At 46.7% G+C, this 144,179-nt stretch overlaps 1 protein-coding gene across 1 annotated transcript; it reads right to left on the reverse strand.

Annotated features, from left to right (window-relative positions):
- Positions 1 to 6,235: 6,235 nt before the first annotated feature.
- Positions 6,236 to 77,662, reverse strand: UPK2 (uroplakin 2). The gene is made up of 6 exons (XM_078683940.1): positions 77,383 to 77,662; positions 77,075 to 77,260; positions 52,597 to 52,740; positions 39,474 to 39,624; positions 33,129 to 33,190; positions 6,236 to 7,004 (listed from the first exon to the last, which is right to left on the reverse strand). Exons 2-6 carry the CDS (start codon positions 77,133 to 77,135, stop codon positions 6,865 to 6,867), a joined length of 558 nt encoding a protein of 185 aa, XP_078540066.1. The 5' UTR covers positions 77,136 to 77,260; positions 77,383 to 77,662; the 3' UTR covers positions 6,236 to 6,864.
- Between the last annotated feature and the right edge of the window lie 66,517 nt (positions 77,663 to 144,179).

Here is a 144,179-nt window from a genome sequence, read left to right on the forward strand (position 1 = left end):
CGGGGCCCCAGGAGTTCTAGGACCGGCCCTGTATCCAATCAGTGCAACACCTTTTTGGTGATCTTTCCTCGGATCACGTGACCCGTTGGTCCCTTATTACTCACGCCCTTTTCAGGGCGTAGCGTAGCAGGGCAAACCCCCCGGTTGGTCAGGCCCCCAACCGCCCGAAGGACTAATGGGGCGCTGTCACGGTTTTCAAGGAACCTGCCGTCCTGGTATTTGGCTCTGGCACCCCTATTGTTCTGCGCAGAGGTACCTTTACTGTACCTGTCTGCCGCAGAGGTACCCTTACTGTACCAGTCTGCTTCCAAATCGCCCTGTAACTCTGCTTGCAACGAGAAAAAAAAAACAATACAACATTCTACGTACATTGCTTGCCAACCACCCGCTGGGTAAGCGGTAGGGTGGGAAAAGGCGTGTCTGGTGCTTCGAGGACGCCAGAGAGGCGGGGGGAGGTATAAGTACCCTCCCCCGACCACTGTGTGCCGGAATTGATGCGCCTAGCGCGCCAAGGACTCTTTCCCTGAGTCCAACCCTTAGACCAGTAGGGGTGGCGTTTGTGCCCAAATGGCACTAAAGGGCTGCCCTTTTAGGTGGCCCCTAGGGGCCATGGGCAGCCGCAGAGTGACAGCCATATCTCATGCAGCTGTACAGCAAAGTTTTTTTGTTTTTCAAAAATAAAGTCCCAAAACAGGAAAAACAAAAAACGAGCGGTCGTGTTGTGGTGGGCGTTTTCTCCCAGCGTGTGGGGCACATTCGAATTCCTGTTCATTACTGCCAGATTTTTCCAGGTGGTCCCAGATAGGCAATATTGATGTTGGAACGTTTACCCTAAATGGGACGGATGGTCTGATGTTGACTAGCGGATGGCCTGATATCCGTGGGCCCGTTGGTCTAAGATTTCCGCCAGTGGATGCTTCACTGGCAGAAATATGGTAGTTTGTCGGAATTATAATAACGTGGGTGGACCATGAGTTTGGCAGATAGGGTGCTCTGCCAGGTTTACTGTAGAAAGAGCCAAAGTCTGGAAATCTTTCAACAACATTGCTACATATGCCGCGTTTGCAACAGCTCTCAATGACAATTAGACACTCCATAGACTCTTTTTAAAGTTGCAACCACCTTCCTATCCGCAGAGTCTTTGGGAGTCTGCTCCTTTGTAACCATAGAAACTCTGCAAACCAATAGGCTAATTTACAAGCCCCTTGCGTGGCCATTGAGACACTTTTTTTGCTCAACGGCGGCACTTCATTTGCTCCATATTTACATGCATGCTGGTGCATCATTTTTTTTGGTTACATCGGGTTTTCCTGCATTGGAATCGTCTGCGCCTCGTTAGTTTTTAATTTATGCAGGGTAGGCGTTCCATCGGAGACGTCTCCCTTAAAACTGATACAGTGGTATTTACTACTTTTTCAGTTTTTGCCGCATCAGGACGCTGCACAGCCAATGTGTCATAATCCGTACGCCTGCTAATCCCAGGCGTAGGAATGATGCATTGGCTGTGGCCAAGGAACCACACGAGCTGTAGCAACTTGACTGCAATCTGCAATCAAGCCACCAGGTAAGTTGGCCACAGAGTGTAGGTATGTGCACTTGATGTCAATGTTTTAACATTGCGTGCTGATGTCACACATAGAAGTGGGCACTATGTCCACTTGTATGCGTCACATCCAGGACCAATATGTTAGAACGGAAGGTGACTTTGTCACCTTTTCACGCTCTAACACATTGGTCCCCATACTGTAGGGTACTTGCGTCAGATTAAATTGCCGCAGCTTCACATTTTTGACACATTACTGTTGTTGCATCAGTTTTCTTGCACCATGGAGCGCCATATTGTAAATACGGTGGGGAAGATTTACGTTTCCTGGCGCATCCCTGCAAATCAGCAGGGACGCGCCAGGAAAGATGCGTGACGCAAGTTTACCGTTGCGCCGCCACAGATGCGCCGCATTGTAAATGCGGCCCATCATGGTGCAAGGATAAAGAGATGAGTGTCGCATTTGCCGGCATAAGGTTGTTGCAGTGCTGGAGTTGTGTCGTGGGCGCGACACAACTCCAGTACTGTTCCAACCTGGCCTATCCTCAACATGGTGCGTCACGTCTTACGACTGCTTCAAACAGGTGCAAGGTTTTGACGCAGCGGCGTCGGAAAAGTGACTGAGTGAATTCTTGTAGATTTCACTCAGGCACTTTTCCGAGGCGTTCCTGCGACGGAACGCCACCCCAACCTGCGCCGGAACGCCCACATGAAACCTGACGCAGGTTTCATGTGGCGCAGGGCTTTACAACGTGACACATCTCCCTAGATGCGTCACGTTGTAAGTAAGGCGCAGCGTGGTGAATGGTTTACGCCACTGCTGCGTCACAGAAGTGACGCAACGGGGGCACAAATGTGGCGCATGGGGCTCGTAAATCTGCCCCGGTGCATCTATGGCGTCGTAAGCTATTTTGCTGGAGCCACAAGTAAAAAAAAAGGTGACGCGTCGCTGCTTTAGCGCAGCGATGTGTCAGTTTCTTGTAAATGAGCCCCCAAATCAGGTAAGACTACAAGGAACGGTGTTCAACAATCCCAGTTCTTTTCAATTTACAGGATACATTTTGAAATACATTTCGGCAACATTTTTTTTATGGGTTTTAGGGTTGGTAACTGCCAAGTGGAAGGAAGATCACATTTGTCAAACACATCGACTCAATGCTTTTGTGTTTCTGCCACAGAAGGAAGCCCCTCTTTCCCGCAAATCAGTCAATGCTGCCATTGCTTGATCCTTGGACATAAAGTTGACTTTACTCCTGAGTCCAAGGTCTCGTCGATATCATCTTTGTAAGAGGAGTATCTTCTCTGTCTCCCCACGGCAGACGCTGTGGTTGCAGCTGCTCTACACATTATGACCAGTTGTCCAGCAGCTGGGGAGGGCAGGCCTTTTGGATACTGTGATCTGCGCCTCTTAGCTTGAGAGAGGGGGCGCCAGCAGGAACCGGAAGAACTGCACCATCTATTGCGTCCCAAACAGTTTGCAAATGCACTTCAACCTGCTTCTTAGCCAATGCATACATTCAATACTGGAACGCAAAGGCACACAACAGCGCTTGACACTCAATGTGTCCTGGGAATTACAGCATCTGTTACCTGACAGATAGGAAATCCTGGTCACCAGAAGTCATCCATAAGTCAGAGTGCTTCTGCTGTGACTCCTCCCCAAGACTGCCTGGTCACCATGCCAGTTTCCAGTACTGCACCTGTCCTTACTGCCCTGAGAAATGAAGTACTCGTCTTTGAGCGACAACTGTAGGATCTGAGAAGGTGCTCATGGGATGTCGCGTAGGGTGTGAAAAGGTGCTAATGGGACACTTCTATAGGGACAGTGCAGGAGCTCATGGGGCATCTGTAGAATCAAAGATGGGGCGGCCAAGAGCACAGCAAAATGGTCCGGGTGGGTTGTAAGAGGACACATCTATATGGTGATCAGTTATAGGGAAAGAACATATGGTAATAGGACACATCTACAAGACTTTTTTTTTTTAATTTCAACTGATTTTATTTGCATCTTTCCTTAAAATGCAGAAAGCATAACATACAGCTATTGCGTTTATACATTGCATTTAGAACCCAAAATATAATGTGGGCATAAGGCTCGGTTGCAGGATTATGCATTCATACAGGTATATAAGGTATGATTGGGGGAGTTGGGCACTTATGCAGTACAAGTCTTCAGCATATACAGTACAGGGTAGAATTTTAGACCATACGGCAATAAACAAGGCCGCCTGGAATTGCTGTTCAGCCAGTAGATGTGGGCATATGGGATCCATGGTGTCTAATGTAGGGCACTATTCGTGTATATGCCTCAGAGCTAGAGGAACTAAAAGGTGTCGGTAGCAGGGATAGGATGGCGGCAGTGTAGTCTGGCGAGAGCTTGCATTGGACTGACTTAGGCTTGAAAGCGAATTGGCCTTCTGCTCCACAACATCTTCATACTGACCAGCATCTATCCGGTCAGAGCAGGTTCTCATGGGATGGCTCTATGGAGTCAAAGAGGGTGCTGAAGGGGCACATCTGTAGGGTCAAGGCAAGTGTTAACAGAACACGTCTAGAGGATAAGGATAGGAGCTTGCGGGTCACATCTAAAGTTCAAAGCAGGTGCCAATATGGGGGCAGGAGCAGCCACATCTAAGGCATGGGAGGAGGTTTTCACAGGACACATATATATAGTGCCTCAGCAGATGCTTCAATGACACATCTATAGTCTCAGTTTGGGGGAAGGGGATTGATCCTGTTAAGGACACCAGAGGCTGGAATCTATACAAGAGCGTACATGTAAATGTGCCTCTGGGACCATGAATTTAGATACATCTTTCAAGACCTAGGCTTAAATGTATTACCTACGTCAATTTCTATAAATGAACACAATGCTTTTACCAATTTAACAACAATGGTAGATAGACATCGTCTACATCTCTCTGCTTATGTGGCGATGATCAACACAACACATGAATAGTACGGTGTATTCCTTTTCCAAGGATGGACTTTACTTCATTTTCTCCGAATTATTAAAAACCGAGTATACAAATCATTTTACAATACTTCTTCTTGATTTGATACATAGTGTCCTATACATCCATTTCTCATGAAGGTTATACAAATAACAAATATCAAAGAGATGTAGACAGCCACCATAGTGCCCATTTTAAAGAAGCCTGGCGCTGACCCATCCATCTCAGCCAACTACCGCCCCATTTCCCTGCTGCCCTTTCTGGGCAAGGTGCTGGAGCGCCATGTCACCGCAACTCTCAGCACCCATGTTGAGGCAAATGGGGGGCTGGCTTCCCGCCAGGCAGGCTTTCGACCGAGGCACTCGACAGAATCAGTCGTGGTATCAGTCCTGGACAACCTCAGGAAGGGTATGGATGATAACAAACACCAGGCGCTGGTTCTCCTCGACCTTTCCGCCGCTTTTGACACGGTTGACCATACCATCCTACTGTCCCGTGTCAAGGCGGCTGGAATCGAGGGATCCGCCCTGGTATGGCTTTCCTCCTTCCTGAGGGACCGCACCCAGGCGGTCCGGCTAGGAGATTTCACAACCACTCCACTCCCCGTCACGTGTGGTGTCCCCCAGGGTTCCTCCTTGTCTCCCCTACTTTTCAATCTTTACATCTCTCCTCTTATCTTCGCTCTTCAGCAGCTGGAGGTCACCGTGTATAACTACGCGGATGACCTCCAGCTCATCTTTGACCTATCTTCTTCCCCCCACTCTGTCTCCAGCTTTCAGCACACTATGACATTCATCAGGGACTGGATGAACCACAACCACCTCAAGCTGAACCCGGACAAGACCGAGCTGGTTCTTACCGGTGGTTCTTCCAGTCCCTGGAACCCCCTCTTCTGGCCCCAAAACCTTGGTCCTGCCCCCACTCCTTCAACCACGGTGAAAACACTGGGGGTTAAAATGAATAATCAGCTTACCCCTCACTCTCAAATCAGTTCTGTAGTTTCTTCTTGCTTCCTTACCCTCCGCACTATTCGCACTGTCTCCCGTTTCTTCACTCCCCAGGCACTCAAAATGATCATGGCCGCGCTTGTGATATCACGGCTGGACTATGCCAACGCCGTCTATAATGGCATACCAGCATATAGCCTAAGGAGGCTACAGCTGGTTCAAAACCAAGCTGCCCGGCTGGTTTTTGGTCTTCCACGCTTCCATCACTCCACACCCCTCCTCAGGGAGCTTCATTGGCTACCTGTTAAGGAACGTTCCCTGTTCAAGACCGCATGTATGGTTTTCCAGGCCCGTCAAGGCACCGCCCCTGTCTTCATTTCTTCACTCATAAAAGATTACGCTCCCCCTAGAGATCTTCGATCCTCCACCAAGTCCCTTCTTCAAATTCCACGCTTCAGGCGTAAAAAGTGGGGTGGGTCCAATTTTTCCACCTTAGCCCCCACTTTTTGGAACTCCCTCCCCGACCACCTTCGTGCTTCTACCGATTATGTATCCTTTCGCAAGGAACTTAAAACGTTTCTTTTTAAACAGGCCTTCCCTGCGTAACCCTTTCTACTTCCCGGCTCTACCACCGGTTCCCACTTTGTCTCTCTAGTTAATACCCTCCCTCAGCGCCAAGAAACCGACAGGTGTACGCCGCGCTTTACAAATGTTTTAAATTAGAAATTAAATTAGAATGTATATCTACCATTGTTGTTAAATTGGTAAAGTAATTGTGTTCATTTATAGAAATTGATTTAGGTAATACATTTAAGCCTATGTCTTGAAAGATGTATCTAAATTCATGGTCCCAGAGGCACATTTACATGTACACATCTATAGTCTCAGGGCAGGTACTAATGGGACACATTTATAGGGTAATTATTAAGTACAAGTTTACATCTATATGCATAGACCAGGGAAGGTGTCACTTGTGTAGGGTCAAAGCAAATGCTAATGGGTTTCAGCATTTGAAATTGCTAGATACAAATTTCTCAATAATTTTGGGAGAAATGCCAAAGTTGGGTATTGGTTTCTTGCTTGTTAGTTGCAAATTAGCACTACCACAAGCCATACATAATTTCTGGGGTTAGATGACCACTGGTCTTCCAAGCCCAGTGACCTGCATAAAAAATGGCAGGCAAGACACGTGACCAGTGAAGCCACCTGGCAGACAAAGCCGAGGATGACCAAAAATCATGGGGAGCCAAGAACAATCGGAACTCTAATTTTATGGTAAACATTTTGTCTCCCCCAAAGACCACTACGGCAACTACATAGAAGAAAGAAAAAGCATACATAAGTTGGAGTAGGTTTGAGGGGACAGTAGATGAGGTTTATAATATGTAGAACACAGTTCTTGGACTGCAGCTGCAACACCTCAGGACTTTCCTCCACCAAATACAAGGGTGCCAACGAGGCCAAGGATGAGGATGGGCATGGCAATGGACAGCAGCACTGTGATTACCACCATACCCCCACTCCGCTGCATAGTGTCGGGAATGTCTGTGTAACTCTGGACTGCAAAGAGAAAAAGTTACCATTAGTCGAGAGATCCTCATAATATGCTTCATTAATCATGTATGACTGACACACCTTTCAGGCAGACATCCTATGGATATAATTCACCTGGCCTAATCTCCATTGGCCCATGACCAATGGCTGACATCTTGCTGCTGGCATTCTATGGATTCAATCCTGTAGAACCACAGTGGACATCCCACAGTGGACATTCTACAGTTGACATCACACACCAACATCCAGCAGCTGACATCCCACAACCAACACCCCTGCAACAGCAATCCATGACAGACGAAATATGACAACATCCCACGATCAACATCCTATTGCTGACATCCCATGACTGGCAACTCATAGCCACACAAGTTCTTTGGCTCTGCAGAAAGGTCAATGATTGTATGTAATAGATACTAAGTAGTGTAAGCAGCGTTGAGTTGTTAGAATCATCTCGGCATGACAATTTTTACATAATATAGAAGGCTATGCACCAGGTACTAACTCAGGTACACATGCTTTTTTAGCTTCAGAAGATAGGCGATCTTTAATGTTTTCACCACGGTATGAAGGATGCAGCTAGTATGATCTTTAACACCTTCAGACCTTTGTTATTTTAAATGTACAGTGTCTTTTTTGACAAGTGTTGCATAGAGCGTATCCTGTTCTCAGTAGATACTTTTTAAATACTCTGTGGTGTATTTCTCATGAATTTTCACTATCTGCAAACAGTGTGGCACAGAATAAACACTCTCCATAGAGTAAACACTGTTTACAGTACCCACTTTTCTAATCATATCCACTTGATTTCTCACTGTAGGTTTGGTGACTGTGAGGGGATTGACAGAGATAAAAGCTGTCCATAGGAGGGCATTCATTTTGGAACAGACGTTGAGTATCTTATGTAACTTGGCTTTCTGTGAACAGTTGTCTACATATTGAATACTTTGTGCAATGAGGGTTTTCTATATATCTGTGGTTGATTGTTAATGTGAACTAGCATACCTGTGAAGTGTATTGTATTGGGTCAATGTTGCACATATCAAATGCTTGCTACCTCTAAGGTAGTTGTATCTGTGATGGCATTAATGATGCTTCATATTATTCTGAGCTATTTTGTACTCTGACCCTGTTTACCAGGCAGGTCGCTCCCCTCACCGCCACGCAGCCCCCTGTGTGACTGCTTCCCACTGCTGTGACCTGACTGCCTGTGACCGAGTGCCAGTGCCCTCCTTCTCTTCTGTACCCCGAGTGAGTGCCTGTGTCCGCCTTCTCTTTTGTACACCGAGTGAGGGCCTGTGTCGGCCTTTTCATTTGTACCTGTGTCATTCTGTTGCCCGGATTTTGCTCCCTTCACCTTTTGCCCTGATTGTGATCCCTTTTTAGGGCTCGCCTGCTGATGCGCTTCAGCGCATAGCTGGCGAAGCTCTATAGGGGCTTATCCAGTGTTTATCCACTGGCGATTCCACTGGCGATTCCTTCAAGTGCATGTGCTTTTTAGGTCATTGCGCTTGCGCAAGCCCTAAAAAGCGCGTGCACAATGCCACCAGCCGCCTGCCTGCCTGCCTCGCATTACCACATCAAAGGCAGCCCTCCGAGCGCATTTCTCACCCCCTAATTATTCACGGCCGGCCGGCAGGCACATCAAAGGCTGCTGCTGCCGTGACTCGCATTTCTCCTCCCTCCTCCCCTATCACTGCCCAGGCCGGCCGTACTTTCTCTTTACAAGGGCGCCCATTCCTGAATCACTTGAAATCTCTCCACATTATTTGCATTTTGTTAATTAAAAAAATTAACTTCAACACAGCGTTGCACATTTTTCTCGACTTCGGAAGGATGAGTCCCAATCTCATTTGTACAAAGTGTTGTAATGGGATTATTGGAGAGTTAGAGAAACGTGCTCACAAGTTACATTTTTATGCAAATCATCTGAGTAAATAAACAATAGCATGGTGCCGTTTGCGTCCTTGACTTGATCTGGTTTTTATTTTTATTTTGCTATTATTCTCACAAAGGCTAAGAAGGTCTGCCTACTTTAGTATTAAGTGCTATACGTCGCATAAGCAACAGCTAACCATTCACTCACCCACGCAACGCCACTCACCCACGCAACGCCACTCACCCATGCAACGCCACTCACCCACGCAACGCCACTCACCCACGCAACGCCACTCACCCACGCAACGCCACTCACCCACGCAACACCACTCACACACGCAACGCCACTCACACACGCAACGCCACTCACACACGCAACGCCACACACGCAACGCCACACACACACGCAACGCCACACACACACGCAACGCCACACACACACGCAACGCCACACACACATGCAACGCCACACACACATGCAACGCCACTCACACATGCAACGCCACTCACACATGCAACGCCACTCAACCACACAACGCCACTCACACACGCAACGCCACTCACACACGCAACGCCACTCACCCACGCAACGCCACTCAGCCACGCAACGCCACTCAGCCACGCAACGCCACTCAGCCACGCAACGCCACTCAGCCACGCAACGCCACTCAGCCACGCAACGCCACTCACACACGCAACGCCACTCACACACGCAACGCCACTCACACACGCAACGCCACACACACACGCAACGCCACACACACACGCAACGCCACACACACACGCAACGCCACACACACATGCAACGCCACTCACACATGCAACGCCACTCACACATGCAACGCCACTCACACATGCAACGCCACTCACACACGCAACGCCACTCAACCACGCAACGCCACTCACCCACGCAACGCCACTCACCCACGCAACGCCACTCACCCACGCAACGCCACTCACCCACGCAACGCCACTCACCCACGCAACGCCACTCACCCACGCAACGCCACTCACCCACGCAACGCCACTCACCCACGCAACGCCACTCAGCCACGCAACGCCACTCAGCCACGCAACGCCACACACACACGCAACGCCACTCAGCCACGCAACGCCACACACACACGCCACACACACACGCAACGCCACTCACACACGCAACGCCACTCACACACGCAACGCCACTCACCCACGCAACGCCACTCACCCACGCAACGCCACTCACCCACGCAACGCCACTCACCCACGCAACGCCACTCACCCACGCAACGCCACTCACCCACGCAACGCCACTCACCCACGCAACGCCACTCACCCACGCAACGCCACTCACCCACGCAACGCCACTCACCCACGCAACGCCACACACCCACGCAACGCCACACACCCACGCAACGCCACACACCCACGCAACGCCACACACACACACACGCAACGCCACACACACACGCAACGCCACACACCCACGCAACGCCACTCACCCACGCAACGCCACTCACCCACGCAACGCCACTCACCCACGCAACGCCGCTCACCCACGCAACGCCGCTCACCCACGCAACGCCGCTCACCCACGCAACGCCGCTCATCCACGCAACGCCGCTCATCCACGCAACGCCGCTCACCCACGCAACGCCGCTCACCCACGCAACGCCACTCACCCACGCAACGCCACTCACCCACGCAACGCCACTCATCCACGCAACGCCACTCATCCACGCAACGCCACTCATCTATATGCAAAACGAAAAATGTCAAACTCTTCTATTGCGAGACCTATTGCATTTTCAATGCTTGTTCTTTCTGTTCCCGTGATCGCCGCGTCACCCCCTCGCGACCCGTTTCCCGCCGGCGCGTCCTGGTAGCTCCGCCCCCTCGCACCCCATTGGCCGCCCCGCTCCCACCTCCCAGCTGCTCCTCCCTCCTCCCGCCCCCCCCCGCTCTCCATTTATGGCAGAGCCTGCGCGTACGCGCAGCAGGCGCGCCGATTGTGCGCCGAAGCGCCAAAGGCGCACCAAAGGCAAGGACGTCTGCGCCCGTCCGCGCCCAGCTCCAGAACCCCTGGTCCTTGTCGATGCCAGTACACCCGACGAACGTACGATGCCGCAACCCTCCACGCACTCAATTCCGGCCAGAACCCCGCCTGCTACCGCGCCACCCCGAAACGCACCTACGGACCCATCACCTGCCAAGCCTACAAATTCACCTGCCTCCAGACCTGCACCGCTCCCGCCAAGCTGAGCCCCAGCAACAACCACCTCAAGTGCATCCTGCTCAACACCCGCTCCGTCCACAGGCAAGCCGTAGAACTCTGGAACCTGCTCGACACAACAGCACCAGACGTCACCTTCCTCACAGAAACCTGGATGAATGCCTCCTCAGCGCCCGACATCGCCATAGCCATCCCGGACGGATACAAGATCACCCGGAGGGACCGCGTCAACCAGACGGGAGGAGGCATCGCCATCGTACACAAGAACACCATCCGCATCTCGACCAACTACGACGAAACCTTCACCGCCGCCGAACACCTCCACTTCCAGATACACACCGACCCCAAGACCACCCTCAGAGGCACCCTCATCTACAGACCCCCGGGACCACGCACACAATTCAGCGAAGACATCGCAGACTTCATCAGCCCGCACGCCCTTCCCTCCGCTGACTACATCCTCCTAGGGGACCTCAACTTCCACCTGGAGAACAACAATGACAGCAACACCACCACCCTGCTGGACAACCTCGCCAACCTCGGACTCAAGCAACTGGTGAACACCCCCACCCACTACGCCGGCCACACGCTTGACCCCCGTCTTCTCATCCAGCAAGCACATCTCCTTCAGCCACTCCACCGGACTCCACTGGACTGACCACAGCTGCGTCCACTTCAGCTTCAGAAGAACCACGACCCACCACCACCCGCAACAGGTTCCTCGCCGGAGCTGGAGCAAGATCACCGCCGAGCAGCTCACCGCCTACCTCAGCCAGAACCCTCCCACCAGCACAACGGACCCCAACGAAGCAGCCAGCAACCTCACAGAGTGGCTGACCGCCTGCGCAGATGACCTCGCACCACTAAAGAACCCTTCCAGCAGACCCGACAGCAAGAAAACCCCCTGGTTCCCCGACAAACTCAAGGACTCCAAGAAGAACTGCCGCACCCTCGAGAAAGCCTGGCGGCACGACCAGACCACAGACAGCCGGACCGCCCTCAAGCACTCCACCCGCAAACACCACCAGCTGATCCGCGCCACTAAGAAGACAGCACTCAAAGAACGACTGGACAACAACGCCCACGACAGCAAGGAACTCTTCAGCATCGTCAAAGAGTTCTCCAACCCCAGCGCCGGAAACAATGACATCACTCACTCGCAAGACCTCTGCAACTCACTCGCCTCGTTCTTCCACCGCAAGATCGCCGACATACACAACAGCTTCGACGCACAGACCACGCACCCTACCGCCGAACCAACGCCCGCCACCACCACCCTCTGCAACTGGACCCCGATCAGCACCGAAGACACCACCCGCACGATGAACACCATCCACTCCGGATCCCCCACCGACCCCTGCCCCCACCACGTGGCCGACGCCATCATCGCACCCCATCTCCGGGACATCATCAACACCTCCTTCCACACCGCCACCTTACCGGAGAGCTGGAAGCACGCCGAGCTCAGCGCCCTCCTGAAGAAACCAACAGCGGACCCCACCGACCTCAAGAACTTCCGCCCCATCCCGCTCCTCCCTTTTCCTGCTAAAGTCATCGAGAAGACCGTCAACAGACAGCTCGCCACCTTCCTCGAGACGAACGGATCCCTCGACCCCTCGCAGTCCGGTTTTCGAGCCAACCACAGCACCGAGACCGCCCTGATCGCAGCCACCGATGACATCAGATCCCTGCTCGACAACGGGGAAACAGCGGCCCTCATCCTCCTGGACCTCTCTGCAGCGTTCAACACTGTCTGCCACCGCACCCTAGTACAGCGCCCCAGCAACATCGGAATCCAAGAGAAGGCACTGGAGTGGATCATCTTGTTCCTTGCCGGAAGAACCCAGAGAGTCCGCCTCCTCCCGTTCAGATCCGAGGCCACCGAAGTCATCTGCGGCGTACCACAAGGATCATCACTCAGCCCAACCCTCTTCAACGTCTACATGAGCCCCCTCGCAGCCATCGCATTCTCTTGTTGCCAACAGTAAACATATATACATAAAAAGGAGAGATGCGAATACTACCTATCGATTCGCACTCAGCTCACAGCCGACATGTTTCATTGCCTTGGTTTTTATCAGGCAATTTCTTCAGGGCAAACAATATTGAGGTGCCACTGCCAGCGATACTGTGCTTTGCGTGCTGTAAATCAAGGTGGACATATACATATGAGGGACTGCCTGTAGTATATATGTTTACTGTTGGCAACAAGAGAATGCGAGTAAAAGGTTTCTGTATCTTGTATGCACAGTAGTTTTTGTGTTATATGTTGAACGTTGTTAGTCCTTGTCACATATAAGTTTTGCGTACACTGCACCATTCACTGTCTCCTTTTCCTTTGGGTTTCGGACACGTTTACGTTAAGCTAGGTGACACCGATGATGAGAACAGGGCCATCCTGGTGAGTACCAACCAGGGGTCCCAATGGTGGTGCGCCCGTGAGGTGTCATCTAGCTATTCACACTTTTTTTCAAATGTTGTCCTTCTAGTGAATGTTTGTACTGTGTTGTTTTGTTACATGTTTATCAGAGATTGGCTACTTTTAATTTGGCAATAGACTGGAACATGGTAATAATCTCTAGAATCAGAGGTGGGATTGGAATGATCTTTTGGCAATCCACAGATGTTCACAGATCTATAAGATTAATTGCCCTTAGGACCAGGTCTTTGTGTGATTATTGATTGACTGAGTGGAGGGCGACCTAGTCCTGTACTTCCCTCTTGACTCCTAGTATATGGATATGCCAGATGTAGGAAGCCTAATTCCGGTCGGTAACGGCCGAAATTACCACATTTCAGCCATTACTGACCGGAATTAGGCTTTTTAGATGTAGGTGGCAAAATAGTAGGATTTGGTAATTTACCGAATCGGTAATTTAAGGAATCGGTAAACTACCGAATTCTTAACATACTGATTCGGTAAATTACTGAATACTTAATGTAGAGAGCACTCAAGTGAGTGCTTTTTACATTTAAGGATTCGTTATTTACCACCAACTATTAGTTGGTGGTAAATAACGAATACCTTTGAAAATGTAAATCTGTGCATTTTCAACAGTGCCATGTGGCAGACATACATGCCCTTAGGGCATGTATGTGTGCCACATGTACACACAAGCACTTTTCAGGGGTGGAACAGGGTGTCAATGTGACACCCTGCCACCCTTGAATGTTTCCCTATTTTACCGAATCGATATTTACCGATTCGGTAATTCACATTCATTCCTATGGGCCTCCAGGCCCATAGGAATGAATGGGAATTACCGAATCGGTAAATACCGATTCGGAAAATACCGAATCGGTACCGAATTTTTATCTACATTGCATTTACCGATTCTAAAATACCGAATCGGTAAAATTTGGTATTTTAGAATCGGTAAATTTTCATTACCTACATCTAGCCCTAAGAGTTGACTCTCCACCAAACAAGGGTACTTCTCCCCTTAATGTTACAAAGTAAGTGCTTCTTTGTTAGATGGAGATCTCCTCATACTCTTCTGCATAAAGAACGCATCACCCAAATCAGCGGGAAATGCGCTTTTGGGGCCTTTTGGTAAGTTGAGCGTTCCATCAGCCTGGAAAATCGGGAAGACTGTTGAATATTACTAACATGGATAGGATGGGACCCAATGGGCAGAGCTTGTAGATGATTATGCACATTCACATACTCAGCAGAAATTTAAAGGGAGAGCCATAGGGTCTAGTCTCAGACCAGGAGACGACAAGAAAGAACCCACTAGTGTTGGACAGTGACTACAGAAGAGGTTGCACTCCAATAAATCAATGATGCATTCACCTTCAAGGATATCAGGTAGTTTTGGAATTGTCAAGAAACCACACTTACTTTGCCTTGGCCAAGAGCAAAACGCTTGGCTGAGTTGTTCTTACAGAAATGGAGCTTCAACTGGGGCACCTGCTATGTTTATTTTTGTAAATGCTATTCGTTGAGGTTTAATTCCCATGAAATGAGCATCAGGGCCAGAATGGAACCTCACCTGTCTATTTATCCAAGTCCACAGTTTTGCACAAAATGTCTACCAAACTGGAAAACTTTCTACTGGTTATATAGTAAGTGCTACTTCGTTGGGTGACTGTCTAGTGCATGTTCTAAACTACAGCTGTATAAAGGACCACAAGGTAATGTCTCCAGTGACCTTGTGTATGTGCAATTTTGGCAATGTGATTGTTCCTCGAGCGTCTTCATAGAGAAATCTGTGGGAAAAAAAATCCTAGCATAGAGAAGACGACGAGACTACAGACAAAAAGCTAAATCGCCACCTAACAAGGATATCTTCTTTTAGTTACATGAAGTAAGCACTTCTTTGATTGGTGGAGATCTCACATTCCTCTGCATCAAGAACGCGTCACCAAAATCAGCGGGAAATGTGCTCAGGGGTCTTTTCGTAAGCTGAGCTGTCCATCAGCCAAAAAAAGCGGGAAGACCATTAAATACTACTAATGTGGAAGGGGCAAGGCCAAACAGGCGGTACTCATATTTTATTTTATTTTTTAAAAGGGGGGGGGGCATAAGGCCCTATCCCGAGCCTTTAAAAGGCTCTGGGGACAGCATCTTCCTGATCGTGTTTTTTTTAGGGGATTCGATCCACACATCCCCCCTCCACGTGTCTATTCTGGCCCTGAGACCCCATCCCCTGGGTGCTACGTTTAATATGGGTAGGAGTCCACCTGGGTGCCCACCAAGGGCACCCACCATATACTCGTTGGGGCCCCGGGAGAGCCTAAGGGCACGGCCCCAGCTGGCTCCTCAAATGTGGCATGAGCCGTCATTGCCCTCTGCCTGGAGCGAGCAGCTATTGATGCTGCTCACTCTGGACGGGACTAATATCTTGATCCGTTTCCCTGCCCACATCTGTGACTGCAGTGAAATAGATCAAAAGTATGCTCCCATTCGGATGGAGAATTTTCAAAGCTCCACCTGCAAGGAGCAGATTCAGTGTTTGCTCCTGTTCTGCAGGAGTTTTGCTAATGCTCCCGACAGGGGGGAGCTAACACAAGTTTCCCTGCCCGTGAGGGCAGGTAAGCAGCTTTGTTCCAAGGGTGGGCTACCCGGGACATAGCCTGTGAGCCGACCCTGAGGGATGGGTTCCCCAGGGCCATAGAAGGCTCAGGGAGGGGAGCTACATGACCCTCGCCCCTCTAAAAAAGCTACGCGGCCCCAGGGGATGGGGTACCCCAGCCCCTCCTCTTTTTTCTAGCATGTGGGCCCCACGGGATGGGCTCCCTGGGGCCTTCAATGACTTAAAAGGTGGTTGTGAGCCGCCCCACCCCTCAATAAAATATATTGCCCCAGGGAATGGGGTCCACAAGGCCATTGAAGGATCGGGGAGGGGAGCTGCTCACCCCCTCCTTTTAAATAAACACTGTGGTCCCTGGGGTGAACCGCACAGCCCACCTCCCTTTTAAAATGTTTAACGACCCCAGGAGATGGGGTTTCCGGGGCCTCCAGAGGCTCAGGTTGGGGGACCGCTTGGCCTCCTCCCTTTTTTGGGGAATTCAGACCCTGGGGGTGGACTCTCCAGGATCTATATTGGCTCAGGGAGGGGGACTGTGTGCCGCCTCCTCTTAAATAAACAAAGCGGTCCTTTGGGTTGGATACCCAGGGCATATATTTGAAGAATGGGGCCTCAGATGCCCTTTTCTTTTCCCAAACATGCTCAATATCATGAAAGTGTAGTAGCAAATATACATATGAGTAAATATGCAAATACTTCTTTACCTTTGTGACTAGGACCCTCTATCTTTTAGGAGTTATGATCATCTATTGAACAGTAATTCCTTTGTGCTGTGCCAGGTCTAAGCATTATATATTCGTTATCTGTGAGAGTTGAGAGGATTTTGTCCTTTTTCCTTACTAGGTGCGGCTTCCTCTATCCTCCTTCCGTCTCCATTTGCAATATCATATTTAAACATTCGGCCCATTTCCTCAATTCTGACCTCCATTTTTTAATGTTAGGCCGCCCACCCACCGACTTCCAGCTCACTGTTTTCTTTTAATTTTTCACTACCAATATTAGGTCTCTAAATTTGTTTGTGGCTTTCTTTCTCTTAGGTCATTGGAGTAAGCCCAGTGAACATGATTCTGGCGTTTGCACCACCCATCTACTCGTGGTTGCAATCGCACTTTTTCGTAGTATTTTTAAGACCCATGCAGCAACAGCAACCAGCCCTGGCAGATTGTTGCTCAGACCGGCCCCGGGAGTGGGTGCAGGAGGGCTAGTGAGAAGCACAGCTCCAGGTTTTGTTACAGCGGCCGATATTGCAGCACTGCTGTTAAACCGACCCCAGTAACAAAACCGACCCCCATGGGTACAAACCCGGCCCCTACACTTCCGGCCCACCGGGGAAACGCCCGGTGCCCGCAACGGCCAGTCTTGTCCAGCTACTAGTGTGCCTGAGTACATCTTCTAAATCCCCAGAGGAGGTGCTTTCTGCCCTGCTGCTGATATATATAGGAGCCACCTAATGTTCACAGCAGTATCAATTCCTGGGACAAGGCCACTTTGTTTTGAATGAATTATACGTGTCCTCAGCTGGCTAACCCTGGAGACGAATATTTTACTAAGAATGTTGTGACCTGAGTTAAGCATTGACAAGGGTGTTTTTGATTATGTCAGTTGCATCCCTTCTGGGTTTGGGCTGGGTAACTAATCGAGTTGCACCCAGTCGTCTTCTGTGTGTTATATACGTTCAAGGTAAGAGTTTCCGAGTGTACATGCAGGTTGAACTGTTTGTATTAGTAACTTGAGTGATGTGCCTTTGTAAGTTCAGGATGAGCTAAGTGCCTGTGTAAGTACACTTTAAACACAGGTCTCTAGGCATTGACAATCCTGGTATACTTATTTTTACAGTTTTCCTCTTCAAAGACTCCACATTATACATTTAGTCCAATGTACTTTCACTTCAGAGAAGAGGGCCCTTGGAAAGACTTTGAAAAGAAAACATGAAAGGGTGATAGGATTGTGGATCTGTGACGTAGACCGCTGCTGGTGGGGCACTTTGCTTGGATCTACGGTTTGGTGTTCCTTCCTGCTGAGATATGTTTACTTGTAAAGTTCTCTCTATTTTGACAGAAAGTTGCTAACTGTAGTTTTTCCAGGGTTCCTGGTTTAAGGTGCCTTATACATTCAAAACAAATAACTCAGGGCCTGATTCACAAAGGTAAACTTACACTTTTGTGCAAGTTAACTTTTTCGGAAGTCACAAACTCGGGACCTCATTTATGAGTTATTGCCATAGGGCAGAGCTGCAGACGTTCCTGCTGCGCTGACCTACGGCAAAAGAAACGGATAGGAATGCGCTGTATCTATCAGATATGGCACATTCCTGTTCCTTTCCCCTGCGCTGGCGCACAAATGGCTGCCGTGCACCAACGCAGGCACCTTTGCACCATGGGGGCATGATTATTTTTGTGCAAGAAGGGAAACCTTCCTGCACAAAAACAATCACAAGAGGCTTTTTCCTCTTTCTGTGAGCGGAATGCAGCACACATAGGAAAGGAAAACCTAGGCGAAATAAATATATTTCTCCTTGTTGTGCCTCCCTTACGCCTCCCCTGCAGAAGTGTACGTTTTTTGGTATTGCCTCAGAGATATGATTTCTCGTAAATCTGGGGCAGTGTCAAAAATCCATGGATGTGTTGCTGGGAACACCGCCAGCAACATCCATTGCACGCCCCTTTAACGCAGAAAAGTGCGTTAAAGGTAACAATAGTTACCAAGCAGCATTAAGCCAAAAAAGTGGCTTAGTGCTGCCTGGTAAATATGAAGCAGGCTCCTTTGCCACCGGAGCGTCACAAAATTAGATTTTCTGGCGGCGCAAGGGACGTCCTAAATGGGGCCTATGAGTTTCATTTGACTAATAGTAGTTTTATTTGTGTCTCTTAGGAGAGGTTTTTCTGACTCTTTAGCTACCCTCATTCTTGTTTAATTTTACTTACAGCACCTCAAATTTTCTGAGGGGTATCTTGAGGCCCAAACAGGTTTCCAATGTCTTGGGGTTCCATCTCCGACCCCTACTTGTTTTTCTCCCGTCGCCATACAATGGAGCGCAGGAGCTCTCCCGTTTCTCTCTCGCTACCTTCTGCGGTTCGAGGGAGGCCCCGTATGTTGCAATAAATGGATTAAGAAACTAGCTACCTACCAGTATAGTAACAATAGTTTTGTAGTTAGAAACTCATTTAGATTTGCATGCTGTGTATTTTCGCCACCTAGCGGTTGGGTTCGGAATTGTATCTACATTTTTCAAGGTTTTTACTTTGGGTGACACAATTCTAACTACCCTCCTTCATTTGGACGTTGGAAAGTCACGAGTGAATCTAGAAAAGTTCCAAGCAGCAATCCTATTGTTGCAGGTAAAGTAACTACTTTGTTTAGCGTGGTAAATGAAATCTAAATCCACATTCTGTGCATTAATTATGTAGCAGTATTTGCTCTTCTAACATATAATGTGCTTGTCACATACTCTGCTTCGTTAGTTGACTTTTGGAATAAAACAGGGGATTGTATGGTGTGATTAACCTCGAATGGTGCAACCACTTTGGGTATAAACTGTGAAGTGGTTCGCAGTACTATATCTTCGTGTATGGTGCAGTAAGAATCCTGACTAGTTGAAGATTGTAACTTACTAACTCCTCCAATAGATATCATTCCACTTAAAAAAGGCTGTTTTTTCAGCTGATTACTTGAACGTTGACTTATTCGTAGGCTCAAAATCTGCTTTCATGAGACTGGCTCCAACCATATTTAAAATAATCCCACTTTGGTGCTGGAAGATATAATCTTTTCACCCCTTCGTAAAATCTTTTAATTTAAGGCATTGAAAAATATCTTTCTTGAATTTGTTGCTTTAGCAAATGCTGCTATGGCTGACAAATACACTGATAACAAACCATGACATAATTTACACTCAACAAAATACATCAAGTATTGGAGGATGACCCTTTCTTCTGTTAAGTGTGTGTGGAAATTATATTTTGACAACTGTTGATGTACCTTGTCCATTTAACATGATAACTTCTTTCTTTATTTCTGGGATTGAAGATTAGTTTTTTTAAGTGTCCCTCAGTAGGTGTGTGCATGCCACATGCATATGCATGTCTACTGAATGATGAGGGCATAATTGTATTATTTACAGATTCAAAGTAGTGGACCCTACTTGGGGCGGTATCAGATTCACCATCTTTTAAATACATTTCTGACATTGTAAATGTGAATTCCCCTTGACCTTTTACTATAATTATATTTAGTGATTTTTAACATTAGATGCAGCACCACCTCTGGCAGACATTTTTTGAGCCCAGGCAGCATATTGCATTCCAAAAGCTAATTAGTTGAATTGATAATACATTCCTTGCATTACTAAATTGGAGACCTTCTGTATGCCTGATGCATTGGTATATGAAAGTATGCGTACCTGATCTCAATTGTAGCTAAAAAATCGTCCTCTTCAAATAGTGAAATAACTTCTTGAACAGTCATCATTTGGATCTTTCTATCTTTACAAATTTGTTTAAGAACAGCAAGTCTATTATTGGTCTTAGCACGAGATCTTCTTTGGAATTGGAAAGTATATTGACTAAACTCCCAGGTGAATTTCTTGAATTGCTATTTCTTCTATTGCATCTTTTGGGAGGAATTATTTATAGGTCTCACCTATTAGATAGCTTTTAGGTGTCTGTAGGCGAAAACCTCTTTTGGACAATTGCAAAAATGTACAGTGGGTGTAAGGCCACCCAATACTTTTTTAGGGGGGAATTTATTGAGCGCATGTTCACCAAAAGGTCTCTCGACGGTAAATTGGAAGCTGTCCCAAGATACAATCTAACAATAGGCTTGGGTGAACAGCCAAGTTTTCAGTTTTTTCCAGAAACACTTAATCCAGCATTTGTCTGATTTCAATCAGTAGAGAATTCCAGAATTTGGGGCCATACATAGAAAAACGTGAACCACCCATTCTCTTGAGCTTAAATCTTGGAATCGTCAGCAGATTAATTGTAGCTGATCTAAGGTTCCATTTGGGGAGGTACGGTGAACTCTTTGTAGAAATAAATTCGGGGCCCCTATCGTGGAGTGCATTAAAAAGCATGCAGCCTGTCTTAAATAGACCGCTGAACCACGGGAAGCCAGTGAAGCTGCTTCATTGATGGCTTAGTATGGCAGTGTCTTGGTTGCTGGAAGATTACTCTGGCAGCTTGGTTCTTTATCAGCTGAAGCCTGTGAGTTTGTTTAGCTGGGAGACCAATAAAGATAGCATTGGCATAATCATGGCCAACATGATCACCACACTTGCCTCTATAGTAAAGAATCTCCTGATCTTTTTGAAATTCCTTAGTTGATAGATGCACGATGACGTGACCAAGCTAATCTGTGTGTGCATAGATAGGTTGGCGTCAATTTGGATGCCACGGCTCTTTACGGAGTTCTTAGGGATAGGTGGAATGCCTAATGTAACCGGCCACTGTCCTGGTGTCCAATGGTGTAGTCTGTTGTTTGAAATGACTATCTCTGTTTTATCAGAGTTCAATTTGTGGTGGTTATGACTCATCCAGTCTTTAATAAATAGCAAGGTGTTTTGGAAAAATGCCTTAGAGTCCTCCGTCTCATCTATTGGGAAAATCAACTGCATATCTTCTGCGTGGTTGTAGACCTTAACCCTCCTACATTGGAGGGAATGGATCAAGGGGCAGATATAAAGGTTGAACAGGTGGGTAGACAGGGACGAGCCTTGTGGTACACCGTAGGTGGTATTGACCCTGGCCGAATTATAGGACGCCAGCCTAACATACTGGGTGCGATCCCCCTAAAAGGATTTCATCCAGTCCAAGGCCGTTCCTCTCAGACCTGCTGCTGCTATTCTATCTGCTAATATTGTGTGATCCACGATATTGAATGCAGCCGACAGGTCGAGAAGGACCAGGGCCTGCGATACACCCCTTGTCTGCTCCCTCCTTCAGGTCATCCAATACACTTAAGCTGACTGATTTGGTCGAGTGTGATGACCGAAAACGTGCATGATGAGAGTACCAAATTTAGTCTCTTCAATGAAGGCACATAGGAGTTTTGCTACATGTACCTCAAGTATTTTTGCAGAATATGGGAGGAGCGAGGTGGGTCTGTAGTTGCTTAATTGTTTGAGATCTATTCCGACTTTCTTTTGTAGTGGGATTAACACTGTCTCTTTGAAAACCCGTGGAACCATGCCTTGCTCCAGAGATGAATTGAGCAAAGAGAGGATGGTATCTGGAAAGCGGGCGAGTATGGCAGAAGGAAAGGGGTCTTTAGGTGAGACAGATTTTACTTTGTTACTTAGTTCTGTAAGTCGATCTAAGGTTAAGTTCTAAAAAGTAGAGAGTGTTACCGGATTTGTGAATTGCTGATGTGATTTCCAGTCCTGTGAACTAGGAGTGATGTAATCTTATATTGTCTTAATTTTGTTCACAAAGAAGTCATTCAAATCGTCACATACGGCCTGCAAGGGAATTATGGCAGGTTTAACACGGTCCGGGTTGGATAGTTCTTTAACTATATTAAAAATGTCTTTTGATTTATTTTCTGAGCTTAGAACTCTGTTCGTAAAGAAGCCTTATTTTGCCTCCAAAATGGCTGCTTTGTAGTCTGTAAGAGCTTTTACATATGTTTTCCTTGCTGCAGGAGAAGAGCTTCTCCGCCATTTCCGTTCAGCCTGGCAGGTTTTTAGCTTTGCCAATATCAGCTCTACAGTGAACCACTTATAGGTCTCATGCCACCTCAGGCAACTCTTTTTCCTTTGTAATGGGGCATGAATATCACTCGCTCTTAATTGCCAGTTAGTAACTGCTGTCTCAAACTCATCAACGTTGTCTATTCTAGGTGGTAGCGTAGATTCCAGGGTGTTGTGGAACTCTGGCAAACTGATACGATTCCAGTTCCTAGTTAGTAGTTTAGGGCTGGCTAATTGTTTAGCTAATGATAGATCACTTAATGTAAAATGTATAAAGTGGTGGTCTGACCAAACACATGGCTCAACAGTTAAGCTGTGGGCCAAGAGGTTAGTGGTCCAAAGCTGGTCTAATGCATGTCCTTTAATGTGTGCGGGCTCTTTTATGTGTCCTTCTAGATTCAAATGTTTCAATTGGTCTGTTAGCTCCTTAGAGCCCCGGCTCCCCTCTTCCTCATTTGACCAACAATTCAGATCTCCAACTAACAAGGTTTTCGCATGCTCTATGGTTGAAGGGGCAAGATAATTTTCCAGTTCACTGGTGAATTCCCCCATTGCAATAGGGGGCCTATAAATGAAGACACACACCAATTTGGACGTTGGAAAGTTTAATTTTAAGGTGAGGCTATCCACCGATGCCACTTCTAATGGGGCAATGGTGGTGACAGAAAGGTCCTTTTTAACAACTTACCACTGAGTGGCGTCATTGTCACTCTCATTTGCTTGCTTTTTATTCAATAGCTTGTCTTCCTCTTCTTGTGTTTGCTCCTCCGCTGATGCGTCGCATCTTTACCATCCTTCTGATTGGCTGACTTGATCCTTGTGTACTTCTCCCACTTCCAAATACCTGCACCTATATTCGGTGTTGCTCTCTTTCTTGTCTGCTGCACTAGCTTTCTTTTGCTTCTCCCCCTGCCAGATTCCCCACACTCTGAGTTCATTTCATTTCATCAACTTTTATTCGATTATAAAATTATATAATCATAAAAAGTACAGTTTTAAAAAAAAACAAAAAAAACAAGAATAGTACAAAATCAAAAAGAGGTCATTGACATTTAAACACATATAATATTAAGAAACGATTTTACGACGAGTTGATATTACTGTTTTTAAAAAGGTCGCTATCAATTTTGCTTCGTACGGGGATTTCGGTGATTGAAGGTAAACAAGTGCTGGATATGATTGTCTGAGTCCACTTGAACGGAGGAGAGGCAAAATCCATTTTTTCCTTGCTAATCTGTAGTATTTACAAAACAGAATGACGTGTATCGTTGATTGTTTGGAAACTCCGTCACAGGGGCATCGCATCAGGTTTCGAGACCAGTTCTTCATTTCAGGGAATGAGACCATGCGGAAAAAAAGATCAAATCGTAGTCTTGTCAATAGAAATTTTTCATAGTTCGAAAGGAAGTACGTCAGGTAAGGCTGTATGAGTTTCTCTGTCTGCAATGTGCGGATTTTTTCGTTATGTGTTTTGACAATCTCGGCTTGATTGCGGAGCTCTCTTAAATGGCTCATACATAGTTCCTTCAACTGTTTCTTTGAAATATCTTCTATTGAAGGTGGTTCTAAAAAGTATTGCTCACGGTCAAGATCTTGGAGGAATTTGTGGATGTAATTAAGCCACGGTATTTTCTTCCAATGCGCTAGGCCAAGGCATTCGGTGATGAGGGAGCGTGTTATGTGACTTTCGGGGTTACACCATATACGGTGCCAGAGTATAAGAGGCTGGCATCGTATGGTGTCGGTCACATGTTCCATACCCAGCTCCCGATGTGAGGCTAGAATCGGGGAGCTTTGGGGGAGAGCCAGGATGTATTTGATGAAAGCGTTCTCCGTGACCTGGAGTTGGTCGATACATCCATGACCCCAGATGCCTGCTCCATATGTGGCCACACTGTGGCATTTTGCATAGTATATCGTTAGCAGTTCCGCTGGGGCTGGTTTACCTAATTTCCTAGAGAAAGCACTTAGTGCTGATACTGCTCGGCGAAAGTTGAGATTTCTGGCTTCAATTGCCTTATGCCAGGTCATTGTGTCTTCCACTAGTATGCCCAAGTATGGGTATACCGATGTTTTTTCCAATTTGCTGTTACTAATGAATATGGACTTTGAGACTCCACGCTTTGGTCCAATAGTCATTGTAAAAGTTTTTTTAATGTTTACTTTTAGACCCAGGGAGTCCATGAATGACACATATTTATTCAACTGCCACTGGAGTTGGTTAGGTGTCCGGGCTAGGATGACCGAGTCGTCGGCATACAGGAGGATGGGTATCGGACGGCGTGCTATCTGTGGAAGATCCTGGCTCCCTTCCAGCATAGCCTGTTCAAGGCCGTTGGTGTATAAGTTGAACAGGAAGGGAGCCAGTACACATCCTTGCCTTACTCCTCGTGATATTTTGAAGGGACGTGATAGTTCGCCGCCGATGCCATGGCGAACTCGGCCTTCCGCGTTGGTATATAGCTCCCTCAGAAAAGCTAGTATGGGTGGGTCCACTCCAAGGTTTGTCATAATCTGCCACAGCTTTGCATGCTGTACGCAGTCGAATGCCGCGCTCAGGTCTACGTAGACCAAATAAATGTTACCTCCTTTCGCGCGTGCATACTTCCCAGCCAGGAGGATCAGGTTTAAGGCCTGTTCCACCGTTCCAAGTCCCTTCTGGAAGCCGTATTGCAGGTCTGTGATGGTATTATTCTCTCGGGCCCAAGATTGTAGTCGGTCCAGGAGTAGTCGACCTGCAATCTTGCCCGTGGAATCCAGAAGGGAGATCGGTCGGTAGCACGCGGGGTCGTTGCGGTCCCCTTTCTTGAATATTGGCAATAGGGTAGATGTTGACCATGATGGAAGGAGTCCAATTTCAGTGACTGCAGCCATTACCCGAGTAATTATTAGTGACCAATAATCAATGTTGTATATAAACAAGTCCATAGGTACCCCATCTGGGCCGGGGGCCTTGCCAGTTTTTGAGGCTTTAATAGCCTTTCTGACCTCATTGAGAGTGAAACGTAAATTAATGGGGTATATGTTGTTCTTTGCTTGTTCCTGGTCTTTTATTTGGGGAAGGTCCGTTGGTATACCAAAAATTTTTATGAAGTGGTGGACCCAGTCATTCTCGGTTATTGCCACATCTAAGTGATATGGATCAGTGATGTTGTCCAGAAAGGGTGATCTTATAGTCTGCCAAAATGCAGTACTGTCTTTCCTTAATGCGCTGTCATGTAATTGATGCCATAGATCTTGCTTTATCTGTTGCTTGCGATTTTTCCGGGCGTTGTTATATATTTTTCTCCGTTGTGAGATTATTTGGACATCTCTTGGTTTCTGTCGAAGAGCTTCTTTGAGAGATGTAAGGGCCTTTCGACAATCAGTATCGAACCATCTCGTTGTAGGGAGTCTTAGTTTATTTGCTGTGTTTTTAAATAGCTCTTCCCTTATTGCTCCTTGGATGTTATTAAAGGAGATGATGATTGATTCAGGGGATGCCTCTGCAGACAGACAGTCCGCTAGCCATAGGTGTGTTTTTTCGAATACTCTTTGTGTTGTCTCTTCAGGGTCGATCTTTGACCATTTAATCGCATAGCCATTTTTCTTCTTTATGGCCAGCGAGTGTTGGTCAAGGGAGCTGGCTTTTATTGAAGTTGGACCTGTTTTTTCCATGAGGAATTCCACACTTAGGGGGTAATGGTCGCTAATTGGACTAGACCCTACTTTGTAGTTTTTTAGTAGTCTTTTACAGGTGTTTGAAGCTAGGATATAGTCAATGGTTGTCAAACAACCTCGCCCATGAAAGGTGGGTAGAAATTCCTGCACCGGATTGACTAGTTCATTAGCAAAATCTAGGTCCAAGGTGAAAAGGATTTCGTTCAGCTTGTTGCCACCCGGGGTATGTGCAAAATGAGGGATGGGGTTTCCAAGTTCATTCTGTAACCCGCAGATCCCGCTTTTGTGATTTGGACATAGTGTCTGATTGAAGTCACCTCCCCAGATGTAATTCAGTGTTGTGTTATGGTTTGTTGTTTGTAGTGTGGATATATATGCCACCATTTCATCTAAATGTGAGCAGCATTCCAGAGTGCCAGTGTTATTATAATAGTTTATGAGTATGATTAAGTTTCTCTTTGTTGCCGTCAAGTACGTGGCTTGAATAATTTGAAAGGTGCATGTTTCCTTTAGTAGTTTCACAGTAAGTGGAACGGTGTTAGAAAAATAGATCATGAGTCCACCTTTTGGCCTTCCCATTATACTAGGTGTTGCTTTGGTAAAAAATGTTTTATAACCCACTAGATGGAGAGGGGTTGTACGCCAGGTCTCTTGCAGACACAGGATTTGTTTGCTCCTTGCTGTATTCAGCCATAAGGGGCATGTTATTTTTGCGGTTAGGCCTGCAACGTTCCAAAACGCAATATCTATACTCATGGTCTGTGTTTCTTTCGCGTTGGCAGATATTATCCGGTTGTTAATATTGACTGCATTGGCTGCGTCTTGCTGGATACTTGATCCCAAGTTGGTATCCACTTCTACTGGGGAAGTACTAGTCGAGAAATTATTTGGGTATGTCGATGATATCTCAAATGTAAAGGGAGACTCTGGGGATGCTGTGTACTGTTTATCAGATGCAGAGTGTTGTGTAGTGTCAGATTTGTGATAGCTAAATTTATCCGGGAATGGTCAGTCGACCATTTCGAGGCAATCGAAACGATTTTGGGTTGGGAAGCCCTGCCATCCTTCTTAAGCTTGGTAGGGTCTGTCCTGCCGGTAGGGCGTTTGACGTTCTATATACCTTTCTCTCGGTCCACCCCTGGCTATGTATTCATATGGGTATTCCATCTGATTCCATGTTGCTTGGTACCATGGGTCCTGGTTACGCGAATCTTTGGGGAGATGGTGCCATGCCCAGGGTGGTGGATTATGATGTTGTTTCACTGGGGGGTAGAAGAAGGAAAGGTGTCGGGCGTCAATCCCCCCTTTTTTGTCGAGTTGAGGCCAAGCACAAATATAGTCTACGGTTGAGGGATCTCTACATGTTACGATGATGCAGTCACCGCGTATAGATTTTTTCGTTTTGCCTATCCAGGCTACCCTGCGGGCTGTAGTGATCCCTCCCGAGAGATGGGATTCGAGGGGTCTATTGATGCTTAGCCACTGCATGGTTTTATTTTTAAGTGACCATGCAGTTTCTGGTGTATCGTCTGTTAGCTCGGGTACTCCTGTAAGGACTATTGTATAGGGAGTAGCTTCCGGGGGCAAATGGGCAGGACGTCTAACTGCGGGAGGTTTTTTAGGTGTGTTTTTGGGTGTTTTTTGAGGGGGCAGAGGTTTCGATGAAAGAGATTCAGACTTATTTTCTAAACCAATTCTGATGGAGTCTGTGTTTGTTGCTGAACCTGGGGTGTCTACCGTTTCATTATCTGTGGTTACTGTTTGCTGTACTGTTTTGGGGAGTGGTTTCTCTTTCTGGGGATGAGGCATGTTTGCTGCGGATTTGGGTAGTGTAGTATGTTGTTTTAAATTTTGCTGTACCAAAGATGTTGAATTTGTATGATTAACTGTTTTCTGCGTGTGTACTTGATATTCTTTTTTGGGTGGGTGCGAGGTGTTACGCTGCCCCTTTATGTCTATACGAGTGTTTGAGTCTAGGAGGGTGGCCGAAATTATGGTTAGTTGGGCTTCGAGATTTCTAATACTTAACTGAATAGGCTTTAGATATTGGTATAATAAGTCTTTGGTTGTAGTAAGAACTTGCGAGGTGATTCTGCAAGTCTTACATTGGTTTATGATGTTGTCATTGGGGATTGCCTTGTGTGGAAGAGTGGTTTCGGGGAAATGTAATATACTATGGGTCGTTGAAGAGTTTGGATGAATTGTTGTGTGTTCCTGACACGATAGACTAAGTATTTCCTCACTGTTTGCTAGGCGAGTTTTCGGAATTGCTCCTTCTCTCTCGCCTTGCTGAAACAGGTTTTCAGTGGGTTGGACATCTCCCTGAGTTTGACAGCCAGCTAGGTCTGGAGTTGCTTCCAGGTCGTCAGATGTTATAGAAAGATCCAACTCAGAGTGCGTGACTGACAGATCTACTACCGACGGGACAGTATTTAAGTCTGGTACTGACAGAGTCACTGGAAGAGAGCTGTTTTGAGTGTTAAGATTGATTGGAGAAGTGGCGTTTGCTATAGCGCCTAATGATGAGCGCTTCGCGTTTGCACTCATGAGATCTAATGATACTCTCTTCTCCATCAATGTTATGCTTTGGTTTATCGTCTCATGGACCCGCGATATGAATAAGTCAATAGGGCCTGTTACTTGTGCTACCTCCTGCGCATGTTTGGATTTTGGTTTAGAAGCACTTCTTGTTTTGGGTGGCATGTTTGTTTATTGCTGAGTCGTTATTGAAAGAGGGATGGCCCGGTCCGGACTCTATCGGGCACTAACGGGCAACAACGGGCCCGCCCTTGGCCCGGGCTTCGCCCCGGGCTGCGTCCCGCGCGCGTCCCGCGCAGCGGGTGCCGCGAGATGTTGTAGCGCTTCGCTGGGGGCGGGGCACTGGAAGGGGGCGCGGCTCTCACAGGAAGAGGACCAGCTGAAGGTGGTGAATGCTGGTCCTCGCAGTCCTGGGGCCGGCGCCTCGTCCTCCTCTGCGGCCTCGCGCTCACAGTCACTCAGCGGTGCTTTATTCAAAACGGCTATGCTACTCCTGTAGCAGGGATCAGCAGCAGGAAAAGGGAGTCTGAACGATGTCAGGCGGTGAGTCTTTCTCCACGAGTGGCACCCGCGCAGCGGGTGCCGCGAGGTGTTGTAGCGCTTCGCTGGGGGCGGGGCACTGGAAGGGGGCGCGGCTCTCACAGGAAGAGGACCAGCTGAAGGTGGTGAATGCTGGTCCTCGCAGTCCTGGGGCCGGCGCCTCGTCCTCCTCTGCGGCCTCGCGCTCACAGTCACTCAGCGGTGCTTTATTCAAAACGGCTATGCTACTCCTGTAGCAGGGATCAGCAGCAGGAAAAGGGAGTCTGAACGATGTCAGGCGGTGAGTCTTTCTCCACGAGTGGCCACACTCTGAGTTACTCAATCCATTGTGTGTGGCTTTTCCCTTCTTTTTAATCCCTTCCTCCTCCACCCACATTTATGTTTACTACATTCCTCCCAGCACTTTCTCTATTGCTTCAACCCACCCACTACTTAGTGCTTGGCCACCCCTTATAGTCCTTATAATATTGATTTTTAAAATGTTGGACATTTCTTGTAGTGGACAGCAGCTTCCACTTGCTATTTAGCTGCTGTGCAGACAGAGATGTGCTTTAGCACACTTGAAAAGGTATTTTTTTATTTACAGCGCCAAGTGGTGTCTGCTATCTTAGATTGGTAAACACAAAAAAATAATAAAATGGTGTCCCTGTCAATCAGTAGGCATGTGCAACCGTGGTGATAAATGCCAACGCATAAGTTGTCACGCATGATCCCACCTACTGATTAACACTGGAGCCAGTAGCGTCATGATATGTACGAGCTATGAGCGTGCCGTTTCACGACACTTTTATTTTTTTTTAAATGCTGCAGCATTGGGAAATCACATTTTGCATTTCAGTGATGCTGTACAGCATCCCTACAAAGCACTGGCAAAGCAACTATGTCCCACAGGCGAGACCTATTGGCTCTGCCAATCCTTGTCCTTTTAGTGGTGGTGGAGTGATATGGTCTTACTTACAATTTTGTGCCTGATTGATGGAGATGTTTTCACAAACTCCATACAATAACCATACCTGCGTTTATTTGGAACCCATTTTTCTGTAGTTAAAAGGCTGCCATTTTGAGAGTCAGGGCCTGATTTAGAGTCTAACGTAAGGGTACTAAGTCACAAAAGTGACGGGCATCTCATCCGCCTTATTACAAGTGCCACAGGGTGCAATGCACTTGTAGTAAGGCAGACAGGCTATCCATCACGCTTGTCAGGTAGTATATGTGCTAACACATTTTCCCATAGACACAGAATCAGAAAAACATTTTATAGATAAGGCCCTTATTTCTTAATCCTGTTCCCTACAATTGTTTTGTGTTGTGGGGGCAGATTGACAAATTAATTTACTAGTCGTTACTAGTTGTTGTGGTTGCGCTATGTCCTCTTCCACTAGCTCTTCCACAAAAGGAGTGCCTTTGTGTAGTAGATTTTTGCCACTGCCCTGAAAACTGGGACAGAAGCTGTCGTGTTACTCTCTGTTGAGTAAAAGTATGACAATCTTAGCCTCTTCTTATATTTTGAAACCTCAGATTGTAACGCCAGCATAGAGCTGGCTATTTTATATACCTTTTTAATTTTTTTAAAGGTTGTCATTAACCAAGGGTCTAAATATATGCGCTCCTGTAAGAGGCATATCAATGATATCAAACTAAAATTCTGATCTGAAGCAGGCTATATGCTGTGCTAAATTTGTAAAAAAAATAGTTTCCAGGCCCTTCTCAGAAGCTCACTGCAGCCTGCTGCACCACCCATTGCCCCTGTCATCGCTGCCAATGACAGTACCAACCAGCCACGGCCCGTACAGTTTAGAGCGGTGGGGCCGGATGGAAAGGGGATTTTGACAGACGAGGACGACAATGAAAAATTTAATAAATAATTAATTTTCCTTCGTCGTCTGTCGAAATCCCCACCCCCTCACCCAGCCCCATTGACCCACCGCTCTTACCTGCACGGGCCACGGCTGGCACCAACATAACACCTAAACATCGCACTCGTGCAATGGTGACACTTCTGACTATTTCAGGCCACACAAAGCTTTAATAATGGCTTTAGAGGCTGGTACTTTTCATGTTCAATGTATATTGACTTAATAAACACGGTTGTTGCGCTCGACTCAAAATTAAAAAGACAGCACCACCATGTGGTGGACTGTTACTAGAGCCAGTGCTATCAATTAAATGCCAATGCCGAGCACCGGAAACCACCGGCTCAAATTCAGGACTGGCTATATGTAACCGTATATGTCTATGTAGGCCAATTCCAGTGGTTACTGGTCTACCAGAAGCCTCGCTGAATCTAGTGGTTGCTTTAAACAAGTACTTAATGACCAAATTGAGCCTCCCATGAGATTACATTTCGACACACTAATGGCTTGTGAAGGCATTTTTATACCATTTGGAGAAACGTTTCCTTTAAATGCTACTCTACCATTTTCAAAAGCGGAGTGTGCTCATGGTTTATGGTCGAGTTGGTTAATATTGAAGAGCAGAATTGAGTAGATACAGAGCAGCTGAAAGTTTGATAGAACAAGGTCTTTCCTTATGACTCAACTGCCGTTTTTATTAAAGCTGATCGTGCTTAGTTTGGCGTACTTTGACTTATCGCTGCCAGTGTCTTTTGTTTTAATCATGGATGGAGATATTTTTGGTAGTAACTCTTTGGCTCAATGTGCCAAAGTTTGCCCTCCAACTTGGATCCCATCTTTGGGGCCACGACCGCTGATCACTTTGAGGTTTCGGGGGGCATAGAGTTTTTTGAGTGCCTTGTGAGACTTTTTCAGTCTCAGAGTCACTACATAGTTCCCAAGGGGCTCCTTCAGTTGCCTCTCAACCATCATAGTCGCCAGGAAACTCAATTTCTGCCATGGACCGATCGTGTTTTTTCAACGTATAAAATTTAGGATCCATCGACATTTCCGTTTTTGAACTAGCCTTAGAGTCTCTTTATTTTGTAACGTTTACAGATAAAAACATGAAGAGGCATAACCACTTTCTCAGTAATGGTTAGTGGGCAAACATGGATGTTCGTCATTAGATGTAAACTTGCAGAGGCAATGAGGACACCATTTGGAGTGTTGTCAATGTTCACTCTGTAAATGGCGCTGAAGAGACCCAAAGTAAACAATCCCCAGACCAGTCATTTTTCAGCCTGGTCGACAACCGCAGGAAACACCTGTCTCATAGACACTGACATCAGATGTTGGTCTTCTAAAATCGTGCTGCTTGCATTTTCATTAAAAAATCTTGATGTCACATTGAATTCTTCAACAATCTCTGCAGGTAGATGTGTTACTTCCGAACCCACCAACAGAAAAAAGAATTTGGAGTGACGATTCAGCACTGGGGCATTGTGGGCTTACTGTTGTCATCACAGTGAGTGATTATAACTCCCCAGTCAGTTGACCCCAAATGTAAAACTTTGAAGAAATGTAGATACAATTCTGACACTACCACAGGATGTAGAATAAAGCATAGCATGTGACTCTTGAATAAGTTGATGCTGCATAATTTTATGAGATAAAAGCATGGCACAAAGCATGGCACAAAAACACAACAAAAGTCCTTGCCACAAAACTGAGTATTGCGTGGACACTTACCAGGACGGGTCGTGAAGTTGACATTAGATCCCTTAACCACACCGCCAATAACGTATGAAGCCCTGCAAAATACAACAGCAGTTAATAGTGCATGTGCTCCCTCTACTGCTGCTATGGTTAAGTTGTGGCAGGAGAGTCCACAGAAAAAATACATGAAGTCCTTCAAGATAGCCACACAGGAGAACTTTGCATAGAAAGAGGAAAGGGACATCTTATACCTAGAGGTCATATGACATGTATGCTCCCCTGAATCTAAGTTTGACACCCTAGTGTTAAGTCATGTCACATTTTGCACTCTCCTGCATAGCGCTATGATGCCTTGCTTGGTCTAATGCGCTCTATAAATGCTACAAATGCATTTCCATAGCACGCTTGCATCATTGTTGGGGAAACGTTTTTTTTATTTTTTTTTTTAAAACCTTTATTGAGTTAATCAAAGTATGACAAGCGCAGGCCTACAACCACAGAGGCCGGCCGCCAACACAGGAATCAGATCAGGAGTCATGCACGTATATACGACCAAATAATATCGACAATACAGATACAGCATGTGATTGTATATGCCTCAACGCAGCAGGATATCAAAGGTTTAATTTTAAAGTTATAAAGAAGCAGAAGTGGCTGTACTATCGGTGGCGTCACACCATAACATGAAGTTAAGAAGAGATGGGGGGGGAGGTACCCCGCAGTGCAAACAAGTCCAGGTGATGAGCAATATGAACCTTGGGCACACTATGCCCGCCGAGGCTGACGAGGAATAAAAGACAATGTAATAGCAAGCGATTAGCGAGCACACCCTCCTGAAAACCCACCCTCCGGAGACTCTAAGGTATAGGCAAGTATAGACGCCAAACAGAGAAAGAAAAAAAGATAAGGAGAAACAGCCAACCCTACTGTAAGGAAGGAAAAACCCTACCCAAAGAAAGAGGAAAAAAAGAAAGGGGACCATAGAACAAAACAAACTAAAATAACAAACCCCCCCAACACCCGCCACCCTGCACCCCTGTAATGGCTACGGCCTATCCCACTAACAGCGTGCCTGTCGCCCCGGAACACCCCAAAGAAGGGAAATAAAGAAAGCGGAGGAGGAGAAGAACAAACATACTCCCGGCCACCTATACCCCCCGCCATTAGCGACCTCCCCAAAACATATTGTCCATTATTAAAAGCAAGTATTAAGCACCAATATGGGGAGGACCTCAACCAAAACCACCCGACTCCCAGTGAGATACACAATACAATCCCGGCATAAAGCACAAAGCGTAGCTAACCCCAAAAGTCAAAGACAAACATGACAGTTCGGTTCTTCACGATAATCTACGTCGCCAAAGCCAGCAATCTCGCAGAAAGCGAAGCGTCCCAGATAGTACAAGGCAGTGGCATCGGATCTAGGGCAGGATACAAGATGAAGTCAGCCCTGACCAGTGCGATTCTTTATGAAAACCCATGCCACCCAAGCCACAGTATTCATGTGGTAATCGAAACGTCCATAGCAGTTCGAAGCAGCTGAATCGGACCGAGGACAGGATACAAGATGGCGGCATCCACAGGACCAACGGGGAAAGATGAAGGAGATAAGCAGACCTCTCCGACGGTCACCAAAGAGCTGTTCTTGGCGATCAAAACCTTCGGCAACGATGTTTCGCCGAGCAGGAGTCATACCGGGAAAGCTAACTACGGTCTTAGGTGCAACATTCACGAGGCCAAAATCATCGACGTGAGCTGAGTCAGGCTGCCACGCGGGAACCTCAGAACAGTAGGCCAAATCTTCCACTGGAACCACAGAATGTTGATCGTGTGTCGCAGCATCATCGTCCGGTCGCAAGCAGATATTTCCCAGCGTTTCTGACACTCGGTCATACGTGACTGTGAATTGGGAGTGGAGCGCCCTAATGGCGGCCATCACGGACCTCAACGATGGTGCGCCATCTGTCCTCTCCATCCCCCCCCCCCCAAAGAAACGAAGCAGGACTCGAGCCCCAGACTCACTTCCGAGGCTCCAGGCACACACGAAGCCGATGGCAACAGCAGGCGCTCCCTCAGCTGGTGATCACGACACCTTCGCCGACCGCGGGGGCCCCCCCTTCAACACCGCCGTCCCCAGCAGGGTCTCTGGGCGAGCGGCCCCCGACCGCGGCGCACGATGCACACCCTGTGTCACGAGACCGAGTCCTCAGTGCCAGCTGGTAACTGGATTACAGATCGGAGATGTAGAAAAAGATCCGAGTATGGAAGACCGGACGAAACACTGGTTCCACAGCCGCTGTTGATCAATTCCAGCCCGGATGGGCTAGAAATCGAGGTCCCGGCTTCAGCCCTGGAGTAGGCCGAAAATGGAACACAACATAACTCCGCCACCCAGTATGTTAGGGAGTCCGGGATTGCACCACCGGTATCAGGCGAGCTTCATACACACGGGTGTCCGGCGTAGGTAAAGGATAAATGACAGGATATGCGAGCTGCCGGCGGAGGTCAACGGAGCCGGGAGCTTAAGCAGCCATCTTGGATCGTAGCGTAGCTCCTCATTGTTGGGGAAACTTGATATGTGCAGGCAGAGTACACGTATGTGCTTGAACTCTGCATACCTCTTGAGGCCAGATGATGAAAGTTGAAGCAATCTGTTTCAAAAGCACTTAGGAAGGTCACATAACTAGGTCTATGTGTAGACATGCACCTTGGGCCAAAGTGCCAGGAATGGAAGGCTAAAATAAATGGAGAACATCCAGGTTGCCCACTGTGAATAATGGGCAGGGAAAAGGGCGGGAAGGCTAACATTAAGAACACACTAACAGTGTAACAGTGCATCACTGCACAGAGATGGAGTACTAACTCAGTAACACTGCATAACCACACGGATTTAGGTTAGCCATTAAGATCTTGATTCACAAAAGTAACCTTCACTTTTGAGTATGTTTACTACTTTTTGGTATTCACAAACTGCCCTTTTTCAGTAACATGTTTGTAGTAAATCCAGCGCTACGCATGGTACTGCAAAATTCCCCCATGGAGAATAATAGATGTTGCAGTACCAGTGGTTGGGCATTTGTAGAGCTGGGTTTATACAAAAGTGTAAGATACTACAAAAGAGCAGTCTGTGAATACCAAAAAGTAGGAAACCTACTCAAAAGTGTAAATTTGCTAAAAATTGCAGTTTGTGAATCTGGCTCAGAATGTTACTGTATGTATACTGCAATGATACTATTGCTACCCGCTAGGAGTTTTCAAGCCGATTTGTTTCAGAGGAATGCCATACTTAAGTAGTACATGCATTTTTGTAGGTTTTCATAACTATTCCTACACGCCAGTACCCAGCAAGGCAGGAACCGATGGCCCCCTACCAAGCAGACGAGCCTCCTGAGGCTGGATCTGGGGCTCAGCAACAACATCAATGGCCCTCCTCACAAGCCCACAAGCCTCACAAGCCCATTATGGCTGATAGTAATGGCTCTTCCCTGAAATCTACGCGACCCCTGCAGCAGTGGTGGGACTTACGGTTCCTGCCTTGCAGCCTGCAGCATGGAGATACCCTTTGATGATCTAGCCCTGAGGATCCCCTGTGACCCCTGTTTTGCCCACCAGCCCCTCACTGTGACCAAGGGGGAAGCGAGGGTCACACTCTGCTTTCCCTGGGCGGAGCTGCTCCTCGACATTGGTGCGTCTAGACCACAGCTTTCCAAACTTTTCATGTCGGTGACACTCCTTTTTGTGACATTTTTTTCAGGGACACGGTAATGCGAGCGAGCGCAGCGAGCTACCCCGAACCACCCACAACCCCACACACAACCCACACACAACCCCACACACACACACACAACCCCCCCCCACACACACACACAACCCACCCCACACACACAACCCCACCCCCCACACAACCACACACACACATCCCCACACCCCACACCCCCCCCCACACACACACCCACACACAACCCCACACACAACCCCACACACAACCCCCCACACACACAACCTCACACACACACACACAACCCCCCACACACACATAACCCCACACACAACCCTACACACAGGCACACACAACCTCACACACAACCCCGCACACTACCCCACTCACAACCCCACACACACCCACACACACCCCCACACACAACCCCACACACACACAACCCCACACCCTTAAAACCCCCCACGCACACAACCCCACACACACCCCCACACACCCCCCCACACACATCCACCCCCAGATAATGTACGTATGTTTGTATGGATCTGAAGAAAACCCACATGGTTGGTAACAGAGCATGAACAGGAGATTTGCACATTTGTGATATTACATTTTATATATACTAGTGAGGGAATCAGTGGCGGAGGTGGCCTTTCCCTCCATTTGTCTCCCTCCGACTGTCTCCCTCCCTCCCTCAACCATCAAATTTGAAAACCCTCCCAAGAAAGTAGCAGAATTTTCACTATTCTTCGATGATAAAGTGAAAACGATCATGGATCAGGTCACTAACCCTAGCCCTCTTGAGAACCGTAAATCCTTAGTCTTGTGGCAGAACTTTGACGTCATCACCGACGATGCCTTTCTAAAAAGTATTCTTGACACAAAATCTTCTAACCATTCTTTCGATCACATCTCTAGTGACATCGCCATTGACTTCTACACCTACACTCTTTCCTACCGGACCAGTCTGGTAAACCTCTTTCTTAACTAAGGCTACCTTCCTGTTGCCTTTAAAACAGGAGAGGTCACCCCACGTCTTCAAAAATCCTCTGCTGTTGTGAATGACCTCAACAACTTCCGCCCTATCACCAACCTCCCTTTTCTTGCAAAAATTACTGAAAGCTGTGTAGCGAAGCAACTTCCCCAACATATCTTAGACAACAACCTTCTTGCCCAATTCCTATCTGGTTTCCTGCAAGGCTGCAGCACTGAAACAGCCCTGCTACGATCGTGATCGACAATGCCCTGCGAGTACTTGACTTTGGTGAGTCTTGTCTCCTGATCCTATACGACATATCCGCAGCCTTTGACACTGTTAATCACAACACTCTTCTGAACACTTTAAATCAAAGAATGGGTTTTGAAGGCACAGTGCTCAAATGGTTTGAATCATTCCTCTTGGGCAGATCTCAGATGATCAAAATAGCAAACTGTCTCTCTTCATCAATGGCCCTAGGACAAGGCGTCCCTCAAGGCTAGAGCCTCGCACCCACCCTGTTCAATCTGTACATGGAACCGCTAGGAAATCTCCTCAAAGAATCTGGGATCCATTATCACCTCTATGCTGATGACACCCACATCTACCTTAAGGTGTCTTCTGCACACATCTCAATTTTGAACACCACTCGCAACTCCATCCAAAATTGGAAACTCATCAACCAATTCTGAATCCTTCAAAAATGGAATTCCTTCTTCTCTCTACCTCACTCTCTCCTCCAATTCAATTATGGATGGACAATCTGACCATACTTAACAACAAACCTATCTTTGTCAAAAGCGCCAAATCCCTAGTCGTCATCCTGGACAAAAGGCTCAACCTTCATTACTATATCAATACCATCACCAAGAATGCACGTTACCAACTGCGCCTTCTCGGGGGGTTCGGCGTTTCTTTCCTGAGCAAGACCTAAAAACCTCGGTCCAATCATTGGTTCTCTCCAGATTGGACTACTGCAACTCTCTCTTTGCTGGCCTCCCCAAAACCCACCTTTCCCCTCGAAAATCCATCCTCCATTCAGCGGCACGTTTCGTATATGGGGCCAAAAGAAATGATTGCTTCATATCCATACTGTTTTCTCTTCGCTGGCTTCCCATCGATGCTAGGTCAATTTACAAGACTACCTGTATCACCCACAAAGCCTTTCAGACTTCCACCCCTCGCTTTTTGGTGAATAAACTCAAAATCTCATGCTGCTCTTGACCTTTACTCAATGCTGAAAACTTTCTGCTCGAGCCTCCTACTATTAAAAGGGAAAGATTTGTGGCTCAATCCTTCTCAGGCAATGTGCTAGAATTTGCAACTCGCATCGTCCAATCGTCCGAACCACCGCCTCTATCCAGACTTTCAAAACACATCTTAAAACTCTTCTCTTCCAAAGACACTTCCAGGAATAATTCATTCCATTTTATGACCCTCACAGCCGCTTGGCATTCACTTGAGCTCAACTTTGAAAATACGTATTCTATACCTGTATTAACCTAATTGTGCCACCTTTAATTTTCTAATAAACCTGACTGTATATGTAACTTGTTAGTGTGTAAATCTCCTCAAGTAGCTTATTTGGTTCTATTGTAAAGTGCTCTGACACCTTTGGGTAAAGCTTGCGCTATATAAAACTGCACTAAATAAATAAATAAATAAATTAAAAAGGCTAACTCACATGTATTTCGTGTTCTGTGACAAATTTTCCACGCGGACACCAATGTTTCTGGTCACGGTGTTGCCAGAACTGCTGTCTGAGAGCACGATTGCACCGGAAGCCCTCCTCGTGCGGCATTGTGGGACTTCTGTCGTGACGTTAACCAGTGGCGCTGTCAGGAAACAGGGTGGAAAACCAGGTACGAGAACTTTAGTGGGATGAGTTACTGAGGGCAGTGACGAAATCCACCTCAAGAGACGTTGTTACATTCTGCATACATGGTCACACAAGGGGCTTTTGAAGCAAGTGTTTACCTTTTTTGACTTCTGCAGCTGCAAATAGTGGGAGATCACTTTCCGATTTTTATACTCTGAGAGATAAGTTGAAGGATGACCTTCTACAACTGCTTTTTCTCTACAGCTACCTTTCCTACAAGGTAGTAACCAGAAAATCTAAAATGACACCCACGCCCCCCTTTGACCCACACCTGAGATGCTGTTTGAGAGGACGAGCAAATAATGTTGCCCTTAGAAGTGTTCGAATGAGGACTATTGAGGGAAAGCAGGTGTTATCCCCCAAGCACTTTAAAAAAAAGTTCAAATGGTACATTTAAAAGCACATTTAAAAAAAAAGAGCAAGAAATATCTTTATTGAGTTTTGTGTTAAAACCAGCTAAAACGACCATCAACATATAATTTCACAAAGCACCTGTATGAAAGTTCACAGAACATTATTGACATGTATCATATACATCTAAATAACTTTACTCAATGAATGGTCCGAGATCATACATTTTTCTGTTGGTTGCGACCACTTTGCTGGCAGTACTTTTCTTGTTGGGTAACTAATTGGTGGTCAATCATCTACTTTGTCTGAGTGCTATCCTCCCTATCTACCTCCGATTTTATGGAGTTTTAGGGGGTAACCCCTGGCTTCATATATTGGGAGCTTAAATATGTGGAATCTGTCCATGAAGCAACAAGGGCTGCAGACTTCCTCTTTGCTATGTCACTTGGCCCAAGTGTTAGTCCCAATATCAGTAAAGCCTTCTCAGCCTTCGTGAAGCCAAGTTGTCCTGTATGTTTAATAGGGCAATCTTTGTGTTCAGTTTGATAGGTCGTTCAGTATGGCATGGAATATACAGATTTTACCCTCCCAAAAGGACCTAAGTACTAGGCAGGAACCAGACAGTGTGGAGAAATTCCCTCACCTCGGGCCGGCATCTCAGTTGTAGAACACCATTTAAAAAAGATGCTTGCAGGTAGTGAAACGTATGTCAGGTGTTTTTGAATCGACATTCATGAAATAATAAAATACTGCTTACTACTGAGGCTGACCTTCCCAAGGGATTTTAGGGGATCATTTACCCAAACCCTCCTTTCGCCCCCTCCTTCTATCCCTCATTAGTCCCCCTCGGATTTTCTGTTTCCTCGTGTTTTTGATTTCCCTTTTTATTTCTTTTCAGCTTTTATTCTTTCTTTTTTTGTATTTCTTTCTTTCTTCCCCTGTAACTTTCACCCTTCCTTTCTTTTTATATTGTCCTGCTTATTTCTTTTTCTCCTCTTCTTACCTTTTCCTCCTTTTGGTTTTTGTGTTTCTGTCACCCACTTGCTCTATTTTCCTCATTCTCTTGTTTCTTCCCTATGTTCGTTATTTATTTTTTACTGTCACCATAGTCACTTGTTGTACTTAGCTGCTTTTCCAGCCTCCAAACCCCACCTTGCAGCTCTATCATGGCAATCCCCTGAAGTGTTACCTATTAGCTTCTACCTGCAGATAGAAGGATAGAAGGAAGTCTATAGGGAAATATTTAGAATGTTATGTGACCCATGATGAGAGGATCTTCCGTATTTCTCATGGTTGCAGCAAAATGTCAGTCGAAGACACAGCCATGCTACACCTCGCCACCCTTCTTCTACAAGGCACACCAAGAGAAGGAAGGAATTGCCAGTGTGTGAGATTGCCCACAAAGGATTGTCCTAAAAACGTCACTCAAGGGAATAAACATTCATTTTGGATGTATGTCGTTACAACGCATGCTTTTACCATGCATGCCTTTACCACGCAGGTTTTACAACGCAAGTCGTTACAACGACTTGCGTTGGGGGGCGCTGGATAGTGGAATAGTTTAATTTACTATTCCAACTCCAGTCCCCGTGGATAGTAGGGAAGGTTTTGGATAGTAAATTAAACTATTCCCTATCCTACAGCGCCCCCCAGGGCAAGTCGTTGTAACGACTTGCATTGTAATACCTGCGTGGTAAAGGTACTGCGTTGTAAAAGTTGCGTGGTAAAGGATGTTCCCCTTCATTTTCATGTCCTGTTTGTTGTGGTTAGATTGTTTCTGTGTCCATAGTGTGTGATTCAATTATCCCAGTTGACTGCATGCGTGGTGAGTTTTCGTGTGTGTGAGCATCTCAATGCTGCCACTTTTATATGAAGACAGGAGGCTTGCATTATGCATTAACTTAACTTTTATTTACTCCTTCTGAGGAGCAACACATTAGAAGCTTCCAAATAGAACTTTTAAAAACATCACAAAGAATAACAGAATGTTCAAGCCCATAAATGCTGGTAAACCTCCATTTTCCCCCTCTTTTGTTTGCTGCTCTGAGCAGCTAAGGAACTGTCAATCCCTCTTTGCCGTCCGCAAAAAGCTCAAGACTTTTCTATTCACCCAAGTCTAATGCCAATTGAATCTCTCTCTTGCTTGTTCCGCTGTCAGCGCCGGGAAACACTGTTGGGTAGCTGCGCGCTTTATAAATCTCTTAAATAATAATAAATATGTATATTTATGGTTTCATTCTAATTTGTTGAGTTTGAGGTGATTAACGGTGTAAGTTATTTTGGTACGTTGATTTTTTTGAGTAAGGAGACTGTCAAATTACGCAATTAATCGCTCACAGGTCTCAGCTAGGATATGTACATGCTGGAGATGTCAACATTTGAGCTGTGCCTTTGTTTATTTCACACTAGCTCTGAGCCCCGGGAGATATTAGAGGCGTAGAGGGCTTTAAGACATCTATTCTGAGGCACAAAGAGGATTTTAAGAGGTTCATTCTGAGGCACACGGAGAGGGCTTTAAGACGTCCATTTTGAGGCACGAAGAGGATTTTAAGAGGTCCATTCTGAGGCACACGGAGAGGGCTTTAAGACGTCCATTTTGAGGCACATATGACAGGGAAGTTAAGTACTGTCTGAAAGACCGACCATAGTTGGTGCAATTTTGTAATTATGATTTCACTTGTCTTTACTGAAGTGGCAAATATGTGGCCAAGCGACAATTGCCTAAATACTGGATATCATCATATCCAGGTGGATTATTTCTGTCTTGTACCCATTGGTGTTTGAAGGGTGGCCTGCTTCTAGGTCCGTCTTTTGGTCTGGCTTTCCCACTTGTACTAATTGTCTGTTGGTCTCAAACAAGCTGTGTGAACTCCCCACCTGTCACACAGGCAACATTCCCTATCCATTTGTCTATACCAGCTATGTCCATTGTGTGTGTGTCTCTAACAGCTGTTTCCATTTTGTATTTGGGTTTTTTTCTCTAACAGTTAAGCTCATTGTCAGATTGTCTCTAACAGCTATGCCCAAAGTTAGTTTATTTTTTAACAATTAAGCTAATTTTTTGTTTGTCTCTAGCATCTACGCCAATTATGTGCCTGTCTCTTACAGTTAAAGTAATTGAATAATTGTCTCTAACAGATATGCCCATTATGTATTTGTCTCTAACAGTTGAGTTCATTGTTTGATTGTCTCAAGCAGCTATACCAATTATGTGCGTGTCTCTACAGTTAAGCTTATTTCCTGCTTGTCTCTAGCAGCTGTGTCCTTTGTTGGTTTGTCTCTAACAGTTGAGTTCATTGTTTGATTGTCTCTAGCAGCTGTGTCCATTGTTGGTTTGTCTCAAACAGTTGAGTTCATTGTTTGATTGTCTCAAGCAGCTATACCAATTATGTGCTTGTCTCTACCAGTTAAGCTTATTTCCTGCTTGTCTCTAGCAGCTGTGTCCTTTGTTGGTTTGTCTCTAACAGTTGAGTTCATTGTTTGATTGTCTCTAGCAGCTGTGTCCATTGTTGGTTTGTCTCTAACAGTTGAGTTCATTGTTTGATTGTCTCTAGCAGCTGTGTCCATTATTGGTTTGTCCCTAACAATTGAGTTCATTGTTTGATTGTCTCTAGCAGCTGTGTTCTTTGTTGGTTTGTCTCTAACAGTTGAGTTCATTGTTTGATTGTCTCCAGCAGCTGTGTCCATTATTGGTTTGTCTCTAACAGTTGAGTTCATTGTTTGATTGTCTCAAGCAGCTATACCAATTATGTGCTTGTCTCTACCAGTTAAGCTTATTTCCTGCTTGTCTCTAGCAGCTGTGTCCTTTGTTGGTTTGTCTCTAACAGTTGAGTTCATTGTTTGATTGTCTCTAGCAGCTGTGTCCATTGTTGGTTTGTCTCTAACAGTTGAGTTCATTGTTTGATTGTCTCTAGCAGCTGTGTCCATTATTGGTTTGTCCCTAACAATTGAGTTCATTGTTTGATTGTCTCTAGCAGCTGTGTTCTTTGTTGGTTTGTCTCTAACAGCTGAGTTCATTGTTTGATTGTCTCTAGCAGCTGTGTCCATTGTTGGTTTGTCTCTAACAGTTGAGTTCATTGTTTGATTGTCTCTAGCAGCTGTGTCCATTGTTGGTTTGTCTCTAACAATTGAGTTCATTGTTTGATTGTCTCTAGCAGCTGTGTTCTTTGTTGGTTTGTCTCTAACAGTTGAGTTCATTGTTTGATTGTCTCTAGCAGCTGTGTCCATTGTTGGTTTGTCTCTAACAGTTGAGTTCATTGTTTGATTGTCTCTAGCAGCTGTGTCCATTGTTGGTTTGTCTCTAACAGTTGAGTTCATTGTTTGATTGTCTCTAGCAGCTGTGTCCATTGTTAGTTTGTCTCTAACAGTTGAGTTCATTGTTTGATTGTCTCTAGCAGCTGTGTCCATTGTTGGTTTGTCTCTAACAGTTGAGTTCATTGTTTGATTGTCTCTAGCAGCTGTGTCCATTGTTGGTTTGTCTCTAACAGTTGAGTTCATTGTTTGATTGCCTCTAGCAGCTGTGTCCATTGTTGGTTTGTCTCTAACAGTTGAGTTCATTGTTTGATTGCCTCTAGCAGCTGTGTCCATTGTTGGTTTGTCTCTAACAGTTGAGTTCATTGTTTGATTGCCTCTAGCAGCTGGGTCCATTGTTGGTTTGTCTCTAACAGTTGAGTTCATTGTTTGATTGTCTCTAGCAGTTATGCCAATTATGTGCTTTCTCTAACAGCTCAGCTCATTGTTTTCTGCTGTTAGCAGCTATGCAAATGTGTGTGTCTAATTGTTCAGCTCATCGTTTGCTTGCCCCTATTATTGTTCTCAGGGCCGGACTGGGAACCTAAACAGGCCCTGGCAAAGTGCTCGCCCCCTCCTCCTCCTCCGAAAAAGGGAGGGGGGAATGGTAGGGATGCCGCCGAGCTCTTTGCCTGGGCCGGTTTTCTGCCGATTTTGTTACAGGGAAGATTTGCTGCAAAAATGGCCCTGTAACAAAAATGGCCCCCAGAGGCCCAAAACCGGCCCCCACCCGAGCAGGCGCACGGGGGATTGCCCGGTGCCCGCTACAGTCAGTCCGGGCCTGATTGTTCTATCTGGCTCCAATATGTGTGTGTAATGGTTGTATGTTTTCATGAACTGTGTCTTTTTGCCCCAATAGCCTTTCTTCACTGTCTGTTTGTCTTTAGTGGCTATGCCCCTTGTTTTGTGTCTCCAACAGCTGTGAGCATTGTCTGCTTGCTTTAATCAGCTGGTAACATTCTCTGGTTGATCTTGTCAGCAAGGTGTAATGTCAGGTGGTCCTTAACAACAGTATGCACTGTCTGTTTATCTCTATCTGCCATACACACAATCTGCCTTTCTTAATGGGCTATGTGCACAATATCCTATCAGTCCCAATCAGCGGTGCACACTGTCTGTTTGTTGTTATCCACTGTTCACACTTGTTATGTACTGGCGGGCTTGTCCCTCCCAGCTATATCCTGAGGGATGTGTCTCGGGTTGCACCCGGGACACTTTGCATGTTGGTAGGGCCCATGTAAAGGGGGGTCTGGAAACAAGGTGTAAAATAAAAGGGGGTACCGAAACCCGAGGCGGGATTCTAGTACCGCACAAATGTTCTACTTGTGTGTGTCCCTTCGTTGCGATGTGTGCTGCGCCTAGGCCCAACAACCACTATTCCACGATCAGTGGCTCGAGAACCCAACAACACTGTCCGTTTGTTTCTTCTGCATAAGAAGTCCATTAGTCCATAAGAACAGTGTGAAATATACTATATTGGCTGTGTGCTTCCATGTACATGTATCCCTATCTGCTGTGTTCTGTGCCTGTCTCCACCAGCTGCGCACACTTTAAGTCAGCTGTGCCCGCTATCCGGTTACCCCGCTCGGCTTGGCGCGCTACTTCCGTTGCGTCATTCCTTCCCGCGCGCGCTCACAGAGCACACTCACTGGAGCTGGTGGAGTTGAGGATCACGGTGATCATCAGGGTGGCGTTCTCAGCGCTGTACTGGCACGGTGGGAAGTCCACAATGGCAAATGTTGAGAAGTCTTTGGTGTAGAGGCCCCTTCCGGTGAGGTTGGTTTGAAAAGTACCTGGCGACGAGGGGGCTCGAGCCCTAGCATTGCTTACGCGCCCTACCTGCACTTGGTCTGCAGTATCCACCCCACGTTGCTCCTCCCACTTCGCTCATACGGCTGAAGCGGGGACGCGGAATCAGAGGCGTTTCTGTTCAGGTGAGGCCGTCGGTGCCTGCCGCCCATAGTCCTGCCTTTTACCGCCTCGACTTCCCTGCACCTCATCCTTACGGAGCCCGCACGGTAGTGCACAGTTGCCTGAGCAGCCAGGCGTATAAGCACCACCCCCACCCAATGCACTGCAAGCCTCAGAATCTTGGCGCCCAACGTGTGCAGCGCTTTGGCTTGAGATACCGCCGCCTAGGCACTGTACTGGCGAGGAGCACAGGCAGGCACGATTCCTCCATCAGTTTTCTCCAGGAAGGAGGACACTGAGCTGTTGAACACTGCTAGCCACAGAGTTAAGTGGCACAGGGTAGGACCCTGCATAATTACACAGCCACCAGGGTGTGTGCTCTGTTTTGGAGAAGAGGGGGATTCTCCAGCCAATACTACCCGGGCAAAAAAAAAAGCAAATAGACAGATACAAGAAAGAAAGGAAGTGTTGTTGGGTGTTTCTCTCACAGCCAGAGCCACAGCCACACAGCTCTACACCAACTAAGTTACCCCAGGCCCATCAGCACCTGCAAAGTGCCCGCAAGATGGCTACTGTACTGCCTGTCGAACCTTTTATGCAAGATGGTCCGCCATTAGCGCAAGTGAAAAAGTGGAAAGATTGGCTTGAGACATACTTCGTGGCAGTGGATCTAAAAGCTGAACGACAACGCCCTATGCTGTTACACCTGGGTGGTGCGGCCCTAAACAAACTGGGAAAGTCGGGATGGAAGCCGACCCACCCCACACATATGCCACATTTAAAGCAGACCTAACTGCATTTTGAGCCTCTCGCTAACCCCGACTATGAACGTTTTCTACTGAGGCAGGCAAAGCATCTTCCTGAGGAGTCTGTGGATAGTTTTTACGCCCAGCTCAGAGAACTGGCGAGCACATGCACGCTGCCAGATGCCAACGACGAAATACGGACACAATTTATTCAGGGATGTGCGTCCGCAAAAGTGAAGGAACATATACTTCAAGTACCGGGGATGCCAATGGCTGATATGTTAATGGTGGGGATGTTTAAGGAGCTATCGAAAGTGCGAGCAGCGCACATGGAGGCAGCGTTGCAACTCCAGGTAAAGACGTAGCCAGTTAACGCTGTGGCACCTGGAAATCCCGCAATGAAGCCGGAGCGCTGCAAAACACAATCTACTGCTAGAACCTGCAATGGATGTGGAGGGCCGTTCCCCCACCAAGGACCATGCCCTGCCCAAGGAAAGAAGTGTTCAGCATGCAACAAACTCCATCATTTTGCAAAGGTATGTGCATCATGGAGAAGACCACGGAATAAACAGGTAAACATTGTGGACACCTCCCAAACCATGGAAGATAAAGAGGACATGGATGACGATGACGTCGAGGGAGCCGTACACGTGATCCACGCCATGCAACCAGACGGATGTCCAAAGAAGTGGATCCCGAAGTGCCAGACACCCAGTCCAGGCACTAACAGACACTGGGGCGTCCATTAACATCATGGCAAGCTCCATGTTACAGACCTCTCCCTGGACCACCATCTCTGAGACAAACAATGAGCAAAGTGTTCGCTTATGGATCAACAGCCCCACTTCCATTGGCTGGAGTTTTCACCACCGAAATCACTCATAATTCTCGCTCTACTCAACCCAAAGTCTATGTCACCCAGGAACGGTCCAGAATATTATTAAGCTGCCGTACTGCTGAACATCTACAACTGGTGGCATTTCGCAATTCACCAAGAGAGTGGTAAATCTCTGGTGGACACATTCAAGGTCTTGTTCAAAGGGATCGGGGGTCTCAGGATCACATGATCGGTCTTCACATGAATCACATGTGACCCACAAGCATCGATGAGTGGCGTTTCATCTTAGTCCAAAGGTGGAGAAAGGGCTGAAGAAACTAGAGCAGGTTGACATCATCGAATGAGTCGAGCGACTGACTCCCTGGGTATCACCCATTATCATTGCAAGGAAGCCCAAGCAGCCAGGCGAGGAGGGAATCTGTGTTGATATGAGGCTACCCAAGCATGCTATAAAGAGAGAGCATCATCTGACTCCCACAGTCGATGACATTGTGGCCGAAGTGAGTGGCTCTTAGTGGTTCTCCAAAATGGATCTACGAGCCGGATACCACCAACTTCTGCTGGACCCAGAGTCAAGGGCCATACCACATTTTCAACACATGTGGAACTCTGAAGGTACAAACGTCCCAGTTTCGGAGTCTCCAGTGCTTCAGAGGTCTTTCAAGACACCATTCAAGGGATTCTGGCTGGCCTAAATGGGTTCTCAACGTCAGCGATGACATCCTTATGCATGCCCTAGAAGAACACCTAGACCACCTATGAGATGTTTTTCAGCTCTTGTGAGACAGTGGTCTCACTCTCCACCAAGAGAAATGTGCATTCCTCCAGAAGGAGATAGCCTTCTTCGGATATTTTTTCTCTCAACACAGAGTGTCACCTCACCCGGCCAAGGTCTATGACATTAAGATGGCACCGGCTCCCACCTCCGTGGCTGGAGTGAGGAGTTTCCTCTGTATGGTGACATACTGTGGGCGTTTCATCTGAAACCTGACCGACCTCACCGCTCCCCTGAGAGAACTCAGGAAGACCACCACCAACCGGGAATGGGACCCCAGCCAAGAGAAAGCATTTCAAGATACCAAGTGCGCCCTGTCAGCTGACACCACCCTGGTGTACTTTGACCAAGCCAAAGAATCAGAGCTGTTGGTCGATGCCAGTCCTATTGGTTAGGGGGCGGTCCTGTCACAAAACCAGGAGGACGGAGAATGGGCACCCGTGGCATATGGAAGCCATGCCCTGACAGAGAAGGAAGCGATTGCAGTCCACTGGGGTGCTCGCATTTCCATTTATACCTCTACAACCAGCCATTCACAGTTCACACAGACTACAAACCTTTGATCCCACTGTTCATGGGAGCCTCCTCAAAACTTCCACCAAGGTTTGAAAAGTGGATCCTCCAATTTCAGGAATATCACTTCTAGGTTATTGCTCTGGTGAGCAGAACCTAGGTGACTTCCTGTTGAGATATGCTAGACAAGCTACGGAGAAAGAGGGGTCAGCGGCGGATGAAGTGGAGGAGTACGTAAAATTGATAGTGGAGCGATCCCGCCCCCAGCTCATCTCATTGGAAGAAATTGTGAAGGCCACAAAAGAGGATGAGTGCTTGCAGATGGCCATCTCTGCCATGACATCAGGAAAAAGGCACCTGTTACTCGACAAGCTGCTCTGCAGGACTGAAGAAGCATGCACTAAGCTGAATGCACTCGACAAGGTCCGAGGAGACCTAGTGGTATCCACTGAAGATTGCCTCATGGGAGGATCCAGTCTAGTGATTCCCAGGACTTTGCGACAATGGGTGGTCCATCTGTCACATATAGAACACCACAGATTTGTGAAAACGAAGTCTTGTCTGTGCTGTAAGGTATGGTTTCCCAACCTCAATGACCTCGTAGAGCAAACTGTTCGTGACTGCACACTCTGTCAAGCGACTGGCGCAGCTGAACCTCCAGCTCCGATTATAACTGAAGACATACCACTGCACCCTTGGGACATGGGGAGTGCAGATTTTAGGAGTCTCCCAGATGGGAGACACATGCTAGTGGTGATCGATGATTTCTCGAAATATCCAGAGGTTGAGATCCTGGAGTCAACAACGGCAAACAACACCATACCAAGCTTGGAGAAGATAATGGCCACTCGCGGCCTCCTGAAAGAGCTGCGCACAGATAATGGTCCTCCTTTCTCTGACCATGAAGTGGCAGAATACTTGCAGTGAAGGGGGGTGCAGCATCTGAAAATCCCCCTAAGGTGGCCTCAAGCCTACGGAGAGGCAGAGCGCTTTATGCAGACGCTAAACAAAGTTCTTCGGATTGCTTTGGCTCGTGGCCAGAACCTGGAGTGTGCCTTATACACTTTTCTATGAAAATACCGACTCACTCCCCATTCTACGACTCAAGTTAGCCCTGGATCCATCTGCATCAAAGGGGTGGTGGGGGGATGTTACTCCCCAAGTGAATCAGCAGTCGAATCTACAACAACAAGTATCAGAAAGGTTAAAACAACGAGTCCAGAATGATCGCATGTCCAGAATCCGTGGAGCCAAGGAGAGACCCCTGGTTGTGGGAGATTTGGTAATGGTAAAGATTCAGAATCCACAAGGGAAATGTACACTCCCAACCGAGTTAGCTCCCTGAACTATTCAGGCAATAAAAGGAATAATGGTAATTGCCAGGAAGGCAGGAGAGACCATCACGAGGAACATATCCTGTTTCAAGAAGTACAGACATTCGGAGAACTCAGACACTGGGGTACCTTCTGAAAGGGAAGACATGGACACAGAGTCTGGTGACATTTCACTACCGTCAGTACCCCGTGAGGGGTTAGCCTCCTCACCTGCCAGGGGGGACCCGGTGTCTGCCTGGAACCCAGCGATACCAAAGGGGATGATGGATGGAGTGCTTGAGCAAATCAAACACTCATCCCCAGTCAACTGATCTGGGTTTAATCCATCATCATTCTTTAGCTCACTCCACCACCCCAGTTCAGACATGGCCATATGCAAATCAGTCTGACCCTGTGCCTCATGGGAACAGTCCAGCCCGAACTGCCAAGCCATGTCTTCCCTGGACCGGAAACAAGCATCCTGGGACCTGTTTCGGATTCATAATCCTCATCAGCCAGGCTATCTTGAATCAAGTAGTAGAGAGAGCAAAGGACCCACGTCTGGGCATACCCTGCCAACTCAGGGCGAACAAAGCGATACCAAAGGGGATGATGGACGGAATGCTTGAGCATATCAAACACTCACCCCCAGTCAACTGATCTGAGTTTAATCCATTCTCTTTTTTTAGCTCACTCCACCACCCCAGTTCAGACATGTCCATATGCAAATCAGTCTGACCCTGTGCCTCATGTGAACAGTCCAGCCCGAACTGCCAAGCCATGTCTTCCCTGGACCGGAAACAAGCATCCTGGGACTAGTTTTGGATTCATAATCTTCATCAGCCAGGCTATCTTGAATCCAGTGGTAGAGTGAGCAAGGGACCCACGTCTGGGCATACCCTGCCAACTCAGGGCGAACAAAGCGATACCAAATGGGATGATGGACGGAGTGCTTGAGCAAATCAAACACTCACCCCCAGTCAACTGATCTGGGTTTAATCCATCACCATTCTTTAGCTCACTCCACCACCCCAGTTCAGACATGGCCATATGCAAATCAGTCTGACCCTGTGCCTCATGTGAACAGTCCAGCCCGAACTGCCAAGCCATGTCTTCCCTGGACCGGAAACACGCATCCTGGGACCAGTTATGGATTCATAATCCTCATCAGCCAGGCTATCTTGAATCCAGTGGTAGAGTGAGCAAGGGACCCACGTCTGGGCATACCCTGCCTACTCAGGGCGAACAAAGCAATACCAAAGGGGATGATGGACGGAGTGCTTGAGCAAATCAAACACTCACCCCCAGTCAACTGATCTGGGTTTAATCCATCATCATTCTTTAGCTCACTCCACCACCCCAGCGACTGTCACAGGCCAAATGTTGGGACTGGCACACCCGAATGGTCTTGAAGAATGTCAGCAGCCCAAGTAATCTATGGAGGTGTTGGTCCGGACCATGAGAGCTGTCGCGGGAGTGGGAGGTTCCACCTCTGGCCCAGTTCGGCAGCCTCTTCCCGTCTGAGGGATTACGTGTTAATATGATGCCAAATTTAAAAAAACATGTTTCTGATTTCTCTCTCGCTCTCTCTTTTTCTCTCTATATCTCTCTCTCTGGTATTCATTCATGTTACCGTTATGTCATGCCATGCAGTAACGTTTTGACATGTTAGAATTGTTTTGTTCTAAATAAAAGAGGAATGTTATGTTCTGGTGGGTTTTTCCCACCCAGCTATATCCTGAGGGTGTGTCTCAGGTTGCACCTGGGACACTCCACATGTTGGAAGGGCCCATGTAAAGGAGGGGCCGGAAACAAGGTGTAAAATAAAAGGGGGTACTTGAACCCGAGGCAGGATTCTAGTACCGCACAAATGTTTTACTTGTGTGCGTCCCTTCATTGCCCTGTGTGCTGCGCCTAGGCCCGAAAACCACATTCCACGATCAGTGCTTTGAGAACCCAACAACACTGTCCGTTTGTTTCTATCTTCTGCATAAGAAGTCAATTAGTCCATAAGAACAGTGTGAAATATACTATATTGGCTCTGTGCTTCCATGTACATTCTGTGCCTGTCTCCACCAGCTGCGCACTCTTTTAGTCAGCTGTGCCCGCTATCCGGTTACCCCGCTCAGCTTGGCGCGCTACTTCCGTTGCGTCATTCCTTCCAGCGGACGCGCTCACAGAGCACACTCACCCGAGTTGGTGGAGTTGAGGATCATGGTGATCATCAGGATGGCGTTCTGACCGCTGTACTGGCACGGTGGGAAGTCCACAATAGCAAACGTTGAGAAGTCTTTGGTGTAGAGGCCCCTTCCGGTGAGGTTGGTTTGAAAAGTATCTGCAACAAAAACACAGAGAGGTTTGTGAGACAAGAGAAGCGTCCATTCTCTCCCTCGCCCTCCGGCCTCCCACACTGGCACATATACCAACTTCACTACCATTCATCACTGTTCCATGGGTTTTATGCTCCACTACCCACTCACCATGGGGCATATTATCAAGCACAGGCGATAAAATTATTGCCCCTTTATCGGCAAGAAACTGCGGCGATAATGGGCTTGATAATATGCCCTTGTGAATTCCCATATCAGCCCAGGTTAACACCAGAACCTGGGCTGCTATTGGAATTCACAAGGACATATTATCAAGCCCATTATCGCTGCTTTAGCGGCAGTTTCCTGCCGATGAAGCGGCGATAATTTTATCGCCTGTGCTTGATAATATGCCCCCATATCCTGTAAAGAAGGTGCTGTATTAAATAAGCACTTGCCTATAGTTCTAACAAGAGGACGTTATTGCTGTTCGATGAGAACCATCAAAGCGTGTCTAAGATGATTAGTCTTTTATTGTAAATACCTTCCATTGACATGTGATTAATGAGATGGAAAACATCGAGTGCGTGAAATGATGACATTTTGTAAATGAAATAGTGTAATTAGTTTTTGTATGCAGCTGCACATTAATGGGAGGGATTCAGTTTGGGTGACCAGAAGTTTGAAGCCAAATACTGGAACATTTCACACAAAAAATAAGTACTATAATTTTTCTTCAAGCGAGCGCTTGATTAGCACTCGTTACTTATCATGCGTTTAGTACGCATGCCATTACAACGCGGTCATTAGTATGACCGCGTTGATAGTTCGCATACCTTTACTACGCAATTCGGAACAACTAATTGCATTAGGGGGCGCTGGATGTTGGAATAGTAGAATTTACTATTCCAACTCCAGTCTGTGCGGACTTTAGGGAAGGTGTTGGATTTTAAATCCAACACCTTCTCCCCCCTAACACAAGTCATTGTTCCGACTTGCGTAGTAAAGGTATGCGAACTAACAACACGGTTGTTATAATGACCGTGTTGTAATGACATGCGAAGTAACGCATGCAAAGTAAACCCTGTTCACCTGCTTGTGAATAGCACTCGTTGCTTTTCATGCGTTTAGTACGCATGCCATTACAACGCGGTCGTTAATACGACCGGGTTGATAGTTCGCATACCTTTACTACGCAATTCGGAACAACGAATTGCATTAGGGGGCGCTGGATGTTGGAATAGTATAATTTACTATTCCAACTCGAGTCTGTGCGGACATTAGGGAAGGTGTTGGATTTTAAATCCAACACCTTCTCCCCCCCTAACGCAAGACGTTGGTCCGATAATTAAATTGCTGCTTTGAAACAACTGGTAACTATCCCTCCTTTGTAAAAATTAAAAAAGCACCTCCCGCCGTTTTCAATCGACACTCTCTAAAAACCCAGACATAAGCTACATTTCCTGAAATCTGCCAGGACGTCTGGTGAAAAACTAGGACCGTCCTGACAAATCCGGGACGCCTAGTCACCCTAGATTCAGTTGCTTATGGGATTTGTAGTTTGTGCAGCACGTGGGACTTTTAGATGGGTAGTTTGAGTGACACTCACGTATCCTGTAAAGAAGGTGTTGCATTAAATAAGCACTTGCCTGTAGTTCTAACTAAAGAGTGTTGCCGGCCATGCCGGTCTCCTTTAACCAACTCATGGGTGCACTAACACACAGGGGCATGATCAGCAATTGTCTCTCATAGCTGCTCATCAAAGTCCTACCTAGCACGTCGCTGCCCATGTCTGCATAAGAGGCCTGACCGTCCACCCCGCCTCGGCTGCAGAGCTGACAGGTTTTCAAATGTATTAGAATTGCATACCAATGAGCACATCTAATGTCACAGGAAACAATGTAAGGCAACCTCTTACATTAATGACAAGGAAGTAACACCAATGAACTAATTAAAACAGCTTAAATATATGCTATAGTCATAAAATAATATCAAGCCTCATTTAAATAGGGATGTGCCATGCAAGTGACTGAAGGCATGATACAGGCAGAAGTATACAATATATGGAAAATATATAACCTGTGGGTAGTGAAGAACTGCTGCACGCAAAGCAGCTACTTCGACCACCTATATAGGTCAGGGAAGTGCTCGTCTCGTCAAGTTAGGGCTTCCAGTACCCGTTTATGCTGTCTGAAATAGTTCTACAAGCAGATGAGTGTGACATTCGGATGGCAGGGCCTAGCCCTCCTCATTAGGTGTGAGCTAGTACCTAGTATGTGTGAGAGGTGATTTCTAAATGCGTGAGTCTCACTCATGATGAGTGAGACTTGAGACGTTCCCTTTTTTGGTCTCACCTGCTACACAGCGCATGTGTTGTCTGTTACCGACATATTTTGGGCTTACTAAGAACATAAAGGTGTTTTGGATCCCGCCCATTGCTTATCATTGGTTGGCTTTCCTGTCACTCATTTGCCTGTTTCTTATTCATGTCCCAGCTTGTCAATCAAGTTTTTGTCCTTCCCTTGTAGCATTGCCTTTTTATCATCAATTTTGATTGGCTGGCTTCTATACTTTCACTGCTTGCTTTTCAAGCCCTGCTTTTTCTTTTCAATTAAGCCCTCCCAGAGAGTGCATGTTTTTTCCAACTGTCTCCCTTTTGCTTCTCCATGTTGCTCACTGTTGTTCATGTGCTTCTCACCACCCCCCTCCATGTTGCACTCAACCTCATGCACTTCCCCGTTGCTTTCATACACATATGCTTCACCCTGCATACTCCACATGGCTTTTTTGCCTGTTGCTTCTCCTCCCAACCCCTGCATATAGGAAACTGATGTTTTGTTGCAATAGCTCTCCCTCCCCCACTTTCTGCCTGGTTATTTGATGCAACTTTGACTGGAGTGCACTGGGTTCCTGCTAATCAGGTCCCCAGTGCCAGTGTTCTTGCCTCAAAACAATTGACTAGGCTTTTATCACCTCTATAAGTCTCTAGTAAGTGGCACCTCTGGTACCTAGGACATAGGTACTAAAGAGGGTACTTAACCCCTTCCACGCTGATGACGAGCTGGGCTCGTCATGAGGTAGCCTCCTGCTACGCTGATGACGAGCCCAGCTCGTCACGTAAAATGCGGTTTCGCAAAACTCCGCGTACGAGCGGAATTCCGCCCGCACGCATGCGGTTAAGAGATGCAACATATCTTGTACCACTCTAAAGGACCCAATGGATTTAACTCAGATCTCTTGACTAGGGGTGAATGTATGATTTATTGAGCATTCCATCCATTATTTGTTTGCGTAGCACTCTAAAGGACACAGCACTAAACTCAGGCAGACTGCCACTGCAGGCTGAGGGACAATGTGCTCTAAAAAGTGAAAACACGACATGGCACACACCCTGTGTGCCATGCCTCCTAACACTACATGTAATATTTGTAAGTCATCCCTACAGAAGGCCTTACAGCCCTAAGGCAGGGTGCATTATATTACATATGCGGACATACGTGCATGAGCAGATATGTTCCTGTGCTGGCCAGTTCAATTGCTGACAGTACAAGGGAACAGGGAAGCCATCTTAAGATGTGTACTGCGCACTGGTCAAAACTAGTTTCCCAGCTACATAATGGTTTCACTGAAACATATGGTGTTTGGTATCAAACACACCACATTAATAAACCCACACTGATTCCAGTCCTGGATTTATTAATATTTGCCTCCAGAGGCAACCCTGGAGGTACCCTCTGAAAACTTACCAACATCCAGTGTATTGGCTCACTGGTCCTGTCCAACCCGCCACCACAGACGGGTTTCTGGCCCCCTGGGGGTGAGAGCCACGCTCTCTGAGGTCGGGAACAATGCCTGCTCTAGCAGCAGATATTACCACCTCCTCCAAGTAGGATGACGAGTAATCAGCATTTCAAGGCAGGAGGCTTCAAGAGCCTCCACCGCCTTTGATATGCAATCCTGACTCCCCCAGACAGGGGAAATTCCACCCCCTGCCCAGGGCCTATTTGACACCAGGACAGGCAGGAAAATTAGATACAACAATATTGATGTCCTAGTGCTCAAGGCAGAAACAATATTGTCAAGAAATCTGCGGCATCACAAGTTGCACCAAAATTACAACATACCTCCCCTCTTGCAATGAATTTGGGGTAGGGGATGCCTCAGTCTGCTGCCACTATTAAAATAGCCCAACTCTGATAGACTTGACAAACATTTACAAAGCCCACATTCACCTAGTGTAACATAGAAAAAACGTGAGAAAGCGAGATGGCACCTCACGGGCGCAACACCAATGGGACCCCTGGCTGGTACTCACCAGGATGGCCCTGTTATCATCATTGGTACCATCAAGCTATAACGGAAACGTGTCCTAAACCCAAAGAAAAGATCGTGCGTGATGCACTGAACAAAAATTATATGTGACTCAACTTACAACATTTAACACATAACACATATTCTATTCTGCAACTAGGACTAGTTCCTTTAATTTTGTTCCTATTTGTTGCATACAAAACATATATAGAATTAAAAAAGGAGGTTGTGAATACTACCAATCGATTCACAACCTACTCACAGCCGACATGTTTCATTGCCTTGGTTTGTATCAGGCAATTTCCTCAGGGCATATAGGGCAGGGTTCCAGGGCTGATTGAGCGCCGGACTTCTCCTCACTACCGTAACAAGAACGGAGGGAGACTTAACAAAGCTTACCATTGGGAGCTGTGATCCTGTTCAAATTCCTCTCGGCTGGTATGAGAGGCTAGGATTATTGAAGGTGCGCAAAGCCCAGTGTCCTTTGCAGTGGCATTGAAAGGTATATGCCCTGAGGAAATTGCCTGGTACAAACCAAGGCAATGAAACATGTCGGCTGTGAGTAGCTTGTGAATCGATTGGTAGTATTCACAACCTCCTTTTTTAATTCTATATATGTTTTGTATGCAACAAATAGGAACAAAATTAAAGGAACTAGTCCTAGTTGCAGAATAGAATATGTTTTATGTGTTAAATGTTGTACGTTGAGTCACATATAATTTTTGTTCACTGCATCACGCACGATCTTTTCTTTGGGTTTAAGACACGTTTCTGTTATAGCTTGATGGTACCAATGATGATAACAGGGCCATCCTGGTGAGTACCAGCCAGGGGTCCCATTGGTGTTGCGCCCGTGAGGTGCCATCTCGCTTTCTCACCTTTTTTCTATGTTACACTAGGTGAATGTGGGCTTTGTAAATGTTTGTTAAGTCTATCAGAGTTGGGCTATTTTAATAGTGGCAGCAGACTGAGGCATCCCCTACCCCAAATTCATTGCAAGAGGGGAGGTATGTTGTAATTTTGGTGCAACTTGTGATGCCGTAGATTTCTTGACAATATTGTTTCTGCCTTGAGCACTAGGACATCATTATTGTTGTGACTTAATGAGTGGAGGGCGTCCTAGTTCTTGTGTTTCCCTCTGTGCTCCTTCTTGTAGTCCAGGAAAATTAGATAGTCAGGAGGTATGTTCACCCTCAGGCTAGTACCACCCCTAAGTTGGGCGACCTGAAGTGAATAAGACTAGGAACATTCCACCATCTTGGTTTTGGTAGAATTAGGTCCTGTAGATCAGGGCTATGCCCACTATCCACATGAAGTGGTCATATAGAGGGTGTAGTCATCCTAAAGGAAGGCAGTCCATTGGCTACTACCTGACACTCCATGTAATGCCCCTAAATACAGTTTTTAGGTTGTACCCCTGATACCAGGATTTCAGATTTGATGGACACAAAGAAAGAGTGAACAAGGAAGATTGCTGACACGAGAACAGAGGAGCAACTACTGACTTGGCACCAACCAACTTGGCAGCCTGCCTGCTGCACCGGACCCTCATGGAGTAACCAACTCGTCCTGCCACTGTGCAGACTCCAAGAATTCTGGAGGGCTGCCAGTGCTTCTAAAAATTGCCAGAGAACTCCCTTTTAGGAGAGGAGCTACTCCCCTGCAGTCGCAGGCACCAAAGAAGCAAGTTCTGGTTCGATTTGTGCCACTTACCGGGACTACCGATGCTGTAGCCACCCAGGAAGAGGTTCCCTTGCTCCCACAGATCAGCTCTATCCTCCCTCCTTGTGTGGGGAACCCCAGACCGAGCTGCACAGCACTAATACCTGGGTACCAGACCCCTTGCAACAATCAAGGCTTGTTGTGTCCAGACCGGACACCAGCACTGAGGAAAACCAACCTGTACGGAACAGTGAGACTCACATTGTGAGTGGCCCAGCTGTCCTGTTTGCCCTGTTTCTGCAGAACCAAGACAAAGAGTGAGCCTCCGACTGCCGCCACCCAATACCTCAAAGTACCTTTGCACCCGCACCCCACAGCCCGAGTCTGAGAGAGGTGACTGTGCCAATGGGGTCCTGAGACCCTCAACAGTTGAGCCCACCCTTGGGTTTTCCTGGACTTGACCTCTAGTCGCCGCCTGCAGCCTCTTTGTACAGGCCTCCTCAACCGCCAATGTCTGCCGCAGCATGAACCCTACCCTAAAGCACCACTGCACCTAGCCCCACAGCCTCAGGAGAGGTGGATCCAAGGTGTCCCTACGTGCCTGAACATCTCAAGGACTGAGTCCCTCGTGGGTTCACCCAGACTGGCCCCCTAGTTGCAGCTTGCAGGCTCTTTTCAACCAGACTGCTCCCCATTGAAGTGAGCGGGGCATCCGACACTGAAACATACCTCTGCACCCAGCCTCCCAGGTGCCACCCAAGGGGACCTGTTGGTGTTGCCTTGGACCTTGCTCCCTACTCACGTCAAGTCAAAGAGAAGAGTTCCGTAAGTCGCTAACAAGTGCCTGAATGCAGTATATGTTTTTCACCCAAAGGATAGAATAACTGCTCCAGAAATTGCAGTGTGAACTTTTGAAACCTGTAAAAATTCCGAACTCAAAAAGTACTTACCCGATTCTGATGATCTTGGTATTTAAATTCATTAAAAAATGTGTGTATTTTTTTGTTAATTGGTGTCGGAATTCTTTATTGAGTGTGTGTCTCACTGCCTTGATGTGTGCAATAAATGCTTAGCACTAACTACCCTAGGATAAGACTACCTGCTCGTCCACACTACAACAAAAGAGAGAATTTAGATTATAATTTGTGCCTCTGTCAGACAATTGGGGTTTGCCTGGACTCTTTACACAGTGTACCTCGTTGTGGTCCACTATGTAAAAAGCCACATTCCTACAGCGCACCTCAGGTTTCTTCTCCCTTCCACACCCCACTGTTTCACCCTTTGCTTCTTTTCCCCACTCTTATATTCCCCTATTGCCTGTTCGCCCGTGTACTTCTCCTTCGCCTGCTCCACGGAGTTCTCTCTCCTATTGCTTCACCTTCTCATACCCAGAGCCCTCACGTTGCTGCCAACCTCCAGTGTTGCTTTCACCCAGTCCCGTGTTGCTCCCCCCCCCCATTTTAAAAAAAATATTTGTTACCTATCCAAGTTGGATAGGTAACTAAACAGAACAAGCATTTACAATGCAATAAGTCTCGCATTTGCAAAAGTTAGAGCAATTGACATTGTAAATGACAAACCTTTTATTTATGTTTTGGTTTTGAAAAGAGATAAATAAATGGCATTTTCATTTACAATGCCATTAGCTTAATCTCTCGCAAATGCGAGATCTATTGCATTTGCAAAGCAATAGGTCTCGTACTTACGCGAGTTTGAGCTATTGACATTGCAAATAACAATGCGTTTTATTTATGTTTCAAAAATCAAAACATAAATAAAAGGTATTGTCTTTTAGAATGCCAATAGCTCAAACTTGCTGCAAGGCATTTCTGCAAGGCATGTCTGTATCCTGTAGGAAGTATCTCACACAAATGTTTTACAAATAAAATGGCCTAGAGCAGATACGGTTATACTCTTATTTAAGCGTTTGTTTGACGTGTTGGGCATATTCTTGAAGTACAGTCAGATATTAAGCAGGGCCGCTAAATTCGAAATTATTATTTATGCCAAAAATCCCCCCTGATGCACAGGACGACAGTCTGCCGGAATACCCCTGCTTCACGCTCTGACCACACCTCCAGCAGAGTGTAAGCTTGTATTCTTGCAGTTCCTTAGTTGTCTTGGAAATCTCGGCGTTCGGCAGCTCCGACAGTGTTTAAAGTCTACAAGTAAACTAGTGCCATACTCTGCACAGTGCCCCAAGGCCATCAAGAAAGGCACGTTAAGGCGCAGATTGGAACCAAGTCCGCACCATATGCTCAGCGAGACAAAGCAACAAGATGCACTTCTCACAAAGACCACACAAATACCAAAGATTCCCTCCCACCTTCCATCTTGAATGATTGGTTTTGTTTATTCGCCTTTAGCGCTATTTTTAGAGAATGGAAGTGTTAATAATGTGTGTATTAGAAGAATCAAGGGGTTTAGGAGGCACCCACACTAGTGAGCCGCTGCGCCACACTGTGTTTGGGAGGAACTCCAAGCTAGTTTCCACCTATCCAGTTGGCACAGTCCCACAGATACCACAAGATGTATATGCGCCCTTCAGAACTGGCACACAAGTGTAGCACACTAGTGGGTATCGGTAAAAGGTTTGAGTGATGAAGTGTTCGTGGCAGGCTGTAAATACTGAGGGAGTAGTTTAGGTGGAATGTACGAAGAAGAAATAAGGAGGGGGGTGATTGTGGCTGCTGCAAATAGTAATTTGAGATTCTTTAGGAGAGTATAAAGACAATTGCGTTGAACGTGTGTTTCGGGATAAAACCAGCATGTTGAATGTGATGGGGCATGCCAGGACATTTATTACAGAACCAGGTGGTGTTGGTGAGGCCCAGTTGAAAGACTGATAGTGCGGGCAGACGGGCTGTAGGAAGGGTGGGTGTTTAGGTGTTTGCAGGAGGTCTAAATGCAAGGGTAATTATGGCGTGAGGTTATTTTTCCTATATGAAGGAAGGTGTGGGTGGGGCAGAAGGATAAAAATAATGAGACACAGCCCCGAAACAATGCAACAGCAGCACGATATTTCTGAGTGGCGAGGACAGACCACATAGGAGGCAGGGTGCCATCAAATGGCGGTAAAGAATTCACAGAGGTGAGGGAAAGTATTTTGTGAGTGTGAGAAAGTAGAGACGGGTGTGGAGGGTTTTGGAAGATGGGGCAGCACATTGTGCATTGCCTGTTGTGGTGAGTGGGAGGATTGCCCTGCGGAAGTAGGTAGGGTAGCAGTGTGAATCGTCTCTGCTGCAGCAAGAAAGTCTAGGGACTGGGCAGGAGGACAGATTTCGGCGGTGAGCGGGCACAGGAGTAGCTGAAGCTGAGAGCCTATCACTGCAGAGGAGGGGAGGTGGCACTAGGAGGGCAGAAGGCACGAGGCAAGAGAAGCGTGTCTCTGGCGGCGGGGCGGACCTCCTCACCGCATGCACATACCTCCTCACCGCGTGCACATTAGTGCCGAGTTTAGGAAAGAAGCGCCGGATGACAGAACTACTCACTCATGGAAGGTGGTGAGGGATGAACGGGCTTTATAGTATACAGAAGGTGGTGGGGAGGGCGACGCTCCCTTCCTTGCCACCCCCACCCCCTGCTAGTTTTCGTGTGCCAGAAACGCAATGTCAGGTAAATAGGACAGCAAGCATTATTTTGATTCAGAACTACCTTTTTCAAGGTGGATAACAAAGCTGTTCACAGTGGAATTTGGTGGCCTGTCTACAGCCTCTTTAGAAGCCTTGTTTGTTCCTGAAGCTTAAGTTAATCTACAGTATTTATTCACCGTGCCGTGTGCCGCGCATGCAGAAAACAGTTTAAAAAGTGTACAAACTAAGGCGCGAGGCCGCCATGTTAACTACGTAAATATGTGACGTGCAGTGGGGGAAGGAGGGCAGGTACGGAGCGCATTTAAAAGTGATTGCGCGACGCTCCGGTAAAAACAACAAAGCCACACGAAGGGCATAGATGGGGGAGTTATGCAAAATAGATGGCAGAGGACGACTCCGGCTCGCACGCTGAAGGACCAGGCAAGTTCAAACATCCCTAGAAGCCTTGGGTCGCACCCTGTTTGGACTGCACAGTCAGGAGAAGCCACTGGTGCAAGTCACACGAGCCCAAGAAAAACAAGGCCTCAAGTGAGAGCAATAAAGCAACAACCTCTCGGCATTGCTGTGGTGGGGGTGGGGGAGCGCATTCCTTTGAAGTCTATCAGAGCGACCGCGGTCGCTTTGATGTTCTTGACTTGTCTTGCTTTGTGGGAGGGGTAGGGGGAGTGAATTACTGTGCACGCGCCTGGTTCACATGAACTGTACACGATCCGCAGCTAGGTAGACTTTTCGGACCGCTTACTATAATCTCGCCTATCAATCCCTTCGGGATAGGATAGGCGAGACCTAAAAACAAAGCGCCTGTGTCATTTTTTAAGGTGCACGCATGCATGGTGTGTATGCCTCAAAATGACATAGGCGACTGCCTCAAAGGCTTTTTTTATTCTTTAGCTATGCTGCTCAGAATTGGCTTTCACAATGCTTGCCTCTGCTGATCAGTGTGAACGAGGTAACTTGCTTCTCTCGTGCTCAGTTATTCCTTACTGCAGGGGCTCGCTGGCCCACCAGTGTGTTTTCCTTTCTTTCTTCAGCTATTTTTCTCTTTATGCTTCCTACCTCACTTGGAATGCTTGCGGACCAAAGTTCTGGATTTTTCACCACTATGATACATATGTAAAACTGTAAAATAGATCTGCTTCCTGAATTGAATGTAGAAATTTCTAATCCAATCAAAAATTTAGATTACTGACACTAACTAATGTTTGTCAGTGTTCTGTGTTCAGTCTCACAAAACAGACATGAAACATTTATTTGAGCGCCAAGAGACCCAATCGTGAATGTGTGCTTTACAAATACAGATATGTTTGTTATGTTATGTGGAGGCATTGGATGCTGTTACTTTTGAATATGTGGGTTTACATTAGCATTTTAATAGCTTCATTACTCACAGACTATTCGCCGTTCATAGGCTTTAATTGCCCTTTCCCTCATCATGTGCCTTCACCTTGAACCAATAACTGTGCCGGAGGCAATTATCTGAGGATGATCTCTGTTAATGTTCTAGGCTGAGGGCAATAATGCTAAATGCCCCCTCCTTCATGGAGCGCGCTGCCTCTTGAGTCCTCTCTCTCATTGGAGTTTGAGAAAACATGTGAGATCTTGCCCCTGAGCTCGGACTCCCTCAGCTAGGAAAGTGGGCTGAGACCCCCAAGAACAGTAAGAAAGGGAGGCAGCATCTTTCATCCATGGCTTCCTGGCTGTGGCTGTATTTTTGGAGGTGAACATGTAACAGTGGTGCGTGAACTGTTCTCCATCATGCGACGTGGACTATGTAACTCCGTCTGTGAATCCTTTTTTTTTTTTAAAAAGAACTTTATCATTTTGACAGTACACAAAAAACTTAGGATACATTGATATGCAGTTACATTGTTTCACCAATCCTCAATCATTATTTGATTAACACATATGTAAATCATTGTGCCGCCATTGTGCATTGAGGACCTGACCTGGCAGTTCGGTTTAGACTGTTCCCATGAGGCACAGGGTCAAGACTGATTTGCATATGGCTGGGTCCAAACTGGGGTGGCGTAGTGGGCAAAAGAACGATGGAGTTAACCCAGATCTTTTGACTGGGGGAGAATGTTTGCATTGTCAGGATTCTGTCCATAATTTGTTTGCTGTGACACTTTTTGTCCTAAGTGGAATGGGTATGCCCAGACGTGGGTCCCTTGCTCACTGTGCCTCTGGATTCAAGCTAGCCAGGCTGAAGAAGGGTGAGATACCCTGAAACCAGTCCCAGGATGCTGGTTTCCGGTCCAGGGAGGACCTGGCCTGGCAGTTCGGTCTGGACTGTTCCCACGAGGCACAGGGTCAAGATTGGTTTGCATATGGCTGGGTCCAAACTGGGGTGGAGTAGTGGGCAAAAGAACAATGGATTTAACCCAGATCTTTTGACTGGGGGAGAATGTTTGCATCGTCCGTTAGCCCTAGCTCATTCCATTGGCACTGTCTACTTGTATAATTCCTGTAATTATACCACATTGTTTATGAACTTTATTCTGGAAGTTGCCTCCCCTGGCTAGGTTGTGTGTCTTTCCTCCTGCTGTTGAAGGTATTCCCGTAAAGGCTGCCATACGTCCTTTTGGCAACATGTGGGTGGTTGTAGCTCAGCATATAGCTCACATGTAATGTCACAATAAGCTACCCTTTAACTGTCTGTTTCTGTCTGGTAGCCCAGCGTATAATTATTTTGCGCTTCGCTAGAAGCAGGGTCACCGCTGTAATTCTGCGATTACTTTTGAGCAGTATGTCCACATAACCTATCAGCGCCAATAACGGGCAGGGGGTCTGTTGTAGCCCAGTCATTTGCTGCATTATGCTAAATACGTCTTGCCAATAGGTGTTTATTATATTACATGTCCAAGTCATGTGTATGAAAGAGGCTGTTAACGCATTGCATTTAGGGCAATGTGTGAATTTAGCAATTTTTATGTGGGTCATCTGCTGTGGTGTAACATAAGCCCATCTAAGTATCTTGAAATGAATAAGCTTGTGTCTATGATTACATCCCTAAGTGTACTTTGTATACGGGCCAGTACAAACTGATCCATGAATGAGGCTGTTGAGAAGTGGGGGTCTGCTGTCTGGGAGAACATGTGCCCACCAGGGAACAAGTCGCCTATGGTGTCTACCCCCAAGTGAGCTAGCGTGTGCCTAGTCCGAGCTTCAAGTGTTGGAGGAAGCAATGGGTTAGCTGATATCGGCAGCACCTGTGAGTATAGTGTCTCCCTCCCAGTCTTCCTAAGGAGTTTTTGCCATGCCCAGCAAGTAGTAGATATCGTTTGTATGTCATGTGGGCCGCTTGCCCCCACACCAATTTTATTAAATGCGTGCAGACCTGTTTGGAAAAAATGTTAGTAAGTGGGATGGGTATGGAGACGGGGTAGTACCACAATTTTAATGGTGGCTATCCGCCCGCCATTGACAACAGTAGTTTGACCCAGCGTTCCATTTGTACTTGTAGACGGTCTAACACTGGGCCATAATTAAGACGTATCACTTGTTCTTTATCTCTGTGCAAGTGAATTCCTAAATAATTGGTCTCCGCTTCACACCAGTGTAGGGGGAATTCTCCACACGAGCAATCCTGCACTCCCGTCAATGAAAACACTTCAGATTTGCCCCAATTATTGTGGAGGACGGATAGGGCTCTGAAACGTTCTAGTTCCCCCAGCAGCGGCTAGATGTTAACCTCTGGTGTACGAACATACAGAACCACATCATCTGCATATAAGGTCACCAGTACCGGCCCTGCTTGAACTGGAACCCTATATGTAAGTGATCCCTGTTGAACTAGCGCATGAGCAGGTCCATTGCAATTACAAAAAGTAATGGAGATAAAGGGCATCCCTGCCTGGTGCCTCTAGTTATGGGAAAAGGTTCTGTTATGGTGCCGTTGAATCGAACACAGGCAGTCTGTGCAGTGTACAGTAGTTTAATCAAGTCTGCAAAGTCCTTCAGGACGCCCATCTTAGCCCATATGGCATGTAAGAAGGGCCACTCCACCGAGTCGAACGCCTACTCCGCATCTAAAAATGCCGCTACTGCGGGGGTAGTCGGATTTATTCTGTTAACCACAGAAAAAAAGGTCCTTAAGTTTAGAGCTGTGGATCTGTGTGCTATAATTTGCTCCATAAGTAGGGACAACCTAGTCGCCAGCATGTTTGCTGAATTTCATAATCCAAATTAAGCAAAGAGAGCTATCAATACAAGCCACACTTTTCAGGATCTTTGCCAGGTTTAGGTAACAATATCAGGACTGCCTCGCTGAACGAGGGTGGAAGTATTCCTTCCTCTAAGGCTTCTGCATTAACCTCTAGTAAGTAGGGGGCCAGCAGATTCTTATATGATTTGTAGAAGGTGCCAGAGAACCCATCGAGGCCCAGGGCCTTGGATCCACCGATAGCCTCAATAGCTTGTTCTATCTCATCGGTTGAGAATGGTTCACTTAAGAATTGTCTGTGCGCATCAGGGAGCCAAACCATAGTTATCTCGCATAAGAATTCCTTAATCCCATCTGCACTGGTTGCTGCCCTTGTAGTGTAAAGATCCATGTAGAATTGCAATAATGTCTGCTTAATGGCAACCGTTCCCACAGCCATCCCTCCGTCTGGCTCTTGCAGGTTAGTAATATAGCTCTGCTTATAATGTGGCTGGAGCAGCTGTGCAAGCGTGCGACTTGTTCGCTCCCCCTCCCCATACCTATGCCCCTTCGCATATTTTCCCAGGAAGTGCGCTTCTTGTTCTGCTGCTTCAGTATATTCTGCCAATAATTCTGTCCTGCGGTTCATATGAGGTGCGTTATCTCGTGCATGTCTTGCCATGTTCTCTCTATCTAGTTTGGCTAGTTCTTTCTCTAATCTAGCTAAGCTGTGCCGTAGGTCCCTCAGCACCCTTGGATGCATGGAAATGCATACCTCTGATGCACGCTTATAGGCCTCCCATAGAACACTCTGCGTGGAGACCGATGCTGTGTTATGGGCAAAGTAATCCACTATTGCTGTGCGCAGTGCCTCTCTAAGGACAGTGTCTCTCAACACCATGGTAGGGAACCTGCACTGCCTCTCAAGCCTTCCCTCAGCCGGTACTTGTATTGACAGGAGTACTGAGGAGTGGTCTGATAGGGTGCAGGGCAAGTGTACTACTGTTTGAACCCATGGACGCATTGGTCGCGATAACAGCCAGTAATCTAGTCTCGTCCATGTGTTATATTGTTGTGCATAATGAGTATATTAAGTGCTCTGAGGGTTAAGGTGTTGCCATGTGTCCTTTAATTCCCAAGTGTTATGAATTTCTGTTAATACCATCCAGGCAGGAACAGGGCTTGCTTACCGGAGACTCAGCAGTACTGTCCAATCTAGGCTCCAGCACAATATTCAAGTCCCCTCCCAATAGAATATAATTGACCTCTAGAGTGTCTAATTGCGACTGGAGCTGTTCATAGAAGGCCGGATCATCTGTATTTGGTGAGTATATATTGGCCAGCAACACCTTGTGCCCTACCAGGACCCCTGTTACCAGAAGAAAACGTCCTCCTGGGTCTGTATACGTTGCAGTATGTACAAAGGACAATTGTTTGTTAACCAGTATCGCTACTCCTCAAACGTATGTGCTATAGTTCGAAAAGAACCCGTGGGGACCCCAGGCAGATGCGAACTTACGTAGAGAGGAAGGTGATACGTGTGTTTCTTGTTGATAAACTATGTCTGCGCTGTGTTGACTCGCATATTGAAGTACTAGTCTACATTTCTTTTGATTATTAAGGCCTCGTACGTTCCATGTCAGTATGGCGACTTTCATGCTGTGATGTATTTCTACCTTATGTGCCAATGTGAGTAGTCGAGCATACTATATCTTCTCTGTAGGATGTGGATAACGCATAGGACTGTCAACTGAGCTGGTGTAACTGCATCTTTGAACATTTTAAACATTTCTATACCCCTCCCTCCTCCCTCCCCACCTCCACCTAGCGGCTGCCCACCAGGTGCTTCCCCTATGTTTCCTAGGATTAACTGTGTGGCGAACTTCTCCATTTCAATACCATTGTGAGACCACTGAGGTAGTGGCAATGCCACGTGGGCACCCCGCCCACTAGCGATGTTCTAAAACATTAGTCCCACTACGCATTCTTCTCTGTTTACTCAGGCTGGCCCCCCTCCCCTCAAATCCACACCACTTATCTTCGGTTAAGGCAGTATTAACAGACATTTCACACAGCTCCACTCTGCCAACAGGACAAATCAACTAGCTGTGATTAGGTCCGCACTCATGTCTGATTGGGCTCCCTGTGATGCTTCTCCTGGGGAAGTGCCACCATGTAGATCGCCTGCCCCCACATGCTGCTTGCAGAAGGTTTGGACATCTTCAGGATTATCAAATATTTTCGTCTTCCCATTCACGTCTACTTTGAATCTCGCAGGATATAGCATCCCATAGCGAAGGCCTAGCTTCCGCACCGCAGTCTTCGCTCCTGCAAACTTGCGCCTCACGTCCTGCCCCAATGCAATGAAGTCCAGGTATATGGAGACATTTGATCCCTTCCAGGACAGAGTTTCAGCTTCTCTGGCGAGATGTAGCGCTGTGTCTCTGTCTTTAAAGTTTAGGAGTCTTTCCCATATGGGTCTTGGCGGGCACCCAGGGCTTGGCCTGGGCCCCAATGTTCTGTACGCTCGTTCAACTACAAATGTGCTTGTAAATTGTTCAGACCTGAACAAGTTGGTCAGTAGGCACTCGACAAACTGGTATAACCGCCTTGTGTTGGTAGATTCAGGAATTCCCATGATTTGCACGTTATTGCGGCTGATCCTTGCTTCCAAATCCTCGTTCTTGGCTGCGACTGTCTTTATTATGCGTTTGACGTGCTCCACGCGCTTAGTAGTTTGGGCTGCTCCATCTTCCAGATCCGATATACTCCCTTCTGCTGTGTCCAGGCGGGTTTCATGATGATCAATCCGTTCACCCAGCCCGTCAAGCCGCCTATCTAGTGCATCAAAGCTGGTTTCTAGGGCCTTAAACCCTGATCGCAGTTCCAGCAGGAGCGCAGTGGTATCTGGGGAAGCCGGTTCTCCCGTTGCGCCGACGGACATTTAGCCTGCCATACCTGTAGTTTGTCGGCCCTCTGGTGCCTTGGACGCTTCAAATTGCAATAGGCCCTGCTTAGGATCCTTGCACACCATTCCCTTTGTTCTCAATCTCCATCCCCAAGTAAGTGACGATGTGCTGGTTCCACTGGTGTGTCCCCACCCCCCCACTGCAGTGTACCTCTACTCAATTATTACAATGCTGGCAAGTCTTTGGTTGAGGTGGTGTTGGTGTTTATCACTGAATATGACATGGAAAATGTAAAGTATAAAGATAATTGTTGTGAGTTGTGGTTCTTTGTAGCCTCTACCCAGTCTCAACGGCTGTGTCTCGCTCTCCCAGATGATTGCACAGCCGTCTCCGCCTTCTCCTCCTTACCAGGCACAACAAACGGGCCTTTTCTCTTTGTGCACCTTGATGTTTGGTTTAGTGGCAGTTCCCAAAGTTCTGCATCTATAGCGTGCTTGATTAGGGTCAGACATGTGAGTAAAAAATCCTAGGCCATCAACTAGATGAATGAACAATTTGACCTAGACCAATACTGAAAGGAGCAATCAAAGAAGAGGGGAATTAAGTAAGTGTTTTTAAGTTTAATTTTCTCCAGCATTTCAGGCATCAACAATGACTTTAAATGAACTTTGAAATGTATTATATATATTATGTATATGTTATGTACCTTACTTTTTAATATTTAAATATATTGTGTATTGATTAATGTTTTATTTCTTAGCATATATTCTGTTTATTGCAATATGTCTATATGAATTTTAATTTACCAATTAAAAACATGTTTTTTACTTAATTCCCCTCTTCTTTGATTGCTCCTTTCAGTATTGGTCTAGGTCAAATTGTTCATTCATCTAGTTGATGGCCTAGGATTTTTTACTCACATGTTTGGTTACCCTGCCCTAGGAGTCTATATATTATCACTACCCAGGGGGTCCTTGTTTTTCTCATTGATTAGGGTCAGAGCCTGCCCTATTGTGCTCACGGGCGCTCCCCGTTCTGACCCGCGGTGCTTCAGCGGGTCCGACAGTGTGGCCTAGGCGAACAGGGATGCGCTGGAAAGGGAGACCGCAGTCCTGCTGGGCTCAGCCCTGGCCACAGAGCGCAACTGTTACAATCTTGTACCCGAGCAGGCGAGGCTTACGCGACACTGACTGCACCAGTGCTTTTCCTCAGTCCATGCACTCCGCAGGGGTGAGGAGAGGGTGAATCTGCCACTCGCAGTCATTCGTCGCTGCTTCCAGGGAACCCACACTAGACTACGGTTTTTCCTCTCTGCCGACTCTGTGTGCAAATCCTTCCCGCCCCAGTGACCATCTTGCAGTGCGACCGATGGATGTTTCTTTAGCCGGTTACTCATTTAAACGGTGATGCAGGAGAACAGTGCTCAGTCCGGAAGATGCTTTGGGTGTTCCGATTTCAGGAACACTTCATTGTAGTGAATTGAATTGAATTGAATTTATCACATTTGCATAGTTACTTAAAACCATTGCAATACAAATTTCAAGTAAGACAATAAAATCATGATGAGATATTAATTACACATTTGCAAAATTCATGTATCAATAAAAGCTTACAAACAGTTAAATTGTTATCTGATTAAAAATGCTTTGTTCTTCATGCAGATAGCTCTAAATATAAATTGTGCGTTCTGCCCGGCTTCATTACTCTGTCTTGGCAGTGCTATTAACCAAGAGAGGACGTTTTTTAAAAGACCAGTCCAAGCGCTTATATGGAGGCTTCCCAAGTCGACCTTATTGGGGGCAGTCTCGTATCATTGTTAAAAGGGTGGATACAGTAATCCCAATTATTTCAGCTTCCGGCCACCTGCATGAGTTGAATGCCTAAAGGGCTACGCCTTAGCCTGCAAGGAGTTTAGGTGTTCAATGGCATTTCTTTCTCGGCTGCATCTAGGAATCTCACAAGTCTATAGTTTCATTGAGGTGTTGCTGGGTCAAAGCATGCCAAAACTACTTGTCTCCTTGAGCAAATGCTCCTTTGGTTTAGGGGGACACTTAGCAGCTGTCTCCTTTCCTGTGTCAGCTCCTTGCAGGAGCATAATAAATGGATAATGTCACCCTGGCCATTTTTGCACCGACTCCAAGATGTTCGAGATGGCTCCCTTTTCCATGGTGGAAGATTCTGAGTGCACGGGATCAAGCCAAGGTGATGTTTTAAGAATTTTAATTTCAGTGATTTCGGGTAGCCCAAATTAAAATATTTTTGGGGAGCTAGGACTTTGTAATTGTTCAGAGTCATCCAGGTGTGCGATCTTGCAGAAAAGGCTGCTTTGTACTCCACCAATGCCAACTGTTTCAAGGATTTCCAAACTAGTTTCTTAAAAGCTGGATGGTGGGTCTATGTGTTCCAAAGGGACAAGAGTCCAATGCATGCTAGAGCCTTCTGAATACAGCTTCTTGCAGGAGAATCCTTCCTTTGTTGAAGATCTTGCCATACAAGCGGATTTAGAGTTTTAGGGCCGATAGTCTGATTTTATTCCAGTAGTTGATGTATGCGCCATATCTGGCCCATGATTGCTTCAGGACGCTGATTTCCAGCCTAATTTGCACCAGGGAAGTGTAGTTTAGAAGGCTAAACGTGCTTATGCATGCTTTTACTAAAGTTGCATCCAACTTTTTAGCGTCTCTGCCTCTTAAGGCTTCACTACCATAAATTATTGTGGATAGGATTTTAGCCTGTGCTACATTCAGTAGGGGACTCGGCGTTGGGCCCGATAATTTAGATGTAAGGCTTTTCATGGTTAGTGCTAGCACCAGCCCCTTCCTTTTAATCTCTTCTCGGTGTTGAGCAAATGATCCTTCTTTGTCAATGTAGACACCTATGTACTTATAGGGTACCGCTGAATCTATTTGTGTACCGGCCAGATGCCAGATTCTCACTTCTTTCCTTTTGATGTTGATTGACATAGTTCTAGTTTTCTTTAAGTTAATTGACAGCTTATTTGCTTCAGCGTAATCCTGCATGCTGTTGAGAAGATGTTGCAAGCCAACTGCTGTGGAGCTGAGCAAGATTACGTCGTCAGCATAAAGGAGATTGGACAGAGTTGTGCCCCCCCCCATCCTGGGTGTCTGAGCATTGCTGGTGTTGAGTAATTGTGGTAGGTCTGCCATGAATAAATTAAATAACATGGGTGCCAGCACCCTGTTTGAGGCCCTTGGTTATTTTTACTTTCCTTGTCAGATGCGTACCTGTGCCTAGTTTAACCTGTACCCAGGTATTTGTATGTAGGAGCATTATCATTTTTAAAAGAGCATATGGGATACCCCAGCTGGCTAGCTTCCCCACAGTCTCAATCTGTCCACATTATCGAAGGCGGCACTAAAATCGATAAAACAAAGGTGCAGCTACATTTTCTTCGAAATTGCTGCATCTATAAGCAGGGATAATGTCAAGATGTTTGTTGTTGTACCTGTTTTCTTACGGATGCCTGTCTGATTTAGTGGAATTATATCATTTGTGTCTGTCCAGGATGTAAGCTCTTCCAACAATGTACCCGCAAAGTATTTGGCCTCATTATCGATTCGTGCCACTAACCGATAATTACCAGGTGAAGCCTTGTCACCACTTAGTAGTGGGTTTTGTTGTGGTTTAGCTCCGTGTGGGGATGTTGTACGCGCGGCTTTCATGGAGCTTCAGCTCTGAGCGGCCATTATGGTCGCTGGTCCGGTCACGCCCCTAACTCCTTCTGTGACTCCTTCGCTTCAAATCCTAGACAACTAGGAATGTTGCATGGGAACCTCTCCCACCAGTTCATAGCCTGAATTGCCTGGTGCTCTTTCAGTTGTCCACCTTCAGTGGAATACAATGGCAATTGAGTTTCCTTTTAGCTGCCCACCATTCACATGTGATTGGCTAAATGCAGGAATCTTAGGACCCCAAATCTGTCGACTCAGTGGGTGTCGAAGGATTATCAGTAGTAGTCTCAGCTCCCAGCTGGTTTCAGACATCTTCTTGAGGCACATCAAAACTAACTTAATGACATGGCTGTTCTTGGCCTTTGGCAACACCATTTTTGATACCACTGAAGCAGACGGACACCTGTCATCATGAGGGTGCTTAAGTACAATTTTCATTGGGTAAACTTGCTATTAAGGGGATGAGGCTGTCTGACGTCAGTCCAGAGACTGACACTGATGATGAAACAAACTAGGACGACACATCGCCACACCCATCCAGAAATTACTTTGCAGTCTTCTAAACATATGTACAAGCTTTTTTCCCATTAACAGCAAATTATCTGATCTGCCCATGGACATTTTTGTTGCGGTGGTCTTTGCCTCTCCTCCAAAGAACAATACACCCCACTTGGAGCATCATGTCTTGAAGCAACCTCTGGAGATATGAATCAAGTCCTACCCAAGGCTTTAAGGAGAAGGCCCTAAAGAGGAGCCATATTGTTTTCTGCTAATCCTCTAATACGGTCATCGTTGGCTACCGCAGCCATTAGAACGGGGAGTGTCTTCCTCTCTTATGGACAAAAAGCGAAGGTCCACACAAAGACACAGCAAAAATGATTGATCATTCTGCAAGGGTCACCTTGTTGGAGAGTCTGACAATATCTCCCACACCAGGTTCATCTCCTGTATAAACTTCCTACCCCTTAGTTTGTGATACACTTACGCTGTCACAGCCTTTCTTCATACCTTGATACCCTGACAGGCAACACACTATACCCCTACTTTGTTTGACACGTTAACCCACTGGCGCTACTGAATCTTTCCACAGTGAGCCCTTGCACCCTATTACTGCCTTCTTTTTTATTTTTTAACTCATTTTTATAGATTTTTCGCCCTACTACTGCCTACTTAATGCAACCAGCCTCAGTTTAACCAAAGTCCTTTCCCTCCTCTCACCATTCCCACATGCTCCCCGTTCCCACTTTATAATCTTAGGATGGGCTGCTCACTAGTAGGAGACAACAATATAATACACGACAACCTGTTGAGTCCCCTTGTTGGGAGACAGCCTTCGTACTACCACAAATGCACACACACATATTGTTTAGAAAACTGCCTTTCTGAATTGATCGCCCTCTCACAAAACATTTATGATGTTTGTTGAATGTTGCCTGACGGAATTGCTACAGCATTTGGCTGCACTTTTGCTAAATCATATGTCTACCTATAAAACAATTTAAAACAAAAAAATCTAAAAAATCATTGGTTTAAAAAAATAATACACATGGATAACCGTGCTAGGTACGGGCGAAACATTACGCTAAAAGGCAAAACACGACTTTCTCCACAAGCCACCATGAAATGCTGACACGTTTGGAAAATGTTGTGCTTCATACATTACCCTTTGCACTTTTTTCCTGCTTCGTAGAACACAAACAAAAATATCATGGGTGTTTAGCAAAAAAAAATAAGTATACCCATGCCTCAGAAGGACAGCCATATAGTTCATCAGAAAGCAGGGAAGTGCTAATTTTTTTCAAGTTAGCATCCATCTTTTGGCTCAGAGTGGATCATTCCACAAGAATTTGCATTTGTGTATCTCATATTGAAATGTGTGAAGCTGACCCGGTCAGAGCCTTCATTTTTGAGATCTGAAAATAAATTAGAGTTCTCCGTTCCATCATTCAAGTTTCATCCTGTCCACAAATGAATATTGTCACCATCACATCAATTCCAAGCACAACACATTTGATTCACAGGTTTGGAACATGCCAAGATTTATCGGGGTGGTCTGAAGATTGTCTAGTTAGAGAAGTGATTGTACACATTTCAGCAACCCCATTTATTCCAAAGATCCTTTAAAAGTTTCCAAGACAGCAGTAACCCTACGACTAGCCTACTATAGCATCAACCTGCAGGACTATTGGTTCTCAGAGTTTTCTACCTACACTACCCAACTACATTAAATATGCAATATTTTGATAACTGATGATTTGGAATTCTCCATCACTCACTCAACTTGAGTGCTTGGTTCAGAGACTGACCCTTCCACATCAAGGTCTCGTGTGAACGGGTGCATGTAATGGTTGCTGCCAGGGAGCCATGGATTAGATCCCGATGCAGGAGTAGAGGGCTGTGATTTGGGCAAAAGCATCATCGCTCTGTCCTGTTCAGTTAACATTTTTATCATGATCTCACTAGGTCATTTGGTACATCAAGTTTACAAATTAGCCTATAAACCGACAAGTGAAATCTATACAAACTGAGAAGTGATATCCTTCGTAACATCTAACGTGCTTAAAACTGTCGCTTTTGCCTTGTTCTCCTTTTGGGCAGGCCTGGTCTGGAGGTCTTTATATTGAAAGACTCTACACTTGGGAGGCCTTTAGATATAGGCGGCGACCTGCACAATTAAAGTCAGGGAACTGCTCAGCTCTCGAAGGTGGATTCTCAGCCAGCTCCCTTCTCTTAAAGACTTTAACCATGGCCCAGCCACAGGAGTGCCAGAGCACAGTGGTAGCAGCCCCGCCCTGCGACGAGGTGTTTGGTTTTGACTTTTGGTTCCGGCATCGCCTCACGAGGCGTGGTGAACCCAGGCAGAGAGAAAAAAAAATGTCCCCAGTTGCAAGGAGGAAACTCATTGGAAGGCACACCTCTCACCTCACCCTCCTTTGGAAGTGGTTACTGTCCTAGGGCTCATCTTCACCCTCCAAACGAGCAAAATGCCTTCCATAGACTTCAATGAGCCCACACTCACCATGAAAATCTCTCACCCTCCCAACATTGATTCAAAAGTGTTGAATTTACTGGAGTTGTCCTCTAAAACTGCCCAATCTCGCTATCCTTGGGGACTCAAAAGGTTGAGAGGTATAACTACTCTTGCCTCTACTGTACCTCTAGTGTGTGTGAGGGGAGCTTGCACACTGCAGCCTTTGCTCTCTGTTTTTGTGTGTCAGGAAGCTTGCACATCTGCTGCTTGTATTACACACATTGGGGCGTATTTACAAGCCTCTTGCGCCACATGTGCGTCATTTCTAACATGGGAAAAGTGACGTACGGGTGGCGCAAGGGGCTTGTAAGTAAGCCCCATTGCGTATGTGAGGGTTTCTTGCTCTGCTTTAGCTACTGGCTGTGCTGTGTCCGTTGTGTGTTGGTGTGGCAGAGAGGACAGTTAGCAGCACTGATACTGCTCACCCGTTTTTGCCTATGTCGGAAGCTTGCGTTGTGGCTGTCTCGTTACAGTTACAGAACTGACAAAGCTGTGGGTGAAGCTTGACCTGCCCCCACTGCCTGTGCTGTACCTGCCCTTGGTCAGGGGTGGCTCTAGGCTCATGGCGGCCCTGGGCAGGGAGCGTAGGTAGGGGCCCCGGAAGAAGGGGGTCCAGGAGCGCCCCCCCCCAGCTCAAGTAGGTGTTACAGAGCCGGAGGCCGCCAAATCCCTGCCAGGGGCCGCCACGCAAATATGTATCCATCCTCAGAGGATAGGGATATATATTGGCGTGGTGGCCCCTGGGGTTTGGTGGCCCTGTGCAGGTGCACAGCTTGCACATGACTAAGGCAGCCCCTGCCTTGGTGAGTGAGGCGTGTGACGCCCGTACTGTCCTACACCTGTCGTGTGTGAGTGAGTCTGGCACTGTCCTGACGCTGCTGCGTGGGTGGGTGGCGCTGCTTTCTCTGCGGGCGCGGCGCCTGGTCCGGGCGGGAAGCTGGCGCTGCCTCCTGGGCCCAATGCTGTACTTTTTGTGTCTGACCCAACCTCACCTAACACAAGAAACGCACGAGTGACTTACCCTGGGCGTTGCTAGCCGCGGCCAGTAGCAGGAGGGCTGAAAGGGTCGTGGTGAGCGTCATGGCGGCCAGGGACGGAGGAATCCTTGGATTTTCCTTCAGGAACAAGGGCGCCGGTTCCGAAGTGGTCCTGGAGCAGAGGGGGTGGTCCCTGGGAGAATAAAGTGGAAAACCTCCTCAGGTTCGCTCTAGAAGAAGAAAGGGAAGATATAATACTCAGGCAGCAGCAGCAGCAAGGCGCTATACTTTCAAGACACTATAGACAATTCTATGTGTCAAGGCGCTAGATTCAATGTTTCGCTCTTGGTACCTCAAAGCGCTGTGGGCAATGGCTTGCTCAGGATGCAGCGAGGCGCTAAGGACGAAGGATCACTGCTGGAGCCGTGACAGAGGGACACGACCACTCAGATGGCTGGCGTGGCTCAGAATGGCTGGCAGTGAACGTGACCCCCAGGTGAGTTTCGACAGCACCGGCGGGAAGCGAGAGCTCGGCTCTCCAGGAATCCGGTCAGACCAGACTGTCGAGAGTCTGTTGAAAAATTCCACCAGAGTGAAAAACACGTTCAAAACAAAGAGACGGTTGAGAGAGTTTGAGATCCCTCCACGGTTGGCGTAACTTAAAATGAACAGAATGTGACCTGGGCCCCTGAGACTGCCATACCTCACAGCAATCCATAGGACTTCAACTGAAACGGAGACTCATGGGGCCCCCACCCACCGGACACAGGTGCCTGTTTTACGGCCCTGCCGTGCCGGACGAACCCAACGCGAGGAATTAGGTGTCTCACCCTCCTGCCGCACCCTGTGCAGGAGCAGTGGGTTCATTATCCAGAAACACCTGCAGCGCGAATGTACCCGCCATTTACTGATGGGTTTTGCGAGGCGTGGGCGTGAAGGAAGTGAAGAGCAGGATTGGCCCTGCAAGGGCCAGCGAGGGCCAGCGAGAGCAGGACAAGAGGCCTCACGCAGGCCAGGCATCTGCTGGCCGGGCCCAGTGACAGCAGAGCACAGGGCGACCCAGACCAGGCATGGATCTGCAAGAAACAGCTAGCAGAGCAAATGCCAGACCAGGCACCGGTCAGCAAGAGCCAGCCACAGCGTAGCACAGGGACACCCGACTGGGCATGTATCTTCAAGAACCTGCAACAGCAGACGACAGGGACACCCCGACTAAGCGCGTGTCTGCAAGAACCAGCAACAGTGGACGACAGGGCCGCCCAGACCAGGCCAGTATCTGAAAAAAAGAAACAACAGCAGCAATAGGGCCGACCAGACTAGGCCTGTATCTGCAAGACCCAGCAACAGCGGACCACAGCGCCACCCAGACCAGGCATCTGCAAAAAACAAACAGCAAACAATAGGGCTAGCCAGACTATGCCTGTATCTGTAAGAGCCAGCAACAGCAAACCACAGGGCAAGCTAGGTTAGGTATGTATCTGCAAGAACCAGCAACAGCGAACCACAGGGCCGCCCAGACCAGGCATCTGCAAAAAATAAACCACAGCAGATAATAGGGCCAACCAGACTAGGTAGTACCAGTAAGAGCCAGCAACAGCAGAGCAGAGCAGAGCAGAGGACAGACCAGGCCTGGGTCAGCAAGAACCAGCAACAGCGTAGCACAGGGCCACCCGACTGGGCATGTATCTTCAAGAACCTGCAACAGCAGACGACAGGGACACCCCGACTAAGCGCGTGTCTGCAAGAACCAGCAGCAGCGGACCACAGGGCTGCCCAGACCAGGCCAGTATCTGCAAAAAAGAAACAACAACAGCAATAGGGCCAACCAGACTAGGCCTGTATCTGCAAGAACCAGCAACAGCGGACCACAAGGCCACCCAGGTTAGGTATGTATCTGCAAGACCCAGCAACAGCGGACCTCTGGGCCGGCCAGGTTAGGTATGTATCTGCAAGAACCAGCCACAGCGAGCGGACCACAGGGCCACCCAGGCTAGGCATGTATCAGCATCAACCAGCAACAGCGGACCTCAGGGCCGGCCAAGGTTAGGTATGTATCTGCAAGAACCAGCAACAGTGGACCACAGAGGCACCCAGACTAGGCCTGTGTATGCAAGAAGCAGCAACAGCAGAGCACAGGGCCACTCAGACTAGGCCTGTATCTGCAAGAACCAGCAACAGCAAACCACAGGGCTGCATCTGCAAAAACCAACAACAGCAGACACAGGGCCACCCGACTAGGCATGCATCTGCAAGAACCAGAAACAGCTGACCACAGGGAGACCCAGACTAAGCATCTATCTGCAAGAACCAGCAACAGCAGAGCATTGGGCCACCTAGACTAGGTATCCATCTACAAGAAAAATCAACAGTACACCACAAGGCCGCTCGACTAGGCCTGTATCTGCAAGAACCAGCAACAGCACACCAAAGGGCCACCCAGACCACGCATGCATCTGCTAGAACCAGCAACAGCAGACTACAGGGCCACCCAGGCTTGACATGTATTTGCAAGAGCCAGCAACAGCAGACCACAGGGTCATCCCAACTAGGCACGTGTCTGCAAGAACTAGCACCAGCAGACCACAGAACCCAGCTAGGCATGTATCTGCAAGAACCAGCAACAACGGACCACCCGGCTACCCAAGCTAGGTATGTATCTGCAAGAACCAGCAACTGCAGACCACAGGGCTGCCCCGACTACTGCCCTGACTAGGCACGTGTCTGCAAGAACCGGCAACAGCAGAGCATAGGGCAACGGAGAAGGAAAATCAAGAAAATCCTTAAAATCTGGTATTTTCCCCATTTGAAATATAAATGTAAAGGAAAAAATACAGACAAGAGCATGGCTAAAGAATTTCAATGCCTGCTAGGTTATTCTTCAGTGATGTTTACAATTTATAGTGACAGCTCTGCTGTGTTAAAAAAAGAAAAATAATTTTACACTGCTTTTGAGTACCAGCTTCTTACACTTATCGAGCTCCAAAACTGGTACAAATGGCCAATATTGTTTTCAGAAAAAAGGCTGTAACCCTAGCAAATGCAACACAAGTGACCAGGCACCATGGCCCAACAATCGCCTAATAACAGCGGGGCAAAAGGCCACACAAATCAGGGATGAACCAGCCAGGCCCCAGCAACAGCAGGCAAGGTCCTGCAAGGGTCAAGCAACAGTGGGACAACTAACCATACACACACCCATCACAGGTCTGCAAGTGCAGAGCATCAGCAGAAGAAAACACACACTAGGATGGAGGTCTCACAAGAGCTCAGTAATAGTAAATACAAGATACACAGACCAGCCAAGGGGCCTTCAAAACCAAACAAAAGAATGAATAGTATCCATACTAGACACTGGCCAGTAAGGGCCTAACTACAGTAGTACAGAGAGGTATGCAGGCATGGAATGGGCCTTTCAGGGTCCATCCGCAGAAGTGCAAAGGAACACGGAGACCAAGCATAGGCCTGCACGGTCCCAGCACCCACTGGACAATTGACCACATAAACCAGGGAAGGGGTCCAACCAGGGTCCAGTGAACAGGAGGACAGGGAAAACGCACACCAGATATGGGATCTGCGGTGGGCCCACCAAACATCAGGACTAAGGGCCAGTGGCGGCCGGCATGGTTTGCCGGTTCAAGGGGGGGGGAGATTGTGTAATGAAAATAAATAAATAAGCAAACACTTACCTTACCACCGGGTCCTGCACCTCTTGGTCTGCGTGTCCTGATTTGGCGCTCAGCCAGGGAATGGTGGCCTGGGCATGGTCTCCACGCAGGGTGTAATGCAGGGAAAGTGCGCATGACTGTTTTGGGTGGCTCAAGAGGGCCGGCCAAACAGTCATGTGCCCTTAGGAGTGGGCAAACAACTCCTCCCCTGCCCTGCTCTGAGAGTAGAGCAGCCCTGCTGGCCAGCAAAGCAGCATGGAAACATAAAATCATAACAACTCAAAGTTATTATCATTTTATGTTTCCTTTACTTTGCACTGCCTAAAAGCAGTGGGGCGACGCTCCTCCGCCATAGCGGAGAAGCTGCTTCTGCCTACACATGCCTAGCAGCCGCAGGACACATATTTTAGAAGCACTAGTGTAGGAAATTGGGTTTTTGATTGTGGGGTGAAAACCCTTTTCAAGCAATAACCACAATCCTTAGCCGGTGAACAACCTTTACAACGCAACTTTTACAACGTAGTGCCTTTACAACGCAGTATTTACAACGCAAACCATTACAACGCATTGCGCTGGGGGGCGCTCTAGGATAGGGAATAGATTTAATTTACTATCCAACACCTTCCCTACTATCCACGGGGACTGGAGTTGGAATAGTAAATTAAACTATTCACTATCCACTATTAAGCGCTATGCGTTGTAAAGGCATGCGTTGTAAATACCGCGTTGTAAAGGCATGCGTGGTAAAAGCATGCGTTGTAATGTCATACATCCTCCTTAGCCATGGTGAACCGCAAACTTTACTAAATGAACCTATGTTTAACTCTCTGGTAGCTTAGCACAAACGCAGTCAGGCTTAACTTAGAGGCCCTGTGTTAAGTAGTTATGCCGCATACAAACTGTTATAAAGTGAGAACACAAAAAAAGAAAATTCGCACACTAATTAAAAAAATAGAGTAAAATGTTATAAATAATTTGAGGCAAATACAACAAAAATACATTCAGTAGAACCAGCGATATGCATTTAAAGGTTTGAGTAAAAAAAAAGTGCCAAAAGCTGAAATTACTAACTGTGGATATCTGATCACGTTAGACCAGGATGAATTGATGCTGGATACAGGGACCAGGTTAGTTACCTTCTCAAAGTCCGGCACACAGAGTTCTAAACTTCAGGATTTTCCAGGAGTAACTTAACTATTGCCAGCCAAGGGTCCAGGACCTGGGGAGGAACCTCTTGGGGATCAGGAACTCTCTCTAGTAAAGGCCATCAGGGCTCAGGCAGTCAGTTGCAGGTGCAGGCAGGGCTTATTGCAGCAGGTCAGCTGGGAAGTTGTAGGCAGGCCTCTGGAACTTGTTGTGACCCTGTAGCTCAGAAAAGGAGGTCAGCAACTGCCCCTTGGCATCACTCAGGTTAGTCTGGGACTAAGGGAGCAGGTAATGTAATGTAATGTAAATGACATTTGTACCGCGCAACTTCCACTCCAGGGAGTATCTTGGCGCTCACCAACTCAGATGGCAGAGTTGGAAAAGGAAAAGGATGTTCTGATTTCTGCACACACATTACACTAGGGTCCTGTACAAGACGTCAGGCAGAGAGAAGATCCAGGTTTTCAAAGCTCTCCTGAAAAGAGCTTCTTGAGGAAGGGACCGCAAGGAGAGGGGAAGTTTGTTCCAGGCTTTAGTTCCCAGTACAAAGATGGATTTGCCACCCTTTGTGGCCAGTTTGAAATGAGGTGGAGTAAGTCGGTTCTGATTTGCAGATCTCAGACAGCGCGCTGGATAATATCTTTTGAACCCATTTCGAAGATAGGTTGGGCCACGTTGGTGGAATGCCCTGAAAGTAATTAGGAGAAGTTTGAATAAAATTCTTTCCCCTATTGGCAGCCAATGTAGAGTGTTTAAGGCCATTGAGGCTGACGATTTACGAGGCAGGCGTAGTACGAGGCGTGCTGCCGCATTTTGGACCATCTGTAATTTATGGAGGACGATTTTGTTTGCTGCAACATAAAGTCCATTACAATAATCCAGCCTAGAATTTATTAAGGCTACTGCGACAGTTTTCCTCGCCGATAGAGGCAGAAGATCAAAAAACTTTCTAAGTGTTTTTATAATTTGAAAACACATACCTGCTACTGCTACAGCCTGGGGTTTAAAAGATAAGTGGTTATCAAATTTAACGCCCAAATTGCGGGCGGATGCAATCGTGTTAGGTGGCACTTCAGCATCTAGTGGCCAGCATGCTATGGGAGAAAAAAGGTTGTGATTCCCTATAGGTAAAATTTCAGTTTTTCCGGCGTTGCATTTCAAATGGTTGTTGTTCATCCATTTAAATGTTGCTGCAAGACAATCCCTAAGATCTTTTTCGGCACCTGGCCGTTCCCTATCCAGCACCAAAATCAACTGGGTATCGTCAGCATAGGAAATAGAGCTGATCCTGAATGACGCGATCAGGCTCATCAGAGGTGCCATGTATAGGTTGAAAAGAACAGGGCTCAAACTAGAGCCCTGTGGCACCCCCGAGCTGACGTTTTTAGCCTCAGATTGATATGGGCCTAACACAGTTATTTGGCGTCTGTCGGTAAGGAAGTTCCTACACCAAGCCAACACCTGTCCTCCTACCCCTGCGGCAGCCAACCGGTCCATTAAGATGTTGTGGGATACGGTATCGAAGGCTGCCGACAGGTCAAGTAGAATGAGGACGGCCTGCTTTCCTTGGTCCATTGCTGCCCTTAAAGTTTCAGCAGTGAATAATAGGGCTGATTCGGTCGAGGTCGAGGTCCAGTCTTCTTTCTCAGAGAGCAGGACAGACCTCAAGCAGCAGGGTATTCCTCTGGGGTACAAGGTAGGCCTCAATTAGCAAGACAGTCCTCTGGGGAACAAAATAGTTCTTCTGCAATGACCAGGAAACCAGGAGTGTACTGAAGAGTTGGTCTGAGATCCAATATCTAAACTTGGTGCCAGCCTTAGAAGTGGGGGAAACATATGGGCTATCCCCTCACCTGGTTCTGGAAATGTCCTTCCTTCGCAGCCTAGGCTCCAAGTGGTCAAAGGGGACAATATGCTGGTGTTAAGGTCCTTTATGAGCGTGTTGGAGGCAGCCCAATGAAACGTCTTTGATAACTTTATTTCGGTCGTAGACCATAAAAGTGCAAATAAAATACATACAAGCACAGTAATAAAATCCATAGATAAAAACAATTTAAAAAGTTATTAAACAGTAAGTTATCAAAAAGAGGGCTGTTGCCCCAGCTAATTCATTATAACAAAAGTAGTCCTTCTGCGCCACATACCATATAGGATGCGGGAAACCGAAAAAACAATAGGAGGGGAGGTGTCATATGTTAAAACTCTACAAGCCTATGCGCATTGTTTAAGTCCCAAGTTTCTGCACAGCGGTGTCAACCAGCATTTCCGTATTTTACTATACGCCGGGCAGAAGAACAGAACATGTGCAATATCTTCTATCCTATTGTTGCAAGCTGGGCAGGTTCTCTCCTCTGAATCGGCCCATTTAGAAGTCAGTGCCCTAATGGGCAGGCAGCCATTTCTTAGTTCGGTGTATAATTTCCTTGCAAGGGGAGGCTGCACTAAATCTAAAAAATCCTCCCTCTTGGGTGCAATGTTCACCTGCAAGAATTCAGTGGACAGCCTACCCAGAGTTGTCGAACAATGTAACACATTAAAGCTGTAATGTCTAAGAGAGGCCAACAACTCAGACCTCTGCAACCTCGGGCAACTCTCCTCAGGTGACTCCCACAGTTGAGGCAAGCCAATTTGGTAGGAGAGGGCCTTGATGTGAAATAACCAGGGTATATTTTTGTTCTTTATCCGCCCCCAAACTGCAGAAAATTCCGCTCTTTAATCTACAAGCTCCGGTGCAGACCAGAGCCTTCTCCAGTAGAGCAGGGGTCGTGCGGCTATCAATTCTATAATGGACTCGAGGCCCAAGTCTAGACGCAACGGTATGAGAGGGGTGCTTTGGGGTAGACCCACCAGATTTATCATAAAGGCCTGCTCAACCTTTAGTAGACTCATGGCATTTTTGTGCCCCCAAAGTTCTGCACCATACATAGCTGCTGACCTTGCCTGGGTTCTATAGATCTCAAGAACAGGGGCAGCTGGTTTAAATTGTGATGTTTTGTGGAATTTGCCGATACCCACTATGATCTGTGAAAGTCTCAGGGCGGATCTAGATACCTGGCAACCCCAGTCAAAATCTTCGGTCAGCGCGACACCTAGATAAACAAAGGTTTTCACCCGTTCGAGTGGGGTGCCATTCAGTACAGGGTTCGGGCAGGTGTGCCTCGGGGGATTGAATATCATCATTGAAATGTAAGTGGAGCATGTTACAGCTTTGTCCCTCCCATCCTAGCAGGATGGCCATCCCTCAGCAACAGCCAGCTCCTTTTGTTCACCATCTGGGCCCTATACACACTCCTGATGGTGGAACAATTAACAGGCTGAGGCAGCAGAAAACTCATAGAAGGCCTTAGAAAGTTTAGGGCAGGAACATGCCAACTTTCTAAAAGTGGCATTTAAAAATGTTACATCTAAAATCTAACATTACCATTAAATATGCTTTTAAATTACAACGCATTTGAGCCCAAACATAACATTTCTACCTGTTCCCAATCAAAAGGTACACTTATTAAATGCAATAAGGTAACCCAATGTTATCTTATGGGAGAGGTAGGCCTCACAGTAATGAAAAATGAATGTGTTTTTTTTTCACTACCAGGACATGTACAACTTAAAACCATATGCCCTATCATTTTAATACAATGCACCCTGCCTATTGGCTGTTTAGTGTCTACCATATGGGTGACATATTTTTAAAAAGGGAGGTTAAGGCTTGGCAAAACGTTTATTTTGGAAGGTTGAAATGCACATGGCAGGCCTCGGACATGTTTTAAAGGGCTACATAATTGGGTGGCACAATAAGCGCTGTGGACCCATTACTAGCATTTAATTTACAGGCCCCGGATACATGGAGTACCACTTTACTAGGGACTTATAAATAAATTTAATGTGCCAATTGGGTGCAAGCCAATTTTACCATGTTTAAAGAGGAGAGCACAAGCACTTTAGTACTGGTAAGCAGTGGGAAAGTGCACAGAGTTCTAATGCCAACAACAATGAGTTTCAGAAAACAGGAGGGGTGAAGGCAAAATGTTTGAGAGTGACCCTGCAGAGAGGGCCAAGTGCAACATCCTGGTGTGGTATCATCAAGGGCCAGGCAACAGCAGGATAAAGGCTCTGTAATGGTGACACATAACCAGCATAGAGCATGACAAGAGTCCAACAAGGCAAGGTTGAGGACTGGAGAGGGCCATGGCCTGACAACTGCAGGGAACAGGGCCATAAACAAAAGGCATTAGAGCAACAAGATGTTAAGCCTGCCGCGCTCCCGGCCAAGCTTGAGGCAGAGGCGGATCACCACCTGCATATAGCTGGACTTCCCTGGGCGGTAGATCGCTTTGCGCTCTGATAGACGCGCGTGCATTCTTCTGCCCTTGTATCACTCACCTTTCTGCTTCCTGGTTTACTGATGCCACATTCATCGTGCTCGGTGGGCAGTTGTTTCTCGGTTTTCTCTTGAGTCCTGGTGGAGTTACTCCTGGTTCAGATCACGGCAACCCTGGAGTACCTGTGGAAACGAAAGGATAAAAGAGCATTTAAGGCACCTTTGTCTACAAACCCTGGGGTAAAGCTCTTCACGCTAGAACTTTAAAAGTATAGGCGAATACTTATCTGACCATGATGCCTATTTGAGATCTCATTCGTTTTGTCTCAGTAGAAAGCTGGATATATCTATAAACAAAGACAGTAGATTTGGTTACAAGTTATTGAGATTTGAAGACATGCAGAAGCCCAACATTATTTTTTTTTATTCTCTACTCCTGATGCAGGGAAGTACAAGATATTATTGTGTTTTCCTTTCTACAGTAATGAGCCATTACTATATTATTATTTTTTTAAACTTTTTATTGGTACTTATATTATGATAATCAAACATGGAGTATGCATATCCGTGTCACGTTCGGTTTTACAATTAACATTCTGTTCAATTTACCTTTGACTTAATCAAAAGGGATACAAAGAACCAAGAGAACGAAAAAGAAAACCATATTTTTGCATTATCTATAGTACAGTCCTCGGTAAGTCTGCCAAGCCCCCAGATTTTCTCCCCTTTTTAGGTCTCGCCTGACGATGCGCATGCGCATCGAGCTTGCGAGCCTATTGCGGCTTAAACAACCTTTAACTAACAAGCAAGGCATCGTGGCGATTCCTTGCAGTGCCCGTGACTTTTAAGCTCAATGCGCATGTGCATTGAGCTTAAAAGCGCGTGCACATCAGTTCCCTCAGCCGCAATCGCCGTCTGTTCCCTCAGCCGCATTCCTCCGACACCTTTTGAAGTGAAGCTTAGCTTCACTTCAAAGGCCCCGGCTTCTTCACACCCACATGCCGCTCTCCCCGCTCCGCCCCCTCCCTTGCCCGCCGTGTGCATTTCTCCTACACCCCCTCCCCACAGCAATGCCCTCCGTCTGTTTTACAATTTGAAGAGGTAATCGGAGTGCCTCCTCACATTTCACTTCACTGCCTTCCAACCTCATGGTTGAAACTTTAGTCACCATCTCCTGTTTGTCGTACTGTTGTGCCGCTTGTCTTGATTCGCTACAATGTAAGCCCTCAGATGCCTTTTTTCTTTCTTCTCTGATTTACATCGTTTTGTACCAAGTTTTTTTCCCTTGGCTTTCAAAATACCTTTTGCTAACATACCGTGAAAATGTGATCAGCTTCACCCATCGTCCCCGTTCAGCACTAATCCATTCCTGTAAATAAAGTTATAAATATATTTTCCACTTCTGCTGCAAGACTGCATATCATCCAAATCTTTTTGATTTCGATTTCTTTCCACTGGGGTTGCTCTACTACAGATTCAAAGAAACGCATGGTGTGCATGTTTTGTTATAAGAACATAAAAAGGGATCTCTAAACTCTTTTTTAGGTAAATAAACACTGGTTTATGATACAGCAACTCTATCAAATGGGCCGTGGTAATAATCAATTTGTGTTTTCTTTAATGAGGGAAACCCAATTTTCAATCGTACCTGTCCTTTCCACCCATGTACTCTCCATCTTACGCACTATTGACCACACACTGTGAGCTTGCCCTTTCTCCTTTTTTTCACCCCCACAATCATACCTGAAGAACTATTCACGTGCTGCTCTCTTTATGTTGCAAGTCGCCTTCCCGTATGCTCAACGACTTCCCTGTAATAGTTCTGAGAATATGGTTGACTTATGTACAAAGTCAATCATCTTTCCAGCCCGACCATTCTTCTTTGTATGCACAACACCCACCCTCACCCTCACTCACCCTCACCCTCACTCACCCTCAATCACCCTCACCCTCACTCACCCTCACTCACCCTCACTCACCCTCACTCACCCTCACTCACCCTCACTCACCCTCACTCACCCTCACCCTCACTCACCCTCACTCACCCTCACCCACCCTCACCCTCACTCACCCTCAATCACCCTCACCCTCACTCACCCTCACTCACCCTCACTCACCCTCACCCTCACTCACCCTCACTCACCCTCACTCACCCTCACTCACCCTCACTCACCCTCCGCCTCACTCACCATCAACCCCTCACCCTCACTCACCCTCACCCACCCTCAACCCCTCACCCTCACTCACCCTCACTCCCCCTCACTCACCCTCACTCCCCCTCACTCACCCTCACTCACCCTCACCCACCCTCACTCACCCTCACCCTCACTCACCCTCACTCACCCTCACCCTGACTCACCCTCACCCTCACTCACCCTCAACCCCTCACCCTCACTCACCCTCACCCTCACTCACCCTCAACCCCTCACCCTCACTCACCCTCACTCACCCTCACTCACCCTCACTCTCACTCACCCTCACTCACCCTCACTCACCCTCACCCACACTCACCCTCACCCTCACTCACCTTCAACGCCTCACCCTCACTCACTCTCAACCCCTCACCCTCACTCAACCTCAACACCTCACCCTCACCCTCACCCGTTCACCCTCAACCCCTCACTCACCCTCACTCTCACTCACCCTCACTCACCCTCAACTCCTCAGCCTCACCCTCACTCACCCTCACACTCACTCACCCTCAACCCCTCACCCTCACTCACCCTCACCCTCACTCACCCTCAACCCCTCACACTCACTCACCCTCAACACCTCACCCTCACCCTCACTCACCCTCAACCGTTCACCCTCAACCCCTTACTCACCCTCACTCTCACTCACCCTCACTTACCCTCAACCCCTCACCCTCACTCACCCTCACTCACCCTCACTCACCCTCGCCCTCACTCACCCTCACCCTCACTCACCCTCAATCACCCTCACCCTCACTCACCCTCACTCACCCTCACTCACCCTCACTCACCCTCACCCTCACTCACCCTCACTCACCCTCACCCACCCTCACTCACCCTCAATCACCCTCACCCTCACTCACCCTCACTCACCCTCACTCACCCTCACCCTCACTCACCCTCACTCACCCTCACTCACCCTCAGCCTCACTCACCATCAACCCCTCACCCTCACTCACCCTCACCCTCACTCACCCTCACCCTCCCTCAACCCCTCACCCTCACTCACCCTCATCCCCTCAGCCTCCCCCTCACTCACCCTCAACCCCTCACCCTCAACACCTCACTCACCCTCACTCTCACTCACCCTCAGTCACCCTCACTCACCCTCAACCCCTCACCCTCACTCGCCCTCAATCACCCTCATCCTCACTCACCCTCACCCTCACTCACCCTCAACCCCTCACCCTCAATCACCCTCACCCTCACTCACCCTCAACCCCTCACCCTCACTCACCCTCACCCTCACTCACCCTCACTCACCCTCACTCACCCTCACCCTCACTCACCCTCAACCCCTCACCCTCACTCACCCTCACCCTCACTCACCCTCACCCTCCCTCAACTACTCACCCTCACTCACCCTCATCCCCTCAGCCTCCCCCTCACTCACCCTCAACCCCTCACCCTCAACACCTCACTCACCCTCACTCTCACTAAATGACAAAGCCATCAATATAGCAATTTTAACATCGCAAAAATAAATAAATTATGTCATTTACAAGAACAATAACTACAACTTTTCTAATGCGATACTTATTGCATTCCAACCCCACTCATCCACGCAACGCCACTCACACACGCAACGCCACTCACACACGCAACGCCACTCACACACGCAATGCCACTCACACACGCAACGCCACTCACACACGCTACGCCACTCACATACGCAACGCCACTCACACACGCAACGCCACTCACACACGCAACGCCACTCACACACACTACGCCACTCACATATGCAACGCCACTCACACACGCAATGCCACTCACACACGCAACGCCACTCACACACGCCACTCATCCACGCAACGCCACTCATCCACGCAACGCCACTCATCCATGCAACACCACTCTTCCATTTGCAAAACGAAAAATGTCTAACTATTCTATTGCGAGACCTATTGCATTTCCAATGCTTTTTTTTATATCACACCTTCTGCTTGCAATCAACGTCTTTACTATATTATTTTTAGGGCTTTCGATTGAAGCATGTTGGAAAATGCTTTTTAGGTATGTTTCACGTTAAACATTACTCTTTCTATACTAGGCGCAGAGTAAACCGAAGTTCTCTTCTCTTTCTTGCATGCAGGAAATACACAGAGATATACTGGACACTCCATACCTCCCTGCGTTGACTCTGTGGGATACATGTCTTTTCTCGTCCCTTCCCCTCTTCCCCATCTCACCTCAACTGGATTTGACTTTGTTGGGCAGTCCCAATGGAGAGGGGAAATTGGGATCTAGCTTCATCGTATTTCCTCTCGCTCCTGCGGAAAACTCAGGTGAGAATTGACACAAGGGCCTCGCAGGACAAATAACCACACACCTGGAATGGGGCCCCAACAAGATCATAATAAATTACCAGACTTACAGCTCTAAAGTGCCAAACAGTGCATACTTGTTGCTGATGGCTGCAGGAGATGGGCACCTGCATTATTTTTGTGAGCCAGTTCTTTATTTCATCATGGTACTTTGACCAGAGCAAGAGGCAGAAAGGTGAAAAATCGAAGAAGGGTTCAGAGATGGTAAGACAACAGTGAAAATGGAGAACCCAGAGATAAGAAAGAGCCTGCGCTTGGAAGGAAGCATAGGTATAAGCATTGGGAGAGGGGTTGGCCTAACGGCTAGGATGGTTGACCTCGAATCTGGGGAACTGGGTTTGAGTCTCTGCAATGATGCTGAACCTCCTGTGATTCTGGGCAAATCACTTAATCTCCCCGTGCCTCACAAAAATGAATGTGCGCTATATAAAACTCTGTAAAAAAAAAAGGTAGATGGAAGAAAGAGGCCTGAGGTGGAATCAAGAATAGGGAACCTTGGTATTTGACAACGCTGGCATAGGGTGGAAAACTCATAAGAAAAATGTTGGAGTCCTGAGCAAATTTATTTCACAAATTAAGCACTGACAAGCAAGAGCATTGCATAGATCATGAACATATCAGCCTTGGAGGCTGCAGAAGCCCAGTAAATGCAGCACAAATGCCACTTTATCCTAGCTATGGGGTACATCAAGGGCATAGCAAGTGAAGGGCAAAGTGTCACCCCCATTAGGCCAACAATAACAGGAAAACATTCCACACAGAGCAGTCTTGGAGTCTGTAAGGCCAAGCATTTGCAGTTCAAAGGGCCACGCATGCCAATTATGGGGAGTGTGGGAGCCAGGCAAAAGGAAGCCAAACGGACACTCAAAGAAGCATGGAGCATGCAAAGGAACAGAAAATGCAGGCCAGAGCAACACAAAATAGGCAACTTTATAACTAAATAAATAAATAAGGAACCCAGCATGGCAAGGCAAAAGGTCACACATCCACATTATGAAGGCTGCCCCACTGAGGACAGCCAAGGAACTTTATAATCAAGTTGAACAAAGCTAATAAAGTTCCTTGGCTGGCCTCAGTGAGGCAGCTTTTGAAGGCGATTGGTCTTGATGACCTAGGCCTTTGTCCTGAGGTTGCGCTGATCCCTTCGAAAGATATGTTGAACAAATATTACTGGACCCACGCCTTCCAACAGGAAGAGCTTGTGGTGGGAGAAGCAACACTGACAAGTGACTTTAAAAATGTTAAGTCTACATTTGCATTAGAGTAGTCTTGGGATTTAGTTACTGATCCTCTTGACAGAAAGTTCTACCATCAGTTTAGAGTGGGTACACTCCCTGTTAAAGTGTTTACAGCGAAATGGAAACGTTTATCCAGTGAGGAGTGCTCATTCTGTGTAGGCCAAACAGAAACTGTCCCGTATGTGTTATTTGTGTGTTCAGCATACACTAGGTTTTGTTCCTTTTGGATTGCACCAGTGTGTAGGTTGCTCGATACCTCTAGCCTCATGATTGCCCTACGAATACTACGTGCTGATGCATCTCCCTTGTACGCATGTGCAGTTGCAAAAATCTTAGGGTTTGATGTGGGCAAAAAGGAGGGCTATCGTTGCTGCTAAGGGAATTTAAGGGTTTATTTATGTACTATTTCTATGATATTTTAAAAGGGTTTTTATTTTTTTATACAATATGAATTTTGCATTAGAAATTTTAACGTAGCAACTTATTGATTTTCCAATTATGGAGGTGGATAGCTGGGTATTGACAATCCTAATAACTTTATTGTGCTTAAGTATGATCTACATTTACATTTAAGTATGATCTGTATTTATTTATTTTTCTCTCTTTTATATCTTAAGCCAAAATAAAGTTGTTTGAAATTAAATGTAAGGCCAAGCATCTCCAGGGCAAAGTGTCACACAGGCCAACTATAGGGACTGTGGGAGCTAGGTAAAAGGAAGCCAAACAGACACTCAAAGAAGCATGGAAAGGAACAGCAAATGCGGGCCAGGGCAGCACAAAACAGGCAAGGATCCCTGCGCTGCAAAGCAAAAGGTCACACATCCACATTATGAAGGCTGCAAGTACCCAGGAATATTAGGGGAATGTGCTGCACATACCAAATACAGAACATAATCAAAACCTGAAACTGTATGTCAAAGAACCAAGTCGATCAGACGTGTTGGCCGTCAAAGGAAAGGTCTTCAAACATGTCTCTTTGCCAAATAGCAATCCTACTAAACAGATACGGTGAAGGAGATGGAGTATTCCTTACAAGCTATACAACATGAAAATATATAAACAGGGTTCAACTCATATGAACAGTACACTTAAAGCTTCAAGGCAGGTTCTCATAGTTAGTGTAACTGTAGCATGCACATGTCCAGCCACCACCACCACTGGGTTATGAGCAGGAATTAAAGGCATGAAGCCAGAAACCGCAGAGCCAAGGGCGAGGCGCACCAGGCATGGAGAGTTCAAAAAACATCAGAGTAAATGGGCCAGATACCAGGTATTGAGTCAGTAAGCGGTGAGGACCAGCGGGGTAAAGAGCCAGACATGTCAGGCATGGAGCTGCATTGGTAATCTGGTCTGATGTGCTCAACGCGCTCATCTGTAGGTTACTGAATACATGGCATTGAGTAAGGTTCAAGCTTTGACCGGAGAGGGTACTGTGATCTGTAATGCCCTATTCTGGCTTTCTGGGTCAGGCTGTGCTATAATGTAGTGCTGTGTCTAGAAGTGCATAGATGTAAATTGGGATGCTGGGCCGTGTCTCATGGTGCTAGGCTGCCCTTGACATATATAATGCCTGATATAAATAAGGTAGAAGCTAAGCAGTGAACCAAACTTAAGAACCCATGTAGGAAGCAGACTCTTTATACGATATATCAAAAATCTGACATTCTGTGTAAAGAGACCAGGGGTTCCCTTATGAGTGGGCAGGGTCTTGCTATGCAATCCCAAGGTGCTCTTTTAGGGGGTACATAGGCTTACCACAGTGCAAGACCTCTGCAAATGCACACTACGATTAATAAATAACACACACAACACACACAACTCAAGAAGGAGATTCACACCAATTTGTAAAAATACCAATTTAGGCATCAGAGAAAAATCATTCAGGTAAGCTCATTTTTAAATATAAATTATTTTCACTTTAAAAAGTGGACACAATGTAATTTCTGAGTTCTGCAATGTTATCCTATTGAAGGAAGAACAAACAGGTACAGTACATCGACTTACAGGACCAGTCTCCAGGAGTTAAGGTGAGCGGTGGACAAGGTCCAAGGCAGCACCAATAGTACAACACCAGCGGCATAAGGGCGGCTGGGTGTAGGGTGCAAATCAGCGTCAGTAGCCCAATGCTTTCAATGAGGATCAGTCAGTGTAAAAAGAGGCTGCAGTCTCTGGCTAGGAAGCCGGTCGGACTTAACCAGCAAGAGGGCTCAGACCTTGTGTTGCTCAGTGATGGAAGGACACCTTTGGTCCACTTCTCCAAGGGGCGATGGGTGCCAGGGAACCCTTTAGTGTCAGGTTTTTCCTTACCGGAGCAGTTGCGTTTGAGGGGGGGCTGTGTGCCGAGGATGCAGGTGCCGTCGGGGAATCCAGGGGGAGTGAAGCCATGATGAACTTGTGCTCAGGAGGGCTGGGTAACCTTGTTGGCGCCAGTGGCCCACTTCAACTCGGGCCGGAGGCGACAGGTGCAGTTGTGGCTGCGGGTGTCGGGTTTTGACTGTTCTGGAGGCTTCATAGTCTTCTCTTTTGGAAATTCTTTAGAACAGGTCTGCTGTTCATGGGAGGTCTTAAGTCTTTTTTAAAGGCAGGGAGTACTCCCAAGTTTCTGGAGTCACAGCTGCAGGACGAGTCGACTTTGGCACCATTTTCGATGAGGGATGCAGACAGGCCGGCAGGGTTGGTATCAAGTCAGCTGCTTCTCTCTTCTCTGCTTAAGCGGCTTTCCAGTGTCCTCTCTTATTTCAGGTTATCAGGATCTGCTTCTCTGGTGCCAGGGACTCCCTTAAATACTAAATTTACGGATGTTAGAGGAGTGTAAGGTAGTAGCCAATGGGCTGCTGACCCTTGGGGTCATTAAGCCGCCTATATGACCACTTCCTGTGGGTAGTGGTCTTAACCCTGTTCCAGAATCCTTATGTATGCCATCACAAAGATGGCTACTTCTGAAAAATCTTGTCCACCTCACAGTGGCCCACCGTAGGGTTGGTACTAGCCTGGAGGTGGCAGATCGCAAGGATCCTCTCTCAGCCCAACGCTGTTCAATATCTACATGGCTCCACTCACCCACTTCGCCCGCCAGCACAGCCTCAACATCATCCTATGCCGACGACACCCAACTGATCATCTCCCTCACCGAAAACCCTCTCACCGCCAAAGCCAACCTCCACAGGGGAATGAAGGTCGTCGCCGAATGGATGAAGGACAGCAGGCTGAAGCTGAACTCTGACAAGACGGAGGTCCTCATCCTCGGATCCACCCCCTCAGCCTGGGACGACTCCTGGAGGCCCACCTCGCTGGGAACAGCCCCAGCACCCACCAACCACGCACGCAACCTGGGAGTCATCCTCGACTCCACCCTCTCCATGACCAAGCAGGTCAATGCCGTTTCCGCATCCTGCTTCAACACCCTCCGAATGCTCCGCAGGATCTTCAAGTGGATCCCTTCCGAAACGAGAAAAAACATCACCCAGGCCCTCGTCACCAGCAGGCTGGACTACGGAAACCCCCTCTACGCAGGAACAATAACCAAGCTCCGGAGACAGCTGCAACGCATCCAGAACGCCTCGGCACGACTGGTCTTCGACATCCCCCGACACAGCCACATCACCCCCTACCTGAGAGAACTACACTGGCTCCCCATCAACAAGAGGATAACCTTCAAACTCCTCATCCACGCACACAAAGCCCTACACAACGCCAGACCAGCATACCTCAACGAACGACTCAGCTTATACATCCCCACCCGCAGCCTCCGCTCATCAAGCCACGCCCTTGCCACGGTACCACGCATCCGGGAAACGACCGCCGGCGCCAGCCCAAGGAAGCTAATCAGCAGATCACCCTGTGGGGGCGGGTGTTACACCCTCTTCACCGGACAGGTTATTGTTCTGGGTCTCCTGAGAGCAAAGGCTCTTACCCTAGGAGGTCAGAACAGCGTCTCAGATGGCAGGCTGGCAGAAACCAATCAGCAATGACAGAAGAGGCTGGTAGGTGTTCAGGGGCACCTCTAAGGTGCCCTCTGGGTGCATGTAGTGGTAAATCCGATGAACGTATGCTGGTATTCCGCATGCATTTATCATGCATGCCTTGAGAACGCTGTCATTAGAATGAACGCATCTTTAGCACGCATTCGTTCAGCACGCAAGACGTTATAACGACTTGCCATGGGGTGCTGGTTTTTGAAATAGTTTAATTTACTATCCCATCTCCAGTCTTCGCAAAAGCAGGGAAGGTGTTGGACTTTAATCCCAACACCATTCCACCAATCTGTCTCCCTAAAGCAAGTCATTGTAACGACTTGTGTGCAGAACAAATGTACGCTTAAAACGTGTTCATTCTGTTGCTGGCACTATGTAGGTAGATTGTGATTGGGGCTTCATCCTAAAGGATGTTTCCCAAATCCGAAACTGCCATCAGTGTGGGTTTACCAAAATGAAATGTTTGATACCAAACATCCCTATCTTCAGTGAAGCCATCCTGTAGCTGGGGAGCTCATTTTCACTTGTGCCCAGCACATGTTTTAAAATGGCTTCCCTAGTCACAGGTACTGGCAGTAATAGGACTGACCAGCACAGGGGCATATCTGCTCATACAAGTATGCCCCCACATGTAATATTCAGCACACTACCTTATTGCTGTCAGGTCTGCTGAAAGGGTTACTTACATTATTACATGCAGTGGTAGGGGGACATGGCACACAGGGTTGCGTGACATGTTGTGATTTCACTTTTGTCTGCACCAAGACACGCAGCCTGCAAAGGCAGTCTTGCATGTGCTTGGTGAGGGGTCCCTCAGAGTGGCACAATATATGCTGCTGCCATTAGGGACCTCAGGCATCGGTACCGGGGTACCATTTACTAGGGACTTACAGTGGGTGCTACAGGGTTTGCCAATTTGGTAAACAATTGTACATTTGTGGGGAAAGAACATTGGTACTGGGGATCTGGTTAGCAGGAACCCAGTACACTTCAGCCAAAGGTGCTTCAAATACCAGGCAAAAAGTGGGGGATACTGCAACAAGTATCCAGCTTCTTACAACTCTGCGAGGTGAAAACTGCAAGTAGGTAGAAAGAGCAGCTGAATAGCCTAAAACATTACATACCCAAAAGGCCAAGGATAAGTAGGAAGGCAGAGGGGCGGGGCCCAGAGCCTTTTCATAAGACACAGACCACACCGAAGGGAACCCATTCCCTCAACTTTGCTTCTCTGTTGTTTTTGTCTTTCAGTAAATAATCTATAAACATTATCTCAAATATAGATTTTTGTTTTAACTTATCTGTGACAATATATTTACATAGTGTCATACCAATAATGCTGTATTGTACCCTATTGCACTGGAGTCTACTGTATTATTGAATACTTTCTTTTTTTACTTTAAGTCAAGTTTATATGGGCAAGGCCTATCTATACAAATCCTCACATACACTAAATCACCAAATATTGTTGCAAAAGTGTCAGAGAAACGTAAAGTCTAAAACAAGATTTGGCTTGAAAAGGATCTCAAAGAAATGACAATGCAGAGAGAAGTCAGACACTACTGAATATCAAGCCCAGACTTTTCTGGCCTGTCAAAGCTCTGGACACAATAAGAGTGGAGTGATATGGCCTGCTTCCATGTTCCACGTTGTGGTGTGGAACCAGGACTTTGTAGAGTTCTGGGTTGGGCAGTCGGCCCAGCTCTGTGATGGATGGGGTTGCAGAATAAAGCCTCTCTCATGAACCTATCTCAACGTGTCCTTTTGACTTTATTACAAGCGGTTTATTAAGCTCCTTAATATCACATCACAACTCTTATTTGGTCTAGTAGACTCACAGTCAAGTCACTTACTTTGTGTTGGCATCAACCTAACCACATCAGAAGTAGCAAACACCTCAGTGTTGGGTGAGGCACTAACACCACTAATTATTCATTTCCAGGATAACTTTGGAACTGCTTAACCAGGAAAAATACCCCTTCTCCTCACCGTACTTCCTATCACTACAGTGCACAATCAAAGAGACATTTCGTGAATCTTATTTTAATTATTTAAATCCTTGCAATGGGTTAATAAGTTTCCATTGTACAGCAGTGCTTCTATCACTAGTGCAGCAGTGGCACTGCAGCCCAGTGCTTTTGGGGGTGGTGTACACCCAAATGATGGCTCCAGTTTACTATTCAACCACAAGGAGGCAGGTCCATTTTCCGTACTTGCCCCATGGCCCATTGGCATGCTTGCTATGGCACTTATAGCAACACAAAAAGATGATGGATGGAATGCTGAACATTGTGAAACATTCACCCCCAGTCACAGATCTGGGTTAAATCCATTGTTTTTTTGCTCACCATGCCACCCCAGGTGTGACCCAGCCATATGCAAATCAGTCTTGACCCTTCTCCCCATGGGAACAGCACAGCCAAGCTGCCATGCCAAGTCCTTCCTGAACCAGAAACAAGCATCCTCGGACCGGTTTCAGGGCATCACCCTTCATCAGCGAGGCGGGCTTGAATCCATCAACGTCCCTTATGCCACTGGGGAAGGGATATGGCATCTTGGTCAGACCGCTGATCTTGGAATGGGGAACATTGGGTAATTCTGGGCAGGTCACTTAATCTCCTTCTGTCACAAAATGTGTAAATTCATCTAGTCCTCAAAGTGTCTGATGTACTTCATAGCTTGCCATGTGTTCTCCTTACGAGAGGGTCATTGCTTTCACCCAATTAAGCTCCCCGTTCATTAGATCGGCAAAATACAAAGCAGGTATGAAGCTGGCTGGTTCATGCAATAATGTGCAGAGAAACTTAAATCCAGTAACTGACGCTTCAGATTTCATGCCATGTTCATGAGCTCTTGCGAAGTGCTTCTATCAATGTTCAGAGCAAGAGTTTTTACCAGAACCTACTTTCAGTTATTTTATTGTCACACGTGGCTTTTACAGTTAAAGCAGCATAACCTTAATGTGCAACTGTAGTGACTTTGCTATAGGCATTTAGCACAGGTTCAAGGTTTCAAAAGGTTCAAGATTTAGCACCATAGACGATATTGAACCGCGCTCATAGCCCACTCATTACTTTGCTTGTGACCCTTTCTCCATGGCAGTTCCTCTTTAAATCTCTCAGGAAGATCACCCCTAAGTATCTGCATCTTTTCGCCACCAGGAGTAGCTCAGATCAAATTTTCCAATGGAACGAAGACTGCTTCTTTCCAATGAAAGTACAAGCTGTGTCCTGGATGCATTAGTTGTTAATGGATCGGTGCAACAGTACAATCGTAAGGCCCCCAATTTGTTGCCGAAGGCCTTGAGGTGTTCCCGCCAAGATCACAAGATCATCTGGATAGAGTAACACATTCACATGAGTGTCACTTAAAATAGAGTATATATTAGAGAGCAGTAGTTAGTTAGTACTTTTTAGTATTAGAGTGTAGTAGGGAGTAGTAGAGTAGTAGAGAGTGAGTATAAAATTGTGGATAGTTTAATTTAGTGAGTTGTGAGGGGTGTGACTTGTATAGAGTAGTAGAGATTGAGTAATGTGTGAGTAGCTTACAGTAGTAGTAGTAGATTGAGTAGTTAGTAAAGTTTAGTAGAGTATTAGATAGTTATAATACGGAGTGTTATAGTGAGTAGTAATGAGTGAGTAGTATTTTGTAGATATAGTTTTTAGAATAGTTTGAGTAGGGTATTATAAACTGAGCCACACTCACACACAGAGCAACATACACAGAGCCACACATAGCCACACACACACACACAGAGCCACATACACACACAGAGCCACACACAGACACAGAGCCACACACACACAGAGCACCACACACACAGAGCCACACACACACACAGAGCCACACACACACAGAGCCACACACACACACAGAGTCACACACACACACACAGAGCCACACACTCACACACAGAGCCACACAGCCACACAGCCACACACATACAGAGCCACACACACACACAGAGCCACACACACACAGAGCCACACACACACACACACAGAGCCACACACACACAGAGCCACACACCACACACAGAGCCACTTACACACACACACACCTAGAGCCACACACACACACACACAGGCTGGCAAGAGGGTTGCGACCCACCCACGAGCGCAGGCTGAGGCAAGCTGTCTGTCTAGGCAGGCCTAACTCCAGCTCTGCCCACAGGTAAGTACAGCCCTGTCCCATCTGCGAAAGGAAGTGCTAGTTGTTCTGCACATATGTATCTCGTAAATTGGCAATAGAAACACATGGAAGGGCAACATGCATAGATTGAAAATGTACGTTTCCTGATAAAATTTATAACACATACTATACAGTAATAGATTTAGCGCGGTCGGCGTTCAATAGCCAACTCTGAGTTACTTTAAATTGTGTTGTGACACGCATAATGTAACACAAATCATTAAAGAAGTCTGACGACCTGTTTGAGAGATACAAAAGGGGGTGGTAATAGACGGAGCATCTGAACCAATCAAACACTCACACCCAGTCAAAAGATCTGGGTTTAATCCATCACCGTTCTTTAGCCCACTCTGCCACCCCAGTTCAGACATGGCTATATGCAAATCAGTCTGACCTTGTGCCTCATGGGAACAGTCCAGCCCGAACTGCCAAGCCATGTCTTCCTTGGACCGGAATCAAGCATCCTAGGACCGGTTTATGGCATTCCAGCCACCTTCAGCCAGGCTTGTTTGAGAGATGGCAGAAGTATTTCAGATTTAGTAGACGACTGGCAGAAATAACAGGCCAAGATGGCAGCTCCTGGGAGTCCTAACTGCGAGTGTTTGGCGATTTGGTACATCTCTCTTTTGTCCCATTGTGTCACTTCTGGGTTCTGCCGCCATCTTGATGGTGCGGCTAGCAGTTGGTGGATAAGCATCTGGTCTCAGAATCCAAAGTCCTGCTGGCTAAAAAGTCAGGACGGGATGGCATTGCCAAGTGGGTGCTATTAAACACTTCCGGAAATCCTGCACTTAAATGGCGGGGACCTATCTGCTCCTTCACTTTCTTCTCTAGCCAGAACATAAGGGTTTCAGGAATGGGGGAGAATTACCTACGGCGTTTGTGGGAAGGGGTGGGAGTGAAATATACGCTGCTTCGACCCCCGTTGTTATTTTAATTACATGACTTCTTTGAAAAAATTATGAATATTTTCATGTATGAGAGATTAAAGGGAGGCGCGGCAGATTTTTGTGTCGGTACTCGAGGAACACGAGCGAGCAGCTGCAGCATGTAACTCTTCATTTTCACATATACTTTGGTTTTTCCAATCTCTATTCATATCTCCAGGCGGTTTTGTGTCATTTAGGTAGAACTTAATTAAAATCAAAAGCCACGAACAGGGACTGACTTTCCCCCTTTCAGCTCACCCCCCGGCGAAGCCAGCAGTTGCTGTTTGTTTACATCATCTGAGCGGGTCGCCGGAGGCTCGCTTTTGCCTCATCCCTGGCCTAATTTACAGCTAAAATGATTTAAAATGGCGTTGAACTGCAATACGAAGAGATTAAATATGAATGGACACACGCCACTTATAGCAGGAGCCCTACAGTGCGGGCTGGGAGGCGTCCTTCACAAAAATAGGACACACATCTCATCCAATACAGCACCAGTTATGTTACATGAGGACACATATTCATTTTAGGCACGGGGAGATTTAAGGCTAGATGTAGGTAATTTAAATTTACCGATTCTAAAATACAGAATTTTACCAATTCGGTATTTTAGAATCGGTAAATGGGATGTAGGTAAAAAAATCGGTATTTATTACCGATTCGGTAAAATTCGGTATATGCCATTCGGAATTTACCATTCATTCCTATGGGCCTTTTGGCCCATAGGAATGAATTGGAAATACCGATTCGGTAAATACCGAATCGGAAAGGAAAGAAAAGTGAAACTTAGAAGTCAGCCAATCAGGTGCTAACACCCACCCCCTCCCAACCAGGAAGTGGCTACACCCAGGCAGCTGGAAGTAATTAGAAGCTTCTGGAGAGGCTATGCAAGCAGAGCTGAGTCCCTGAGCCCCAGGAAAACGTTTGTGCTTTTAAAGTTTGAAAATGGCACGCAGCAGTGAAAAGGAACTTCCAGAGATGAAGAGAAAAATAAAATTTAGCACCATGGAGCTGCAGGTCCTCGTGGAGGAGGTGGTTAAAGAACACCAGAAATTGTTTGGAAAGCAAACCCTGACTGTGGCTGAATCTGCCAAAAGAAAGATTTGTCTGGAAATGCAGTAGAAGGTGAATGCTGTAGGAGTCACTCCAAGGGACATAGATGACCTGAAAAAGAGGTGGTATGACCTCAGGAGCATGACTAAAAAGAAAACTGCAGAGCTCCACAAAGAGGCAAACAAAACTGGAGGAGGGAAGAACCGTGCTCCTCCCCTGACTGAGCTGGAGGAGCTGTTGGGGTCCACCATTGGACCAGAGAGCGTCTGTGGACTGGGAGATGCAGACAGCTCAGCCAGAGTTGCCACCAGAAAAGGTAAGATGCATGCACAGCAATCACCCCCACCCCATCACCTTCCCTTTTCCCTATGTGGCAAAGTTTACCCCACTCCAGTAGAGGTAGCACTATACAGGAGCAATGCATTATGGGACATGTAGTCATTGAAAGACCGACCATGTCATACAGCACAGCAAGCAACAAGTTAGGCAAAACACATCAGTCATAATCAAGCTGAGGCAATATGTACAGTGTTTCAGTGAGATTAATTTAATTGTAGAAGCAGTGAAGCAGGAGCACAGAGCTAATGTACGCTTTTATGTCCACAGGCGAGACTTCTCGCAGGCGTACCAGGGAGAAGGAAGGCACTGCACCACAGAGGGATGACAGCCAGGAGACAGGCACACGTGTAGAGAATTTCACAGAGGACACTGGTGCATCAACACCACTGTCACCATCTTAAGACCTTGAAATGTCTCCACATTTGCAGGCATCCCCAGAACGTTCAGGATCCCCTCTGCTATTGTCCTCACCTGAACTGCCTGCGTCACTGCCGCAAACAACACCTGTACCTCAAAAGAGCAGGAGGCATGCAGTAGCTCCACTGGTTGAAATGGAAACTTCAGAAGGTGAAATGGAGGGGGATGACACTCAAACCTTGGCTGGGGAAGGATGCACTGCCACACAGCAATCCAGTGCAGAGGATGCCCGTACAGGTACCAGACGCCGCAGGCCCAGAGATAGCAGTGCTGCACAACATGTGGAGGGTCCCAGTGTCTTACGTGGGCTGGAGGGTAGCATGGTAAAGATCCAAAGAATGCAGGGGAAGGCCATCCAGTCTGTGCAACGCCAGATGAGGCACCTGAATACAAATATGGAAAACATAGGGAAGGGCATTAGTGCACAGGTTGAGAAGAACAAAGAGATGGGATCTGGTATGAGGGAGATGGCTGCAGGGATGCGGGAGATGGCCTCAGGTGTGCGGGACATGACACAATCGGTGCAGCTTCTGTACACTAAACTGGACAGGGGCAGGTTAGCAAGGCGCAAGGACAGGCAGCAAGCGCAGCAACAAACTAAGGCAATGAACCGCCTGGCCACAGCCACTTCCCTTCTATGCAGACGATGCATCAACATGCAAGAGGGACTAACACACAGCAGCAATGAGGTGTCTAGGTGCCTTGCAAGGGTGACCAGTGCTGTAGAGGTGCTGATTAATGCATAGACAGCACAAACTGCTGCTCTGGATGTACCAGAAAGTGAGGAAAGCACCAGTAGGAGCAGCATGACAAACCCCTTGTTGTTGAGACACGGAGGAGCAGCAGGTGCCATGGTGAGCCAACAGCCCAAACACCCAGTGAAGACAGCCAGCCACTTTCATCTGGCACTGGTAGGCGTGGCTGGAAATGACTTGTACAGCCCATACTCCATGACCTTAAACGGGGAAGTGAGCCAGGACTACCATTATTAAATGGATGACATTTGTGTTGCACATTTGTGCTTTAGAGTACCTGCGTAGGGCCAAATATTAAACTACGTGTGGTGCATACTCCACCTGTCTGTGTCTCTTTCCTTACTCAAAAAAAGTTCCTTGTGATCTCTGCCCGTCTCTGTCTGCCATCTGTTGGTGTCGCAACTCCTGCTGTGTTTGGTTCAGGCAGTGCATATTCATCATCGTGGTCCTCATAGTCGCTCAATTCCACCTCTGTGCCCTTCTTTGTAGCAAGATTGTGCAACAATGCACAAGTTGCAATTATCTTACAGCAGATGATTGGTGAGTACTGCCTTGCCCCTCCACTTTTGTGGAGGCAGCGGAACCTGCTTTTTAATAGCCCAAAGGTGCGCTCCACAACGTTCCTAGTGGATTTGTGTGCCACGTTGTATCGTCTCTGGCTGGGGGTTGAAGGGTTGAGGTAGGGTGTCAGGATGAATGAGCGGACGGCATATGCACTATCCCCTATTTGTAAATGAGAAAGCCATTACTCACATGCACACATACACATACATATGCAATATCTATCAGGGGGTGTCAGTGTTTTACCTAGCAGGTATCCTTCGTCGAATTCCCCCGCTGTCAGGCGTGTGTAGATCCCACTGTTCTGAAAAATGTAGGAGTCGTGGGTACTTCCTGGGAACTTGGCCACAATGTCTGTAATTATGTTGTTGGCATCACAGATTACCTGTACATTGATAGAGTGGGTTGACTTCCTGTTTCTGTATATGTACTCTGTGGCAGCAGGTGGGCATATAGGGATGTGGGTGCCATCAATACAGCCGATGACGTGTGGGAACTGTGCAATTTGATAAAAGTCAGTCTTGGTCTTCAGCCGTTCCGTGTGTGTGTTAGGGAAGCAGATGTAATGATGCATCCTCTGCATCATAGCCTCTAGGAACTTCCTGAAAAAACGAGACAGGCAGCTCTGTGACACACCACCTACCACAGCAATCACCCCCTGGTAACTCCCAGATGCAAGCAGGTGTAGGCTACAGAGCACCTGCACATGGGGTGGGATGGCATGCGCCCTTGGGGATGGGTGCTCCAAAAGTGGGTGGAGGTCCCTGATCAAGCCCAGGATGGTTTGGGGGTGTAGCCTGTACCTTTGCAGTATCTCTGGCTCAGTGAGTTGAAAGAGTGTTATCCTCTGTCTGTACACTTGCTCCTCCCTTCTCCAGACCCTCTCTCCTGCTGCCTGTAGCCGTAGCCGCCTTGCTATCACGTAGAATGCCGCCATTCTGGTCACACTGTTGCATTTTGGGGGCTTTTTTATAGCCTGCACCTGGTTACCACCTGCTTTCAATCCATGGTAAATACCGACTCTTAAATACCGAATTTCATGAAATTCGGTATTTTAGAGGTTTCCTACATCTCAAAACTCATTTTTTACCATTTTTTATTTACCGAATCCGTAAATAAGAATTCGGTAATTTCCGAATTGGTAATTTTCAAATCGGTAAATTCCAAATCGGTATATTCCGATTCGGTAATTTCTGATTCGGTAAATTACCGACTCGTATTTACCGAATCGGCCGGTATATGGCTACCTACATCTGGCCCTAAGTGATTTGCCCAGAATCACAGGAGGTTTTGGCGTAGTTACCGAGACTCGAACCCAGATCCCCAGGTCTGAGGTCGAGCGCCCTTCTCCCCGCAAAGACAAGTCACCCCACCCCCCTGCAGGCGCATCCCCCTCCTGGTGCACCTGAAGCACCCCAAAGAAAACACCACTCATCCTGGGGTCGCTGAAGGCTTTACCCCCTAACCCCCCCTCATCAAGCCCGGCGCTAATTGTTCGTTCCTGGGCCCCAGGACAGCCCATGCCCCCTGGCACATCAAGGTTAGCTGGCACCGCCTTCTCTCCCCCACCTATGGGAGGGGTAGTGACTGTTCCCCCATTTGTGGTCCAGAAGGGCCGCCCTCCCCCTCCGTTCAAGCGAACTGCACTCCTTGGCCACCGAGCCGAAGCCGTCTCCAGACCACGGGCCCGCCCTTCTCCCAGAGCAGATTATTTTCTTTGGCCCGAGGCTTGGCTTTTCCCCTCTGCCTGCTCCGGCAAGCTTTTGTTTTCTTTAGTGCTAGTGAACCAGGAGCGGGCTTCGAGACACCAGAAAGGGTAAGAGAACACCAGGTGTTGGTGGACTACCACTCACTAGTTAGTTTCGCATCGATCAAACTCACCTTGTTCCTCGCCCGTCCCAGTGGCGACCGTACACTTTCACCCCACCCAAAAAAATGCATTACTATCCAGTGATCCTACGCAGGCATCAGTTCCCACAAATACTACTTTATAATTTAAAAAACACCCACACAAACACACAAAAAAACCACACACACAATTATGGGGATCCTCTCACCTCTGTGGAATCAGTTCCACTACACCCAAGGTACTTTTGAAATCTACGCCCCTGACTCTGTGATCAACATACTGTAAGGCTGCAGTTCCACGAAGCGCGGCGTCAGCGGGCATTCGAGTCACTAGCAGACCGAAAAGCATAAACAACTCTAGGTGTTTATATGCACTTACCAGACACTCCGTGAGGACTGACTGCGATCCAGACCAACACCAGAAAGTATTCGGGGGAGTCGGATACGCGCCCCCATAAAACAAAGTCTGTGCACGCACAGAAGGGCTTGTAGCCAAAAAGCGCACAAAGGTCTCGCCTCAGCCATTGTGACCCACGTTCCCAACTCTCGCACAACAAACTTCTGCACAGCTGGGCTCTGCACTATGGAGTGCTTTTATGGGGGCTCACGGACCCAGAGTCCAGGGGGGTGGGGCGGGGGGGGCAGTACAGCAGAGTCCAAGGTGTTTTCTGGAGCTTTTGAAGCACATCTCTCGCTCGACAATTACATATCGATAATCATTTAATGTTTCTACCGGTCCGAATTGTGAGCGATCATAGACGGGGCGAAGCCAGGGTCCCGATATAAAATTTGTATTAGACGTAAAAAAAGCTTACTGACGTCATTTAAGTAGGGCGGGCCACCTTCATGGTATAAATCTTTCCCAATAAACGACAGGTTTCCCTAATCAAGATGGCTGCTACGTTTACGTATTACGGTGACAAAGTCCAATTTATTTATTTATTTATTTTATGCGTTTTTATATAGCGTGGACTTTACCAGAACTGATGTCAGAGCGCTTCACAATAGGAATAGTAATGTTACATGAGGAGAAAATTGCAAGTGGGCATGGGTTACAGCGAGGTAGCAGACACAGATGGAAGTTTCTCTAAGCCCCATCATTTTCAGACTGGGGGCGTGTTTTTCCTTTCTCCCCTCTTCTCCATTGGCTGGAATGTAAACAACGGGCATGTTTTTGACTTGTTGTTTACCATTCCAGCCAAAGGAGAAGAGGGTAGAACAAACCTAAAAAACACGCCCCCCAATCCGAAAAGGACGGGGCTTAGATGGAAAGAATGACATCACTGAGACCTCTTCTCCAATGGCTGGCCTCCGTTTAGGAGGTCAGCCAATGGAGAAGAGGGGCGGTGTTTACCCTCGCTACTCAGAGTCATTACGTCTCGCTGGCGAGACTGCGCATGTGCGCAGCCAATGCTAGCCGAGACCTAAAAAAGGATGAGACACAATAAGGGTAATAAGCAAAGAGGGAACAAGGCGAAAAAGGAAGGGTGAAAGGAAGAATAGTGAAAGGAAATAAAAATTGTTAAAATTAGGACAGACGGGTGAAAGAATGAAGTGGTGAAAGAATTAAGCAGTGAAAGAATGAAGGGATGAATGAGCGAAGAATGGAGTGAAAGGGTGAATGGATGGAGTGAAAAAGTCAAAAAATGGATAGGAGTAAGGGAAAATGGCTGTATGTTATGTTATTGGTGTTTTTATAGCGTACTAATCACCTGTGAGGTTATTAGCATATGTAGGGATGAGAGAGTGAAAAGATTGAGAAATAAAATGATGAATAAATGGAGGGATGGGGACTGGACACATGGTACGTGTGAAAGGATGTATGGAAGGGTGAATGGATGGATGTTGGATAGATGCTGGGTGGATAGAAAGGTGAACGGATTGATAGATGAATGGATGAATAGATAGTAGGGTGAAAGGATTGATGCATAGATAGATGGAAGGAGGATGAAATGGTAAAGAGAACCCTTCTAAGGTCAGGTTTGCTCATATGACCCCATATTTATGAATTTAACAGGAGCTAAGGTGTCGCGGCCTAGCCCAGTAGCCTGGTCCGACCACTTTCTTGTGAAGTTACATCTCACGATCAAGGACCCCTCTTTAAACCCCTAGAGAAAGTTGCTTTGAAACGCCCCTGGAAAAAATTTAAGCTTGAAGATTTTCATCGACTACTAGATGAAAATCCGCTTGGTCCTCTTACTGATGTGGAACTTGGCTATGATCTTTTTTTGTGATTGGATTACTCAGGCTCTTGACCTTTTGATCCCTGCCACCTGGAGTAAATGTCGCTCCCAAGAGCCCAGCCCATGGTACGATAGTACCTTATTGCCTTTGAAAAGAGCTTGAAACAAGCGGAAAGGCGCTGGCGTAAAACCTACGAGGCTGGGAACAAAGTATTGTACCTTACTAAAGTTAAAATCTATCATAGAGCCATTTGTAGAGCCCGTGCGGCCTACTACGCTCAAGAGTTTAAAAATAGCCCCAATCCTTCGAAGCTGCTTTTTAGTTCTCAAAGACTTGACTGCCAAGAGAGCCCCAGCAGCTGAAATCTGCTCAGTGGCACATTGTGAAGATTCAGCGGGCCTTCTCTCTTGAAAAGATACAGACCATTTACCGCTCCTTCCCTAGTTCCACCTCACTGAGCGAGGCCCTGAGGCCTAATTGTACCACGGATGTGGTTCTTTCGATCCTCCCTGACATGTCAGGGGAGGTATTCAACAGCTTGGCAACTAAGGTAAAATCTGGGTCCCCTGCCGACCCACTTAGACCGATACAAAAGGGGATGATGGACGGAGCGTTTGAGCAAATCAAACACTCACCCCCAGTCAACTGATCTGGGTTTAATCCATCACCATTCTTTAGCCCACTCAGCCACCCCATTTCAGACCCACTTAGACCGGCACAGTTTAGAGGATCTTCTACCCGATGTCTGCCCCACGTGCGCCACCTTATAAACTTATCTTTCTCATCAGGCATAGTCCCATCTAAATGGAAACAGGCCTATGTCACCCCTATCCTGAAGAAACCCACGTTGGATCCCCTTAAATTAGAGAACTATCGACCTATTTCTCTTCTTCCATGGGCCGCGAAGGTCGCTGAGGCCCATGTTAACAGCATCCTATCTGAACATCTGCAGAGGGACAATATCTTGGATTCTTCCCAGAATGGTTTTCGTGCTGGCCACAGCAACGAGACAGCTCTACTCTCGATGACGGAACATCTGCGGACTGTGATGGATTCTGGTCAAACTGCGGCACTGGTGTTACTCGACCTCAGTGCCGCGTTTGACACAGTCTCCCACACGATACTGTTGCAACAGTTGGGAGATACAGGTGTCTCTGGCATAGCACTCGAATGGTTCCGGTCTTTTTTGGCAGATCGCTTATTCAGGGTTGCCACTCTACCCTTTGAGTCTAAACCTTACCCTCTAGAACTGGGAGTGCCTCAGGGATCGGCATTGAGTCCCACACTATTTAATCTTTATGTGCAGCCGCTGGCTGTGGTCGCCAAGCTTTGGGGTATGACTGTAGTCTCCTACGCTGACGACAAGCAGCTGGCGGTTGCTCTTAGTGGGACTTCCGACCTCGATGCCCCTAGGTTTCGAAATGGTCTCCTGGCAGTGGCTGGCTGGATGACAGCCAACTGTCTTCAGCTTAATGCCAAGAAAACTGAGGTCCTGATCGTGGGCAAGCAGAGCAACCTCTGGGGCGATAATTGGTGGCCCCCAGAGCTAGGTGTCACTCCTACCCCGGTTTCTGAGGTTAAAAACCTAGGTGTCTGGCTAGACCCTGCCCTTACTTTCTGTGGCCACACAAAAAAAGTGGCAGCGACCTGCTTTGGGATTTTGCGTGGCTTGAGGCCTGTATTAAAATTCTTTGATGCCCCTACTAGGCAGCTGATCATTCAGGCAACCATCTTATCCCGACTTGACTACGCCAGCTCACTCTTGTTAGGGGCTAATCAAGTGGAAATTGCCCGGTTACAGCGTGCACAGAATGCTGCGGCTAGGGCCTTGGTAGGTCTACCGAGGTTCTGCTCTGTAAAAGGAACTATTCGTGCACTCCATTGGTTACCGGTGGCGCAAAGGATTGACTTTAAGACCTTATGTCTCTCCTTTAAGATTCTCAAATTGTCTTCCCCTCAGATTCTTGAGAATCTCCTTATCCCCTACGTTCCTTCTTGACCTTTGAGGTCTTTTGGCCAAAATCTGGTTGTTGTCCCACGGTTTAAGCTTTGCAGAGCAGGTGGGCGATCCTTTCGTGTTTTAGCTGCTAAACTCTGGAATTCACTTCCATTCCACATTCGTGCTCTTGATGACTTGCTTAAGTTTAGGAGGGCTATCAAAACTTTTCTGTTCCCTCCTGCACCTTAGTATTTTGTCCTCTCTGGTTTCTCTGTTGTTTCTGTAGTGTTGTGTTTCTTCTGCCTGTCCTAAGCACCGGGACGCCCCTTTGTTGGGGCAGCTGTGCGCTATAGAAGTCTTATTAACATAACATAACATAACATAACATAACATAACATAACATAACTTTGCATGCTGGTTGTAGCGGTATGGGTCAAGTGGATGGTATTTTAATTGTCTAGCTATTCCCTTGCTTGCCATTAACCCATGGACTTCCGTGAAACATAAAACTGGTGAAGTTTGTTTAAGCCCCAGCAGAAATCTACATGCTCAGGAGGCTCTTCTATCAAATCTTTATGACATGACAGCAGTAGTCTCCCAAAGACTTTTGCAGCCGATCCTAAGAAAAAAAGATTGTCCCAATGTCCCCATATGATGCTGGATACTTTTACCCCCTTTTTCTGAAAGATTGGCAGCCTTGGTGAGATGAAATGTTCTCTCAAGCTTCAAGAGGTCATTTAACCACCAGATTAGAGAACCTAGGCCCCCTGCTAGCTTTCAGTGTTTTGTTAATACTTATCAGACTCGCTATTTTGAGATTACATTATAAAAGGATTTACATTTCTGGCACAGGGCCTCGTACTCTGAAAATATCTCCCCTGCTGGAGGCCTAATAGTGACTAATGGCCCTATATAGGGTTTGGCAGGTAGCATGCTCCTCATTAACATGGCGGATGCCTGTTCGCTGTATGCAATTATAGCCTTTGCCCTCCTCTGTACCTTCATGTTCAGTAAGCTCCTTAACTGGCACACAGATTGAATTCTTTATTTGGTTTGCATGACTGGACATTCACCAAAAGCATAAGAATCAATAGGTTTTTTAAAAACAAAAACAACCAGGAACACAGCAAGAAGGGTCATCCAAAGCAAGCACACTAAAGTGTTGGCACTTTAAACATGCTCAGTAATCAATCGCAGTATAATATAGCAGTCTGCTCTTAATGCAGGTGAAAGGCCACCTCATAGACTATCCTTGGGAAGGTGGCCATTTTGTATACAAGAAACTACTACACATAGTATTTTTCAAAATATAATGTTGTAACTATACAAGCATTCAATTCTCTTAAGTGGCTCACTCTTAAAGGTTGGTCTACCTGCAAGACTGCGGGGCATATGTACAAGCCCTTATCGCCACCACAACATCACTTTTCCCGATGTTGTGGTGGCGATAGGGGCTTATTTACAAGGCAGCGTTGAGCCACTTAACATGGCTTTACGCTGCCTTGTAAATAAGGCCCCCTTTGATGCTATGCTTAGCATGAAAGGGGTGGGCAGTGGGTGTTGCGGTGGGCGTTCCACTGCAACACCCATTGATTTTGACGCTGCCCCCTATGTACAAGGTTGGCATACATAAGAGGCAGTGCCATAATTAAGACCAGGGAAAACCAGGTCTTAAGTTGGCGAAACGAGGAGAAATACATTATTTCTCCTTGTTTTTGCTTTTTCCACGTGTGCTGCCTTGTTCAGCACACATGGAAAAAGCAAACTGACATGGATTGTTTATGTACAGGAAGGTCCCCCTTCTTGTACGTAAAAAATCTGTTAAAAAAATGCCATTTTGTGACATGTGTGCTGCATGAAGCAGCACACATAGAAGTGACAAAATGACATTTAAGGATTAACGGGCACATGCATCATTGTAGGATTTTGCACTTCCTAAATTGCGAAAATTAAGGAATCGCAATTTAGGAATTGCAAAATCCTATGCATCAAGAAATCCTAAAAGTTTTTAGGATTTCTTAATTTTCGGAAATTGCGATTCCTTAATTGCGAATTGCAATTAAGGAATGGCATTACATTGATTCCTATGGGCCTAGAGACCCATAGGAATCAATGCCGTTTTGCATTTATTTTTTTTGCACTCGCAATTTGTTGATGCATTGCAAGGGTGCAGAGGGGGGTCCAAAGGACCACCCCCTGCACCCCTGAAATGTATTTTAAAGTGCATGTTTCACACACACACATGTCCTAAGGACATGTGTGTCTGTAACATGAAAGTTTAAAAAATGCATTTCTTTGCTTTTTTAAAGATTTTCGCAAATTAACACGAGGGTCAACCTCGTGTTAATTTGCACTTCCTATTTCAAAATTCGCATTTTTTAAAAAATGGATGCATTGCATTTAAGGAATCGCACAAATGCGATTCCTTAAATGCATTTGCATTTTTAGGAAATACAAAAAATAGCGAATTTTGAAACTTTGTTTCATGCATCCCAAAAACGTATTTAGGAAGCGCAAACGGCCGAATTTACCGATTCGCACCGTTTGCACTTCCTAAATAGGTTGATGCATGTGCCCCTATGTGCAGGAAGGGACACCTTCCTAAACACAAACAATCCTCCCTGCACGCAGACACCCTTGCGCCGCGATGGGCACCACACTGTTAAGTGTAGCACCAGCGCAGGGGGAAACGCAAGGCTGCAACATATCCTTGTAAATATGGTACAGCCTTGCTTTTCTAAGTGACGGAGTGAGGCATTAAGCCATGACGGCTAACGACTCACTCCGCCTCTTCCTCATACATATGCCCCTGCATGTCTCACCTTTAAGGTCTTACACCTAAATTAACTTCCCCACCCACTGCTTAATATGTAAAAGAAAAAAACATAATTGCAGTTTACCAAAACCTTTTCTTAGGAACCCACCACCCACTCCCCTGTACTGGCACTGCCCACTTCAATCATTATTGTTAAATTTAATTGTTTGAGTTCTGAATCCTATGCATAGGACAGGGTCAATTTCTGATTTTGTGGAGCTGGTTATTTATACTTTGATAACTAGTATACTTCCATCCTTGATTTATGTGTGATCTCTGTTATCAATGTATGTGAGAATTGTTTGTTTTTGAACCCATGTTTTTGCATTTTGAAAATAAATAAAATTATTATTGATAGACCTGGCTATTGTAACTTACGTAATAAACAAAGGATGTAAGTTTTGATTTAATGATTTTGGGGTGTCATATGGTGTCACTCCATATAAAATATATTGAGTTTTCGGAAAACATTTAAAAATAAATAAATCCCTGGTACCTGTTTCACTTCCATCACTGGCATCGTCTTTTGCCTGCATAGAGGCTACCAAAGCTAGACTACAGTGAGCGAGCAAAGCGAGCGAGCCAGTTTCCAACAAAGGGGTCTGGTCGGAGACCGTCTCCCTCTAAAAAATGTTTCCCTTGGTGCCTTCCATATTTCGAAAGCCATGTTATTCTTTCACATGCTTTCTCATAGAATCGTGTTTATAGCTGTCACATTTGCAATCAATGCTCAGTAGGCTCTGCAGAGGCCAAGGATTGAGTGAGTGAGCCTGTTGTAAGGAAACCTTAATGACACTTTGACTGGCCCTGTCAGAAACTTGCACTGTAGGGAGCCTAAACTTCAGAGCTCTTGGGCTTGCCATCACGAACACCCATCCAATACATAACCTCACCCCAACAAACAGTGTCAACTCTGCTCAAAGCACGAGCGAAATAAGACTCAAATGTTACATGAAAAAACCGCAGAAGCACAATATCTGGGAAAAACACGTTTAGGGAAAAGGCACGCATATGCCAAGCAACATGAAGTAAATGTGTGAAGTGGTGAATGCAACACTAACTTGATTACCTTAAGGGCTCTTGCACAAATTGTCGTGACTATGCTTGATTGTAAAGTCATTTTTATCTGTGGTCAAAAAGGCCTCGTCTACGAAGTGTAAGGTGGTTTCTTTAGGAGTGGGAAGATCTGGCCAGTCTTGGGAGCTTCTGTGAAGTTGCCCTGAGGGAGGAAGGGATTGACAATGGTAAACAGGGGTAAGAGAACACCCGCAGAGATTGTGTTGATGCAGTGATGTAACATCGGCCCCCGAGGTGCGGGGGTCCCCCGAGCTCCAGGGGGCCCACCCTGGCCTAAGAGCTCCTAGGTGAGTCCGGAAGGGGGCCCCTTCATGTACTTTGCAGGGGGGCCTCCTCAAGTTTTGTTATGCCACTGAGTCAGCCCAAGTGATCATCTTATCTATAGAATTTATCCTACCCATTTTGTTTCAGAAGGATACTGATAGTCATGGGCCATCACCTTGCACGATGTGCAGAAGGGCCAAAATGCCATAAAATCAGCTGTGGCTCCTCTGTTATGTCTAGTGTTGACCCCCCACTAGCACCTGCAAAAATTGAAAAATAAAATGGTAATAAATCAGGTTTATTATCATTTGATTTTTCTTCCAGGGCCGCGTCTTGGGGGCAGGGCCTAACTGAAGACAGGCGCATGTTGGTTTGAGCGACCGTCTAGGATGGCCAAACCGACATGCGCACTGAAATCTCTCCAACCCAAGCTGCATTGCCAGGTGGAGAGAACAGCAGGCACAGGCTTCCAGTCATTGTTGAAGCAGAAAACCAGTCCGCTCATGCCAATTCCAGCGCTTCTCTCATGCTGTTAGAGAGAAGCACTGGGATTGGCTGTATGAGAGGTTAGGGTCCTCAGCCTATGCACAGCAGTCAGTAGAAGAATGGCGATCGGCAAGCGGCAGGTAATTCTATTTATTTATTTTTTGTCCCCACATGTTGCCCACCACTTTTACCCGATACCATCCACTACTGCATCAAGTGTAAGTAAAGAGCTGACAAATGAAATTTACTTAGCATTATTTTTTGCGTAACAATGCTTTTGAATGAAGTCACCCGCTGTACACGTGGGTGTGCGGTAGAGATGACACATCTTTTCTCCCAACACATGCATCTGGGACTTCATTTACAGTGGCTGTTGCATATTCTGCACACCTTGAGGTGTCATCATGACTTTTTTTAAAAGGAGTGCCACACCTCTGTCTTTTTCTCCCTCGAAGGAATGCGGCATACAGTTCTAGTGCATGTTCATGTACACTCGCCTATTTATAGTATTTTCACTTGTCTGCAACTTCCCACAAGGCCAACCCTCAGTCACAGCCTTCCAGTAAAAAAAAAAGAGTACAGCAGTGACCTAGAAACAAACACTTTAAGACAAACTAATGAAGACGCGAAAGAAGAAGGTGAATCAACATCAAGCTATATGAGCAACTATTACATTCCATTTGGACGTCCGTGACAACTTTCCCTATTTTAATTATTTGTCTTAAGTTATGAGCTGAGCAGGACTAAGGTGTGTTAGGTATGTTGTGCGTACAGTAAACCGATGATGGAAAGCGGCCATTTCCGAATAGTAACCTCCAATTGTATGCCTTTTGCTGGAGCCTACAGCTTTGTAGACTTTCCCTGTGCACATTATCCCTTCTAATCAGTGCCTGTATGCTCCCTTTAAACATGGTGAAATGAGATACTCCTAAATGATATATTTAAATTTCCTATAAGTATCTTGTATATGGTACAAAATGTACCCAAAGTCTTGGAAGTTAAATAACAGTAGTAGACTGTGGGACCTATTGCGCCTATAGTGGCAGTGCAAACTTGACTTCAAGCCTACCACTGTAGCATGGCCGTAACAGTGCAAAACATTCAATTTGACTGGTTAAAATAAACATTTTTGTTAGGTAAAAACCTTCATTTTAAAGTCACCCCTATGTTGGCCTTGTAGCCCATATGGTTTTTAAAAGTAGGACATGTAAAAATGTTAAGTTATCTGTTCTTACAGTGACTTGCTCCCAAGAGCTATTTTCACTGTAGGAATGTTGCTGGCCCATAGAGAGAAACTGGGAAGAAATATTAAATACTAATATTATGACTAGGAAAAAATAACAGCTATTTTTATTATTTAATAAAAATCTAACTCAATGGTGAAGTCAGTTTCTTCATAAATATTAGAGAAAAGTATCTTTTAAAAAGTTACCTTTTTGGACAGAGGGGGTAGCACTGCTGTAGTAATGAAGTCCAAGCAGGTTGATGTAGTTCAGGATGGTTTATTGTAGTTAGTTACAGGATATATACATCAGCCCTACCAGAAGCAGCCAGCATGCTGCTCAGCCCACTCTCAACTGTGACTTCTCACATGCTCCCAACATTCCTAAGCGCATCATCACTGCAACATTCCACTGGCTGAGTAGATGGTGAAAATGGTATAACATTACCATGAACAGGATACTAGGATACTACAACTGCCCTAGTGGCGCTTTAGAGCAAAGGCTATATCATGCGGTTAAACCTGTACTGGTTGACTTTCCTAAATTCCTGACAGAATTAACAGTACTCACTAAATTGATACTGAGAAAAGACCCAGCTAAAACGATTTCCTTTTTAGATCAAGAGGTGAGTACTGCCATTATGCAACAGCAGTACACCGCTAGAGAGGAGTGGGAACTCGACCTGGGAAGGGCCATTTTGGACAAGTATTGGCAATATTATTGTGCCCAAGTGAGAGACATACCCTTCACTTACCGAAACAAACTCATACATTTTACATTTCTGCACCGTCTATATTATATACCAAACCGTATAACCCGTTTTACATCTGGCAGTATTATATGATACCGGAAGTGTAGGATGATCAACACTCCATTCCGGCATATGGCTTAGTACTGACCGACCCTCTCTGTACACTGGGGAGCATTATCCACGACAATGCAGAAGGTCTCTCTGGTCCCCACCCTGGATTGGCTTTATTGGGGCTAAGTAGAGATTTACCCAAATCTATCAGTCGATTCACACCAATGGCCATATTGTTGGCCAAATGAAAGGTAGCTATGTACTGGATGTCCCTAGTGGCCCCCACAGAAAGAGCATGGTTGATGTACATGGCCTACTGTCATACAAATATTTAGGAATATAGTGCTCTTGTTCACCCTAGGTCATGACCAAGGGACTTCAGGGAGCCTTAGAGAATCTGCTTAGAATAGCAGCGTATCGCACCGAAGCATGGTATGATGGTATGTGGTCTACGTTTTTTCCTCAGTGCTGGGACACTTGGGAGTAGCCATGCGCTATACAAATAAAGATTAACATAACATAACATTAACATAACTCCTGTACCATCAACATAAGGCTTGGGCACTGGGGAGGGTAAACAATTCTTCCTCAAGGTATCGAGGTTTCTCCAAAATGGAAAGGTGAATTGCTGAATGATTCACAAAACTTTATGTGCCTGTATATATATTAATATGCATGTACTGTTTATATACTGTTGTATATATTGTTCCTATTGTGTCACATGTAGATGAGATGAACACTTTTCTCACTTTTTTTTATCAATGTTAATGATTTGTTTTTAAATAACATTAAAAAAGAAAGTTGCATTTTACCTAACTGTTAGAAGGCTAGTTAGTATATGTCTCTGTCAGCTCTCAGCCTGTGCTTGGCCTTGAATACGTGTGAAAAAGGTGTCAAATGCCTCCCTGCAGCAAATAATAGGCTCACGCGACTACTCTGCACTCCACAAACTATGCAGGGTGGGGGGTGTAGGCCTGCTTTTGACAGCACTGTGTCAAATCGTGCTTGACAGGTGTATTAACCCACTTGTAACAGTTGGCACACACTAGAAAGGAAGAGAGCAGGATGCCTGTGCATCAACTGTTTGATAGCTGGGGGCCCTGATTTTGTCCTACCAGACATCAATTTCTGGGATTTTTGTTGCTACAGTGCGTGTCTCAAACTGTATTTTAGAGTGAGATGTGGTAGGATTACTATAGTACACTCCACACATACACCCCCAGCCCTCAGAGACTAAGTTTAGTGTGGCTTAAGACTTTCGCCATTTCGAAAATTCCTTGACACATGGCATTTTGGGCCTGTTTGCAATATGGCAAACTGTCACTGCTGCAAAAGGGGGTATGCTTACCCCTGGGAACTTTTATCCCTTTGGTTAGGGTGGCCCCTGGAGTCATTCCCACATTCTAGCTAGTTCCAGGCATAAGTGTGATCATCTCACGGCACCCACTTCAGGACAGCGTCTGGACCTGCGGACAATCATAAAAGGACTGGACCAGCTGTCTGTGACCTGAGAGGGGCCCTGAAGAACTTGACCTGCCCCCTCTTGAACCCAGGACAAAGAATTGGACACCAAGGGTCAGTTGGCTGACATGTGACTACAGGGAGACAACATACTGCAAGAGGCCTTTTCCTGTAAGCATGCAGCTGACTAGTGGCAACTGGACCTGGAATAGACTGCCTTGTTGGCCTCCACCTGATAATCTGAGTCTCCAAGTGCCACCCCTGAGGTCCTGGGGGATTTTAGAAGCATACTCCTGTGGCGAATCAGGACTTAAAAGACTAAGGGCCTGATTTAGAGTTCGGTGGATGGGTTACTCCCCCACAAATGTGACGGATATCCTGTTAGCTATATTACAAGTGCATTATATCCAATTACACTTGTTATACGGCAAACTGGATATCTGCTTGTGTAGGAGTAATCCCGCCCTCCAAACTCTAAATTAGGTTCTAAGCCAGAAGGCTAAGGGCCTAGGTGAACCTGTTTGGTGTATCTGGCCAATGCTCCATCGCAGTCAGCCTGAAATTGCACCTAGATCCCGGTCTACTAAAACCATAGATTATGATTGATTGTGGTTTTTGGCACTATTTTCCTTTGCGTTTTTATAAATATATCTTCAGTTCCAGTTATTGGATTTTTGTCGATTTGGTGTAATTTTGTTTATTAAATTACTCTGTTTTCCTAATTAAGGGGGTCATTATGATGTCGGGCGGATCGCCACCACCCGACCTGCGGTGGCGATCCACCCGACAACTTTCCCCGCCCACCTGCCATTTACCCCTCGCCATATTACAATGGGGGAGGTACAGCGGCGGACGGTCTTACCGTCCGCCGCTTTTCCTCAGGCAGGCAATCGTAACGATTGCCTGCCGTGCGGACCTGGGCCATAATATGGTGTCGGTGCCTAGCAAGCACCGCCTGCCATATTATGATGTGTTCGGATTTAGGCCAAAGTCCACCCACCATCGTAATGGGGCCCTAAGTTTGAGATTTGCATTGTTTTTGCATTTTGACTTTATTACTGTTTTGGTACTGGATAAATACTTATGCATATCCCTAAGTTAAGCTTGTCTGCTCGGTACAATAGCTACCAAGAGGTGGGCTTCGGTTAGTTTATTGACTTTCACGGTGCACTCTAATAAGCGTTGTGATTATTCCTTGAGGTGATTCGTCACCGAACCCAAATACTCTAATTTTTACAACCAATAAAATACTATGGTGACTTCATTTGTTTGATTTTCCCTCTTACTTTACATGGTATTTGGAGTGCACCAACCTCTGTGACTTTAAAGGAACTTAATTTGATTACAAATTTGTGATCTATTTGGTAATTTTACTAAAAAAGAAATTGGTTGAGAAATATTTCAAACAGGCTATAGCAGCTATAGCAGCTTCACTAGTGTTGGCATTTGGACAAAATATTGAGTTGTAAATATTGGGAAGCAGAAATATCGGAAAAAAGTTCTGTGATACACATATCGTGATGCAAAAATATCATTGTCAATAATATTGTTTTTTCTGGTAAGTCAATCAATCAATCAATCATGTCATTTGTAAAGCGCACTACTCACCCGTTAGGGTCTCAAGGCGCTGGGGTGGGGAATGCTGCTACTGCTTGAAAAGCCCCCTGTTGAGGAGTTTTCTGAAGGTCAGCAGGTCTTGGGTCTGCCGTAGGTGGATAGGGAGGGTGTTCCAAGTCTTGGTGGCGAGGTGGGAGAACGATCTGCTGCCGGAGGTCGATCTTCGGAAGTGGGGGACTGTGGCGAGGGCGAGGTCGGCAGAGCGGAGCTGGCGGCTGGAGGTGTAAGTAGTATGTTAAGAATATTGTTGTTGTAAATATCATTTTCAATAATATAGTTGTAAAGAATACCGTTTTAGAGCTATTTTAATGTGTTTTAGTTCATATATTAATTTTATGTGCTATAATTTTTGTATAATTCATTTTTTTAAATATAGTTTGTAACTTTGAGTGATTTTGAAGTTTTAATGTAACCGCTAATAGTAATTTATAGCGTTGTAGCAGGATTTTTGGTTCTGTAGGGAGATAGGTTGGGACGTTAATTAAGTATTAATTAATTATTAATTAATAATGCATAAGTAAGTATGTGATTGATATTAATTATGTATATTATATAATACTTATTTATTTCACTTATGTTTTAGGTGTAGGTTGCTATGCTATGTTGGTTGGGGTATAGGGTGGAAAGGTAATTCATGCACAACTAAGTAACAATTACTGTATAATTTATTATTAATTAATTAAATGATTATTAATTATGTAAGTTGTGTAATATTAATTTATTTTAGCTATAGTTTGGGTGCGGGCTGCTAGGTTTATAGGGGCATTGGGTGGGAGATTAATTAAGTAATTATTAATGAACAGTGAAATATAAATGCATTATTAATTATTGAATAGATTATTAATTATGTTTATTATGTAATACGTATTTATTCTAGCTGTTTTTTAGTTGTGGGTTGTTAGATTTGTAGGGGTCTAGACTGGGAAGTTAATGAAGTAATAATGAATACATAATATGTATTGATGTATACTTAAATATTTAATTGGGCGATAATTATGTAAATTGTGTGATAATTATATATTTGAGTTAGATTTTACGTGTGTGCTGCTGATTTTGTAGGGTGGGAAGTTATTTAAGTTATAATTAATTAAAAATAATTATTAATTGTTAATTATGCAACTGATTGTCAAATATGTAAATTGTGTTATACTTATTTATGCTATAATTATTAATTATTACATTGTTTATGATGAATTTTGAAATGCGTTAATTGTTGTTTATTCTTTTTAATATATATATTCTTTTTTATATATTTATATATTATTGTTTATATTTAGACTTTTCTATTTTTTCTAAATTAATTGGGTTATTCAAATATGCAATGTGTTTGAAGTGAAGTAGTTTACCTATTTTTCCTTAGACTGGAGTGGAAATAGTAAATTTAACCCCGCCGAAGTCCAACGCTTTCCCTACTGTTGCACAGACTGCAGTGGGAATAGGAAATCTTACCTCTCCAGCGTCCAACGCTTTTCGTACTGTTGCCCAGACTGGGGTAGGAATAGTAATTCTTACCCATCCAAAGTACAATGATTTCCCTACTGTTGCACAGACTGAAGTGAGAATAATTAATCTTACCCCTCCAGAGTCCATCCCTTTCCCTACTGTTTTACAGAATTGAGGTGGAATAGTCAATTTAACCGCTCCAAAGTCCAGTGCTTTCCCTACTTTTGTGCTGTCTGGAGTGGGAATAATATATTTAACCCCTTTTCTTTCCTGCAAGTGGGTAAGGCAAGTGTGAATAAGGAGGGATTGCATTATGTGCCGTCAGTATAATATGTTGTCCTAACAACGTTTCAGCGGGGTTATGTGATGTATACAGATCTGTGTGAATGTGTTATGCGCATATCAGCGTGTACACCTGACTGTAAGGCCCCATATGTGGCAGCACGTCTACATGGGAGATGTGAGATCAAACACGGGGAATGAGAGGACAAGCAACTCACAATGTGAAGAGACAGCCTGCCATCCTTGTGAACATAACTGCAGATGATTGTTTTCAATTTGTTAAACATGTCAAAGGGCATCTGGGCATTCACTGAATATTAAAAGGATGTTATAATTAGGAAAAAAAGTAAGTTACAACATAACATTTTAAACTAACAAGCCACTGAAAGTCACCAGTTATATTTATCTCAAGTAACTATAACGTGTGCCCTATAGCAGTGCTTAATTTGTGCCTGTGGTTTCCGGTGCTCAGCACCAGGCACTTATTTTACAGGGCTGGTACTACAGCTTTCTTCATGCGATGTCAAGCCTTCCCCAGATAGAACATCCTCAGGCCAATGTGCACCGTAATCTATGCCAACAATATATGCACTGCACTTATGCCTATAACTACGAAGTTATATGAGACACTAAGTGTGAGGATTACGGAACCGGCATGCTTGCACTATGAGGCGTATTCTGTAATTAAATTGTGCTACATTAGTAAGTGATTAACTTCCTTCTTTTCAAGCTACAGGTTACAACGTCTCGTGAGATTCCAGGAGTTAAGGCCGCTGTCTTGCCTATGGCCACCGTTTAATTACAGATCACGGCTGAGTCATGTGCTTGTAATTAGCGTGCTTCTGGCTCTATCGCAGAGACTCCTGGGTGAACCCAGGTAGGAAGTGTGCTTTGGTGCTTGTCTTGGTTTCAGAAGCGATGATAAGATCTGCATGACTACCAAAGTGCATGTCCTGGCAAAGGCATTTTGCCCAAGCACAAGTTGACAATAAAGTAATAACTAAGGGTGGGCGTAGCTCACCGCTCCGTCCACGGAGTATGAGAAGTGTTGCCTACTTCGCGATTCGCAAAGTAGGCATAGTAGGCAACACTACGCACACGCCATGGCGGAGCGAAGTTGCCTGCCGCCCGCCTCCCTCCCACCCTCTTCTAAATGCCCCAAAAAATTTAAACATTGTAAAACTAATCAAAAACGACTTACCTGAGATGCGGCGTCCCGGGGCTCCCTCTTCCTGGTTTCTCGCCGATAATTAAAAACGACTTACCTGAGATGCGGCGTCCCGGGGCTCCCTCTTCCTGGTTTCTCACCGACTTCTTCCTGACAAATGCGCATGCGCGGGCGACCACGCATGCGCATTTCTTGCGAGAAATGCGCATGCTCGGGCGCCAGCGCATACCTGAGAATGAACCTTACCTGTAGGGAAATTTCTCGTGAGACTGTTCGTGATGAGTGACTTCAGAAAATCCAAACAGCCATTCACACCAGAGTCTGGAAGATACTCCAAGCAAGCATATGGTGCATGGCAGAGTTTATCAACAGACACTAGCACTGCTCTGTGGCATGCTGCTTTTGTCAGAGACATCCTTTTATTACTGTGCAGTTCATAAGTTACAATCACAGTCTAGCACAGTGAGCTATGAACTGCCATCAAAGCACTAGATGCAAACAGCATGGTACAGGTCAGAAAGTTATGTTTTTCCCCAGTCTTTGACTATCCTAATTTTACGAAAAAGGGTTGTAGGAAGCTGGTTTTCTGTTGCAGTAACCCTCCCACTTTTTTCCAGACTTCTGATGCACTTTGAATGGTGTGCCCTGGTTCCTGCCAATCAGGTTCCCCAGGTCTGCTTCTTTCCCAAAACTGTACATTGGTCCTCACAATTGGTACCTCTCTGGCCACATGGAAGTCCTTTATAAAAAGGTACTTTGGTACCAAGGGCACTGTGACCAAGGAAAGCCTCCAAATACTGCAGCACATATTGTGCTACCCTTAGATGTCCTGTACCTTAACACACACACACACACAGAGAAAAGTGAAGAGTCGACATGGCACACATACTTGTGTGCTGTGCCTGCAACCCACTGCCTATGGTACAGGTGAGACACTCCTCTAGCTGGATGCACTATACCACTGGTGAGGGTACAGTTGCATGAGCACTGTACCCTTACAGTGTCTAAGTCCATTCTTAGACATTGTAAGAGCAGTAAAGCCATAAAATGGTATATGGTCTATAGGTATGATGTGCCTTTTGTCCTGCCATCCCCTTTTAAATGTGCAATGTATATGCAATTGTAAATGTGACTGCATTATTGCCGCAATGACACCTTGTAATCTGTTGTGCTACCTTTCTCAATAAAGGTGTTTAAAAATGTTTTTTTTAAAAACCAAAAACCACCCCTCAGGTGGGGGAGGCGAGGTGAAGCCCACTCTTCAGTGCAGAAGGCGGGCACTCTCCAATCAGAATTAGAGATTGTGCCAACTCCCCCACGTGGTGTGAGCACCCCAAGGGTGTAGTCACCCTAAGGTCATTAGCCCATTGCCTACTGGCCTCAAGACCCCGAAATGCCCCCTGAATACAGTATTTAGGGGGCAGCCATGAACCAAGTAGGCAGCTTGCCGCAACCTATGAAGAAGTAGAATGAAAGAAGACGCCCAGCAGAGGAGACTGCAGAGAAGAACTGACTTGACCCCTGCCCTATCGGCACGTCTGCAGTTTCCAGAGATCCTGCACCAAAAATCACATTGTCCTGTAGTCAGCTACCTCCAGAAACCCTAGGAGGACTGACATCCTTCAACAAAGAACAGATCTGCTGTGAACAGCAGCTCTGTTCAAAAGAAACACCAAAGAAAGACTCCGAGCCTGCTGAGGACAAAGAAACCTAAAGCCTGGAACCACCAATGCACCTGACACCTACAACCCGAGTCTGAGTGGCCCACCACTCCCAGCAAGGTTCTCCAGCCCTCTAGAGTCCGAGTCCACCGTGGGTTGACCCCTCCAGGACTACCCGATGTCGCCTGCAGCCTCTGCACGGAGACCCCCCAACCGCAAGTGACCCGGTAAAGTGAAATCCAACCTCAAAATACACCCCTATATCTGGCTGCCCTGCGCCCTGGAGAAAAGGACCTGCGGTGCACCTATGTCCCTGAGCCCTCCAACTTACCTGCTCAGCTGTTGGTTCCTCCCAGAAGACTTCCTGGACCGAGCCTGCAGCCAAAACCGGGCACCCGATGCCCCTGTACCGCTGTGGGTGCAACCTGTGTTTTTAAACAGATCCCCCTTTTCCCTGAGCCTAACACCAGGAGCTTTGCTCCCACATCCAAGTGGCATGCCCGTGAGCAGTCACCAACTAGAGGTCCCCTATCCCTCATTGGATAACATTTGTCCTCAGCACTCTGCACCCAGCCTCCCTAGTACCACTGAGGGCGCTTTTTGAGTACATCTTTGACCCTGGCGGAACCCTGGTTCTAACCCCAGAAACTCAACTCCCAAGACCGATTACTCACCTTTAACCTGATAACCTGATTTTCTCCCATAGAACTGCATTGACTGTCTTTCTGTGGAAAAAGTTCTAAGGGTTGAGTTGAGAATTGTATAAACACCTAAGAAACTGTGTTTTTAGAAAAACTGACTTATTTACCTTTTATCCAGGAAATGTCCCAGTGTGATATCTAGGCATATCACACTGAGGAGAAAAAGCAATCCTGAAAAAGTAACCCTGAAAACTCATCAAAGTAATAACCACTGTATTTGCACATTTTTACAAACCTGTAGGAATAATCATTCTTCATCCAGCTTGCTCTTTAACAACCTGTCTTGAAACGTACAATCATATTTACCTTTACCAGGTCCTGCTTTGTTCTATAAATAAAAATACAACAAAGAAATGTTTTTGATACAAACAATTGGTCTGAGTTCAGTCTTTGAGTGTGTGACATCATTTCTTACCTGAGTGTGTACAATGATTGATTAACACAACCCTCTGATAAAGCCTTGCTGCTCACCCACACTACCACAAATAGAGAATAAGGTATTATCTACTGTTACCTCTGTAAGCCTTTTGGGATCCACTGGACTCTGTTCACACTATGCCTTATCTTTGGTATAGTATTTACAGAGCCTGCTTCCTTCAATGGTTTGTTTGGGTAGAAATACATTGTTACCAGTAAAGTCAACCCTAACCACTGCATTACGTTGCAGAAGTTGCATTAGTCGTTTTAACCAATGTATTCCAAAATAGTGCTTAAATTCACTATTGTATTCATGTTTTTCAAACTTTTCTCGGGGATGGGGGGATACTCCTATCAAAACCTTACTTGAGGAAGGCTCACTTGCTGAAACTCAGATCGGGTATTACATCTGGCTTTCAGCAGTGCCAGTTGAGGATGTGGGTGGGCCAATAGAGTAAGTAGGCAGTGCCAGTGGAAAATGTGGTTGGATCCAGGGGAAGTGGGTGTGGCCTCCTACAAATAATTAGGCACCTGGGCTTAATATTGTACAACTTAAGCACTGAACTAAAGTAACTATAACTCACATCCCCGCCATGCACAGTGTTGTCATGAATTATGTCATTTCAGATGCTGCAGTGATATTATCAGAGATGTCATAGACTAGGTTATGAGTGATGTAATATGTGAGACATTTAGCAGTGCATTGCTAGGGTGGGAGTTATAGTTACTTTAGGGCACAAGTTATAGTTACTCAAGATGACTATCACAAGTAAATGTCAGTGATTTCATGAGTTTAAAACATTAATATTTAACTGACATTATCACCTAACTGTAACGTCCCTTTAACCTTTGAGTTTTTTCAGGGATGATGGATGAGAAGTAGGGATGATGGGTGAGGAGTAGGGATGAGACGCAGGGATGAGAAGTAGGAATGATGGAAGAGAAGCAGGGATGATGGATGAGAAGTAGGGGTGATGGATGAGAAGTATGGATGAGAAGCAGGGATGAGAAGTAGGAATGATGGAAGAGAAGCAGGGATGATGGATGAGAAGTAGGGGTGATGGATGAGAAGTAGGGATGAGAAGCAGGGCTGAGAAGTAGGAATGATGCAAGAGAAGCAGGGATGATGGATGAGAATTAGGGGTGATGGATGAGAAGTAGGGATGAACAGCAGGGATGTGGGACGAGAAGCAAAGGTGATGGATAAAAAGTAGGGATGTGGGATTAGAAGTAGGGATGATGGATGAGAAGTAGGGATGATGGATGAGAAGTAGGGGTGATGGAAAAGAAGTAGGGATGATAGATGAGAAGAAGGGATAAGAAGCCAGGATGTCCCAAAATGGCTGTTGTACTCAGCTTACCCTTTGGCCCTACCTGTCACTTGTAACTTTCTATGGAACTGATGTTGCTAAACGCACGTGTACCTACTACTGTGTGAGTCACCTCATCGTAACAACCAAGCAGCACTGCTCAGTATAATTCCCCACCTAGGCACTTCTCCCAATAATTATACATCCGACGGTGCTATTCCTTACGATGCTGCAACTGGAAGCAATATGTTTCGTGCCAGATGGCAGCGTTTCCACTCATTCAACATAAGAAGGCTTTGCTTTCTATGAGTCTTACACGTCTATGCTGTTTTTTTATGTTTTCACATCAAGTGACGCCGTTCTTCGTGATATCTGAGTTGCAAGCTTCTCTGATTTTAAACCAGACGGCACTGTTTCCTAAATTAAACACAAGATGGCAGTGTTGACTATATTATTTCACAACCGGCAGCAGCTTCCCCTCATATCGAACTAAAACTCGCGACATTCCCTGTGATTTTAGTATATGTGGTTTAGTTTCCTACAGTTAAACACCAGATTGCGACGTGTTCTCTAATACCAAAAGAAGCCCCGGTTGCCAGTGATTTCCATCTAAGGAAGCATTTTGCTTCGACTGCACCAGAAAGCAGTTCGTTTCCAAAAAATCAATACGTCATTGCGACAGTTACTAAAATATTTCTAGAGATTTTATTGTTGCGTTGTACAGTCAGGCGGGTGCTCATACTTACCTCTTGCCACTAGATGGTGGTGTTGCCACATTTCAATCACTTCCACCGACGTTCCTGCGCTGCTCAGGTTGTCTTTCGCATTCTCACGATGACGATCAGAGGCTGCTGTAGGTGAAATTAATATGCAGATCAATAAAAACACGAGCCGCGCCGCTGGGTATCGCCCTTCAGAAGACAAAATGGAACCCAACACCTCAAAGCTTAGAAGTAACTGGGCGAGCAATAGATTCGGCGCTTAAAGTAAATACAAACTTTTCTGAGTGTTTAATTTCCTGTTTTCCAGATCTGGATTATAAAGACTTAGGGGCAGATTTACAAGCCCCTTGCGCCTCTTTTACGCCGCCGTTGCGTCACTTTTGTGACGCAGCGGCGGCGCAAAAGATGCGCCATGGTGCGGGGTATTTACAACGTGACACATCTGGGAGATGCGTCACGTTGTAAAGCCCTGTGCCACATGAAACCTGCGTCAGGTTTCATGTGGGCGTTTACACGCAGGAACGCCCCTGAAAAGTGATTCAGTGAAATCTACAAGATTTCACTGAGTCACTTTACCAATGCTGATGCGTCAAAACCCTGCGCATGCTTGAAGCAGGCGTAAGGCTTGACGCACCACGATACAGATAGGGCAAGTGGGAAAAGTGCTGGAGTTGCGTGCCGCATGCAACGCAACTTCAGCACTGCGCCAACTGCACGCCCTAGATGCGACACGCATCTGTTTATTCCTGCGCCAGGGTGCGTCGCATTGTAAATGCTTCAGAAAAGGGGGTGGTGATGAACAGAGTGTCTGAATTAAGCAGACCACTCTTACCCAGTCCAAAGATCAGGGCTTGATCCATCACCGTTTTTTAGCTCACTGCACCATCCCAGCTCAGAACCTGGCTACATGCAAATTAGTCTGTTCCTGTCCCAGTGCATGATGGGAACAGGGCAAACCAAACTACCAAGCCAATTCTTATACTGGGAAGGAAACAAGCGTCCGGGGACCGGTTTCTGGCATTTCAGCCGTCGTCGGCCCGGCTTGCTTGAATGCCAGAAACCGGTCCCCGGAAGCTTGTTTCCTTTCCAGTGAAGAATTGGCTTGGTAGTTTGGTCTGCCCTGTTCCCATGATGCACTGGGCCAGGGACAGACTAATTTGCATATAGCCAGGTTCTGAACTGGGATGGTGCAGTGAGCTAAAAAACGGTGATGGATCAAGCCCTGATCTGTTGACTGGGTAGGAGTGTTCTGATTAACTCAGATACTCTGTCCATCACCACCCCCTTTTTGTAATTATTTTGGCCACCATGAGTGTGGAAGGGTATGCTCAGACATGAGTCCCTTGCTCATTGCACCATCAGGATTCAAGCAAGCCGGGCCGAAGACGGCTGTAATGCCAGAAACCGGCCCCCGGAAGCTTGTTTCCTTTCCAGTGAAGAATTGGCTTGGTAGTTTGGTCTGCCCTGTTCCCATGATGCACTGGGACCAGGGACAGACTAATTTGCATATAGCCAGGTTCTGAACTGGGATGGTGCAGTGAGCTAAAAAAACGGTGATGGATCAAGCCCTGATCTGTTGACTGGGTAGGAGTGTTCTGATTAACTCAGATACTCTGTCCATCACCACCCCCTTTTTGTAATTATTTTGGCCACCATGAGTGTGGAAGGGTATGCTCAGACATGAGTCCCTTGCTCATTGCACCATCAGGATTCAAGCAAGCCGGGCCGAAGACGGCTGTAATGCCAGAAACCGGTCCCCGGAAGCTTGTTTCCTTTCCAGTGAAGAATTGGCTTGGTAGTTTGGTCTGCCCTGTTCCCATGATGCACTGGGCCAGGGACAGACTAATTTGCATATAGCCAGGTTCTGAACTGGGATGGTGCAGTGAGCTAAAAAACGGTGATGGATCAAGCCCTGATCTGTTGACTGGGTAGGAGTGTTCTGATTAACTCAGATACTCTGTCCATCACCATCCCCTTTTTGTAATTATTTTGGCCACCATGAGTGTGTAAGGGTATGCTCAGACATGAGTCCCTTGCTCATTGCACCATCAGGATTCAAGCAAGCCGGGCCGGCTGTAATGCCAGAAACCGGTCCCCGGAAGCTTGTTTCCTTTCCAGTGAAGAATTGGCTTGGTAGTTTGGTCTGCCCTGTTCCCATGATGCACTGGGCCAGGGACAGACTAATTTGCATATAGCCAGGTTCTGAACTGGGATGGTGCAGTGAGCTAAAAAATGGTGATGGATCAAGCCCTGATCTGTTGACTGGGTAGGAGTGTTCTGATTAACTCAGATACTCTGTCCATCACCACCCCCTTTTTGTAAGCATTGTAAATGCGGCGCATCATGGGTGGCGCAAGGATAATCTTGCGTGCCGCATCTTTCCTGGCGCATCTCTGCTGATTTGTAGAGATGCGTCAGGCAACATAATTCTGCCCCTTACTTTGGAGAATTTCTTCTCAAAATATGTCCCTACCTACTATGGAGTCCTCAAAGGCTTCTCGTGTTGCCCCATTCATGTTCTGCACCACTAACTGATAACTTAGAGGCAGATTTACAAGCCCCTTGCGCCACTTTTAACATGGGAAAAGTGACGCAAAAGTGGCGCAAGGGGCTTGTAAATCTGCCCCTTAATTTCCATTTCTGATACCAGCCCGGTTCATGTGGTGTTATTTCAAAGGGTTCGATCCCCTATCTATTTGATTTTGTATGTTGACCGCTGGAGAACTTCTCATAGACCTTAGAGTTTTGTTTCATCGAGTAGTGGAAGTGGAGGGGGAGTGGGGGGGGGTAATAGGGGAACCGCGGGTGGAGAATCAAAGGGTGGGAATATCCTGAGGGTTGGGTCAGTGGGCGGAGTCAGAGGTGTGGCTAGTAAGAACAAAACATCCCAATTTTTAATATTAGTTTAGCAGTTAAACCAATCACATTATTTAATTCAGCCAGTGGATACAAGTGTTTATTTAAGGTTTAACCCCTTCCGTGTCCGACAGGAGTACTCCCTCCCTGGTGCTGCGAACGGCCAACGGCCGTCGCAGCCCCGCCCACTCATTAGAACGCCCGCACCGCGGCGGAATTGCCGCCGCGCTTAAGGCGTTAATATGAGATATTGACATTAAAATTCATTCACAGAGTCACAGAATGTCCCACATACGCTTAAAAGTGGTATCACAAGCCATTCGTCTCCGAGCCATGTCATCAGCCCTTCTCCTCCCTTTATTTCACAAGAGCAGTTCAAACATGAATGGCAAAATATCCTAGTTTGTAAATATTTTCCCCATAACTTTGGTTCTGCCCTATTTGCCACATAATACATAATCCGCAGTGTGATCTGACACCAGACAACATGACCTCCCTCAAGCTCGCCACTCGAAAACACCACCAGCTGATCCACACCACCAAGAAAATCGCATTCAAGGAACGACTAGACAACAACGCCCACAACAGCAAGGAACTCTTCTACATCGTCAAAGAGCTCTCGAACCCTAGCGCCGGAAACGACATCACCCCATCGCAAGAACTCTGCAACTCGCTCGCCTCGTTCTTCCACAGCAAGATCGCAGACATACACAACAGCTTCAGCACACAGCCGATGCACCCTACGACCACACCAACGCCCCCCACCACCACCATCCGCGCCTGGACCCCGGTCAGCACCGAAGACACCATCCGCACGATGAACACCATCCACTCCGGATCACCAACCGACCCCTGCCCTCACCACGTCTTCAACAAGGCCGACTCCATCATCGCACCCCACCTCCGAGACATCATCAACACCTCCTTCGACACCGCCACCTTCCCAGAGAGCTGCAAGCACGCCAAACGTGGTGCCCTACTGAAGAAACCATCAGCGGACCCCACCGACCTCAAAAACTACCGTCCCATCTCGCTCCTTCCTTTCCCTGCCAAAGTCATCGAGAAGACAGTCAACAGACAGCTGGCCGCCTTCCACTCACAGTCCGGTTTCAGAGCCAACCACAGCACCGAGACCGCCCTCATCGCAGCCACTGACGACATCCGAGCCCTGCTCGACAACGGGGAAACAGCGGCACTCATCCTCCTGGACCTCTCCGCAGCGTTCGACACTGTCTGCCACCGCACCCTAGTGCAGCGCCTCACCGACATCGGAATCCAGGAGAAGGCACTGGAGTGGATCATCTCCTTCCTCGCCAGAAGAACACAGAGAGTCCGCCTCCCCCCGTTCAGATCTGAGGCCACCGAAGTCATCTGCGGCGTACCACAAGGATCATCGCTCAGCCCCACCCTCTTCAACGTCTACATGAGCCCCCTCGCGGCCATCACACGCCAACACAACCTCAACATCATCTCCTATGCCGACGACACTCAGCTGATCCTCTCCCTCACCAACAACCCCGCCACCGCCAGAACCAACCTACACGAAGGGATGAAAGACGTAGCCGAGTGGATGACGAACAGCCGCCTGAAACTGAACTCAGATAAGACGGAAGTCTTCATCCTGGGATCATCACCCTCCGCCTGGGACGACTCCTGGTGGCCCCCTACCCTGGGCAGCGCACCCAAACCAACGGACCACGCACGCAACCTGGGCTTCATCCTAGACTCCTCCCTCTCGATGACCAGACAAGTCAACGCCGTCTCCTCGTCATGCATCAACATCCTACGCATGCTATGCAAGATCTTCCGGTGGCTCCCCACAGAAACCAGGAAGACGGTCACCCAGGCACTAGTCACCAGCCGTCTGGACTACGGAAACACCCTTTACGCCGGAACCACAACCAAACTTCAGAAAAGGCTCCAGCGCATTCAGAACGCCTCAGCACGACTCATCCTGGACATCCCCCGACACAGCCACATCTCCGGACACCTGAGAGACCTGCACTGGCTCCCCGTCAACAAGAGAATCACGTTCCAACTCCTCACCCACGCACACAAAGCTCTCCACAACCAAGGCCCCAGACACCTCAACGACCGCCTGACCTTCTACACTCCCACCCGGCAGCTACGCTCTACCAGCCACGCCCTCACCGCCGTTCCCCGCATCCGAAGAGCCACCATGGGAGGAAGATCCTTCTCCTACCTGGCTGCCAAGATGTGGAACTCCCTCCCCGTCCACCTCCGCCTGACCCAAGACCACCTCTCCTTCAGGAAGCAACTCAAGACCTGGCTGTTCGAGCAGTAGCGGACCCCCCTCCCCCAAGCGCCTTGAGACCCTCCGGGTGAGGAGTGCGCTATACAAATGCTATGATTGATTGATTGATTGATTGATTGATATAGCTCAAATGGATCAAAAGTTACTAAAACATTTGACTTGTGTTGCTGCAAAGTGGAGGGCCCTTTGCAGAGGTTGACTGGTCACCTTTCTCACTGCTGCATTTGCATGTTACACTGGTACTAACGAGACAAAATCTTTGCGGCAACTGTTAGTATGTGTAAAAATGTATAAATAAGAAAGTATCAGAAAATGTACAGCATTATGCTGTAGCTTTTTTTTTGCTGCATAATTTGGTCAACACTGGGACATAATTTTGTCCTCCATTGCTGCATGATTACAGTGGCCTCAAAGCAGGCAGCACATGTTAAAAGTGCTTGTGCATGAAGCAGAGAGACCATGAAGTTTGCAAACTTAGAGGCCTATTAGGATGGCGGACGGAAACGGGTTCCGTCCGCCATGGTCGCGTCAAAAATACTCCCGACCGCTCCACGGATAAACCGCCGATGCGATTAGGATATTTTTGGCAACAATCACCGACCGCGGCGTCGGATCACACCAAAGACCGCCGCAAGCGGACGGAACCACTGAAACACCGTCCGCCGCGGACGCAAAGGCCGCGGAAACAGGCTCAACCGCCGCCACACCTTCGGAGGTTCCGGACGCACGATTAGGATAACCCCGCCATCCCAACGGAACTCACCAACTTCCACGACCACCGCGGAAAAAAAGCATCGACAAACGGAGCTTGGCTGCGGAAGGACCTAACGAACATCACCCCTGCAGTCAAACCGAAGCAAAAATGGCGGACGGTAGTAAATAGGAAACAAAAAATAACAGAAGACACACCCACCTAAAACACCCACCTCCAACAACTACACGCTCCAATGACACCCCCCAGCACAAACAAGAGCACCCAAGTCAACACACCCACAAAACACCTGACCGCCATAAACCATTGGGACACAACCACCACACAGAGTATAAAAGGAATCCCTCCCATTACCACAATCCTTTGCATCACAGCACAGCTGGAACAAAGAGGCACAACATCAGAAACAACAGAGACACACAAACACCCATACAACCTGCACACCAACACACCCACCACACCAACCCTCACAGCACCATCCCTACATACCACCTGCACACCCCACACCACCAACACCTTGCACATCACACACCATGGCACCCAAGAAAAACCCCAAGTTCACAGAGAGTGAGTTGTAGGTCATGGTGGATGAAATCATCCGTGTGGAACCACATTTGTTTGGTACCCTAGTCCAGCAGACCACCTTGGCAACTAAAACCACCATGTGGGACAGGATAGTGACCAGAGTCAATGCCTCAGTGACCGTGCCACGCACCAAACACGACATCCAGAGGCGGTGGCACGACCTAAAGACAAGGGTGAAGGGCATCCGGGCCAAGAACCACCTGCGGGCACACCCCGGATCCCATACCATTTACCGAATGGGAGGAGAAGGTGCTTGGCATACTGCACCCTGAGAGCCTGGAAGGAATAGAAGAGGGACTTGAGGCTGGTAAGTACATACCAATTACCACTATCACACTGTCATGTTCTGCCTTGCACAATTGCTAAGACACATCTCCCAGGCTCCAAACCATGCATGTGAATCACACAGACACCCAAATGTGAATGCCAGGGCTCAAACGCACCCACCATGATCAACCACAAATGTTGCCTCCTACCTTCCCATGCTGCATGTGGTCAAGCAGTGAACACTATAACTCTCAACAGGCCCACATGTCTCCTGGGAGGGTTGGGGTGTGTGGGGGGGGGGGTCCTGCACTACAACTCCCAACAAGCCCACATGTCTCCTGGGAGGGTGGGGGTGGGGCTGTGGGGGGGGTCCTGCACTACAACTCCCAACAGGCCCACATGTCCCCAGGGAGGGTGGGGGTGTGTGGGGGGGGGGGTCCTGCAGTATAACTCCCAACGGGCCCACAAGTCACCTGGGAGGGTGGGGCTGTAGGGGGGGGGGTCCTGCACTACAAATCCCAACAGGCCCACATGTCCCATCCCAGAGCAAGATGTGGTCCGCCCACCATTTGGTGATCAGTGCATCTCCCCCTTCAAACTTACAGGTAGGTAGCCATTTGCACAGGGGCACCATCCAATAGCAGGACAGGACCACACATAGCCAAGTATTGTCTCCCCACCTCCACACCACCAAAATGTCCACCCATGTGTGCTCCTCCAATATGATGACACCAACAACCATGTCCTGATTCCATAGAGATTTGAAATGTAACTACAAGAAACCTGTCATGTCCACAGCATTGATTCCTACATTCTTGTCCCTCAGGTGATCACGACTTGACACGCCAAAACACCAACCGCCAGCAGCAGTCGCCCCCCTCACAGCCAGGTCTCTCCGGAGAGGATTCCCAGGACACCTCGGGTGCAGAGGTCGATGCTGTGCCAAGCACACTTCCAGGGCCATCAGGCTCCCAGGACATCCCTGCCTCTACCACCTTGGCCAGTGGTACTACACAAACAACTGCCACTGTGAGCTGTGCAGCTACCACCACCAGCACCACCACCACCACCAGCACCACCACCACCACCACCACCACCCCTGCCAGTGCCACCCTGCCTGACCCATCGGACGATGATGGGCCATCAACGTCTCCGGCAAGCAGGGAGAGTGGACGTGGGAGGACACAGGTGAGGCCACAGCTCACCAACAGGAGTGGAGGTATAAGGGGAGGTTGGGGGCAAGACCCAGACCATCATGGGAATGAGACCCTGGAAGCCATTGCCAGAGTGAATGCCTCCTACCATCGGTCGCAGGCACAGGCTGATTGGGCACATCAAGATTCGCAACAGACCTGCCAGCTGTTGAGGTCCATGGACACACGTATGGGCCAAATTGTGGACCTCATGGGGCAGCAAACGGCACTTTGGAGGGAGTTGTTATCCCGCGACACACCACCTCCCCCTCCCCCAAGTGCCAAGCGGGACAGGTCACCAACACCACCACCACCATCGCCTTAGGCCACTGACAGGGAGGTGAACCCAGAACAACCTGCCCCCACAGCACGGTCTGCTCCGGCTCCAAGACGGAGGGGCCGTCCGAGGCTGGACCCAGCACAGAGCAGTGGCAATGCACCATCCACCCGCCCGAAGAGGGGCCGAAAATTACTTCACCCTTCCTTGAGCCTGGCATTGACCCAGCGAACTATCTTGTCCCACATTGCCAAGCATTGTCACACGTCTGTTGGACTAGGTGTACATCACACAATGTGGTGTCCCCATCGGTGTCTTCATCTGACATGACTTTCAACTCACTCTTTCCCACCACCTCCTTTTTGTAAATATGCACAAACACTTTTCCACACCCTGTAAATAAAAATCACTGTAACGCTGGGAAAACATGGCGGCGGCCGCTTGAGCCACTGCAGCGCTCTGATTGTGAGCTCCCGATCTGTCTATGAGACAGCGTAATTAGGTCGGATTGCAATGCGGTCTCCCAGCGAAACAGCTAACTAAGGAGATTCTATGCCTGGAGGGTAGTTAATAATCTTACCGGGATCGGTGTTTTGTTTACTTCTCCATTCGGCTCCCTCGTCCCCTCGCTCGGCTGCAGTTCGATGGGTCTGGAGAGGGCGTGTCTGGGCGCCGTTGCAGTGGAGAGATTTCCAGCGACTCAGTTCGCGACCGAATTAGCTGGTTGCCGAGAGACTGGGGCAGTGCAACGGAGCGCTCAGGTGTCAGGAGGTGGGCTGCTGTGGTGCTTGGCTGCCCTGGAGCTTCGACGAGGTCGTCGGATTCGAGGATTGCTCCCTGGGCGTCGCAGGATTGTTGCCGTCTCGGAGGCGGAGGAGATCGGCGCTGATGGGAAGGCATCCAATGTGGAAAACCCGATATCGGTCTGTGAGCTGAGAGAAGGCAGAGACGGTGGTAATTGTGACAATGGGATTGGGATAGCCTACAACCTGAGCGGTAATAAGTATATAAGTCCCATAAGTCCCAAAAGGGGGATTCCAGTAAAGTTAAGTATAACAAATCTCTCCCCCGAAGTACCAATTTAGTTCCAACTACCGGTCTAAGTCCAGCTACGGCAGCTTCTGCATGTAATACTAGTATTGCAAGTGAAGTTGAAACTGTAACAAAACCCGGGGTGCCTGAGGGGGTGGATAATACTACCCTAGACTGTCTCAGTAATAGTAAGAAGAAGCTTTCCTCTTACCTGACAGGCCAAGTCAAAGCAAAACGTGCCTACACCTGTAAATTGGTCAAAGGGTCAAAAAATAAAAATAAAAACGCAGCCTCAGCATCCAAGATAACGCCATCACTGAGGTCTTTTTTCAAGGTGATCCCTCAGGTGGTATTATTACCAGATAGACCTGAAATAATATCAGCGGTGGATACAAGTGTAGTGGGAGTAAGGAGCGCCGAGGATCTACTTGACAAAGTGGATACCTCACTTGAGATGGCCACGGGAGGTGCAGAAGGGTCTGCGATCCCAGAAGTAAACGCGGGAATATGTAATGATCAAATTGGCGGTGTAGAGAGTGGTAGTCCAATTGTTAGTACACCAGGGCACCTCTCGCCCCTTGCTTTGGTTCTGGCGCCCCCATTGGTTCCACCTCTTATGTTGGCCCCATTTTCTGTAACCGCTAGATTGGATCTACAGGGTCCTACACAAGGTGCTACAGCAGATACATCAGACATTTTCACACTCCCGCCCAGTGCTATCCCTCACATTAGCGCAAATGCAGATTTGATTACCACTCTGCAGGCGTCTTTCCGGGGAATGTTTTCCTCGCTATCTGCAGACATTAAAAAGGGTTTTGAAACCTCCGCAGCTAATCAAGCGGATATTAGGTGTTATTGTGAAAGCCTAGATAAAAAACTAATTGACCTTACAATGAGAACGGAGGTACTCGAGGACATGGTCACAGGTATGTCCTTACATCTAGACGAGGCGAAATCGAATATCAACACACTTAGGAAAGAAGATCAAATCCTATCGGAACGGATGGAGATACTTGAGAACAATGCTCAAAGGAATAATCTTCGTATAATGAATATTCCTGAAGATAAAGAAGGCGCAGACATCAAGCAGTATGTCATCTCGCTGTTGAAAGAAGCGTTGCGATTAGATCAGTCTGAGGAGGAATTAGCCCTAGATATACAGCGCATCCATAGAGAGCCTTTCAGGAAGGACCAAGCCAAGAAAGATCTTGGTTAACTTCCTCACATATTCTCTTAAGGAAACCATCCTAAACCTAGCTCTAAAACAGAAGACTGTCAGTGCAAAGGGCTTTAATTTTCAAGTTTGATCGGACTTGTTCAGGGTTACACTGGACACAATGGGAACCTGGGAAAAGGCTTGAGGCTTTTAGAAGCTATGGGGCAGTGGCCCAAATGGTCTTTCCGGCAGCATTGAGAATCATGTACAATAACACCATGCACAATGTAAGATCAGTGCAGGCAGCGGACGAATTACTGCTTACAATAGGTAGAGAAAAGGGAGCAGGTAATTAGATGATGCCTCTTTTTTGGGATAATTAAAACTAATTTGTTATATACCTATAAAGAAAAAAAAAAAAAAGTGGAAGCAATGGTGGAAAAAATACGTATATAAAAAAAAAACACGGGAAGCACGGGGACATACAGTAAGTGTATAGTTGAGGGAAGAAGAAGAGGGAAAAAAAAAAAGAGTAGAGGCCAGGTTGAGGCCAGGTCATATACACAAGAGAACTAGTGCACCGCATATACCCTCTTAAAATGATTTAGATAAGGGGCTTGAGGTATATAGGTTGACTTTTCCTTATGCCCACTAGAGTTTAAGAAGTTTGCCTTTTTCTCTCTTTATCTTTTCTTTCTTCTCTTTATGTCCATGTCTTCCGGCCATAAATGTACAAGAAGGGAGTTCACAACAGAGTGCAATCATCTGGTTTTCCAGATAGATAAAACAAGGGTTTTCCAGGGGGAGGGGAGGGTCAGACAGGGGCACTGGGGGGGGTTGCAGGGGGAAAAGCTAAAAAAGAGTCCTCTCTTTCACGTTAGGTTGTTTTTTTGTGTGAGGGGGTTATTGTTAAAATATGTCTCAGTTAAAATCTATTTTTACATGGGTAAATTGAAAACAGTATTCCTATGAGTAAAATCTCTATCCTGTCCTGGAATATTAATGGTCTGCGAACAAGTCCTAGGAAAAATACTATTATGCAATATCTTTGAGACTCTAGTGCGCAGATCATGGTACTCCAGGAGACACATTTGACCGAGCCAGAGATGCAAATATTGGTTAAGAGGAATAGATGGATTGATGCCTGTATAATGACGTCACAAACAACACATATTAGAGGGTGGCAATCCTATTCAGAAAATCCATCAAAGCGAGGCTAGTTTCTAAATTAGTAGACCCAGGAGGGCGATGGGCAATAGTGTCAGCCATAATATATGGGGCCCGATAACCATAGTAGGTTACTATGGTCCTAATCAGGACGATCCCTCTGCATTGAAGGCCCTGTTCTCACATCTATATTCATTTCCTGATCCAGTTATCTTGGCGGGCGACTTTAATATAGTCCTAGATCCCTTAGTGGATAAATCACCATCTACTAGAGCTAAAATTTTGTCGAAAACTAGGGCATACCTGCAGGATAACATGAAGCAGCTTGGATATAACGACATCTGGAGAACAATGCACGGTCTACAAAGAGGAATTACATTTCGAAACTATAGATTCCATCATCAGTCTCGAATTGATTTTATCCTGATTAGCCAATCCTTAGTCCATCTGGTTAAATCAGTATCCCATTTACCATTTCATCTTTCGGATCATACTGCAATTCTACTAGACCTGGATGGGTTTCCAAAAACTCGATCAAGTAATTGGTCATTCGATCGATCACTATTGTCATCTATTAACATCATGGATGCCCTTAAGGTAGAGACCCAGTTTTTCCTGGATGAAAATATAGGATCCGCCTCTTTAGGTGTTATATGGGATACACTTAAGGCATTTTTAAGGGGTCAGATTAATAATAAGGCCATGTACAAGAACAGAATTTACAGGGAAACAGTGACCTCCTTAGAATCGGAATTGGCTAATCTACAAATAGAAATTGACAGTCACCCTGATCCTTGTGCATCTATAGTCCATGAGAAGCAGAACAAGGTGACTATCTTGAAAGGAGAGTTAAGCTCGGTATTAAATGCCAGGGTTCAAGAGAGGTGGGAGGCCAGCAGACTGGCACATTTTGAATATGGCGAAGGAGCGAGTAAATTGCTGGCTTGGAAAACAAAGACTGAGTTAGTGCGTAATAATATCAACTCAATTACGACTGGAGGAAATACACTATCAACTGACATCGAAATTAGGAGAACGCTCCGCGACTTCTTTAGTGAAATTTACTGTGAGGACAATAACGTTGAGTCAAAGCAGGTCGAAGATTGGCTTGCGGGCGTTTCTCTTCCTGCCTTGACTTTAGAACAAAGTAATAAGCTGGACGATCCGATCTCACAAGAAGAAGTCAGGGTAGCTATAGCCAGCAGCAAAAAAGGTAGGGCATCAGGCCCCGATGGACTGCCATCTGAAATCTATAAGGTTTTGATCTTAGCTATTATTCCTTTTTTGACTGAGTTGTTCAACAAGATTCTCCTGGAAGGAATGCCCCCTCCTAAATCATGGGATAATGCATCAATTACATTGATTTTAAAACCAGGAAAATCACCATCGAACTGTGGGTCTTACAGACCAATCTCCATATTAAACACAGATTACAAAATCTTCACATCTGTACTGGCAAATAGGTTGGGGGCAGTAGCGACAAACATCTTGCACACAGATCAAAAAGGGTTTGTAAGAGGGCGCCAGTTGTATGAGCTGACCTATGACCTTATAGGCACGATCGATATGGCAACGATGGCATCACTTCCTTTGGCAGTAATGACCTTGGATGCTACCAAGGCTTTCGATAGGGTGAACTGGGTTTACCTATCGGAGGTCTTAGCGAAATTTAATCTTGGTAAAAAATTCAGACATGCAGTCAAACTCCTGTATATGAACCCGTCAGCATCCGTACTTGTCAACGGAGAACTATCAGACCCATTCAACATCACTCGGGGTACCCGCCAAGGCTGCCCCCTTTCCCCCCTCTTATTTGATCTCTATATAGGGCCTTTTGCTCAGAAGATAAGAGATAATAACAACATTAAGTATTTTGTCTTTGAGGGATGGGAGAGGAAGGCAGCCTTATATGCGGATGATGTTCTCATTTTCACATCAGAATTACGGTCGGCGTTTCCGGCAGTAATTACGTTGGCTAAAGAGTTTGGAGCCATATCGGGGTACGAGGTCAATGCAGCCAAGACAGACATAATGGTCTGGAACGACCCTGAGCCCGTGGCAGGGGCCCAGATGAGCTCGGTCCTCCGTTACCTGGGTCTGAATATATACAAAGACATAGATGAGATAGTTCCAGCAAATTTCTCGCTTATAGCCAAAGAATGTCGTAGACTAATGAAATCATGGTCTACACTCCCATTATCTCTGTTGGGTAGATCTAACTTAGTCAAAATGACGATCTTACCCAAGGTAACATTTTTATTTAATACTATTCCCCTTTTTTTCAATCCCATTATAATAGCTAAGCTTCAAAGTGATATTCGCTCTTTTATTTGGAACAACCGCAATCCGAGAATTGCCTGGAAGAAGATCAGGCGACGTAGAGAGAAGGGAGGTTTGGCGGCCCCTGATTTACAGCTCTACGGGTGGGCCTTCCAGATGTCTCATGTCAGGATGTTGTTAAAATCTCCGACAAATATAGGTTGTGGGCATATGTTTGCTGCATTACTTAGAGGTGAAAAAGTGGCTGATCGAGAATTTTTATTTAAGTTTGGGGACCCCAAGTTTTTTAAGAAAATAAAACTGAAGGTGCTTAGAGACGTATGTAGAACATGGGCCAAACTGAGGGGCACCATTAGAATAGACTACTACCCAGGTAAGGCTCCATTATGGAACTCTCCTGGCTCCCCGACCTGGCTGCTAGATAGTCTCGCTACACCGTTGCGCGAGTCAGGTTTGGTAGTTTGGGGAGACATTTTTTTGGAGGGATCACTACTGCCATGGGAGGTATTGAGTATAAAAGTGGGGCCTCGGCTCTCTAGGTTTAAATACCTTCAAATGCAAAGTTGGGCACATTCTCATTCACAGACTTCTCTTAAAGGCAGATTCCAGCTGGGAGGGGATAGTACACTGGTGTCTCTCCTAACAGATAACCCTCCATTTAACAAAGAGGTCTCATTCTGGTATAATCTTATACTAGATGAGGCAGAGGGCGAGTTCCAGCTACCAGAGCAGTTGTGGTCTACACATATGACAGATATTAGTGTGGAAAATATGTGGTACGATTCTCTTAAGATCATGTGGAGTATTGTAAAACCATCTTGGTTACGTTGTAACCACTTGTTTACATTACACAGGGCCTACTACTCGCCCCAACGTTTATCGAAGTTCTCGGATAGTCCGCCAGTTTCATGTCCAAAATGTGGACTGGTAGAGGCTTCGGACTTGCACATGTTTTTTGATTGCCCACTCCTATCACCGTTTTGGACCTCAGTTACTACTTTAATATCTACTTCTTTGGGATCCCGATTAACTATGTTCTGCCTTGGTTATCTTTGGTATTTCTCCAGAGTTTCATGGTCCCGCAAAAGATCAAATTTTTTTTGTATGTTGTTGGCAAGGAGAGAAATATGTAAGAGATGGAAGGACCCTGTATCTCCTACCTTGCTGGACTGGCAAACATCAGTGCTACAAGTATCAAAGATGGACCTTTTAAGATCAGGAAATAAAAATAAGAGAAACTTCTGGAGGCTACTAAATTGGTAATACATTCTGGTTTGATCTTGTTTTTTTTTTTTTTTCCCAAGGTCCAATGATTACGCTGCTTGGTATCTTACCCTCTATTTGACTATACCCTACAAAGTTGGAACGGGTGCAGGATTGGGTATATGAACGCAGCATATGTTCCACACGGTTGTTCTAAAGTGGCTTAAGTGGATTATGACACTGCTTACTGTGGGGCAATTAGGGTGATCTCTCTCGTGCTCCTTCCAGATTATCTGAGACAGTAAGGTTATTTTCCACACACTACTAGTTGATCAACAAGGGCGAAAGATGAGGAAAAAAAAAAAAAAAATCACTGTAACGCTCAATGCTGTGTGATCTTCATGTTTATATACAGGTATGTCTCTGTTGTTGTCATCAGCAGGTGCAGGGATCAATGTTGTTTTGAATCCTGGCTCAGTGTGAGTGACCTAGGGACAAACAGAGAACAACAAGCACAGGTCAGGAAACTGAATCACAACCATCACAAAAGAACGTACTGCAACATCCCACAAACCACAATCATCACAAAGTCAGCGGATCACAGGACACACATCAGCGAGCAGTGCTCGTACACCGTGACCCACACCCATGTGCAAACATAACATAACAGGCAGCATTCACACACCACATCCAACCATCTACAGCAGACATACGTCACGCATTGAACAGCAGCACGAGAGGTAGTTACTCATATTCAAGGAAAGTAGCGAGCAATGAGCTCACGCCTCTGGTCCACACCTTCTTCCTCCCAACTAACCTCATCACTGGACATGGGTGCCATGGGAGGCGGAGCAACCTGTTGGTCTGCAGGGTCCATGATCAGTTCAATATTGTTGCGTAAGGCCAGGTTGTGGAGCATGCAGCAGGCAATCACTATTCTGCATACTTTGCCGGGTGAGTATGGCAGGGCCCCTCCGGTTTTATCCAGGCAGCGAAACCTAGACTACAGCAGTCCAAATGTACGTTCCACAACCCGACGTGTCGTCCCATGGGCCTCATTATAGCGTATTTCACCTGGGGTAGTTGGATTCTGTAGGGGGCTTAGCAGCCACGGCCGGTTTGGGTACGCAGAGTCACCTAGGTGGAGGGATGACAGACACATACATCATTCCCAGGATTGTTGGGAACAGCATGGCACACATACAACACAATAGTCATCACAGCACACTCACCTACAAGCCACTCACGTTCTTGACGCAGATTGGCCATCAGTTGGGGACAATGCTGCTCCGCAGGATGTGGGAGTCATGTGCGGACCCGGGAAATCTGGCACACACATGGGAGATGATGTTGTCAGCCAGGCACACCACTTGCACGTTGATCGAATGGTAGTGCTTCCGATTGCGATATATGGGTTCACGTGCCTGGGGTGGAATGAGACCAATATGTGTGCCATCAATGGTACCCACTACGTGTGGAATCTGGGCCAGGGCATAGAAATCCCCTTTGACTGCTGCCAACTCTGCTGTCCGTGGGAAATGGATGTAATCATCCTTGTAATGCATCATGGCATCCAGCACATCCCGCATTACCATGCTGAACATGGATTGTGACATCCCCCGGC

Source organism: Lissotriton helveticus, chromosome 3_1 (assembly GCF_964261635.1).
Source record: "Lissotriton helveticus chromosome 3_1, aLisHel1.1, whole genome shotgun sequence".
Taxonomy (NCBI): Eukaryota; Metazoa; Chordata; class Amphibia; order Caudata; family Salamandridae; genus Lissotriton; species Lissotriton helveticus.

Coding starts and splice junctions, on each gene's coding strand:
- UPK2 (XM_078683940.1), bottom strand. CDS start 77,135: ATGACGCTCACCACGACCCTTTCAGCCCTCCTGCTACTGGCCGCGGCT. Junction 39,625..52,596: donor CCTCAACTCCACCAACTCGG/GTGAGTGTGCTC, acceptor GTTTCCTGACAG/CGCCACTGGTTAACGTCACG. Junction 7,005..33,128: donor CAACTTCACGACCCGTCCTG/GTAAGTGTCCAC, acceptor TTCTCTTTGCAG/TCCAGAGTTACACAGACATT.